Here is a 144,179-nt window from a genome sequence, read left to right on the forward strand (position 1 = left end):
CTGTCAAACCCATGGATATGCAGGTAAGTTTGAATGTAGGTTGAAATATTATTGGAATGGAGTGATTAATGTATTTAAATTGGTAACCAGTCTCTCCAGTGCATTGTTGCTCACAACCAGTTAAACATGTCAGACTTAAACCTGGAAGTCAGTGCATTGGCGTCAGCTCCCAGCTATAAAAACATTTTTGGCCATGTTAACCACCCCAGCAATAGCCAAACCTACTACCCCCCACTTCATCCCCCAAACCCTTGGTCTCCTACATTAGCAGTATCATCAGTAGGTTCATATAGCTCTCGGTATTTGACTAAATCAAGAATTTACTTGTAGTGTAATTTTTCCTCATTTTGCCCCATTTCCCCTTGTAACCTCACCAAACTAATTTCTCGTAGAAACCCCAAGGTATCAGCCTTGGCTCAGTAGTTACCTTATGGCCTCTGAGCCAGAAGCTCAAGGGATCAAACTCCAAACCAGGGACCCGAGCATATAGCCTAGGATGACTTCAGTGCAGTACTGAGGGAGTACTACAATATTGAAGATGATGTCTTCTGAATGATATGTTAAACTAAGGCTCCGTCCATCTCAGGTAGATATAAAGGATGGAATTACACTATTCAAAGAAGATCAGGGCGTTCCCCTGTTATCCTTACCAATCTAAATCTCTCATCCAAATTCACAGAAAAACAGATTATTTTGTCATTTATCTCATTTCTATTTGTGTGCAAATTGGCTGATGTGTTTTCCTAAACTATACTTCAAAAGTGATCCATTAGCTGTATAATAATTTGGGACAACCTGAGATGATGAGAGGCACTATATAAGTGCAACTTCTTTCTTTCTTTATTAGCTGGTCCCTTAACCTCTTTCTGACTCAGATCTTAATTCTCCACCTCCATCCCCTCGGTTCTATTGCCAACTCTGTCAACTTTTCCTAACTTCTGGTAGAAACCCTACCTATTTCAAAACTGCTATCATTATACTTCCCTGAAAAACCATCTTCAAATCCTCTGCTCTCTTTAACTACTATCCTGTCTCTAATCTCTCTTTTCATAAAGTTCTTTGGCGCCAAAGCCATCTCTTTCCACGTTCAAGCCTCTCCAATATGTCTTTCAACCCGATCACAACACTTGAGTTGAAAGTAATGAACATTTTCACATGAGATGACGACTGTGGCTTGTTCCTTCCTGACCTAGTTGTCTCCTTCAATACTGCTGAAAAATGCATTCTCTTCCATCAATTCTTTGCCGTGATCCATCTCATTTGCAAAACTCTTTCCTGGTTTCTTTTCTTTCCTGTCCAAATCTGCTATCAGATCTCCTCAGATTATTTTTCTTTCTGTGCTTACATGATCACTATATGTGCCCAGGCTGTAATCTTGGGCCCTTCTTAATTGTCAGTTACATACTAAACCTAGGTAACATCAAGCATGGACTCAACTTTCACATTAGTTTCAGCCCAAGACCCACTCTATTCTCCAGCACGAGTTTGATTCCAAGATTGTTCTCATAGTAACCAATTGCCAGTCCAACATCGTCATAGGTAAGTTGTTAGGAATTGAAGGAACAACTTCAATAACAACTAATAATTTTCATAGAGAAAATGAATTTGAGGAGTTCAGTGGGGAAAAGCTGAAACATTAATAGAGTCTTAGTTTAATCAAAAACTGACAGCCAAAGGAACCTACTGCTGGAAGCTTTAAGAGAGCACATATCAATATCTTGATATATCTCCAGATCTAACTAGATACTTTGCTACATTTTCTGTGAAGTGTCTTCAGTTTGAAGTAAAATATTTTCATTGAGATAAATTTCAGTTCTACACCCAGCTCTAATAAACCACCATTAATTTGATTTCAAGGTTATTGACTACTACCTAACTTCCCATCTACTATCAACTTGTGGGTAAATTAAAATTGCCTTTAGTTCGATGTTGTGTAAGCCAAACACATTTTTTTTCAAAATCAATACAATGCAGACAGCGTGAATCTGAAATAAAACACAAAAATGCTGGAAATACACAGCACAAGTGGTGGTATCTGCCAAGACAGATTCAGAGTTAAGGTTTCAGGCTGACGATCTATCAGAACTGAAAAAAGTTAGAGACAAGAACACCGATAGGGTGGGAAATTACAGAAGAGATGATGGTGCAGGGCAAAATCTGGGAATGTTAATGGATCATGTAAAGAAATGAAAGATGTGTCTGGAGGAGATGTGAATAGGAATGTGCAGAATCATTACTCTTAGCTGCCATCCAAAAGCGAACAAACAAAATGGTAGCACAGGTCAGGAATTGAAATTGATGAACACATTGTTGAGACCGGAAGGCTGTAAGAGTGCCTAATCAAAAGGTGAGGTGTTGTTCCTTACATAGGACTTCATTGAAACATTGCAGGGGTCCATGAACAAAGAAGTCAGAGAATTAAAATGACAAGCAACTGGAACCTCAGGGTCACCCTTACAAACTGAATGGAGGTGCTCCATGCAGCCATCACCCAATTTGTGTTTAGTCTCCCCAATGTAGAGAAGACCATATTGCGAGCAGTGGTTACAGTATACTACTTGAAAAAAGTACAAATAAATCACTATTTCATCTGGAAGGAATGGTTAGGGCCTTGAACATTGAGAAGGGAGGAGGTAAAAAGGCAGGTGTAACACTTCCTGCTCTTGCAGGGGAAGGTGCCGTGGGAAGGAAAGGGTGTGTTGGGGATTGTAGAGGAGTAGACCAGGGTGTCATGGAGGAAATGGTCTCTTCAGAGCACAATGTTTTTCAATTTTGTCCAACAAGTTTGTGCCTCCAATCCAACCCCTGTCTTCTTCTTGGTCTGCTCAGGTTGGTTTAGGTGGTACACAAACTTAAACTGCCCTTCTACCTTACATCTAGTCAGATGAAATCTGCTTACACTTATATCACTTTTCCTGTACTAATGAAAAACTAATCCATGCTTTGATCTCCTCCAGAATAAACATCACCAATGCTCTCCACACCAGCCTCCCCTCCTGCACCCTTCTTTATCTCTGGTTAATCAAGAATCTTCAGACTGAGACACCTCTTACAAGAAGGCCCTTATACCTATTACCCTTGCTTTCACTGTGCTCCTCAGCCTTTCTTATTCCCCTGTGCATCGACTTGAATGTCTTCATTGTCACTTCCAAAAGAATCTAATTGTTATCTTATTTGAGAAAGCTTTCCAGACACTTGTTCCAGCCTGCAGCCTCTACTCCTGTGATTCGGAATTACTTCTTGCTCTGGTCAGCCTTTGTTCCATATCTGCATCCACATCTTCAGGCATAATGAGTTGAACTTCTGTGGGGTTCTCCCAATAACTTGGGAGTTCTGCAGTAGACCCGGTTTAAATAAATGTTTATGTTATTTTCCCAAGGTTCCCTTAGATCTTCTGCCAAAGTAATGATAAAGAATTGTAAGAGCCCTCCCTCTTGGAAATTCAATTTCTAAATACCTGGCATTTGGAGGAATCGCTGAAAAGCATTTTGTCTTGTTACCTCTTTTCCTTCCTCAAGCAATGACGCATTTATTCGCCCCTTTGAGTTACAGTTTAGCTCAGTAACAGCACTCATGCTTTAGAATTAGATAATGATGGGGGTGGGGGAGGCGGGGATGCAGGGAGGGTGGGCGATGTAGATACTGCTTTTCAGATTAGACAAGAAGCCTTGTCTTCCTATTCTGGTGGATGAAAAATATCCCACAGCACAATTCAAATAGAAAGATGGGTCTCTTCTGATTTCCTAATCATTGTTCACCACTTGAGCATTCCAACTTTTTTTATTATTTGTTCAGGGGTTATGGGAGTCAATGGCTAGGCCAGCACTTATTGCCCATCCTTAATTGCCCTTGAGAAGGTGGTGGTGAGCTGCCTTCTTAAACTGCTGCAGCCCATGTGATGTAGATACGCCCGCAGTGCTGCCAGCGAGCGAGTTCAGGATTTGGACCTAGCGACAGTGAAGAAATTACAATATAGTTCTAAGTCAGATGGCATGTGACTTGGACTGGAACTTGCAGGTGACGGTGTTCCCTTGCATCTGCTGCCCTTGGCCTTCTAGGTGGTAGAAGAAGGTGGTTGAAGAAGGGTTTGGAAGGTGCTGTCTAAGGAGCCTTGGTGAGTTGCTGTAGTGCATCTTATAGACGCTACTCGCTACTGCCACTGTGCATCAGTGGTGGAGGGAGTGAATTTTTAAGATGGTGGATGGGCTACCAATTAAGCGGGCTTCTTTGATGGTGTCAAGCTTCTTGAGTGTTTTGGAGCTGCACGCATCCAGGCAAGTGGAGAGTATTCTATCACACTCTTGACTTGTGCCTTGTAGATGGTTGACAGGCTTTGGGGAATCAGGAGGTAAATTACTCGCCATGGAATTCCCAGCCTCTAAGAAAATAGCAATGGGAATAGGCCACTTAGACCCTCAACCCTGTTCTGCCACTCACTGAGATTGTCGCTGGTCTGCGACTTAACTCCATACACATGTCTTTGCCCCATATTCCTTAATACTTTTGGTTAACAAAAATCCATCAATCTCAGGCTTTAAATTAACAGTTGATGTAGCATCAGTTGCCATTTGCAGAAGAGAGTTCCAAACTTCTCCTACCTTTCAGCCATGAGTTTTAGGAAACCCTACCACCTGAAGAGCCGGTGGAGAATGCATCTCCAACAATACTGACTGCCCTGTAGCCATTTAACCATCTGAGGAGCATTGGCTGGAGATGGGACTGCCCCTCAGTGGAAAGAAAAACCTGGTTGAGAAAGCTATTGGCTGGAGCTTTCTAGTCCCAGCAGAGCCAAAAGCTTCAGTGGACAGGACTGGGAGTCCAGGGCCAGGTAGGTGTGATGGGTCTCAGAGCTGGAAGGGGCGGTGAACCCTGCGGAGGTTTGGGCGGGGGTGGTAGGGTGGCGGTGGGTTTGTTGGTGGAGAGGATGGGTTGGCGGGGGAGGGGGAGAGAGTATCTGTGGGTGTCAGACATTGTGGGGTGGGGAGGTGCACCCGATGTTGAAAGGAGGCTGTTGAAGGAGGCGCAACACCCCCCATCACCTTCCCGCCCCAGGCCTGAGCGCAGGTTACCTTCTCAGGCTTCCTCCTGCCACTGAACTCCTTCCGTCCACCTAAAAATTGAGGTTGGGGGGGGAAACAGCCCGTAAGTGGTCATAAATTGGTCATTCAAAGGCTTCAACTGGGGAAAGGACAGGCCTGTGCCTCATCAGTCCCACCATAAAATTGCAAAGAGACCGGGGTGGGCAGAGCCCAGTGGGTAGGACATCCAGAGAATTTTATAGGCCCCTGCACCTGCAAACCCATTGGTGGGGAAATGTAAAATTCTGCCCTTTGTGTGTAGAAGTGTTTCCTAATTTCACCCCTTAAAGGTCTAGCTTTTAGACTATGGCCCTAATCCTAGACTTGCCAAGCAGTGGAGATCACAGAATTGTTAGTGTGGAAAGAGGCCATTTGGCCCATTGTGTCTGTATTAGCTCTCCGAATGAGCACTATCACTTAGTGTCATTCTCCTGCCTTTTCCCCATAATCCTACATTATTTAAATAGAAACAATCATCCAATGAACTCTTGAACACCTCAATTTAACCTGCCTCCACCACATTTCCAAGCAGTGCATCCCAGACATGAACAAATCACGGTGTGAAAAGTTTTTTTCACATTGCATTTGCTTCTTTTGAAAATCATTTTAAATCTATGCCCTCTCATTCTTGATCCTTTCATGAGTGGGAACAGTTTCTCCTTATCTACTCTGTCCAGACCCCTCATGATTTTAAACACCTTTATCAAATCTCCTCATAGCCTTCTCCTCTGCAAGGAGAACAGTCTCTAATCTATCTTCATAACTGAAGTTTCTCATCCTGGAACCATTCTTGTCAACCTCGTCTGCATTCTCTCCAATGCGTTCACATCCTTCCTAAAGTGTGGCACCCGGAACTGTACACAACACTGCAGCTGCGGTCTAACTAGTGTCTTTTATAAGTTCAGTATAACCTTCTTGCTCTTGTACTCTATGCCCCTATTAATAAAGCTTAGGATACTGTATGTTTTACAACTGCTCTCTCCACCTGTCCTGTCACCTTTAATGATTATGCACATTTACACCCAGATTCTTCTGGTCCTGTGCATCCTGTAGAGTTGTACCCCTTATTTAGTATTGTCTCTTCATGTTCTTCCAACAAAACTGAATCACCTCACCCTTCTCTGCATTGAACTTAACCTACCACCTATCTGCCCAATCCACTAACTTGTCTATGTCCTTTTGAAGTTCCACACTGCCCTCCTTACAGTTTACAATGCTTCCAAGTTTTATATTATCCCCTACACACCAAGATCTAGATCATTAATATATATCAGGAAAAGCAAGGGCCCCAACACTGACCCCTGGGGAACTTCATTACAAACGTTCCTCCAGCCTGAAAAATATCCATCAACCATTATTCACTGTTCTCTATTACTTAGCCAATTTTGTATCCACGTTGTTACTGTCCCTTTTATTCCATGGGCTATAACTTTTCTCACAAGTCTGTTGTGCGGCACTGTATCAAATACCTTTTGGAAGTCCATGTACACCACATCAACAGCATGACCCTCATCAACCCTCTGTTACCTCTTCAAAAAGTTAGTTAAACACAATTTTCCCTCAAGAAATCAATGTTAGATCTTCCTTATCAACCTGCATTTTTCCATGTTACCATTAATTCTATCCCAAATAATTGTTTCAAGAAGCTTCCAAACCACCGAAGTTAAACTACATTGCTGGGCTTATCCTTACAACCTTTTTTGAACAAGATAGTTTCTATCTACCCCGTTCCCCTTATTATCTTGAAAACTTTGATCAAAAGCACTCCTCAACTGTCTAAACACCTGGAAATACAACCCTAGTTGTAGCAATCAGTAATCTTAATTCCCCACTTGGAGTTCAGATATTGTTCTGGTAGATCTATGCTGCACTCCCTCCAAAGCCAACATATCCTTCCGAAGGTATGGTGTCCATGACTGCTCACAGTACTCCAAGAGCGATTTCAACAGGGCTTTGTATAGCTGAAGCATGACTTCTATCGTTTCTGCTAATCACTCTCAGCTGAATATATGTTTGGTTGGATGAGGGAGTCCCCTCCCCACCACCCCCAGAATTGAAGAGGCATGCAACTTGCAGGATAGGCGTTTTTGACTTACTTTGCTGTGGCAAAGTTTGTGCAAGTTACTGGGGCATGTCTTTGGAGGTCTTTTGGTGAGGTGATGCATCCATTTAGGGAGGGCAGAGGTCAGATCTACACACCAAGCCAGCATGAGCCACGGTGGCTGTAAGTGCAGTGCAACTGGGTATGCAACATGACCAACAAATAGAACAGAGGCTGAAGAGAGTGGAAACACTGGGAAGAGAGAGGGAGGGAGGGAGGGAGGGAGGGAGGGGAGGGGGAAGGGAGAGGGAGAGGGGGACCCCAGAGAAGGCCTTACCATACATGTTTCCAGAGAACACTTCTCATACCTTAGCTTCACCAAGGGTGCATGGATTTGGCAGGGTAATTGGATTTCCAATGGTACAGAGAGACATAAACTGCATGCACGTGGCACTATGGGACCTCATGTCAACAGGGAGAGGTGCAGGAACCACAAGGGTCACCTTTCCATCAATATTAGGGAATGCTCGCTATCCTACACATCCTGAGGTAGGTTGCTGTTTCTGCCATCTTCAAGCCTCCAGGTCAGACCATAGGAGGGCTACACCTAGCTGATGCCACCCACCTCCACCACCCAACCATGCGTGAACCACAGGCCATGGCACTACAAAAAACATTGAGCAGCAGATCATCAAGCAATGGTTCCACTGCAGGAACTGCTCGGGCTGAACCCTATAATACTTACCAGAGCATGTCTCCAAGTTTGTGGTAGTCTGTTGCATCCTCCACAATCTTGCCATGATGAGGGCACAGCCATTGCCACTGGGCACCTGGAGGCCACCTCAGGGGGAGGAGGAGGAGAAGAAAGGAGAGGCAGGGATTAATCAGCTGGGACTCCCTTCATTCCTAATGGGCGGTCTGTGTGTCTGCTCAGACTGTACTTCTGTTTGGGGAATATCCCTTCACCACCATGGCTTCATCATTCCACACCTATGCACATAATATGCTCCAACACTTACAATGCAATAAAAGCCACCTTTCCATAACATTAACCAATACAAACAGAAATTAACTATTCACCCTTGTACAGTCCCTTAATGCCTATCTTTCGGGTGCCCTTCTCTGTCCCCGTGCTCCTACACAGTGCAATCACCAGCGGCTGCAACATGGCTGGGGGATGGCTGCTGACTTTCACGAAATCGCAAAACAAGTGCAGACATTTTATAGCCCAAATTGGCTGCCTTCTTTGCCTCAAAAATAACAGTTCCTGAAAGTAACTATATAAATTAAAGTTCACGCTTCTTTATCTCTGCCTATGTTGATTATCATCCTCTACTTGCATGGTGATATAAGACTACTTTTCATTTGCGAGGTCCTTTTAAAATGCACGATCTTGCTCCCGAGTGTGAAAGAATCGCAGGATATGCACAAAATAAGTTTTGAAAATTCAGTGGGACTGAAATGAGCTGATATCACTATCAGAGTCAGAACGTGGATCTGTAGCCACACCTACTTTTCAGCTTCTCATCAGGAAGCAGCAGTTCAAATGCAGAGCTCAAGGGATCACCTTGTAGAGTTAACTTTAGGGATGCTTGTGAACTCAATAAGTCCATTCTTGCTGATTTAATGAATAATGTGGTACCTGCCCTCAACTGTTCATAAACTATTTATGAATGGGACTGCTTAATCTAGTGTTTTTCATTGCGTTGGTTCTATTATTTATACTTTGGTTCTAAGTATCAAAAACTGAGTGGTATCTACTGTTATAATACTTATACTGTTAGTTTATTCTAGATTTAAAAGAAAATAAACGTTTTACGATAAAAATGCAGAGCTTTTAGAACAAAAGCACAGAGCCAGTTAGCTGGCGCCTGATGGAATCAATCGACGTGAGCGCGGATGGCTGGGAGAACCAGATGAAGTCCTCCACAGTACCGTCATGCTCCGTTCAAGTGAGGTCACCTGACGGTGTGCGGGTTCGTGAGGGGAGCAGCGGCGCGTGCGCACTGGCGGCTGACCCGGAGGGAGCCGGCGTTGCTGCTGCTGTCTGCCGCCCCCCGCCATTTTGGTTGAGGGTTTTTTTTTTCCGCTGAATATTCCGTGCAGCAGCAGCAGGAGGAGGAGCGGAGCAGTAAGAAGAAATACACGTGAAGCGGAGGTTCCGCTCGATCGGCCTGAGGCGCGAGAGTAATTGCGGCCACGGGGCTGCAGGAGGGAAGGAGGTGGGGGAGAGAGAGAGAGAGAGAGGCGGCCCATGAGCTGAGAGCCAGGATCGGATCGGGGGGAGTAAGAAAAAGCCACCAAGACAGCGCGTGTGTGAGTCGACCCGGTAAACCGGCCACCCCATCCCGCAGCAGCCGAGCCAGCCAACCCGTCAGCCATGCCGTCGGTAGCGCTGCCAGCCAAGGAGAACGCCCTCTTCAAACGGATCTTGGTGAGTGAGAAGGGAGGAGGAGAGAGAGGAGAGAGGAGGGGGGGCGGGGGGGGGGGAGAAATCCAGAACATGTGCATTGCCTGAGGGATTGGGATACTTTTGTTCCGCGCCCCTACCTCCCTCTTTCCTTTTCCCCACCACCTCCCGGTGGCCGCACAACTTATCTTTCTCCCCCCCCCCCCCCCCCCTTAGCGGAAACTGCGGCCCCTGCATCATTTTCATGCCTTTGCAAACTTGAAACTTTAACCCGGCCGCTCCTCTTCGGTGCCGGCATGTGTGTACCGATCATCCCCTCCCCCCGCCTCGGCCTTCATCTTTTTCTCCAACCCCGGGATCTCGCCTGACTGACCGGGCCGCAATTTCATGTCCACCACACTCCACTCTCTATTCCCCTCCCCTTTCTCACACCCCCCCCCCCCCCCCCAAGCACCGCGGGTGGAGCTGCGTCTTCCTGCCCGTCCGGCTTTGGGCCTGCACGCTGCGGTAGTCGGAGTGTGAGGAGGGCACCACCACCTCCACCTCCTCCTCCTTCCACCTCCTTGAGCTGGGAGTTTTTGCTTGATTGTCCGCCAGTTGCTATCGCAGGCCGCCAGGCACCCGCAAACCGTTTCGGGCCGTGCCTGGAGATCTCACCTTAACAGCTTCCAGCACTGCCTAACCCAAACACGTGAAAGGCGTTCGATGAGAGGCCGGAGTGAGATTTCGAGCCGCTCCCTGGTTTTTGCATAGTGAGGCCCCAGGCCTTGCACCACCTCTTTGTTACAATCGCATTGACATCTTTTTTTTTTACACCTTTTATTTTGTTGTGCGCAAATTGAGTAGATTCTGAATTAACTACTTGGAATCAGGAAACATCAGGGTTTCATACAGTTGCCGATTTCTTTCTTTGACATGAAATTAACTGCTATAGCTCCGTTACAGGTCAGATTTAGGCCTGACCATGTAGAATATATTAGTGTTTTGGCATCTTCGAGACATATATGGTTTAGATTCTCATCCTGGATACGCCATCGTTTGTATTTTTGGTCATTTTGTCTGAATACGCTAGTGAAAGGAAGAAGATAAAGTAGTATGGTTCAACTATAAGGGAAGGAGTAAAGCATGAAATAAAGAACTTAGCTTTACATAGTGCCTTTTTGGAAAGGCAGAACTTTAACACAAATTCATCACATTTACTGACTTCAAGTAGATCAACTGTAGCAATAAAGAGAGCTTACCTATAATATCTCTGGATAGGATTTTTGGTGCTGGATTTGAGATGTTATGCTTGCCCAAAAGGGGGTTTAGATTTCAATCAAATAACCAGCTGCCCTGGCTCAATAAGTCTTTAACATATTGGGAGAATTTTTCAGTTTATTTTTCAAATGGCATTTAATATTGTGAATAATGTAGCTTGAAAACTTTAATGTGTTAGATGATAGTGCTCATGTGAACAAAGTTAAAGGCTTTCAAGATATTTTCAATTTTTTACTCCTTTCATGCTCTTGAAACTTTTAAAGTGTGTTTTTTTAAGCATTGGCTCTAAGTATTTGCACCATTACCTTGATAGGTGTGAGCCATCAAAGGTATATCATCATCATTCCCTCCTCACCCCTATCTCTCCAACTATTTTTAAATGGTTTGCATGAGATCAAATATTTGCCATCTATGGGATAGTTACAAAACCTATAGCTTATTCCTGTAGTTTAGTGGGACAGTTCCTTACACACTGGCTTTGTAGCTAGTTTTAATAAAACTGAAATTACTTGAACATTATAAGATGTTCAGGGCGATCAGCCTATGCCTGGATTATATCGGTCTGCAGCAAGCAATGGCATTGCAGTATAATTAAAATAACTAGTAGTGCCAGGGAAACAGGGGTCAAGAACCACTTTGGATGGTGCATTAACAAAGTTTATCCAGAGGTAGCAGTGCGGGCAACAGTATTTTAGATGGTAACCGGCTCAGCCTACCCATGGAGGCCAGCAATATGATTTCTATATTGCTGGCATGTATGAATCTTTGCCCAAAATGGGGAAGGTAGATAGTAAGCAAATAAGACCAATTTGGATATAATAACCATGTGCAGTTAGCACTAAGTTGTTGCTTTGAATTTATCAAACAGTTTAAATGGTGTCAAATAAAGGTACTAGAAGCTAACACACATTGTAAAAGTATTTCGGTGATGAATAAGTTAAGCCCCCTTGTAACTAGCTGTCTCACATTTAAGAGGTACCACTTGAGCAGTGTTTTATGGGAACGAGCTATGGAATTCACTACAAATATATTTAGCTGGGATATGGGGAAATAGAAATCCAGAAAGCCATAGCAATATTGTAGAAATCTATTTGAAAGACGAGCCATTTATTTAGAAAGAAAAACTTGCATTTATATAGTACTTTCATGGCTGAAGGATGTCCTAAAGTGCATTACAACCAGTGAAGTATTCTTGAGGTATAATCACCGTTATAATGTAGGAAATGCTGTGGTCAGTTTGCACGTGGCAAGTTTTCATAAACATTAATTTGATAAAGACCAGATAATCTGTTTTAGTGATGTTGATTGCAGGATAAATAAAGGCCTGGTCACCAGGGGTAATTCTCCCACTCTTCAAAGCTGTCATAAGCTCTTTTGTGTCTGCCTGAAAGAGCAAACAGGACCTTAGTTTAATATCTCATCTGACAGTGCAGCACTCCTTGAGTACCATACTGGAATGTCAGCTTAGATTTTAATGTTTGAATATCTTGAACCCATAACTTCTGACTTGGAGGAACAAGTGCTATTAACTGAGTTATGGTTGACACTATTAATATAAGATACTACAAATAAAATGTTTTATTGATTGTAATTACTTAATACCCTTCCTCTTTGTAAAGCAGCTTTTCAGTGGAATTTTGCTGCCACAGTATTCTGTGAAATTGCAAGTGTTATATAAGTGTTACGGAGATGTATTAGAACCATCAAGCTTACAAGTGGAAACAGGGAGCAGAATTGATGGTATTTATCAAATGTATCATGGTATTGATTTACTATTTTATTCAGTGGGAATGCAATTCCATGAATAGTTCCAAGTATACAGAGTAGGGGGTGATCAAGTCCTATGAAGAATTGTTCCATTTGGTCAGACAAGATGCAGCAATTTATAATTAGATATAATGAAAATATATACCCTTCCCCAAATTCTTTTATTGGCTAGGACAGCCTGGCTATGAAAATAGTCTGTTAATTTGAACTAAGTGAGAACTGAGGAACTTGAATAGGCCATTCAGTCCCTCTAGTCGGTTCTGCCATTCAATTAAATCATGGTTTGTTCCATAGCACTTCAAGTCCATACCTAACAAAAATCATATCAACTTCATTTTGCCCAGCATCCTTAGCCTTTTGAAGAGGTTGGGGGTGAGTTTCAGATTTCTACCACAATTTTTATGAAAAATTGCACCCTGATTTAATTCATAAATGGCCTAGCTTTAATTTTGAGATTATACCCTTTTGTTCCGGACTCCCCTACCAGAGGTGGTAATTTCTCTGTATCTCCCTAATCAAGTCCTTTTTATCATTTTAAACACCCTGATTCATCCACAACTTGGTGTTATAAATGGAATACAAGCCACATAGATGCATTCTGTCCTCATAATGTAACCCATGGCATCATAGTGGTGAATCTGTTGTGTAACCTCTTGAAGGCTAGCATGCCTTTTCTGAGATTCAGTGCCCAAAACTGAATGTGGCAATCTAGATGGGGACTGGCCAAGGCTCCATATAACAGAAATTTCAATAGCTTAATTTTGAATTCTAGCCCCTTTTGAGATGAAGGTCAACACTTCACTAGCTATTTTGAATATTACTTGTACCTGAGCATTAGCCTCTAGTATTTGTGTACTTGGACACCCAAATCTCTTTGCCCCACCTCCGCTTCTTGCCTCTCACCAATAAGAGCATATTATGATTTATTTTTCTCAGATCCAAAGTGGATAACCTCGTACTCATCCATATTTAACTCCAACCGCCTTAGTTTTATCCATTTATTCATTGTCTATTTCACTTTGCATGTGCCAATTCATTCAACTTACTGTAGATCGCAGAGTATAAGTCAACTTGACATATAAAAGACTCAATTTTTTCCTGCCCCAAAAATCATGTTTTTGAATAAACCTGGTATATAAACCTACTCCTCCATACTCAGCCACGACATGTTATATTCACATTAGTAGTCAGCCTCAGTGTTTCACCCCACAAATGCATGTTTTATTTGTACCTTATAACTGAGTGCAAAGGATCAAGCAGGTGATATGGGCAGTGTTGCGAAGATGCAAAGGAGTTTAAGATACACCTACATGGAGCAGACCTCACGAATGACAAAGTTGGTAACGACCCACACCCATGTCAGCAATTCACTTCTTTTTGGAGGGATTTTTCAAGGCTTCATAGATTGACTTGTACGCTGACATCTATGGTGGTAGTAGCACCTGCAAATCTAGACCTATGACTCTCTTTTTCTTCATCCAAGCCATATTTGTCAGTCAGTTTAACCTCAGTGGTGGGAAAGCTTTTGGAAACTATAACCTGGGACAGGATTAACAATCACTTGGACAAGCATGGATTTACTAAGGAAAGCCAGCACAGCTTGTTAAAGGCAAATAGTGTTTAACTCAATCGAGTCTTTTGATAAGGTTGATGAGGTTAACATGGTTGATGTGGCATACATGTTCTTCCAAAAGGCACTTGATAAAGTGCAACATAATAGACTTGCCAGCAAAGTTGAAGCCCATGGAATAAAAGTCAGTGGCAGCATGGATATGAAGTTGGCTGAGTGACAGGCAGCAGAGTGTAGTGACAAACTGTTGCTTCGGACTGGCGGAAGGTGCGCAGTGGAATTCCCCAGGGGTTTGTACTGGGACTACTGCTTTTTGCAATCTATATTGGTGACCTATACTTGGGTGTACAAGGTGCAATTTCAAAACTTGCATAAGTCACAAAACTTGGGAGTATAATGAATGGTGCGGAGGATAGTGATAAATTTCAAGAGGACATTGGCTTGTGAAGTGGGCAGACTTGTGACAGGTGAACTTAATGCAGTAATGGGTGAAGTGATAGATTTTTCTAGGGAGAATGAGGATAGGATACAATTCTAAAGGGAATGGAGGAACAGAGAGACCTGGGGGTACATGTGCACAATCTTAGATGGCAGGGCAGGTTGAGAGGCATATGGCATCCTGGGCTTTATAAATAGAAACAGTACAAAAGCAAGGAAGTTATGGTGAACAATCATAAAACACTGGTTTGACCTTGGCTGGAGTATTGTGTCCAACTCTGTTCACAAAATGTGCCTAATGTGAAGGCATTAAAGGGGCGAAGAAAAGATTTATGACAATGATCCTGGGGTGAGGGACTTCAATTACATGGATAGACTGACAATTCTGTGGTTGTTCTGCTTGGAAAAGGAAGCGTTAAGAGGAGATTTGATAGAGGTGTTGAATCATGAGAGGCTGAGGCAGAGTTATTGGGGAGAAACTTCCCTTGGTAGAAGGATGGGGAACAAGAGGCCACTGGTTGAGATGAATGGCAAAAGAATCAATGGCAGCGTGAGGAGAACTGTTTTATGCAGTGAGTTGTTAGGATCTGGAATATATTGCCTGGGGAGGGTGGGCACAAAGCCAGTTGTGGCTTTCGAAAGAGAATTTGATAACCCCTATAAGAGAGAATTTGCAGGACTAGTGAGAAGGGTGGGGGAGTGGGACTAGCTGAGTTCTTGCAGAAAGCGGCAAGCACTTGGGGCCAAATGGCCTACTTCTGTGCTGAAACCATTCTATGACCCTGGCATTTGCAGTTTTCCAATGCAAAAGTACATTTTCTGGATCTAAATAGCTTTGGGAAACATGTCCAATATTTCTGGAAACTATCAGGACCTAGGGACTTTTGTATAAAATCCTGTTATTTTTTCCCATTACAATTTTTAAAGAAACATTTCATCCACTAAGTTTCTCTTATTCTTATGTTCTGTCATACCTCCGATATTTTGTCCTTACAATGAAAATGATTGTAATGTAGTGGTTTTGTAGTTTCCTGAGCCATTATAATTTTGCCTGCATCCACCTATTAATAGGCACACATTCCCCTTTATTATTCTCTTTCCCTTAATTTGCCAAACTTTTGTTGGATTTGATGTCCTGTGCAAGTTTTATTTTTGATCATCATTCTTTTTTTTTGCATTTTATTACTTCATTTGTATTTTGCTGCTTTTATAGTTCTTCCAGTCTTGCTGGATTTCCACTTTTCCATACATTTATGTAAGCCTATATTTTGTGTGCACCCATTCTGCTCCACTAAATGCTAGAGTAGTTCTGGCTTGATAGCTCGTACCTGAAAATCATGCATGGAGTGCAAAACTCTACTCAGAATTTACAACACAAAAAAAGCCCATTCACCCCAACTGATCTATGTTGGCGTTTATACTCCATGGAGACTTCCTCCCATCCTGCTTCGCCTAGCCCTATGTTTTTATGCTTTTGTTCCTTTCTCCCTCATGTACCTGCCTAGCTTCCCCTTAAATGCATCTACGCTGTTCATCTCAAGTGGGAGCAAATTCCACATTCTAACCATTATCTGTGTAAAGATGTTCCTCCTGATCGTTTTCTGGATCCATTAATGACTTATGTTTATGGTCCTTATGTTTCCTTATTTGGTGGGCGTTAATGGTTTTTGCTTAATTCACATTGTTTTTCACAGTTCTGCTTGTGGGTGTGCACTGCCTTTTGGCAACTGAATTACATTTGTTATTTATTACATGGGATTCCAGAATTTTGCGTCATGTTTTGATGATCTCCTTTTGTGGTTCTTTTTTTAAAAAAACAACCGCTAATCAGTAGCCGTGATAATAATAGATACTAGCTGTATACATAGGCTTAGTTCACTTGACTGGCTCATATGCTCTTAAGTCGAGAGAAGGGCGTATGTTTTGAATGTACTGTGAAGTTGGGTGACCCATGAAAGATTTAATTTTAGAAGACATTTGTAGTTGAAGCAAATTTATGAATTTAGGCTCCACAATTTTAGCAATACATATAGCCCTAATCATGTATTTGACCATGAGTAATACAGAGAAGTTCTTGGTTTTATCAGTAGAGTAGGCTCATCCCAGCTGATCCCAACCAATTTGACCAGTACCTTGAGGCTAAAGAGGCTTAACACCAGGGAGGAGTCCTGTTCCTGTTATCAGCTTGGTGATTGCCTTTCATAGATATGCCTGTTGAGAAAACAGTTGGGCTTGGGTGTGCTGGTCCCTGCAGTCGGGGGAGGCAGTGACGAAGTGGTATTGTTGCTGGACTGGTAATTCAGAGACCAAGGGTAATGCTACAGGGACATGGGTTTGAACCCTACCACAACAGATGGTGGAATTTGAATTCAATAAAAATCTGGAGTTAAAAATCTGATGACCATGAAACCATTGTCGATTGTTGTAAAACCCACCTGATTCATTAATGTCCTTTAGGGAAGGAAATCTGCCCTACTATCTGGTCTGGCCTACATGTGACTCCAGACCCACAGCAATGTGGTTGACCCTGAACAAGGGCAATTAGGGATGGGCAATAAATGCTGGCCTAGCCAGTGATGCCCACATCCCATGAATGAATAAAAGAAAAGTTACATATTGAGTATTGTGCACTGTTCAGATTCATTTGTGAAGAATGGCCTTTTGAGTTGCCAGTCCCTATAAAGCCACAATTGTGCATGCCTTCACCCTCAGGAGGGGGAAAATTGTGGAAGGGGATAATAAAGAATCCTTTTTATTGTGCACGATGGAAGTGGCCTGATTAAGTTTAGGGGAATAAGAACTATTTTATTGGAACTTATATTCTTGTGTCATCTGTTGAATATCTGCGCCTGCCTTTGTGGTCTACTGGTAGGTTAATTTCAGCAAAGAATAAATGAGAAATGAAGTGCTGTCATTTATATACGCAGGCCAGCACTGGTATATGGTCTAATCTTATTTTAAAGTCAATGCAAATAAATTGTGAATTCAACATTTTTAGCATTAAGTTCCCACTTCATTGTGTTATTTAGATTGCTTACTTCAAATTATCAGTGATTTCAACTCTTGAGTGTAAAATGATTGAATTATTAGTAGAATGTACATAATACTTAGATACTTTATTTCCTTGGTAATTTTCCTTTGAAGTTGACTCCCTGTTTGGTTTCAGTTCCATGTATGGTTATAATTGTTCTGGTACCTTGCCTAGGTGACAAATGTAAATGTCTTGAAAGTAGGTGTTAGGCTGTTTTTATTGTTGGGGAATTGCATCAATTTCTACCTAACAATGTGAGCACTTTGGTGAAGTAACATACCGCAGCCTGGTGTTTAGTCTTCAAGAAGGGGGAAGGAAGAAATTTAATATAGAATGGGAGAAGCAACCAGAAAGTTCACATCAGTTGTCCAAGTATTGCACCATTTTACAAACATGCAACAGTGAAACCCTTGAACTCTGTTATGGAATTTAATTTGAATCACTCTGATATTATATGTTCTAAAGTTTTTTTTATCCTCCTGGTGCAAGTTGCATGATACTAAATTTGTATTGCTGTATGTGTGCTTTCAAGGCAGGAACTAAAAAAGAGTAGGTTGTAGTTTTAAAAATAAATGACAAGCCATGAGATTGTCAGAGCAAATTAAAGTGTAATTGATTTATATATGTAAGTGTACTAATTTCATTAGAAACTATTCATTTAAAACTCTGCAGGGGTCGCATGTTCGGATACAACATTTTCTGTTGGATCAATCGCACCTATTAATCTAATAAATTTATTCTCGCCCCACTGGACAAATGAGTGTTACTATCAATTCTTGTTGAAGTATTTCTGCTTTCTTTCCCAAAACTTTTCCTGTTACAGCGTAGTAGCAGGGTCCAAACCAGGACCATGAATTTCGTGTGAACTGAAAGCACTGGCAATATGTCCATACTTCCCAGGCTGCAGTGTTGTGTTAGCATTTATACTTTTTATTTTCTGCTTTATCCTGTTTCACTATCTAGATAAAGAGAAAATATATGTAAACTGGCATGGATTTGAAAAGGGATCAATCATCATGCGTCCCAAGCCTTAGACTTTTTAGGAACAAACATATTTGATGGTTTAAAAAAGTACATGGGGTTTAGGAAAGTCTTTGCAAAGGTACCACACTGGAGATTGAGAGAGCATGTTGTTATGGAAATGGAGGGAAGATGGCAAAATGGATTCAAAAATATTTAAAAGGGAGAATACAGTATGGGTTCAGGACAGTTTTTCAGCGTGGTTGGAAGTGTGGGATGGTTTCCCACAGGGTTCAGTTCTTGGGACAAATCTGTTTATTCTATGCATGGGTGATTTGGATATAGACAGAGGAATTGGAATTGAAATTTGTGGATGTGGGGATTCCTTGCTTAATGTTGATTTGGTCAAAGTTGCTTTGTTATACAATAGGGAACATTTATCCCTTTAATGTCGCAAAGTTTGCTATTATATACATAGTTTGCCAGCAGGCCACAATGAGGAGAATTTAAATTTTGATGAAATCAGTCTCATTCTTTATTGAATTCAGCGATCACAGAGATTTTAAAACCTAATATTTAAATAATGTGTTGCCATCAGTGAATAACTGATTTTTTATAATTAAAAACATGTTGGAAATACTAAGCAGGTCAGGCAGCATCTGTAGAGAGAGAAAGAGTTAAGAGATCAGGTCAAGCACATTTCTCCGCAACTCAAAAAACATTCTATTGTGTTTATTTATTCAGTTTGTAAGGAAGGTAAAGGAACTTTCTCCAAAACAGACTGAGGACCTAATAAGGATAAACACAAAAACAGTGAGTCCAACAAGAAAGCTTGCCCAAACTGACAACAACCTAATAAATTCAACTCAGTTTCTTTCACTAATTGTTCTGGACACTTCAGTTTATCCTCATGAATTATTCATGCAGCTGCTTTGCGCTCTCTGGTGCTCGCCCTGTCATTCTCCCTGCTCCTTCCATCCCTGTCAGTTACCGTTTCTCTGTCTGGAATGCACACTCTACAATCTTTTTCTCAATGATCCTTATCCCATCTGATTTAATCCTAACATCTGTAGCTGTTCTCTGTTCACCAGCCCTATGTTTAACGATTCTGTTCTCACTGTCAGTTTGTTCAATCTTGAAACTGCTGTGAATATTTTAAGTTTAATATTTCTTATATATAGAAATTTATTTTATTTTATTTCATTTGGTAATGTAGTAAACATGTACAGTATTTCAACTTATGTTTTTTTCCTGACAAGAAATGCCCAAATGAACCAAACTAATTTATACATTAGTTTTTAGTTGAAAATTCTTATTTGCTTAATGTTCTTTTGCTTAAAGACGCACTTCTCAATATAACTACAACATTGAGATATTACTGTAAAACCAAAATAATAAGTACAGTTAATTTGCCAGATCACAGGAAGCTGTAAAGAGATATTGGGGAATCGGCAGATGGAATTGTGCTTCAGTGTGAGCTGATGCTTTTTGGTTAACACAATCAGCACTGATTATACTTCAAATAGAAGTAGACTTCATGCTACAGAGAAAGCGAGTACAGGTTCACATTAAAGCTTGTTGGTTAAACTATAATTTTTTGGAATGGAATTCTAGTTTCTTCTCACAATGTAGAACATAAGAGGCAACAATGAGCCTTAATAAAACTTCAGAGAGACATGTCTTGTTGCACCAGCAGAACGGACCCCACCACAGGTGGTGGTACCAAGGAGGGAAGGAGTATTTGAGTCCTTAGCATTGACTCTGGCCCCTACAAAGTTTCATGCTATTGGGCCTAACATTGACAGGGAAACCTGCTGATTGCCACCTACCCCCCACCTCCCTCAGCTGATAAATCAGTGGCACCTTATGTTGAACCTTTTAGAAGAAGCATTGAGGGTAGTGAGGAAACAAAACGTACTCTGGGCCAGGGACTTCAATCATCTGAAGAATCCCAAACGATATAGCTACCAGACTGGGCCTGCAGCAGGTAGTGAGCGAACCAACATGAGAAAATCTACTTCAGATCTTGTCCTCACCAGTCCACCTCTCAATGCATTTATCCATGACAGTATTGGTAGGAGTGCTCACCACATGATCCACGTGGAGGCAAAGTCCCCTCTTCACGCTGAGGACATCCTCTATCATGTTCTGTGACACTAGCACTGTTCCAAACGAATAGATTCAGAAAGATCTAAAACTCAAAAGTCGGGATCCTTGAGGTACTTAGGACCATCAGCCTTTGTCCAAACTTGGACAAAAAAACTGCATTCCAGAAGTGAGGTGAGTGCGCCTGTCCTTGACGTGGAGGCAGCATTTGACGGAGTGTGGCAACAAGACATTGTAGCGAAATCTGGTCTCCAGCCAATGGAGAGTTACCCCAAGCATCTCAGTCCCAAGACATTGCTGCAGGAATTTCTCAGGATAGTGTTCTCAGTCCAACCATCTTCAGTTGCTCAAACAATGAACTTTCCTCCATCAGGTCAGAAATGGGAATGATTGCCCATGATTGTGCAATGTTCAGTTCCATTCCCAACTCAAGATAACAAAGCAGTCCAATCCTGCATGCAGGATGACCTGGGCAGTATTCAGACTTGGGCTGGTAAATGGCAAGTAACATTCATGTGTTACGATCTCGGTGGAAACCAATAACTTTTTAAAAAATTGAACTTCCAGCTAATAGCTGAAAATATGACAACATTTCCCATTTTAAGATGTTTACTGTATCAAAAGACTAAAAGGCACTATTGACTAATCATTATCTTTGTAGGTAACTTGTACTTTAAACTGCAGATGCAATTTAGCACAATTGAAAAGAAAACAGGTATATGTTGCACTACCCTTTAAGCAGGCATTCAAAGCTTCCAGAATCAGCCCAGAATGATTCTTAGCTCCCAAAGGTTTACTTTTGTTCTTTTCCATTCTCAGCCTCTTAACTTCTAACCCTAGAACTGTCCTTCACAGTGAGAGAATCACTGGAGGTCCTCCCTCTAGCGCACACTAGACAAATCTTCCAGCTTTGTTTTAACTCCTCATGAATTTGGTCTTTTTAATCTGAACGTGAGCTTTCACCTGCATTCCAGTGTGCTGACCCAGAGAGACTTTGGCCTCTAGCTGCAAGCTTTCTCTCCTGGACTCTGGCAGACTAATCTGTCTGATATTTCAGGAAAGCCTGGAATCAACAATCACAGTAACTTATTCTGTATCCTTCTCATCTCAAAGTCCCATCACCATTGCAATGTGAATCACATGGGCCTTGTATCAGGTAGGGATGCTGATTAACTGTCCTTGAGACCCCCAACTGTCTCTTATTTTGGAAGGAAATGAACAGTTTAAAGCACAACTGTTTACGACTAGCATTCCTAAAACTTTTCTGGAACTCTGGAGACTGAGTCTATCCACTTTTGGCTCTCAGACTGCTGTAATTGTTTCCAATCGTGACCACCTTCCCAGTTAATCTGTTTGCCATTTAATCTCTAACAATCAAACTGCCCAGGCTTGCTGTCAGGCAGATTTAAGAACAGGTAACATTACCCTTCATTTTATCTTATGTTTTGGGACTGTGTCTTAAATTTAACAATCTTTTAAACTTGATAATTGTAACACTTGCCGTGCAAGTGTCAGGCAATGACCATCTCCAACAAGAAAGAGCTATACCACCTCCCCATGACATTCAATGGCATGACTGTTGCAGAATACCCACCATCGACATCCAGTGATCACCCATTGACGAAAAGCTTAACTGGACCAGCCATGCACATACTGTGGTTACAAGATCAGGTCAGAGGCTGGGTGTTATGCAGCAATTGACTCCTCACTTGATTTCCCGAAGTCTTTCCACCATCTACCAGGCACAAGTCAGGAGTTTGATGGAAGGCTGCCACTTGCCTGGATGAGTGCAACTGCAACAACAATAAAGCTCAACACCATCCAAGACACTGCAGCCTGCTTGATTGGCGCCCCATCTACCATCTTAAATATTTACTCCATCCCACCACTGCATTGTGGCTGCAATGTGTATTGTCTAAAACATGCACTGCAGTGGCTTGCCAAGATTTCTATGATGGTACCTTCCAAAACTCTGACATCCACACCCAGGAAGAGCAAGGGCACAGGCGTGTGGGTTTCGATTTGGGGCTCACTGGTACCAGTACTGGGGAAAGAGGGAGCTGTATCATTGGGGTGATGTTCACCTGAGCCACGTCGGGGCCAGTGTACTGGCAAAACATATAACTCGGGCTTTAGAGAGGGCTTTTAAATAGTGAGGAGTGGGGAAGGAGTTCCATGTGATGGGAAATTTGGAGAGTTAAGGAAAAAGGACAAGGCAATAGCGTAAGGTAGCGATGCACATAATAACCAGAGTGTGACAGGAAGGGACAGTGCATACAAACCTAAGAGTGCACAAGCAAATAAGGTCAGAGTAAGGGAAAAATAATAAAAAGACAATTAAAAACTCTTTATCTGAATGCACGCAGCATTTGTAGCAAGATGGATGAACATGAACAGAAATAAATGAGCATGATATGATAGCCATTATAGAAACATGTTTGCAAAATGACCACTTTGAAAATTGAATATTCTAGGGTATTGACATTTCAGAATGACATGAAGAAAGGAAAAGTAGGTGGGGTAACTCTTATTATATTCAAGGCTGTGTTAGACAGACTTTTGATCAATAAGGGAGTTGTTCTTATTGAATGGCAGAACAGGTTTAATGAGCCGAATGAGGCCCTGTTCTTTATCTTATGACCTTAAGATAGTTTCCCTGCAAATAAAACTCTCCTCCAAATTTTTTTTATTGCCCATCCCTTGTTTAGAGGGCATTTAAGAGTCACCCATATTGCTGTGGGTCTGGAGTCACATGTAGGACACACCAGGTAAGGACAGCAGACATTAGTGAACCAAATGGGTTTTTATGACAATCGACAATGGTTTTATGGTCATCATTGTACTTTTTTAATTCCACATTTTTGTGAATTCAAACCATCTGCTATGATTGGATTCGAACTCTGGCCCCCAGAGCATTACCTTGGGTCTCTGGATTACCAGTGCAATGACAATGCCACTATGCCACCACCTCCCCCAATGTACCACTGCCTATCTTCAAAGCAGCTAAACAAAGACAACAGAAGTTTACAACTTGCTATTTGAAGACAACTGACTGAATTAAGAGTTTGCTCCGCTTGATCAATCTGATCATGAATGTTAACATGGTGGCAGCCACCAGGCTTGAACTGATTTCAGAGCCATACAATTCTGCAAAGAAAATTCTCATAAATTCTGTTGCAAATCTCCTGCATTTAATCTCATGTCCATGGCCCTTCATTTTTGGCTCAACCTGGAAACAGCCTGCTTCTATCTACCTGATGTGACACTTCCATAAATTTAAGCAATTCTGTAACACACATTTACAGTCCTCAAATGAAATATAAAACCAATCTTTTTCCATCTTCTTTCATATCAGTATTTCTTCATACCAAGCAGTTTCAGCCTTTTTTATTCAATTATTCATGGAATGTGGGTTTCACTGGCGAGATCAGCATTTATTGCTCACCCTTAGTTGCCCACCACCTTGACCCACTGCAGTTTATCTGAAGAAAATACTTTTAGATAGGAAGTTCTAGGACTTTGACTGTGACAATTACAAATTTTGTAAGATTTCGAAGGCCGGATGGTGTGTAACTTGGAGATGAACTTGCAGTTGGCTTAGGTAGTAATCTGGAGATTGTTTGTGGTTCTGCTTTTTAAATTTTGTCCCTAGCTGTTCATACTCCCTCAGAGTCTCATTCTTAGTCCTACCTATATCTACAACTGGATCTTTCCCCTCCTACTATCCAGTCCTGAGACTATATCCTTAAACCTAGTGCCAGGTAGACAACACTTGCTTCAGGACTTATGCTTTTGGCTTCAGAGAACAGTATCTATTCCCCCTAACTATACTGTCCCTATTACAACTAGATTCCTTTTCACTTGCCCCACTTGGATGGCTCCCTCCATCATGGTGCTGTAGTCATTTTGCACATTTTCTTGCAGTCTCTGTTCTCATCATACACTTTGCTAGAATCTTGAACTTGCTGGAGAATTACAAGGGCTGAAGCTCTGTCATTACTACCTTCTCAATCCTCATAGCTGTCTCACCTGCAGTCATACTCTTCTGTCCCTGATCACAGACCAAATACTGAGCCCAAGGAGTATGACTGCCCCCCTGCAGCAAGTGTTCAGGTAACTTTTCCCCCTCCCCTGATGCACCATGGTGTCCGAAACTCAGACTCCAACTCAACTCTGAGCTGAGGTTCCTTGAGTTGCAGACACTTCAGAGGTGTTTGCCATGTAGCTTTCATGCTACAGCAGCAAAATCTTTATTGTGTTTAATTTAACTAATTAGGCTTCAGGCTTAGAAATATCACTCAACTGTTGTCTGTAGTTATACCGACTTAACTAGTTAAGCTATAAATTTAATGCAATACTTCTAGTTCCCCAGTACCGGTTTAAATTACTGCCCGTGTTAAGAGGGATAAAGTCTTAAATTACCAATCACCTACCTGCTCACTTAATTAAAGCCTTGAATCTCACTAGCTGAAAAAAATATAAACAGCACCTCTTTCTCCCTCTCAAAGCATCCCCCCCACCTGCACCAAATTGCCATTCATATCTTGTTGCACTAGGGCCTTGTTACACTCTGTGCTCCCATCTTCCTGACCAGCAACTACCTTCTGAATTCTGATTAGATAAGTTTTGAAGAGTGCAGTGATAGAGGGAACCTGGGCCTTGGAAGATGACAACACTTGTTGAGAGAATAGTTAGCAAAGAATATGGGTCTTGACTGCCATAGATAAAGGTTTTGTGTAAAAAAAAAACAGAGGTTATGCTGAACCTTTATAAAGCTTTGGTTCGGCTGCTATTAGATTGCACCCAATTTTGTCACTAAACTTAAAGTATTTGAGGGTCTATGAGAGGATGCAGAGGAGATTTGCCAGAATGGAGCCAAAATCCCTTATCCCTGGAACCAAAGTTAGGTTGGAGGTGCAGAGAATGTTCTCCCTGGGAGATTGAGAAGAAATTTCTGGAGGTGTACAAAATTATGACACGGTTTAAGATAAACCAAGGCTGTTTCCATTAGCTGATGGTACAAGGGCTAGGGGTAACAGATTTAAGAATTTGGGCAAGACACAGGGGGTTGTACATTTTTTACATGTTGAGTGGTAATCTCAAGCTGTCTGCCTATGAGGGTGGTGCATGTGGAGACAAATGATTTCAAAAGGAAATTGAATATGCACTTGAGGGAATTAAACTTATAGCGCTAAGGGGATAAAGCAGTGGAATGGGACAAGGTGAATTGCCCTGCAGAGTTGGCATGGACTCAGAAGAGCCAAAGAGCTGTCCCCTCTGCCCTAATATCTCCATGGCTCTAAATTTTTAATAACTGATTCTGGTTTGACATTTTATGGCATTTTAATATTGGATGTTGATATCTTTCAGAAAGTTCACATATCTGAAAGTGAAAAACTTGAGTATGTTGTATATGTGATTTGAAATTTGGATGATTTTGAACAGAGTAATGATGTATATGAGAGGTGAGCATGATTGACAGTTAATGCAGAAAATCCAGTTATTGTGAAAGTGATTTTTAAAAATGCAAACTACTGAGTTCTGAATGCTGTATGTAATTTAAGAGATGGTTTATATCAGGTTAGGAACATTATAGAGTTTCCGAACTGTATATTACTAAATGGTACATGCAGATTTTATATTTGGGAAGTTAGTGTCATCACTCATGATGGTCTGAAGCTTGCTTGATCACCATCAACATTTAGAGAGGAATTTCTCAGAGTCTGTCTTAAATTGGCCTACAGTTCTTTTCTATATTCAGGCAATGTGACTGAGGGAGGGAATTTTTGGTGCATTTATTGGGATTGGCACATTGGGATGGGGCAGGCTTGATTGACCAGCTGGTCTTTTCATAAAACTTTTTCATATCTTGTGCTTTGGATAATGCATTTTATACTAAGCAGGATGAGGAGTTTCTGTACCAAAAATTGTTAGGTCAGCCTAATGCAGGATATAGGTTTAACTTTAAGGCGATGAAGGCTTGAGTGAGCTTTCAGTAGTAGGAGAGTAAGTTGAGGGAGTGAGTGGATAATGTGCCAAAGAGTCGGGATTGATTATGGACTGGATGTAAGTTATTAAAATACTAAAGTTAAATCAGAAGACAAGGTTTGTGCAATCCTAGGTTCAACCTGAGTGAACAGTCAAGGAAATTGTCTGAATCCTGGCATAAGTGGAACAAGTCAAATGACAGCCTCTTTTGTGTCCTTCTTTGATTCTAATTGGAGCCAGAGACACACTGCTTTTAAGACTGAACTGCTTGTCTCCAGTTTTGTAAATCTAGCTATATAAAAAAAATCAATTTATAGCTTCAATATCAGACAGTGAAACTGACTTAGGAAGAGCCCTGCCATCAGTGGTGGCAGTGGAAGAGGTACAGCCTGGTGTCATTGGTGTACATGTGGAGCTGCTCTTGTATTTATAGGTGATGCCCCTGAGGGATAACATATGTTGATGCATAAAAGAAAATTGATAGCAGAACTGTGGACATATCAGAGATAACTGCAAATGTGGGAGACAAAACTATTTGACAAAATAGTCAAGGAAAACCGGTGCTGGGAAAGAGGGAAGGGGTGGTACTACCAAGGTGGATGGCATCGTACTGCAACAGTTGTAAAGATTGCAGGAAAGATAAGAAAAGATGGTGAGTTATGGTTGCATGTTATGTTTTAGATGAAAATGGCCTTGGACTTGATCTGAAATTGATTGGAGAAAATATTAAGATATGCACGTGCAGCTTGGTGGCTGTTATGTGTCGCTGATTTTTGTTAAGCAAGGATAGATTAGAGATAGGGTGATGCTTTAAAAATGGGATTGAGGTGGAGTTTTAAAGGTGAGGGAGGTAGTCTGATTTGGCAGTGGTAGGAACAGTCCTTGAGAATATGGCAAATGTAACAGTCACCAAACTTGAGGCCAAGAAAGAAAAGTTGCCTAGTTTAGAGTAAAGATGAGAACAAGTCTAAAGAACAGGCGGTGGGATCATTGCAGAAACTGTGTTGTGGCCAGGGCTAAATTGAAAAGGGTTTTACAGGTCGGGAGGGTGTGTACAAACTGACCAAGTGGCTTTAGATGCTAAAGCTCTAAAGTAACAATACTCTCATTAGTTTAAAGGTACATTTCTGACAGATTTTAAGGTGCGTTTTTAGAGCGGAGTAAGAGGAAACTTTGCTTGCACCTGAAATGGCATTTTCATCTTTGGTGGTGGGTGAAACATATTGAATTTTGGAATTCCTCTTGGTGCTTGAAACTTCACAAAATGTTCAGAAAGGAGCACTGCAGTTTAAGCGTAAGTGAATAGGTGTACATAGTAATATGCGTGCAAGACCTTAAGATATAGATTCATCTGGTTTCTACAGTCCTCTTCTTTTCAATGCCCTCCAGTAATTTGTTCATTGTACTTTTGGATAGGATATCTGTTTGTGTCATAGATTTATCCAGAAATTCTAGCCATTGTTAAAATTCCCATTCTTTGCAATAGAAGTGTAGATTGAGCAAGAGTTTTGTTTGCATTTAACATCGTTGCAGTATCCTATTTTCCAAGTGTTTGTAGACACTTCTTTCAGAATTTTTGTGACATGGAAATTAGTGAATTGTTTTTTGGGTGGTACACTAAAACATTGTGTTGAGTTCCAGAGGACAGCTACTCTGCAAGCTAGCTGCAGTATCAATTTCAGAATATTCCATATAATTTAAGGTAGATAAAAATGCACATAATCCATCATATTTGAAGAAGTAGCAAAAAGACTAAAGATGTATCTGATTTGATTGCAAATGGAGTTTTGGGTTGTGTAGGTGTTGAAACTGTATCTAATATTCCAAAGTACTAAAATACCCCAGATTTTCCACCTTTCATTTCAGAAACGTGACCTTGTAGTCTTGTGGCTTTCATGTGTTCTGACTGTCATCATTTTTTTCCCCCTCATCACAGAAATGCTATGAACACAAGCAATACAGACATGGGTTGAAGTTCTGCAAACAAATTCTTAGCAATCCAAAATACGCAGAACATGGAGGTAAGTTACCTTTGGATGGATGACTTTGATAGTTAATTTGTCTTTAATTTCTAGTCAACAGGCCTAAATATTATGTGCTTGTCTTGGATTCCTTTGCATCTATGTATGTTTTTGTAATGTGACCATGGTCTTCGGGTTGTAATGTAGAATTGCTTCTTTGATTATGGTTAATAATGGCAGGGTGATTGGGGTTGGAGGGGCAGTGTGGGAAAATTCGTAGATGTATTCGTTTGCAGAGCAAGGTGCTTTCATATTGCCCATTTTTAAAAATATATTTGTTTGTAGGATGTGGGTGTTGCTGGCTAGGCCAGCATTTAATGCCCATCCTTAATTGCCCTTGAGAAGATGGTCATGAGCTGCCCTCTTGAACTGCTACAGTCCATGTGGTGCAGTCCAGTGCATTTAGAGAGGGAGTTCCAGGATTTTGACCCAGTGACAGTGAAGGGATATATTTCCAAGTCAGGGTGGTGTGTGTCTTCTAGGCAAACCTTCAGGTGGTGCTGTTTCTATGTGCCTCCTGCCCTTGTCCTTCTAGATGGTAGCAGTTATGGGTTTGGAAGATGTTGTCTGAGGAGATTTGGTGAGTTCCTGCATTGCATCTTGTAGATGGTACATACTAACACTGTGCATTGGTGGCAGAGGGAGTGAATGTTTGTGGATGGGATGGCAATCAAGCTTTGGTGTTGAGTGTCTTGTGTTTTTGAAGCTGTACTCATCCAGGCAAGTGGAGAGTATTCAATCACACTCCTGACTTGTGCCTTGTAGATGGTGGACAGGCTTTGAGGAGTCAAGAGGTGAGTTACTTGCCATGGGATTCCAAGTCTCTGACCTGCTATTGTAGCCATAGTATTTATATAGCTAGTCCAGTTCAGTTTCTGGTCAACAGTAACACCCAGGGTGTTGATAGTGGGAGATTCAGCAATGGAAATGCCATTGAGCATCAAGGGGCGATGGTTATATTCTCTCTTGTAGTAGGTGGTCATTGCCTGGCACTTGTGTGGTGTGATCACTTGTCAGCCCACGTCTGGATATTGCCCAGGTCTTGCTACATTTGGACACTGACTGCTTCAGTATCTGAGGAGTCACAAATGGTGCTAAACTTTGTGCAATCATCAGCAAACATCCCCACTTCTGACTCAGATGGAAGGAAGGTCATTGATGAAACCGCTGAAGGCGGTTGGTCCTGGAAAACTACCCTGAGGAACTCCTGCAGTGATGTCCTGGAACTGAGATGATTGCCCTCCAGCAACTACAGCCATCTTCCTTTGTGCTAGGTATGACTCCAACCAGCGGAGAGTTTTCCCCTGATTCCCATTGATTCCAGTTTTGCTAAGGCTCCTTGATGCCCTACTCTGTCAAATGCTACTTTGATTTCAAGGATAGTCTCTCACACCACCTCTTTGGAGTTCAGTTCTTTTGTCCATGTTTGAACCAAAGCTGTAATGAGATCAGAAGCTGAGTGCCCCTGATGGAACCCAAACTGAGTGTCAGTGAGCAGGTTATTGCTAAGCAAGTGCTGCTTGATAGCACTGTTGATGACCCCTCCCATCACTTTTCTGATGATCAAGAATAGACTGATGCCGTGCTAATTGGCTGGATTGGATTGATCCTGCTTTTTGTGTACAGGGCATACCTGGGCAATTTTCCACATTGCCAGGTAGGTGCCAGTGTTGTAGTTGTATTGGAACAGCTTGGCTAGGGGCGCGGCAAGTTCTGGAGCACAAGTCTTCAGTACTATTCCCGGAATATTGTCAGGGCCCATAACCTTTGCAGTATCTGTTGCCTTCTTTGTTTCTTGATATCATGTGGAGTGAATCCAGTTGGCTGAAGATTGGCACCTGTGATGCTGGGGACTTCCAGAGGAGGCTGAGATGGATCATCTACATGGCACTGCTGGCTGAAGATAGTTGCATATGCTTTAGCCTTATCTTTTGCACTGAAGTGCTGGGCTCCCCATCATTGAGTGGTGGGATATTTGTGGAGCTGCCGCCTCCAGTGAGGTGTGTAATTGTGCAGCACCATTCACGACTGGATATGGCAAGACTGCAGAGCTTTGATTCCTCTATTGGTTGTGAGATCACTTAGCTCTGTCCCTTGCTTGCTGCTTACACTGTTTAGCACGCAAATAGCCTTGTGTTGTAGCGTCACCATTCTGCAGGTGAAGATTGCCTTCCAATGGTTAACCTAAATAGTCTTTATTTGCCTGTAAGGAATTGGGATTGGGGGGGGGCTTGGGGTGTGTGTGTGTGTGTGTGTAAGAGGTTGGAAAGATAGACACATAAGAAAACATTACTGCAAAACACAATTTCTATTGCTAGCAAGGGTGATTGGATGGTTATTGGTTTGGAATTTTTTTTTCTCTCCTAACAGCAGAGTTCAACTAATTCAATGCAGATTAAGCGGTCAAGATTGAGACCGACCTGAAGTCTACCACCATTATCTTTGGTCTCTGCTACAAACTCTCTGTCCCTTAGCCACTGTCTCCATATCTCTGCCTGGAAACTGTCCTGAGACTGAACCATCCTTGCAGCCTTAGTCTCATAATTGACTCTCAAACTAAATATCCAAGGGTTCCCAAAGAGCATCTATTTCTACCTCGGTAACATCACCTGGTTCAACTCTTACTTCAGATTATTTGTTGCTAAAACCCTCATCTATGTCTTTGTCACCTCTAGATTTGACTATTCCAGCAAACTGCTGACTGACCTCCATGTTGTACCCTCCATAAACTTGAGATCATCCAAAATTCTACAGCCTGAGTCTTAACTTGTACCAAGTCCCACTTAACCGATCACTCCTCTGCTCATTGATCTACATGAGCTCCCGGTTAAGCAGCTTCCTGTTTTACAATCCATGTTTCCAAATTCCATCGTGGCCTTACCCCTCCACCACCACTGTGATCTTCTGAAGCCACACAACCCTCCAATATATCTGCACTTTTCTAGTTCTGGGCTTCTGAGCATCCCTGACTTTAATTGCTCCGCCATTGGCCGACATGCCTTTAGCTGCCAATCCCTGAGCTATGAAACTTCCTCCCTAAACCTTTCTGGTCACTCGACCGCTCTTTCCTCCTTTAAGCCAATCCTTAAAATCTACCTCTAACCAAGCTTTTGGTCTTCTGCCCTAATGCCTTCGTATGTGGCTCTGTGTCAAATTTTAATTTGGAACACTCCTGTGAAGCACCTCGCAGCAGTTAACTATATTTAAAGGTGTGATATAAATACAAGTTGTAGTAGTATCTGTGTGGTTCAGCTATACAGTGGGTTAAGTTGCTAAGCCATTGATGGAGCCTTGATTTTTTAAAAAATTGAGTCATAAGCTTTAAGTACTAAAAGATTCCCATTTTAAGTTGGCCTTGTTCTTTTTCTCCTGAGTGTTCCTTGCCATTACAAATTAATTCAGCTAGGGCAAAGTAGACTTTTTGGGACCACCTGGTTGATTTGTCTGCATGGGATTTTACTGTGTTGACATAATACCTGTTTCTGCATTTTTGGCATTAAGTATCAGGATCAAAAAACAATTAATCTCGTGCATGTATGGTCCAGTGCCCTAACTTTCTTCAGCTAGTTTTATTTTTTAAATAAATCTGGATATTAATCTGCGATCTAAGAGCAGTGGTTTATGTTGAATGAATGCAGTATTGATCAGGCTGTATTTTGTTACCTTTTACACTGTTTACCGACTTCTTGTGGTCCCCACTGACGTCATTTTAGATGTTCATAATTGTTCAAGAGATAGCTGTTTTAATTTCTGTTGTAGTAGATTAATGTTTAAATGTGGGAGAGGTCATTAACTGGATGGGAGTGGTAAAATCACAAGAACATGTTGACAGCAGGCTTTAGTCTCAGCCACAGCGGGCTTGAGCCTCAGCCAACTGTACCTTTTCTTTTTTTCTGGATCAACCAACTTTGTGCCTTCGAAGTTTAACCCTTGAGCTGATCCCTTTCCAAAAATGCATCTAATTATTTCTGAACTCTATTTTAAATGACTAATACAATAGCATTTCACTTGATGGTGAAATGCTTTATACAGAAACTCTTAAGGTCCTCGTGAGAAAACACTTTATAACTTCTAAGTATCCACGAAGACTTTTTAATAAGAAAAATGCGAGGATAAATTTCAGTTAATGTGGAGCTACAAAGAGTTGTGTGCTGTTGCTTTTCCAGGGCAGTGCATAGTGAGTAGACACTAAGCTGGATTTATGCACAGAAAAAGAGAAACCGTGTAGGGGAAATCAATTGTAAAATGACCAGATTTCACAAGTAAAAGAATTTAATTATACAATGAAAGGAAACAAGCATTTACAATGATGGCACTGTATGAAAACATCAAAAATCAGTTGATCTTTCACTTGTCAAGTGCTGGGAGAGCAACTTGCAACAATGGTTAGCAGTTTGAAATAAGAAACTGCAGTATTTTTACCTGTAATGCTGGCAGTTTTCTGACTCTTTATTGCTGTTGCTGAAATGGGGACATAAGCCAAATTTTCCTGTCGTCTTCCAGTTTTAACCTATCAAATATGATAAAGGCTTTGCCTAAAGTCTTTTCTTGGTGTCAGTATTTTGCAAAACACAAAGTACATTGGTCTTGATCTATTTTCTAATTTCATTCAGCCTCACCAGTTCATTTTGTTGTTTATCCTTCACATGAGCTGTAGTCTTAATCCCATATTCTCTTTTACCTCGATCCTTTCATCTACCTAACCTATTTAAATGTTGACGTGACCGCTTCTTCAATCACTGAACTGGTAGTGAATTCCACAGCCATAAAATCTTTTTTAAAAAAAATTCTTGCTGTCATAAGGGTCTTGCATTTAATTCCTTATCTAGAGCCATCTTTAAGCCTTCCTTTATTTTTATTCCCTCACATCAAGCAGCAATTTAGTGTACCTGCATGATACACCCTCTATTGCCTTCCTATAGTATGGAGCCCAAAAGTGGTCTTGGTAAGATTTTATATAGGTTTACCATTATGTCTTGACATTTTATTCTATAATGCTTGCTATAAAACCCAATAGTCCACAAAGTTTCCAAGTCAATTGTTAAAGCAGAATTACTATCCATTGACTGAACATATGCCCAGGCATTTGATTTCAAATATTAAACTGGACTCGCAGGATTGATTTTTCTGTACGACTTGTTTTGTGTTCGTTCTTTCTTGCAGGCACTTGCCCCTTGGGAAACATGAAGTATCTGTAGTTTTCCCAAGTGACCATTATTCATTTGTGATCCTCAGCCCTGGGTTTAAGCAGGCTAATCCTGCTCTCACTAAATATCCAACACGTGCATTTACTACAGTATTTGTTATATATCCATTACAAGCAACAAACCTATTGTCGATTTCCGTCCATCCCGTCCCCACTGGGCAAAACCAACCCAGTCCAGAGATGTTGACTCCAATTGTACACCCCTACTACTGCCTGATAGGACCCCAGAAAGCCAGTTGAAGGATAGAACTGAAGCCAGTCTTTACACCAGCATATTTGTTTACAGAGTTATGCATTGCAAGCATACACCACCTAACTCAATAACCAAAGTTTCAGTCTGTATCTATTTATATGGATTGCAGTGAATCACCATTTATATCCCATTGCCTGCATACAATTAAACATAATTAATATGCAATTAACACTGCCCTCACTATGATCAGATAACTGCATAGATCATTGATGGAACTTGAGACATTCATGGTCTTTATGGCCCATCTGTTTTACAAATAGGCTAGTTAAGGAATTGGAGTCACTAAGTGACTGCTGTTTACTAATAATTCAGTAATATATAATGCCTTGTTTTTATGTAGATCATTTATTTGTCACAAATTATAATTCATTATGTCCCGACAAAGTAGTATCTGAGTTTTTGGTGCTTTCTCTTGTCCTGTATGATTATGGACCTTTTCCATAAGTTTGTTCTAAATAGTTATCTGGTAATACAGAACTTGGAGTTTTGCTAGAAAAAAGAGAGAATTTTTTTGTCCAAGCTTTTCACTTTGCATTCATCAGGACAATTTGCAAGAAAATACAAATGCCTGGGGAAACAATATATTTATGCTGTATGAGAACAGTGTGCTGACTGGTTAGCAAGTGGACTTTGGTTGGTAGAGACATTGCCATTAAGAATGCACTAGTTAATGGTGACTGACTGTTAACTGCCAAGCTCGGTTTGAAATTTAAGCCAGGCTGCTTGACTGGTCATGACATTGCCCTGGGGAATGAAGCAGCGAATGGCTTTCACTTGTTTAGCTAAAACAGGCACAAGGTGTGTACACATTCTTTGTCTGCAAAGTGCAGGGCCCTATGCATTAATATATGTAGCTCCCAGTACATGCAAATGTGCCACACTGCAACCCCGACTGACAATCTTAAACTGTTGTCAGTGTAATTCTTATCACACTGAGGATTATTTAGCAAATGTTGTCCAATCGCAGAATCCCATCTAATATTGGACACTGTGATTTGAGTTTTGCAAGCATGGGCTGGTTGGGTACCTTGCCCATTGTGATCAGCAGAAAGGACATGCTGTTTGATATGACCTGCTAGCCTTTGGGATGTATGGCCTACAGACGTGGCATCATAATAGCACTGAAATTCATGCACCACATTTGTGTGTTAGGCAGAAAGTCCTTTTGGCTTGACGGCAGCATCCAGTTAGTGGCGAATACCATTCATGTTGCTACTACATGGTAGCAGTATCAAACAGCTTCACCTGCTGCTCAAATTTAATAAATATCCTTAATATTTTACCTTAGTTTTAGTTTAATTAAACATTAATGACGTTTATGTTTAATGCCGCAGTGAGGTTGAAGTGGAAGCACATGGAAGTTGTGATGGAGAGCCACAACTGGGCAGAAAGGACTGACTGAAAACCTTTGTGTAGAGTCTCTGTTTCAATGCCAGCGAGGAATCTTAAAAGTACTTTTAGCATAGTTTTTGGTTCATTTTGGGGATTATAAATTCTTGCTGACAGTCGTCCAGAATCACTGAGATAATTGAAAAGTAATGGTTTAGTAGATTCTGATGCGATTGTTATTTTTTACAGTGAATAGTTACCACTGACAATGTTACCATCCAAAGGAAGCTCCCACATACAAACTTTAGTCCTGTTAAAATTGGGTCACTTCGTGACGATGCTTGCAAAATGAAATTTGTTTGCTTTTTGAAGAAAACTTAAATTTAGCTTAGACTTGATCAGGTATCAGCAAGTAACATAATTAACTGTTTCCCTCATCATTCCTTACTCAATGGTGTCCATCCAGAGGAGGTGGAGGCAACGTAATTTGCCAGAGTAAAGAACTGAAAATCAATTTTGCCCATCGAGCAGTGATTTGAGAGTGGCAGAAACCTGAGAGAACCTGGATGACTGATCCACTCTGGGAAATGGTTGATATTTGAGGAATCTTAAGTTGTGGAAATTGGGTTGGGGAATATTGGATGCAAACGTGAATTCTAGTTTATTTATCCAATCCAACTGACGGTGTGTGCTTTGAACCATAGCACTGCTGTGAATTTGTAACAAAATTATCAAACAAATGACTCCATATATAGTGCATTTGATTTCTAATTTTGCAGAGACTCTGGCGATGAAAGGTTTGACTCTAAACTGTTTGGGAAAGAAAGAAGAAGCATATGAGTATGTGCGGCGAGGCCTTCGAAATGATCTGAAGAGTCATGTCTGTATCCTTTATAAATAGATTTTTCTTCACACGAGTAGATCAAGTAATGATCTGCATGTGACTAAATCATTAAGTTATTCACGACAAATTTAAATCTGTTTATTGTTAGTCAAATAAATTGAGATGAGATGAGGCTAAAAATGATGCCGCCTTTTGATAGAGCAGAAGTGCTCCTCTGAGTTGGCTTCTTTTTTTCCTCCTCTCGCATCCCAACACCTACCTTGTTTTGGAGTAGCCTCCATGTTGCATGATTATGCCTCTTTTCACCCATTTTAGCCAGGAATGAACTGGCATCATGTTAATGACGCAGGAGTTAAAATAGACTGTGCCCTTTCTCTACACCAGCATGGGCTTTTGTAAAGCATGTCACTACCCAGATGTGCCCAGAGTTAAAAGCAGGGTCTTTTGTATATTTATGACCCTTTATATTGGCAGAATAGCCTCGGGGGTGTGAATGGCCTATACCTGTGCCTATGTTCTTAAGCTTCTGTAGTATCAGTATTTGCCTCTGAGTCACCATTTTTTCAGAACAGCATTATGTTTAATTCTGATAACTAAATCTGTTGTAAATTTGCACACTACATAAAATACCCACATAATACTAGTGCATAAAAATAGTCCTTTATAATACTTGCTACCATTAAATGTTCATTTTCGACATCGGAGTGTCAAACCATATGCAAATTTTCGTACATTACACTCACTGTGAGCTTCACTTTTACTGTTCCTGACTTCACAGAAGCTAATTTCCTGATGATACTGCAGTGCCCCAGTGAGAAGATCTATTTTGCAGAGGAGTTCTGGTCTGGACTGTAGCAGTAATTACATTCAAAAACAAAATCTTGTACAATTCAAAATTGTGCTTAGTTCTGCTTTGCATAATTCATATACTGAACATTGAGCTACATCTTAAATCAAAAATCCAACAAGTCCTGTTTTGGTTACACAAGTGGCTCAAGAAGGCTGAGCTGCTGGTTCTTTCTAAATTGGCAGTCATTAACTGCATCAGCATGCTGCAAGCATAGTAACTGCTGATAATGCAGATTATTGTAACCTGATTGCTTTTGATGATACAATTTGTTTAATTCATTCTAGATTACTGAATCCAGTCATTAGCCTAATAACATTGCATTTATCATGTTTAGTGTTTGATTTCAATAACAGGATGCTGTTTCATTTGTTCAAATTGAGTCCTCCTGGTACCGTTTCCTGTAGTTTAAGACCATGGTTGTCTTTCATACTGATTGTCTTAAAATAGTTAAGTTGTAATTCTTAACGAGGGATCTTGCACCAAAAGAAAATTACATCCAAATAAAATTAAATTGAACCGCATAAGAATATAGTCTTTGCAAATAGGAACTTGTGAAAATTGCAAGTGCTGTTTTTCTTGACTATGACCTAGGTTGGCATGTGTATGGTCTCCTTCAGAGATCAGACAAGAAATATGATGAAGCCATCAAATGCTACCGGAATGCTTTAAAATGGGACAAAGACAATCTTCAGATTTTGAGAGATCTCTCCCTTCTCCAGATTCAGATGCGTGACCTTGAGGGCTACAGGGTGAGTGCTTCTTCTTTGTCCATCCAGGTGGTGGATTGTTTGAGAAATGACTGTGAATGTGCTTTTCCTTGAACGGAATTCATGTTCAAGTGCACTGACTCGTAAATTCATGTCTCTGTGATAAAGGGCAAGAGCTATGTTGCTGTAATACCATATATACTTGTGTGGATGTTGAGTTTCTAAGACTAAATTCTGAGCCAAAAAGTAGGGGATCGACTTTTACATGGATAATATTTTTGAGGTGTTGAATTCCACAGTCTCCCATCTTCTTACTATTGCAGAGTTGCCCGGTCGGAGACTGTTCCCACCAACTCCACTCCAAAAGGAGTCCAAAAGTATCTCTGTCATTGAATTTTTATTTATAAATAACATTCATGGAGGCAGGCATTAATTTGTGTTCACTAAATTCATCAAATTCCTCAAAAGTAGAAGTATTATATACAAATTTATACAATTTCATCATTCCTTTTATAGACAGTTGTCTTCACTAACACTGTTTTCTCTCCAACTCTGCTCACAGTTTGGCTGGCATGTCAAAATTCATGGGAGTCTCATCCATGTTCCCAGTACAAACCAATCTGTATCCATGCTTTTGTTTGATTATAAACCACTGAAATGTGATAGGTTCTTCTACAAGCTGCTGTGTAATCTTGTTCTGCTGTTGCAGTGCAAAATTGTTTCTCTTCATAAGCCTTGTACATCATCCAGAGCTGGTTTGAAATTGCAATGCCCAATTTTCTTGTTTCAGGATGAAGATTTGAATAGATCTTTGAGAAACTGGTGATTTTCACTGACATATTTTGCACCTTCATTTTCCAGTTGTGGCCACATGCTAGGTTTTCCTCTGTTTGCACTTTTATTCTTAGGCATCTGCCTAAGCTGTGCAGAGAGCTTCCTCCAATTTCTAACGTTCTTCTCCAATATCTTGAATTCTCTAGCTGCTGCATAATTATTTGTTTGTTCTGTTATATCAACAACTGTAAATTTGAGCTGGACTGTATATCATGTTGGCATATTAGAGGGCAAGATGGGTAGGAGCACAGCACCTGTCAATGAGGAGGTAGCCTTGACTGGGCCTGTTGATATGCGCAAACACAAGGAGCTGAAAAGCTGCCTTCGATGGTGTGTTATTCTATGATTCAGAGTAGGTTTACACTGGAGACGTTTGACTTGAGCAAGGGTGTCTAGTGCAGAGTTTGGATTTTTTGACCAAAAGTCGGGGGTCGACTTTTACACATCAGTCATACTCTAGTATATATGATAGCTCTAAAGTCCAGAAATATCATTTGTGTGGTGTTTGAAGCAGGCTTGTTGTCAAATGTACTCATTATATGTTCACAATAACTATGTATCAAATTGATGTCCTTTCTTGCCTCTGCACACCTTCAAGGAAGGTACTGCTCAAGTTTCACACGTGACATGAATCCGCATTAGTGTTCTTGAGGTCCTGTACAAATGCCTTTAACTTGGCTACATCAAAATCCTGGAACACCCTCTCTTACAGCACTGTGGGTGTGCAGTGATTTAAGAAAGTGGCTCACCATCATCTTCTTGAGGACAGTTAGTGATGGACAATAAGTGACATCCACATCCCTTGAGCGAATAAATAAAAATAAAACCCGCCTTTTAACTTTGGCTAGTTTACCTTTTTTGTGAACCAATTCAAACAAATTTAAATTCTGTCTGAAAACACACCTAATGTGGAAAAGCTATACTGATTCCTTCTAAACACAACCTTCTACAGCTTCATGATTTATAGGGCCTTTTTGATGTATATTAAATAAAAGTTGTACAATAGCAATAAAATGAGATTATGCCTTTACAGACATAATTACTCATGGACAATGACTGTCAGTAACAAATAGGCTAGTTTAATCCAGTTTGGCCTTTCATGTGTAAATATACAAATTTCCACAAGAGGGTGCTTTGCATTCCTCCCTCCTTAATGAAAAAGTTAAAATTTAAGTGAATTCCTCACAGCCTTAATACAACTCTTGTTTTTCATTTATTCACAAATCAAACTTAACCACTGGTTTCCTATTCCTAAGAAGATGCCCCCTTTCCTGATTTAAACTTTCAGAACTGACCCATCTTGGACTGAGTCTGAGTAGAAGTTTTCTCCAACCAAGGTTGATTTTGACCTTGACCGACAATTGAATTTTCCACTTCATTAGACACCTGTCTGACCCGAATCTCAACTGGTTTCTAGCACAGCTTGTGTTGGAGTAATTATTGGTGCTCTACACATATCCCAACTATCAGATTCATTTGATTCCTCCCAACCTCCTTTATTTTTGTGAACCTCTGAAGGTAAACTATGATCTATATGTACAAACCTAACCTTTCCACTACTAAACATCTTGACCAAATATGTGAGGACCACAGATTTTTGTGACTCTTCCTGGTAGCTACTTCAGACTTGTGATCATGATTCTATGCTAACTTTCTGGTTCAACTTAAAATTGCTTTCTCTTACTCTACTCCTATTATGACTCTCTTTCTGTCTTGATTGTTTCTTTCCTAATGTCTGCTACATGTGGCTTCAGCAATGAAAGCCTCGTTCTGGGCTGACTTTCTGTTGGTAGTACAGCGAGGTGTGTCATGATAGGTAAACCAAGCCTGTGATCTAAAGAAAACTGACATTTCTTCAAATTTGTATCTAGCATTTGCTTAACAAGAGCACACTCGACAATATGTATTGCGCAGTCTGCTACTGCATTGGAAGCAGGATGATAATGTGGGACTCCGGTGTTTTTTTTGCCACATTGAATCTCTTGAATTGTGCAAACTCTTCTGAACAAAACTGATGCCTGTTGTCAGACCCAACTTCCTCTGGGAACCCATAAGTAGCGAACATACTATGTTGTGCTAACTAAAAGCAAAATACTGCAGATGCTGGAGATCTGAAATAAAAACAAAGTGCTGGAAAAACTCTGCAGGTCTGGCAGCATCTGGAGAGAGTGACAGAGTTGACGCTTTGAGTCTAGTATGGCTCCTCTTCGTAACTGAAGAGCGGTAGAGATGTGATGGGTTTTATGCTTTTGGAAAAGAGGGGAGGGGCAGGTGGAGCAAAGGAGAAGGACAGGGATAGATGAGAGGGCAGGCGAGATTAAATGTTAAAGATGTCATGGAACCAAAGGCAAAGGTAGTGGTAATAGTATTAAAAAAAGAAAGGATTTGTCCTTGTAGGTTTTCATAGCAAACTAAAAATCACTGCTGCCTGAAAGCAAAAACACGGGAACAAGAGATAAAAACAAAAAACTACGGATGCTGGAAATCCAAAACAAAAACAGAATACGTGGATAAACTCAGCAGGTCTGGCAGCATCGGCGGAGAAGAAAAGAGTTGACGTTTCGAGTCCTCATGACCCTTCAACAGAACTGAGTGAATCTTAGGAATGGGATGAATTATAAGCTGGTTTAAGGTGGCAGGGGTCGGGGGGGAGTGGAGAGAAGTGGGGGGGTGGGGTTGGTGTGGTTGTAGGGACAAGCAAGCAGTGATAGGAGCAGATAATCAAAAGGTGTCACAGACAAAAGAACACAGAGGCGTTGATGGTGGTGATATTCTCTAAACGAATGTGCTAATTAAGATTGGATGGTAGGGCGCTCAAGATGCAGCTCTAGTGGGGGTTGGGTGGAAAGGCTAGCAGGGCATAAAAGATTTAAAAATAATGGAAATAGGTGGGAAAAGAAAAATCTATATAAATTATTGGAAAAAACAAAAGGAAGGGGGAAGAAACAGGGGTGGGGATGGAGGAGGGAGTTCAAAATCTAAAGTTGTCGAATTCAATATTCAGTCCGGAAGGCTGTAAAATGCCTAGTCGGAAGATGAGGTGCTGTTCCTCCAGTTTGCGTTGGGCTTCACTGGAACAATGCAGCAAGCCAAGGACAGACATGTGGGCAAGAGAGCAGGGTGGAGTGTTAAAATGGCAAGCAACAGGGAGGTTTGGGTCATTCTTGCGGACAGACTGCAGGTGTTCTGCAAAGCGGTCGCCCAGTTTACGTTTGGTCTCTCCAATGTAGAGGAGACCGCATTGGAAGCAACGAATGCAGTAGACTAATTTGGGGGAAATGCAAGTGAAATGCTGCTTCACTTGAAAGGAGTGTTTGGGCCCTTGGACGGTGAGGAGAGAGGAAGTGAAGGGGCAGGTGTTGCATCTTTTGCGTGGGCATGGGGAGGTGCCATAGGTGGGGGTTGAGGAGTAGGGGGGTGATGGAGGAGTGGACCATGGTGTCCCTACGGAATGCCGCTGGGGCTGGTGAAGGGAAGATGTGTTTGGTGGTGGCATCATGCTGGAAATGGCGGAGGATGATCCTTTGAATGCGGAGGCTGGTGGGGTGATAATTGAGGACAAGGGGGACCCTATCATGTTTCTGGGACGGAGGAGAAGGCGTGAGGGCGGATGCGCGGGAGATGGGCCGGACACGGTTGAGGGCGCTGTCAACGACCGTGGGTGGAAAACCTCGGTTAAGGAAGAAGGAGGACATGTCAGAGGAACTGTTTTTGAAGGTAGCATCATCAGAACAGATGTGACGGAGGCGAAGGAACTGAGAGAATGGAATGGAGTCCTTACAGGAAGCGGGGTGTGAGGAGCTGTAGTCGAGGTAGCTGTGGGAGTCGCTAGGCTTGTAATGGATATTGGTGGACTGTCTATCACCAGAGATTGAGACAGCAAGGTCAAGGAAGGGAAGGGAAATGCCAGAGATGGACCATGTGAAAATGATGGAGGGGTGGAAATTGGAAGCAAAATTAATAAATTTTTCCAAGTCCCGACGAGAGCATGAAGCAGCACCGAAGTAATCATCGATGTACCGGAGAAAGAGTTGTGGAAGGGGGCCGGAGTAGGACTGGAACAAGGAATGTTCCACATACTCCATAAAGAGACAGGCATAGTTGGGGCCCATGTGGGTACCCATAGCCATACCTTTTATTTGGAGGAAGTGAGAGTAGTTGAAGGAGAAATTGTTCAGTGTGAGAACAAGTTCAGCCAGACGGAGGAGAGTAGTGGTGGATGGGGATTGTTCAGGCCTTTGAGGAAGAAGCTAAGGGCCCTCAGACCATCCTGGTGGGGGATGGAGGTATAGACGTATTGGACGTCCATGGTGAAGAGGAGGTGGTTGGGGCCAGGGAACTGGAAATTGATGATATGACGTAAGGTGTCAGAGGAATCACGGATGTAGGTAGGAAAGGACTGGACAAGGGGAGAAAGAAGGGATTCAAGATAATGAGAAATGAGTTCCGTGGGGCAGGAGCAAGCTGACATGATCGGTCTACCGGGACAGTTCTGTTTGTGGATTTTGGGTAGGAGGTAGAAGGGCCGTCCGAGTTTGGGTGACTATCAGGTTGGAAGCTGTGGGAGGAAGATTTCCAGAGGAGATGAGGTCAGTGACAGTCCTGGAAACAATGGCTTGATGTTCAGTGGTGGGGTCATGGTCCAGGGAGAGATAGAAGGAAATGTCTGCGAGTTGACGCTCAGCCTCTGCGAGGTAGAGGTCAGTGCGGCAGATAACAACAGCACCACCCTTGTCAGCGGGTTTGATGACAATGTTGGTGTTGGACTTGAGAGAACAGAGCGCAGTAAGTTCAGAGAGAGACAGATTAGAATGGGTGCGAGGAGCAGAGAAATTGAGACGACGAATGTCGCGCCGACAGTTCTCAATGAAAAGATCGAGAGAAGGTAAGAATCCAGAGGGAGGTGTCCAGATGGAGGGAGAATATTGGAGGTGGGTAACAGGATCTGTTGAATGGGGAGAGGACTCCTGCCCAAAGAAGTGAGCACGGAGACAAAGACAGCGGAAGAAGAGTTCAGCATCGTGCCGAGCCCGAAATTCATTGAGATGAGGATGTAAGGATATGAAACTAAGTCTTTTGCTGAGCACTGAACGTTCAGTGTCGGAGAGGGGAATGTCATGGGGTATAATGAATACACGGCTGGGATTGGAAGATGGAGTGGGGACGGAGGGACAGGCAGGGGTGGAGGGTCCTAGATGGGTGTTGGTGTCGATGAGTTGTTGGAGCTTGCGTTCCTTAGCACTTGAGAGAAAGAGGAAAAAGTTTCTTGTTGAGGGGTCGGATGAGACGAAGAATAAAATGAAACTGGGGGCACGGGCAGCTTTGAAAAAGGGTGCGGCGGTGCTGCTGGAGGGAGAGGCCGAGTGTGTTCATTTGGCGGCGCATGGCACTGAGTGTGGATCTCAGAATGTGACGGGAACAAGATACAGATTGGCACATGAGACGTGTTTAAATGGAGGATAGAGTTCATGGTCTGCCTTTGAACTCAACGTTGAGTCCAGGAGGCTGTAAAATGTTTAATTGGAAGATGAGGTGCTGTTCCTCCAGCATGTGTTGGGGCTTCACAGGAGCATCATAACTGGTTGAGGACACGCATGAGCGCAAGATGGTGAATTGAAATGGCAAGCAACCAGAAGGCCGGGGTCATGCCAGTGGGCTGAGTGAAGGTGTTCAGCAAAGTGATCATCCAGTCTGTTTTTGGCCTCCCTAATGTAACAGGGAGCATTATGAGCAGTGAATACAGTATGCTAAATTGAAAGGAGTACAAGCAAATCATTGCTTCACCTGGAAGGAGTGTTTGGGACCTTGGACATTGAGGAGGGAGGAGGTAAAGGGGCAGGTGTTACACCTCCTGCGATTGTGTGGGAAGGTGTCGAAGTGTTGGGTGTGAAAGAGAAGTGGACCAAGGTGTTGCAAAGGGAATTGGTGCCTTTGGAACGCTAGCAGGGGAGTGGAGGGAAGATGTGTTTGATGGGGCATCATGCTGGCGTTAGTGGAAATGTTGGAGGCTTAATCCTTTGAATACAGAGGCTGGTGGGATGGCAAGTGAGGACAAGAGGAGCCCTGCCGTGCTTCTGGGAGGGAGGGGAAATGGGTTGGACAAGGTTGAGGGCCCTGTCAACCACAGTGGGCTGGTGGCAATCCTCGGCTAAGGAAAAAGGCTAGTTGTCCAATTCATCTGAAACCCCTCAAGCCACTTTGGCTATCTATCACAATAGTTGTCTTTAAATTCTGAAAAATATTTGTGCAGCCTCTGCCAGGTTATAGCTGACCATTTCCATGGTTGCAAAGGTACCGATAACAGCTTTTTTTACAGCTTGACGTTTTGTTGTGTTTTCTATGTCCTTATGTAACCCTGGCCACCAAAGATAGCTCTTCACTAGACTTTTTGTCAAACACATTCCCAAGCATTGATATTGTGGATCACATCGCAACTGTGATCTGTACTTATCAGGGATTGCAACTCTATCTTCCCATGTCATACAACCCTTATTAGCTGACAACTCATTCTTGTGTGTAAAACAAAAAAAGCCCGATTTTTACATCCATTATCTGTTGGCCATCCATTTGTGATATAGTCATACACCCTTGCAAGTATAGGGGCCTATAAGTTCTACAATGTAACCTGTTGTGACTGGTACTTCATCTACACGTGGAAATAAAAATACATCTTCCCTGTTATGCTGTATCTCTGGTGATAATCTAAAGACCATACCGGCATTATAATGATTTTTCTGATCATCTGTATTTAATGGCGTATTTATAAACAGACAAAATCAAACTCATTTTAACATTCGGACTGCTGTTCAAGTGGGTGCTGGAGACTTTGGATTCAAAATAGTCGTCAGTGGCTTATGGTCAGTCGTCATCATAAAATGACTACCATGCAAGTATTTGTGAAATTTTCTTGCTCCAGAAATTAAGGACAGTGCTTCACGTTCTATTTGGGTACAATTTCGCTCACTGGCACTGAAGGTGCACGAAGTGAATGCAATCACTTCGCCGTTAATGAAAACGAGATATCACAGCATTTATTCCATATGGAGAGGCACCGTATGCTAGCTTAATCTCTTTGGACAAATTGTAATTTACAAGCATTGTATCTTTTATAAGCTGCCTTTTACACAGTATGAATGCCTGGCCACATTTCTTTGTCCAATTCCATGGAACACCCTCGAGACCATGGAATTGATGCAATAATGTTGCCAAGTTTAGTATGAATTCGTCGTAATCATTAGGCCCAAATAAGATCTGAGCTCAAATGTTCTGAGGGTGTGGTGGGTTTCTTATTACTTGAACCTTACTCTTGGTAGGATGTAACCCACCTTTGTCAACCGTGAGACCCAAATACTCTACAGATTTTTGCAACATTTCACACTTGTGTGCCTTCACCTGAACTCTACGCCTTTACAAATGTTGGAGCGCCTCTTTCAGTTCTGTTGCCATGGGTCTACTTGTTTGGAGCTGAAGTAAGCATGTCATTCAGATAGCACTGAATTCCTTGCAAAATTTGGTTAATCACCCCTTGGAAAATTCTAGGGACTGAAGAAATACTAAATGGTTGCCTATGAAACTGAAATAGACCCATGTGTATATTGATGATTAAGTATGCTTAGACTCATCATCCAAATCAAGTTGCGGATGAGGCTTTGAAAAAATCTGACCTCCTGTCAACATTGTGAACAGATTCTCCTTGTTTGGCAAAATATCAGGTGGATTACATTCCAGCACCTGATTTTTAAGGTTACCTTGTAATCATCACATATCCTTACACTAGCATCTGACTTTGGTGCTACCTCTATGGGAGTACCAAATTACTCCGCTTTACTTTAGAGATGATGTTTTCAGTCTCATCTTTTCAGTTCTTGCGCTATCTTCTCTCTTGGAACATTGGGTACTGGACGTGGCCTACAACTAACTGACCTCGCGTTGCTCTGAACCCGTACATTTGCCTTGTACCCTTAAATCGGTTTGCCAGTTTCACTAAACACCATAGGATATTTGTCAATCACGCTGTTTTGCGATGTGAATTTTGCTTCTCTGCATAAAAGCTAGCTCCAATAAAGTGCTGCTAACCACTTTCTTCCTAACAGGGCTGGCTATTCCGCCCTTCGCCACAATGATCGGCAATTTTGCACATTGATCGTTGCATGTGACTGGAACCAATACACTTCCAATTATGGGAATTTTCTCTCCTCCATAACTTCGTAACTCTATTCATGAATTTTCCAGCTGATGTTGATTTAACTTTTTTCACGATACAGCAACTTGGGAATCAAGCTAACTGATGCACCCATGTCAACTTCCATGTTTACCAGAGCTCCATCCAGTGCTACTTGGATGCCCTGCGAATTCCCACGGGACGCCCTTGTGCTTCTGATTGTATGGATCTCAACCAACGTGCTGCTGTTTGACATCTGTATTATGCAGCAACTGATATTTCTTCCAGCTAGCGTTTTCTATGTTTGCCGCCTTGTGACGTGCCTTGGCCTAAAGATTGGTAACAGGATTTTGTTATAATACTGCTACTTAGCGCTGCTGATGTTGGGGCATTCTGCTTGCTCATCTTGCAGCTTATTCAGCAGATGCTTGAATGCAGATGCTTCTCTCGAGTCACTATCTGTTATATCCATGGACATTACTGTTTTGGCAAGTTATTTCAAAAGTCAACTTTGGCAATGTCATCTATTTATTGCAAAAGGCATTTGATTTTTAAGCTGTAAACAAATATGTCCCACAATGTTGTCTCTTGAAATTTTCCAAAATTACAATGAATGAATAGCTTTTTCAAGGCCATGATAAACTCTCCAACATCCTTACTGACCACTGATTCGTTCTTTCAAAATGATAGCTTTCTACAATTGCCAATGGCTTGGGGTTGTAGTGCTGCTCAAGCTTAATCAAAATATCTAGTAGTGGCCTGTCCTTTGGCTTTGTGGGAGCAAGCAGGTTCTGGGCCTGCCTCAGTCAAAAATGCCACCCTTTTCCTTACACCCACTGCCTTGTTGACAGCTGGATTATCAGGATTTTCAAGGATATCGCCAGCAGTGAAAAACATCTCGACCCCGAAAGGCTGTCAGCCCTGGCAGTACTTCCCAGTCGCCCTCTAGTTGCCGTAGGAGCAGCCATCTTCTAAGGTCAGTCCACCCATGTGTACAGCACAAAATTTTTAGACTGGCTTTTAACACTTACTCAACAAAGAACATTCACAAATTCCTTAGCCAGTTATCTGGAGACTTCTCCAAACCAATGTTTTTCAGCTAGGCAATCAGTGATCCCACCTTCGTCGCTGAAATTGCCATAGCTTTACAAACAAAATCACTTGTGTGAACAACATGGCTGTCGGCAGCCGTCTAGTTTAAAACAGTTTTGCTGTTTTGCACATAAATATGCAATGGCCACAAGAGGGCGGTATCACAGTTAATGATTTCATTTCTCTAGGGTTTACTCTAAGCCCAGACCCTTGGACTTAGACTGCATTTCCATATTTTGCCCAGTTTTGTTGGTCAGTATATGTTAAGTTTATTGTTTGCAAAATTGTGCCTTTTTTGTTTCATGGCTATACTCAGCATTAGCTGCTGGATTTGTTGCATTCTCATACAGTATTTTTGCCATCTAGGGTCACCTAGTAATTAAGAGTTGATAAAATCAAAACCCAACTTAAACTTCATTTTTTGTGTCAGCTTCTGTTTTTGAAATTAATTGTTTCCTATTTTTATTTTTTTAAGAACAAGAACAGTTTTACAGTCATTAGCCATGATGTAATTTGTTTAGGTATACCATGTAACTTTTTTCTGCTTTCTTTCCCTTTTTCAACAAAGCGTTAAAAATTAAGCATAATTAGTGTTTTTTTTTAAAGCCTATTACATCTAGTTGTGCAAGATATTTGCCTTGTGCGTGTATGAAGTGGACTGGATTATAGTATGTTATATTCACACCTTATTGCTAGCAAATGTTACAAAACTCATTTAAATTTGTTTGTTTCATCAGTTAATGGAAAACTTGCTTAACATTTGCTTTGGGAGCTGCTTTAATGTGGCAGTAGGTAAAGGTGTGGTGTGAAGTGGCATTGATTAGCATAGAGTACAGCAATGTCAGTTTTGAATCTTAGAACGTGCTGAGTTAATTACTGTTTGCCAGGTGACACCATGATGGTACCCATGACTAAAGGGGAGGGTCAGGAGGTTAAAATAAATTAAGTTCATGCAGGTGAGCATAAACCAGTGACCCCAGTGGGGAAAAGTATGAATATGAAAACAGGCTCAGTTTCAACTGTAGTGCTGCTCACTGTTTAAACTCATAAGGATGTTAAAGGGCTGCAGGCACACATGGAACAGCACTCAAGGATGGATTAGTGTCTTCAAGAATAAAGAAAAGAAATAAGTTCCTTCCACATACATTGACTCCTTCATTGCACCTTTATCACATGCCTGGCTACAGCATACTGACAAAAAAATGAATGACTTTTTATTCATTCACGGGATGTGGGCTTTGCTGGCTGGGCCAGCATTTATTGCCCGTCCCTAGTTGTCCTTGAGAAGGTGGTGGTGAGCTGCCGCCTTGAACCGCTGCTGTCCCTGTGGTGTAGCTAAACCCACAGTGCTGTTCAAGAGGGAGTTTAAGGAGAAAGTTCAGAACTATACAGTAAGCAGTAGGTATCAAATAATCACGAAATAAATAGACTTGAATGCATTATCCCACACCCCAGTAATGCACAAATGAGATGTTAGATTTTGGGTCCCACACCCCAGTCTATGTAATTGAAAATGTGCTGCTGGTGTTTATACTCTTTTTATCCAGCTTTTTTTAAAATATGGGCAATGGGCTGGATTTTGCTGTCAGCGGCCACTGACTTCAAAAAAAAGTAGCCCACAAAAGATCTGGTGGCGCAGACATCCCCTTTCCCAGTGTCAGTTTGTTTCTACCTCAAGTCGGGTAATCTCCAGGTGTCCCGCAGTGGTGGTCATCAAACAGGATAAGCAGCCAGTCACATTGAAGTATTCACACAGACAGCAAACCAGAAAGTAAGGACCACTGAATCCGTTCCTTTAATTTAAAATTTTAATGATAGCAAAATAAATGATTGGGACCTGCACAGATCATGAACTTAAAAAAAGTACTAAAAATGTGGAATTTCTTATAATGGAAAAAAATTGCCATTCAATAAATGAAAATATACTCTATTGGGTGAAGAATGCTGTATATCAGTAATTGCGAACTTAGTACACTGGTAAAAACCCAGTTATGCCTCATTCAATAAAGAGAGCTTTTTCAAGGTTTTTGCAGCAAGGCTAAGAATAGGAGCTCTCATCAATTTGGTGGTTTCCAATTGATGGGGACTTCAACAGTGCAGTCTCTGGAAAAGCCTAAAATCACTGACTGCAACTTCTGATTTCTGCCTTTAACTGTGTGAACGTGGACTCCATAAGTTGCTACCCGTTTCAGAGGGGTCATGACGACGGTCCCTGACAGTTTCACCAACATTACTATTGCAAAGTTTGTGCCAGTGTATTTGAGATTCGATCACATGATTTAAACTGAAGTATTGTCATGTAAATTATTTTGATATCTAATTTTATTTTTGTGCGCTACAAAGGAACTGCCTTCATTACAACACCAGTTGATTGTAGGAATGGGGTATCTTCAAAGTATTTTTTGGATTTGTCTTTAGATGGGCAGTGGAATTTTTGAATCCACAGGAAACACTTCCTTATCCTCAGTTTGTAACAAATAACCTGTGCCCTCCTTTTTCTGGTGTGTTGATGCATTGGGATACATTTTTTGACTAAGCATTCAATCTAGCAACTGAATCTCTGTCACTGTCAGTACTTTTTGCACAAATCTCTTGATTCCTTCTGCTGATAGAAAATAAACTGGCCATCTGAGAACAGTAAACTTGTGGCCTGTTGATGGAATAGATCGGAGCAATGCATCACAAATATTTTAATCAGGATTTGTTCTCTTAAAAGTTTGGTTCAATGGATTCTGCTTGATCCAAATCTTAGGTCTAATGAAAAATGTGTCTTTCTACTATGCCATGTTCAAATGTTTTGGTTGTAACATTCCTTGCTGTTCCTACATCTACAACAGTTGTATTTCTACTGCTGAACAAAAGCGCTCTTATTTTGGAGTGGTCATAAAGTTTTAAGACAAAAAGTAAAATGCAGTCAATATTGGAAATCTCAATTGAGAAAACGCTGACAATACTCAGCAACTCGGGCATCATTTTTTGAGAAGCAGTTCTCATTTCAGATCGATAATCTTTATTAGCTTTAAGATATTTATGAGCAGAAGTATGATGACAGCTGCACTTATATCTACTGCTGCCTTGAAATCTAGATCAAGACTACACCATCCTTGTGTCTATCCTGCTGTAATTTTTTCAACATGAATAACTTTTTATAAGTTTCATTTTTAGTTGATTTAACGATAACAAGCCACAGGTCCTCATGTGTTCGGTATATTTCAGGAAACCAGATACCAGTTACTTCAGCTTCGCCCTGCTCAACGAGCCTCCTGGATTGGCTATGCTATTGCATACCACTTATTGGAAGATTATGACATGGCTTCAAAAATTCTAGAAGAATTCAGAAAGACTCAGCAGGTATGATATAGTGTGCTCCATGGCTGTAATGTAGTTTGATAGAATTTGATCAATGCTACCATGCACCTTTGATTCCCTTCCCTATCTTTTATATTGCAGCCAGGAATATTAAATGCCCATGTACACGTACAGTCCAAATCCATCTTAATCTGCCTCACATTTCCCGACTGTTTGGTCCCTCATGTTTCAGAACTACGTTTTTATTCCAATGCTGTTTGTCTCTTTCAGTTCTCTGTGTACCTTGTATCTCCTCTACAATATTTCATCCTGGTAACCCACCTCCTCCCAAGTTAGTTTAAAATCACTCCTGTACCATTAGCTAACTTTCCTGCATGGACATTGATTCCAGCCCTGTTACAATGCAAACAGTCCTCCTTCTAGAGATGCGTTGTGCTTGAGAACTGATTCCAATGCACCAGGATTCTGAATCCCAACCTCCTGCATCATTTTTCCAGTCACAGTTTCACCTGCCTTAGCTTATTGCTCCCATTCACACTAGCACATGATAATAGGTGTAATCCAGAGATGCTACCTTGAAGATACTACTCCTTAACGCCCTCCTTTGCTGCTGAATGTGTGTGACATGAACCATTTTCCTACCACCTTTATTGTTTTACAATATTGACCATGACCTCTGGCTATTCTGCTTCCTGCCCATGATGTTCTGGTGCCATACAATGGTGTTTTGGCATCAGAGAGGCATCTCACAAAGCTGGACTTATGTTGGTGGTTATTGGAATACCTGTTTATTCCCCTGACATTCAAATCCCCTATGACCACTACATTGCTAAACATTATTGTGCAGTCTTTTGAGCACTATCTGCAGAATAATGAAGACCAATTTGAAGTAACCATTTAACTCCACTGCCATACTTCGCATAGATTGTTAGGTTCCTGAGGTATCTTTCAATGGCCCTTTATAGCACAAAAGACAAGGCCCTGAAGCATTCACAACCATTTCAGCCTGAAGTGCTGAGCGGATGACGCATCTCAGCCTCCTCCCGAGGTTCCGAGCATCACAGATGCCAGTCTTCAACCAATTTGGTTCACGTCACATGATATATTAAGGAACATTTGAAGGCACTGGTTATAGCAAAAGCTATGGGGTCTGACTGCTTCCCAACAGCAGTACTGAAGACTTGTGCTCCAGAAGTAGCCATGTTCCCTAGCCAAACTGTTCCAGTAAAGTTTCAACATTAACAATGTGGAATATGTCCTGTCCACAAAAAGCAGAACAAATTGAATCCAGCCAATTATCACCCCAGCAGTCTCCTCTCGATCATCAGCAAAGTGACAGAACATATCGTTGACAGTGCTATCAAGCAGCACTTAGCAACAACCTGCTCACCGATGCTTGGTTTGGATTCTGCCAGGACCACTTAGCTCCAGACGTCATTACAGCCTTGGTCCAAACATGGACAAAAGAACTAAATTCCAGGGGTGAGATGAGAGTGACTGCCCATGATAACAAGGCAGCATTTTGACTATGTGTGGCATCAAGAAACCCTAGAAAAATTGGAGTCAATGGGAATCTGGAAAAACTCTCCACTGGTTGGAGTGTTATAGTGTTATCTAGCATAAGGAAGATGGTTATGATTGTTGGAAGCTAGACATCTAGGCCCGACGACATTGCTGCAGGAGTTCCCCAGAGTATTGTTATAGGTCCAACCATCATTGGCTGCTTTGTCAATGATCTTCCCTTCATCATAAGGTCAGAAGTGAGGACGTTTGTGGATAATTGCACAGTTTCTGGTGCCACATGCGACCCCTCAAATACTGAAGCAATCTTTGTCCACGTGCAGCAAGAGCTGGACAGCATTCAGACTTCAGCTGAAAAGTGACTAGTTGCATTTGCATCAAACAAGTGCGAGGCAGTGACCATCTCCATCAAAAATCTATTTCCTCTTGACTTCCAACAGCATTACCATCGCTGACTCCCTGACCAGAAACATCCTGGCAATTACCATTGACTAGAAACTTAACTGGAACGGCCATATACATGAACAGACCAGAGGCTGGGAATTCTGTCATGAGCAGCGCACCACTTTACTCCCCAAAGCCTGTCCATCATCCACAAGGCACAAATCAGGAGTGTAATGGACTACTCTCCACTTGACTGAATGAGTGCAGATCCAGCAACCTTAAGAAGCTTGATATTGTCTAAGACAGAGCACCCCACTTGACCGGCACTCTTTTCATCTCCGGCACACGTTGGCAGCAGTGTGTACCAGATACAGGATGCACTGCAGTGATTTGCCAAGCCTCCTTCAATTTAGCACCTTTCAACAACCACCACATAGAAGAGCAAGGGCAGCAGATACGTGGGAGCGCCATCACCTTCAAGTTCCCCTCCAAGCCCCACACACTCCTGACTTGGAACTATATTGCAGTTTCTGCACTGTCACTGGGTTAAAATCCTGGAACTCCTTTCCTAACAGCACCATACGTGTACCTGCAACAAATGAACTGCAGCGATTCAAAAGGGTGGCACAGTACCACCACCTCTAGTGGAAGTAGGGATGGATAACAAATGCTAGCCTTAACAGCAATACTCACATCCCATGAAAGAATTTTAAAAAACCCTTAATGATCCTCTGACTCCTAATGTAGCTTTAAAATGATTTTGCCAGTGCTCCTGCAGTGGTCTACTAGTCGATTAGTTAGTCTTTGGTCTGATAACTGCTTTTATTTCACTTTGTTGTTTTTCCTTGTCTGTGAATTATATTCCTTTAACCTGTAAAAGAGAAGCCTAATTTGTCCTTGCATATATCTAGTTTGCTGTTCTGTTTTGCCATGTACCCTGTTTTTAGCCCTTGTGACAAACATGGCTTCTGGATGCTTTAAAATGTCTTTAAAAACTACCCATTTTTACTCTGCATTAAAATTTCCTTGCCTGATAGAATCTGAATCAACTTTTGTTAAAAAAATAGCAATCAGCATTATCAACAACACTGATATCACAAGTCCCAACCAGAATGGGGATAATTGATAATTTTCCTGTTAATCACACCTGAAGACCACACTGTTGTAAACAACTGGGATTGTTTTGTGGACATAATTTGTAGTATCTAATTACTTTATTCAATGCATCTTGCTGGAGAAATAATGCAGTTGTTTCTCTGTGCAGTTTTGTTCATTAAGTTCTGTTTATTGTAGTTTGGTTATTAAATGGATTCTGCTGAGTAAATAGACAATTTGCTATAATTCTTTCCCATCTGCAACACAGTGTTATATTCCTGCATTAAATTGTCAATAGTCTTTGCTTGACTAATTAAATTAAAGTTAATTATCTCCCTATATTACAGCAGTGACTTGAACTACAAAAGTGCTTATATTGGCTGTAAAAGTGCTTTGAGTTGTTGCTCATGAAAGGCGCAATATAAATAGAGGTCTTCCATTTGTGATCAGTATTGCCCAGGCTTTCCCTATGTAGAACTCTGATACGACACAAGGGTCTCTGCTAAAAACTTGACTGCAAATTAGCAGACCAATATGCCTGGGCTGTGGAACAAGTCAAGAAGATGCAAGAGCGAGAGCCAGTGACTGCACCCATTCCAGTATTGATCTGTAAATTTAGACCAACATTGACACATCATGGCACAGTAGATAATTTTCACTTGTCCCACCTGCAGATGGCTCATTGGTTACAAAGCTTAAAACTAAACAGCTTCCATTCCTTATTGTAAATTGTCGAAACAAGATTGACTACTTAAACGTAATAAAATAGATGAACTCTCCATGTGCATAGAAATCAGTATGGAACTGTGAAATCAAGATATCCATATCAGAACCCTTAGGGCAATTCAGCCTTGTCATTTGTCCAGAAAGTTCATGTGTCTAGAATATTCTAACGCTTTTGTAAAAGCATTTAAGATGTTGCTTGCTTTATGGAAAGTGAAGGCTCATATACCTTATTGTCAAGCAAGTGAGAGCCATGAAAGATCTAACTCACACCACATAGACAATATACAGCAAGTCAATATACAGCAACGCATAGGAGAGGGAGATCTGAAAAATTTTGTATATTAATATATATCAAAAAAAGCAGTGAGCCTAGTACCGACTCCAGTGCAAAAACTGGAGCAGTGGTACTGAGAGATTATCATCATGTAGACTTGAAGAGAAATAGTGTGAAGGGCAGAGAGAGGTGTATTCAGGAAAATTTTCTTGATGAATATGTTTCTGGTCCAGTGAGGAAGGCATTGCTGAATATGGGAGCAAAATATTGCAGATGCTGGAAATCTGAAATAAAACAAAAAGCTGGAAAAACTCAGGTCTGGCAACATCTGTGGACAGAGAAACAGGGTTAACCTTTCGAGTTTGTGTGACTCTTCAGAGCTAAAGAGAAGTAGAAATGTGATGGATTTTATACAGTTTTAAAAGGGGTTGAGCAGGTGAAGCAAGATAGAAGGTCAGGGGTAGGTGGAAGCTAATTTGACAAGGGGACCATTGACACAGGACAAAGGGAGTGTTAATGGTAGTGGTAAGGACTAAAGGAGTTATTTTACAAGTACATTAAGAGTAAGAGGATAACTCGAGAAAGAGTAGGGCCCGTTAAGGACTGTAGTCATAATTTGTGTGTGGTGCCGGAAGACGTAGGCAGGGCTCTAAATGAGTTGGTGTTTACAAGTGAGAGGGACGACGCGGGCATGGAAATCAAGCAGACGGACTGGGATATAATTGAAGAAATTAGTATAGAAAGGGAGGAGGTACTAAGTGGCCTGGCAGGCTTTAAAGTAGATTAATCTACAGGCCCGGATGAAATGTATCTGAGTGAGGTAAGGGAGGAGATAGCAGGGGCGCTGGCAATAATTTTCAATACCTCTCTGGCTACAGGAGAGGTGCCAGAGGACTGGAGGACAGCCAGTGTGGAACTGCTATTCAAGAAGGGAGGAAGGGATAAACCAGGGAACTACAGGCCAGTCAGTCAAATCTCAGTGGTGGGGAAACTATTGGAAGCAATTCTGAGGGACAGAATTAATCTACACTTGGAGAGGCAGGGATTAATCAAGGACAGTCAGCATGTTTTTGTTAAGGGGAGATCATGTCTGACCAATTTGATTGAATTTTTCCAAGAGGTGACCAGGTGTGTAGATGAGGGCAATGCATTTGACGTAGTCTACCTGGACTTCAAAGCTTTGGATAAGGTCCCGCATGGTAGACTGGTAATGAAGGTAAGAGCCCATGGGATCCAAGGCAATTTGGTGAATTGGCTGAGTGGCAGGAAGCAGAGGGTGATGGTCGAGGGGTGTTTTTGTGACTGGATGCCTGTGTCCAGTGGTGTTCCAAAGGGATTGGTGATAGGTCCTTTGCTGTTTGTGGTATATATAAACAAATTAGACTTGAATGTAGGAGGGTTGATCAGTAACTTCGTGGATGAAACGAAAATTGGTGGGGTGGTAAATAGTGAGGATGATAGCCTGAGATTACAGGAGGATATAGACGGGCTGATCAATGGCAAATGGAATTTCATCCGGATAAGTGTGAGGTGATGCACTTGGGCAGGACAAATAGGCATGGGAATACATGATGAATGGTAGGACCCTGGGAAGCACCGAGGATCAGAGGGACCTTTGTGTGCATGTCCACTGGTCCCTTAAGGTAGCGGGACAGGTAGATAAGGTGGTTAAGAAGGCATATGGGATATTTGCCTTTATTTGCTGAGGCATAGAATATATGAGCAGGGAGGTTATGCTGAAACTGTATAAAACGCTGGATTAGGCCACAGTATTGTGTGCAGTTCTGGAATCTGCATTATAGAAAAGATGTGATTGCACAAGAGAGAGTGCTGAGGAGATTTACCAGGATATTGCCTGGGCTGGAGAGTTTGTTATGAGGAGAGATTGGATAGACTGGGGTTATTTTCCCTGGAGCAGAGGAGATTGAGGTGTATAAAATTGAGGGGCAAAGATAGGGTAGACAGGAAGGAACTTTTCCCCTTGGTGGAAGGATCAATAACCAGGGGGCATAGATTTAAGGTAAGGGGCAGGAGGTTTAGAGGGGATGTGAGGAAGAATTTTTTCACCCAGAAGATGGTATAAATCTGGAACTCACTGCCTGAAAGGGTAGTAGGGGTGGATACCCTCAGAACATTTAAGAAGCATTTGGATGTGCACTTGCGATGCCATGGCATATAAGGCTATGGGCCTAGTGCTGGAAAATGGGATTAGAATAGTTAGATACTTGTTTGACCGGCGCAGACTCAATGGGCTGAAGGGTCTTTTTCTGTGCTGTAGACCTCTGACTCTGAGGTGCTGATAGTGGCAGAATGTGTTAAAGCAGAACAAGGGTGAGTGCTCTGTGAAAGCACAACATAGAAACAAGTGACAGATGGCCCTGGGGGGTTGGGGGAAAAGGATAGAAAAATACAAATGAAAAATTTAAAGGGATTAAAAAGGAGTGGAGATGGAAGAGTGAACTCTGCTCCATCTCTACTCATTTTTAAATCCCTTTTTATTTTAATTTTTCTTAATTTTTTTAAATTTATCCCTTTTCCCTGATTTCCACCACCCCCACCCCTCCACCCCCACACAGCCACCTGTCCTGGAACAATAGGCTGACTTTAAAGAGGAGATGGTTCAGTAAAGTAGAGGTACATTCCACAAGGGGGAAATGTAGGGCATCCAAAGCCAGCGCTCCCTCAATGACAAAAGAGGCAGAGAGTAAGATGAAGCAAAAAAGATGTGTATGCCAGCAGTCAGGTTGATAATTCAAGTGAGAACGAGGTTGAATATAGAAAGATCAGTAGCGGAGTGACAAGGAAATCAGACGGAGAAGTATGAGAAGAGACTCGAAGCTACCCTAACGGAATTTGAAAGTCAAGTATTGGCATATAAATAGTAAAAGGGCCCCAAAAAGAGATATATGAATGGAGGCGGAGTTAATTAAGGAAGGCCAACATGGATTTGTTCAAGGCAAATTGTGTTCAACTAACTTAATTGTGTTATAGCTTTTAATGATTTACGAATCTATAGCCCAAGACCCTTGCAGTCCTCTAATTCATTCAGCCTAATTTTCCAAGGAGTATGTGGCTTCTTATTTATCCTATCAAAGTGCATTACCTCATGCGTATCTATGTTCAAACCTATTGCAATTCACGCACCCTTTCTGCAAGTTTGTTCATGTCTTGTATTTTGTCGCAGCCTTCATTTTATTTATACATTGGAATTTGATGTCATCCATGCGTTTTGAAATTGTACTCCCAGTTCTAGTCCAAATCATTTGTGATTAGTGAACAAAAGTTGTCTCAGCACCAGTTCTGTGGAATGCCACTTCCCACCCTCTGATTTGTAAAGTGATATTTTGGTATATAAAGCATTTGTGCAACGTTTCGTACAGTTCAGCTTTAGGAAGTTTATATTTTATTAAGTGGGTTAGTCTGGTATGTTGGATTGTTAATGTATAGAGTATTATACTGTAAGAACAGCTCAATGATTAGTGAAATTTTGGGGCTTGTAATTTCATAGTTTAATACATGCATAATTAGATGTGGTTTGGAAACAGTTTTGTTTAGGTGGTGGTTGTAAATTTTAAGTCGGCTCAACAAAAAAAGTGTTACTTTCATTCACCTGTTAGTACTGTAGGGTTTTGTGGATTCAGAAAAGAACTGATGTGGCTAATATCGTGTGATCAAACAACAATTACTTGTATTCATATAGAGCCTTTTAACAAAGTAAAATGTGCCAAGCTGCTTAACAGGAGTTTTACCAAAAATTTTGCCACTAAACCACTTGAGATCTTAGGAGAGATGACCAAAGTTTTAAGGAGCACCTTAAAAGGAGGATAGAAGGCTGGAGATGCCTCCATCCCTCCCAGAGGTATTTGTTGTTGGTACCTTCATTTATGCCTTTTCCACCTCTAGACTCAGACATTCAAATACTCTTCTGACTGGCTGCCCATTCTCTACCTATTAAACTTCATTCTGTGCAAAATTCTCATATCTTATCCTATACCCAAGTCCTGCTCACCTATGACCCATGTCCTCACTAGCCCTATATCTGATCTCAGTTTCCCAATACCTTTAATTTTAAATACTTATCTTCGTATTTCAATCTCTACTTCTCCAGCTGCACAACTGTCCACATCACAATCCCCCTCTCCGCGCCACCTGCTGAACTGCATTCCTCTTGACTCTGGCCTCTTAAACACCTCCCCCTCTCTCCACCACTAGTTGCCGTGCCTTTCTAAAGCCCTTTGCTTCTTCAGCAACTTGTCATTAAAAAATTCATAAAATTTTTTTGGTCACCCCTCTTGGTATCTCCTCCGGTTTTAGTATCCATTTTTGATATTCTGCGCTTTGAGGTTTATTTCTGTATAAAAGGTGCTTTATAAATGCAAGTTATTGTGATTTTTGAGAAGAAATTTAATGTAGGATCTTTGTTTTTCAGCCATTTGATTATATTTTTTATGCTAGTCAATCTCCTGTGGCATTTCAGGGAGTCGACAGCAAGAGTAGTCTTCAGCCGAAATGGGGTTAGAGATTGGGAGATAATTGAATCAAGGTACCCAATGTAATTCATACATTCTGTCCTAATTTTTACATAATGCCTTGCTTTTTAGGTTCATTTATAGTCAAATAGCAAATTTTACAAGGAGTGTAAGGTGCAAAACTGAGGCACTGCAGCTTCATCACTTGGTGGGAGCGTGTCATTGGAGCAAGAGAAGCTTACATGGGCAGCTCATTATAAATGTAGCTATAGAAAATCAAAGGTTTGAAATCAGGAAATACTTTTTGGCAGACGAGAAATAAGTGCAAATGTAAAATGTGTAATGTACTAGCAAACATTGTTCCCTGTAAGCCCTGCAGCTGCATAGCAACCCAAAAGTTCCCACACAGGCCACACACAAGTTGGCCCCTTTAAGTTATCACGTTTGCACGACCACACAAGGCCACATAGCTCAACATATCAGCCGTGCACCATAAAAAAGTAAAAGGCACGTTGCTAGTAGATGTCCCATGACATTAAATGATTTAGGTTTTCTTAAAAGCGGTGATCTTATTTTGAAGTAGTATGATCAAGGACACTTAACATGATTAGGAATGGATCTAGGATTTTACATGAATGGGATTGCAAGTTTTGGAAGCACTTTGAGGTGTTCCCAGATTCTGGGTCATGGCCTGGGGTATCGCCACATTGGAGCAGAGGTTTATAAGGAATACTGAGGCACATGCTAGGATTACTGGGATTCTGCATTGCCATCTCTAAATCTCCCACTTTCAATATTGTGGGGATTACCATTGACTAGAAATTGAACTAGACTAGCCATATAAATACTGTGTCTACAAGAGCAGATCAGAGGCTTGGAATCTTGCAGTGAGTAACTCACCACCTGACTCACCAAAGCCTGTCCACCATCTACAAGGCACAAGTCAAGAGTCTGATGGAATACTCTCCACTTGCCTGGATAAGTGCAGTTCCATCAACACTCAAGAAGCTTGACACCATCAAGGACAAAAGCAGCCTGCTTGATTGGCACTCTATCCACAAACATTCATTCCCTCCACAGTGGCAGCAGTGTGTGTACCATCTACAAAATGCACTGCAGGAATTCACCAAGCCTCCTTAGACACCACCTTCCAAACCCACGACCACTAACATCTAGAAAGATGAGGGCTGCAGACACATGGAAACAACACTACCTGGATGTTCCCCTCCAAACCACTCGCCCTCCTGACTTGGAAATATATTGCCATTCCTTCACTGTCGCTGGGCCAAATTCCTGGAACTCCCTCCCTAACAGCACAGTGGATGTACCTACATTAGAGTCTGCAGTTGTTCAAAAAGGCAGCTCGCCATCACCACCTTGAGGACAACTCGGGATGGGCAGTAAATGCTACCCTAGCCATTGACACCCACACACCATGAATGAATACAAATAATGGATATAGGGGCATTGTGGAGGTGAAGTCTAGAAGTTTGAGAGCTCCAAGAATGAATTGTTCGATCAGAGGGTGGGTGGTGTGAGTGTCTAAGGAAGATGACTCTTGGGTTACAGCTAGACTAGGTAGTGGATTTTAGAGCATTGAGCTTGCTACTGTGATAGGACACCAGAAGCATAACTCAGTTGTGTTTTTGGGACAGGGGTCAAGGGAATGGGAGCCAAAGTACTGCTGGCATTGTTAGAACCTTTGGGATGTTGGCATCAAACAGTAGTTCCCTTAATCGGTCAGCTTATATTCTTGCCTTAAGGCATAAACTTTCTGCTTGTTAAAATCAATTGATGGAAAATCATGAGTACTTTTTTCTAATATACACTTGTTTTTGGATTTGTGCACCAGTTTGTTTTGGCCTTTTGTGAAAAGCAGAGACATTGTTAAATTCTGTTTCAGCTATTGTTGTTGCCCTGATTACATTTCAGAAGATTCTGAAAGTTATGCATTTTTAGTCTTCACATGTTTGGTAAGCATTTGCAATTGTTAGGTCTTCGACTGGATTTTAAAAAAAACTTAGGTGAGGGTAAGGGGTTCAACTAAAGGTATGGCGAGAAGCGTAACAAGAGCTTATGTCTGTGGAAGAGTAATGTGTTGCGAGGACTGATTGAATTTTAAGGAGCAAAGGGAAGAAAAGGAAGCATTAACTTCAAACAATTTAAATGCCAAATGTTCACTTAGTGCTTTGCAGTAAATTCTTTCAAAGTAAAAACAATGACCTGGCAGGGGAAGACAAGTTGATTTTGTATTAGTTTTTTTAAAGCACACTAATTAAATGTTTCTCTAAACAAAGGATTTACTAAATCCCTGTTTGTTTTTAAATATAGGCTTCTCCTGATAAAATTGATTATGAATATAGTGAACTGCTGCTTTACCAGAACCAAGTGCTGCGGGAAGGAGGGATGTATAAAGAGGCTTTGGAGCATCTTGACAATCATGAGAAACAAATTTGTGACAAATTGGCTGTGGAAGAGTGCCAAGGTAAAGCAAATGTTTCTATTCATTACAACTTGTAGTAACGCTGGTACATGTGTACTGTCCCATTCTGAAATTTAAGTGTGAGAAAATAGCAGTAATAGAATTTAAATTGGTGAATTTGGTTAAAGATTAAAGCTAAATGACTTTCCTAAATTCTGTGTTTGTGCTCTGGAGGAATTAGGATATACCTCAGGGTCCACTTTAGGATGTACAAAATAACATAGTATAGTCAGTCCTTTGTGTTATTCTAGCTTTTAAAATGCACTATTTTCTTAAGCTATCAAAAATGTTATGGCATTTTCTTGCTTTCTTGGAGATAAAAGGTACAAATTAAAAAACCTAGTATTCATGAATTCTCCAAATTTTGGAAATTATAAATTCAGACTAGTTGGTTCTCATTTTTCAATTGGGCCATGTTAGCCGCACTAAGTGCAATTTCTGCCTGTTTTTAAAAAATGATTGTGGTTCACAAGTAGCCTGTTTCAGTAGCACAGTTTGTAGAACCCATATTTTTCTGAAGTTACGAATATTAAGTTCTTTGGGGCATCTTGCCCTTCATCCAAAGTTTAACATATTTAAGTGTCTGTAATTTAAAATAATTCAAAATTTCAATGTTCCACCCAATGGTAACTTTATACTATAACAGTTACAATGTAAGATGTGATCTGATCTGAAACAGGAGAACTGATGTTAAAACTGAACAGACTAAAGGAGGCCGCGGAGGTGTATAGGCGATTGCTGGAAAGAAACCCTGAAAACTGGGCCTATTATGAAGGATTAGAAAAGGCACTGAGGCCTGGTGAGTTATGCTTGAAGTGTGGACACTTCTGTTAAGGCAACTAATTTTGTTACAGCTCAGATTGTGTATTTTAACTGCCATGCATTTTGATGGGCTCCATAGAGAAGCTGCTGGGTAAGGGTGGGGGGTGGCGCAAGAAAGAGAGACTGCTAGATTGGGGGTGGGAGCAGAGACGCTGCTGGGGGGGTGGTTAGAGAGAGACGCTGCTGGGCGGGCGGGGGGGGTGGGGTTAGAGAGTGACACGCTGCTGGGCTGTGGGCGGGTTAGAGAGAGACGCTGCTGGGCGGGAGGGGGTTAGAGAGAGAGAGACACTGCTGGGCGGAGTGGTAGAGAGAGACGCTGCTGGGCGGAGGGGGTAGAGCAAGAGACGCTGCTGGGCAGAGGGGGTAGAGCGAGAGACGCTGCTGGGCGGAGGGGGTAGAGCGAGAGACGCTGCTGGGCGGAGGGGGTAGAGCGAGAGACGCTGCTGGGCAGAGGGGGTAGAGCGAGAGACGCTGCTGGGCGGAGGGGGTAGAGCGAGAGACGCTGCTGGGCGGAGGGGGTAGAGCGAGAGACGCTGCTGGGCGGAGGGGGTAGAGCGAGAGACGCTGCTGGGCGGAGGGGGTAGAGCGAGAGACGCTGCTGGGCGGAGGGGGTAGAGCGAGAGACGCTGCTGGGCGGAGGGGGTAGAGCGAGAGACGCTGCTGGGCGGAGGGGGTAGAGCGAGAGACGCTGCTGGGCGGAGGGGGTAGAGCGAGAGACGCTGCTGGGCGGAGGGGGTAGAGCGAGAGACGCTGCTGGGCGGAGGGGGTAGAGCGAGAGACGCTGCTGGGCGGAGGGGGTAGAGCGAGAGACGCTGCTGGGCGGAGGGGGTAGAGCGAGAGACGCTGCTGGGCGGAGGGGGTAGAGCGAGAGACGCTGCTGGGCGGAGGGGGTAGAGCGAGAGACGCTGCTGGGCGGAGGGGGTAGAGCGAGAGACGCTGCTGGGCGGAGGGGGTAGAGCGAGAGACGCTGCTGGGCGGAGGGGGTAGAGCGAGAGACGCTGCTGGGCGGAGGGGGTAGAGCGAGAGACGCTGCTGGGCGGAGGGGGTAGAGCGAGAGACGCTGCTGGGCGGAGGGGGTAGAGCGAGAGACGCTGCTGGGCGGAGGGGGTAGAGCGAGAGACGCTGCTGGGCGGAGGGGGTAGAGCGAGAGACGCTGCTGGGCGGAGGGGGTAGAGCGAGAGACGCTGCTGGGCGGAGGGGGTAGAGCGAGAGACGCTGCTGGGCGGAGGGGGTAGAGCGAGAGACGCTGCTGGGCGGAGGGGGTAGAGCGAGAGACGCTGCTGGGCGGAGGGGGTAGAGCGAGAGACGCTGCTGGGCGGAGGGGGGTAGAGCGAGAGACGCTGCTGGGCGGAGGGGGTAGAGCGAGAGACGCTGCTGGGCGGAGGGGGTAGAGCGAGAGACGCTGCTGGGCGGAGGGGGTAGAGCGAGAGACGCTGCTGGGCGGTGGGCGGGGGTAGAGCGAGAGACGCTGCTGGGCGGTGGGCGGGGGTAGAGCGAGAGACGCTGCTGGGCGGTGGGCGGGGGTAGAGCGAGAGACGCTGCTGGGCGGTGGGCGGGGGTAGAGCGAGAGACGCTGCTGGGCGGTGGGCGGGGGTAGAGCGAGAGACGCTGCTGGGCGGTGGGCGGGGGTAGAGCGAGAGACGCTGCTGGGCGGTGGGCGGGGGTAGAGCGAGAGACGCTGCTGGGCGGTGGGCGGGGGTAGAGCGAGAGACGCTGCTGGGCGGTGGGCGGGGGGTGGTTAGAGAGACGCTGCTGGGCGGGGGGTGGTTAGAGAGACGCTGCTGGGCGGGGTGTGGGTTTTAGAATGAGAGTCTGCTGGGCGGAGGGGGTAGAGAGAGACATGCTGCTCAGGGCAGGTGTGGTGGGGGGAGGCGCTTCTGGGGGCAGGTGTGGGGGAGGAGGCGGTGCTGCTCGGGACAGGTGTGGTGGGGGGGGCGGAGGCGCTGCTGGGGGCAGGTGTGGGGGGGAGGAGGAGGCGCTGCTGGGGGCAGGTGTGGTGGGGGGGAGGAGGCGCTGCTGGGGGCAGGTGTGGGGGGGAGGAGGAGGCGCTGCTGGGGGCAGGTGTGGGGGGGAGGAAGAGACGCTGCTGGGGGCAGGTGTGGTGGGGGGAAGAGGAGGCGCAGTTGGGTGCGGGTAAGAGGAGGCGCAGTTGGGTGCGGGGCGGGGCGTCATTGTTTGTGAGGGCGTGACTAAGTCTGTGTCTGCTTCACTCCCAGTTTCAGGGTTCTAACTCATCCCTTCACATCAGCACGTGGTCTCACCCACTCGCACAGTGAGTGAGTGAGTACCCTGAGACTGGGAGTGAGCTGGACACGCACACTGACCCCCTTCACGTTCTAATGATCATTTTTATTCTTTTTGAAAATTATCTATTTATTACTTTGGCATTGCTTTACTATTGCTCAGAGTTGTTTCTTTTCTTCGTACCTCAACTTTTAAAAAAAAATTCACATTTAATGTTGTGCCAAACCTTATCTTTCTGAATTTTACTCATTGGTCTGTTCAGTGAGACAACAATTGAAATATAGCCCCTTGTGCGAAAAGGGTTGGACAAGCCTGCTGTAGAATGATACAATGTGGATTTTCATTCAGTTTCCTACAAGCAAGTTTTGGGTCTTAGCTGGGAAAAGGTGTTCGAGTCAGCTTTCTTGGGCTTGAGAAGGGAAGAGACACGAGACCTGAGTTTGACATGAGAGATGGTTTAATATTGAATTTCTATTCCATGAATTAATCTAGATATGTTTATATGAAGTTATACTGACTGACTTCTGATGTATTAACTGATTCAAACTCTAGTTAGCCTTCATTTTCAGAGCCAGCAACCAAAGTAAAACTTTGCCAAGTAAAGAACATGGCTGTTTGTGTTCTATGAAATAGCTACTTGATGCTTTACGTGAAAGCTTTATCAACGGTTTTGTAATTCAAAATGTGCTGTGTTTTGCAGGGCTTTCACTTGCTTTATTAAGACTGGGTATGGTAGTGGAGTGACAATCATGGCATGAACTCGTTTGAAGACCCATTGACAGTTGACAGTGGAGTGGCATTGTCATATGCCTATGAACAGTTTGGTTGCCTTCCCTGGAAGGTGGGGCGAGGGAGTTAGTTTTCAGGTAACTGAGTCGACACCTTGGAATGTCACTTAGAACTTGAACGATTTCTGGTAAATTGGGTAAAAGAGGAACTGAAAGGAGATTGACTAGACTACTAAATCTCAACTGAGCTTGAGGAAAATGTGGACAGTTGGCCATGTGAAATGTTGTGGAAAGAAGAATTTGCTTTTTGCCTTTCTTTTGCCTATTTTCAAACTCTTCCCTCTCCCTAAGACTTAGGTATGGTTCCATAAGAAGTGCAGGACATTACAATCAGGCTTGACATATGGCTCTGGCCCAATGTCTATCATGTAGATTTTTAATTGAGTTAGTTAGCAGTCAAGTGGTTGCTTTGTTTTGTCTCAGATTTTACCTCCGAACAGAAGTGCCCAATTGTCGTAACTCAGCTAACCCAACCTGGAATCAGGCAGTACTTTTCTGTGTAGTTTAGCTCCTCAGCAAATGATGCTGAACCGTTGAAGAGTCAGTGCACAACTTTTCAACATAATTTATTTTTGATCTGTAGAATTCATTTAACCTTGTGAACTGTTTTCTTTTCAATTTCTATCTTTAGTCAATGTGGAGGAGAGACTTGATGTCTATGAAAATGCTTGGACTAAATATCCTAAAGGGCTGGTGCCGAGAAGGCTACCTCTTAACTTCTTATCCGGTGAGTGAAATGATCTCTCCAAAATTTTCTCATTTATCCAATGATATTTTTCAAAACAAATTTTTAAAAAACTTACGTGGACATTTTTATGCCTTATTTGAATTTTCTTTAATGGTATTATGATATACTTGCATAACTGGATATAGGCTCAAAGATAACTATACTGATACGGAATCTAAAACCTGTATTGCCTCAAAAAATACTTTTGCTGGGAGATTCGTTGTTATAAAATTGAGAATTTACCTCTCAGCGGAATAGAATACTGCATCTGATTGTGGCATAATAAGCCCCTGAATAGTTTGCTTATACTTCCTCGGAAAGCAATAGCACCTCCTAATTTCTTTTGCTCATATTTATCATCAGAATATGGCTGCTGTGATAGTGACATGGATGATGTATCCTATAGTGGCCCTTGACTTAGGCGCTGTTCTGTGTGTAGCTGGCTTTCTCTTAACGGTTTCCCTGACTATGTGGTGTTAACTATGTTGGGGCTTCAGTGATTTGTTGCTGGCCAGCAAAATAATGAACTGCTGTTGGGCTGGTTGTTCCAGCTTCTTTGAAGCAAGTGAAGTGTTGTTGCTCCATCTCGTAGAATATGGCAGCATTTCTGAATTACCCTTGAACAAAATGTTGATTAAGAGTTTGCTCTAATAGAATGGATTGGTGTCTACTTAAGTCACATTGAATGAAGGTGGGTAGGGGATAATCTGATCCAGTTCCCATCTCTAACCTTTCAACCCATTAGATCCTTAGATGCAATCTCATTCATTTGGGCTACCAATGCTGTCCTCCATTTTCAAATCTTATCTCGCCTTCATTCATTACCTTACCCATATAGTAAAGCCTGAATTTTATATCTATATGAGCTGAATTTGATTGTCAATGCGGTAAGGGTTTTGAGCACCTCCTAGAATTCTTACAGTAATAAGTGTTCCTTCCTTTCCCCAGAAATATGATGGAGGAAATTTAATCCTCCATCCCACATCTGGGAATGGGTTGGGCAGGGGGTGGGGGGCAGTAGAATTGGGAGGGGAGGTGGAGCGCTATACTAGGTGTTCCTAGTGAGCCCGATCCTACTTAGCTAGTTCTGGGGCCTGTTCCATGGCTGCTGCTCCTGGCTGGCTTCTTTCAGTGTCAGCAGTTGCCTTCGCTTCCTTTGCTCTGCTGGTTACGGAGACTGGATCCTTAAAGACATGGAAGCCTTGACACCAGGCAGTTAACTGCCTGATAGACATCTAATCCCATCAGGGCTTATGAAAATGGCTGTGGCAGTGTTGCCCCGGGCTTTCTGGCTGATGGGTGAGGTCACTGCCACAGCCATTAAATTGCGTTGTTTTCGATATTAGTCATAGGCTTCAGGAAAACTATTTAGAAATTTTGCCTAATGTTTCCTTTGTTCACAGTCCAGTGAGTCCCTACCTTGGATATACCCTGGCAAAGTTATGACACTTTTGGTCCTGTAACAATCTAGGCTTATATCTGTTATCAGTCCCCTTCCCTGTGACAGTCCATCTTGACCCTCACAGTTCAGAGAGCACCCTGTCCACGCAGCAACCCAATCTATTTCCCCAACTGACTCCCTATTATCTGTGTTGGTTGTTGTTAAAGGGTCTGCAACAAGATGTTGATTGACTTGCTTTTGTGCATGCAACATCACATTAGCTGGTTATTGCAGTTTTGCCTATTATTTTCCATTAAATTATTTACTTAATATGAGCACAAATGAAATATGAAAGATGATGTATGTCACAAGGTATTGGAGCGTTAGGGTTATGCACATGGGAGAGTACACAAGTCCTCTTGCCATGGATGCTCAAGTTTGGGTGCACTTGGGTATATAATGAGTGGAGCATATTTGGTCGTTACTTTAACTTAATCTGGTGAAAACATTTGGGAAATGTCTTTGATTATTGTCCATATGAACAACTTATTTGTTTTGGATCCTGTGCCAATATAAAGATAACATGTCAAATTAATCTGATCCTGTGTTATCTTCCCCACTTCCACAACCGTGGACAACACAATGATATTAATGTATTTCAAAGACTTTTCAGGGGTTGCTATGTTGACTGGGTTTATGGTAATGCTCTTGGAATAGACTATGCCTGAGTGGCTTTGCTGGTTATGTGCTGTGTTATCAGTCATGTTCAGTAATGGAAGTCTGTTGAATTGTTTCTCTTCCTGCCAGGGGAAAAATTCAGAGAGGTTTTGGACAAGTATTTAAGGATAAATTTCAGCAAAGGTTGCCCTCCTGTGTTTACAACTCTGAAGTCATTATACAATGATAAAGAAAAGGTAACTGCTTTGTGCCTAATAGTTTCAGAGCTCTTATACTCTTAAGCTTTCTTTTTTGAAACAAAATTAAGTGTCTTTTTATTTGTATAGGTATCGATTCTAGAAGAATTAGTAGTTGGGTATGAAACGTCATTGAAAAGTTGCAACCTCTTTAACCCAAATGGTAAGTTTTATTGTTTGTATATGCATGACTTGAATGTTGAACCTGCCTCCGTTTTTGGACCCTTTGAAAAACGTGCACTTTTGGATGGAGGTGACGGTATGGCTCTTTTCATCAATAACTGGTGATCTTAAAAAATGCCGTTACATTTTAACCATGCAGCACTTTCAAGTCAGGTGAAACCATGTGCAGATCCATTGTCTCAAATCCGGCTATCTGAAAACCAGACATTTTTACAAGCTACCATGCATCAATTTTAATTGTTATTAAATGAGTAAAATAACTTACCTGGGACAATTCAGCTAGGTGCTGTGGCACAGTGCTACACTGGACTAGTTTATTGGCTTCATGCGCAAGTAATTTTCCATGGTCAGAGTGGTCTGAGCTTGGCCCGATTCGCCAGACCCTTACTTTGAATCCAGCACAGCCTGCAAGTCAGCCTTACTTATTAGTTTTTGTTCAAATGTTATTTTTTCACTATTCTGTATTCTTTTTACAAACTTTAATAAAAAGAAACCTATTCGCTTGATTTCATGTGTCTCACATTAATTGAATTAAGGTTCCAATTTTTTTCTCTGAAAACTGGCAAGACCTGAAATCTGATGTGGACTTGGTCCCGAGGTTTCCAGTTTCGAGACACTGTACCTGTATACTGCTTCATGTCCCTTCAGTGGACTTAACAAATGTACCGCCTTTATAAAAAAAGTTTTAAAAATCCACAGAGAATTGAATTGCATCAAGTGCCTCAACGTTGTATGCTTTTTTAAAGTACTTTTTTAATACTGATTTTTTTCTGTATCTTCAATTTTTTTTCCATTGAATTTAACAGTTTCTGCTCCAAGATATTTTGCTTCCTTTCAATATTAGGCGCCAGAAATCTTACACAAATTCATTTATAAAAATAAACTTTGATGTTTGGTGTCAATAGATTAACTGTTAGATTTTAAATTGTCAATTTTTTTTTTTACATACATATTGGGTAAGGAACGGGAAATGGAATGATGCAACCAGCACAAGCATCAAATGCTGCTCGGTCAGATACAAGTTAAAACCTTTTCAGGTATTTCTGTGGTATTAATTGGTATTTCCAAACCTGAAATTTGTTTTGGGCAGCTAGTTGTGTGACATTAGCAGAAACTCATCACCATGCTCTAGATTCTAAACCAAATTTATCAAGAGATTTGTGGGTTATCTGATAATGAATTGCATATCCTTTATAAGGACACAGCCCAGTTTCCTAAGCCCTGAAAATTTTGGTGCAGATTGCTGAGACAGAGGGTTGAAGAATCTCCCAGTAGATATCTTTAGGGTGCAGCTGCACTAAACCAACTAAAATCATGCAATATACCAGTAAAGATCAGCATCAAATCTCCTGCTGTTTGTCCAGCCAGTGCCATCTTGCTTTCAGGGTTATTTAGAGCCAAGTGGAAAGAATTCCAGACTCTGGAAAATTGCAGGAAATTTTAGCCAGTCAGCTCTATCCATTCTGAACAAATTTTTGAGATGCTTTGATCTAAACAGCTACTCTTAGTTAATATAAAGGTTAGGCAACATGCTTAAATGATGTGTGCATGCATATACTGCTCTACCCATATTCCTTTCATTATAACTTATTCAGAATAAAAAGAACTTTTATAAATGGAAACTTGCTATTTTGTGAGATAAATTAATTAACCCTTAAACATTATGATGTTGGTTACTATCAATTGTATTGCTAACCCATGGTACGCAGCATAATGTGAAATTAAACTAAATTACCTGATTGTAATTTTAAACAATTGTTTCTAATTCATTTTTAGGAATCTGCTTTTTTCCCCTCTAAGATTAGGTTTCATGTGTTCAGCATTGATGTTATATATGTAATCTATTCCTGTCTTTGCTGACACATGGACTCAATGGGAATTTTCTTTGCCATAATGGCTCTGACTATATAACACATATCACATAATAAAGCATCCCAAGGTGCTTCATGGGAGTATGATAAAACAAAACTTGAAACTGAGCCACATGAGATATTAAGGCAGATGCCGAAAAACTTGGCCACAGAGTTTCTTTTAAGGAGTGTCTTAAAGGAGGAAAGAGAGGTAAAGAGAGTTAGGGATAGAATTCCAGAACTTTAGGGCCTTGACAACTGAAGCCACTACCACCAGTGGTGGAACGAATAAAATCAGGAATGCTCAAAAGGCCAAAATTGGAGGAGCACAGAGATTTTGGAGGGTTATGCATCTGGAGCAGATTGGAGGTAGGAAGGGGCAAGGTCATGCAGGAATTTAAAAGCGAAGATGCAAATTTTAAAATCAAGGCATTGCTTAACTGGGAACCCATGTAAGTCAATAAGCATTGGGCTGGTTAGCGAAAGGGGCTGATTAGAGAAAGGGATTTTGTGCAAGCTTGTAAACGGGCAGCAGAGTTTTGGATGAGCTCAAGTTCACAAGAGGGTAGAATGTTGGAGGCTGGCAAGGACTGCATTGTAATAGTGAAGTCTAGAGGTAAAAAATGGATGGATGAGGGTTTCAGCAAATGCACTGAGATATGGAGTTAGGCGATGTTACGTATTTGGAAGCAGGAGGCCTTTAGTAATGGAGATATGTGGTCAGAAGCACATCTCAGTCAAATATGACACCAAGGTTGCAACCTATCTAATTCAGCCTCAGACAGTTTCCTGGGAGAGAGATTGAGTAGATGGTGGGGTAACAGTTTGTAAAGAGTGCTGAAGACAATGGCTTTGGTCATCCCAAAATATAGTTGGAGGAAATTTCTGGGCATCTGGCACTGGATGTCAGACAAGCAAAGAGACAATGGAGGGGTCAAGAGAGGTGATGGTAAAATATAGTCAAGTGGCGTTAGCATACATGTGGAAACTGACATGTTTGTGCATTATGCCACCATTATGTAGATGAGAAATAGAAGGGAACCAAGGAACTCAATTTCTCTCCCAGGAAACTGTCTGAGGCTGAACTAGGTAGGTTGCAACCTTGGTGTCGTATCTGACTGAGATGTGTTTCTGACCACATATCTCTTAAGGGATTCTAGAGAAAATGGATGGGATTTCCTTCATCAATAAAGTGCAAATTGATGGCCCTTAACCAATTTCTCAGGAAATAGCCTTTCCTTTATTCACTATTTAAAACCCTAAGTTTCAAAAATTAAATGGCCTCTTAGCCATCACTGCTCCAATGCAAATTGTCCCAGTATTTCAAGTTTCTCAATTATAGTTTCCCATTCCTGGCAGCATCCTGGTGAATCTACACTGGATACTCTTTGGCTTCATTGTTTTTTCTATAACGGATGTTCAAAACCCCACACACTGCTCACAACAACCAATGTTTTTAAATATATCACTTCACTCTTTGTACTCTATGCTGTTCATAAAAGCAAAATGCTAATGACTGTGTTTTGTTACTTTATCTTGCACATGCACTTTCAGTTAAAGAATAACACAAACATCCCAGCCCACTTCTGGCGTATGTGGTGAATTCTGCTGTATGTGGAGAAATGCAGGAAATTGACATTTGGCCATGGTCTTCAAAAGTATGAGAAATAAACTCAAAATTACACACTAGTCAAGTTGGATACGCAAACTGACTCATTCTGAAATTACTGTTGCCCTTCAAATTGAAATCAATACGGGGATGCAGCTGTGATCCCTTCCTACTAAGTATACATGTCCTTTGACATGGTTGACCACGCAATCCTCCTCCAATTCCTCTCCACTGTTGTCCAGCTGGGTGGGACAGCACTTGTTTGATTACATTCTTATTTATCTAATTATAGGTAGACAATCGCCTGCAATCGCTTCTTTTCCCATTGCCACACCATTACCTCCGTTGTCCTCCAGGAATCTATCTTTGGTTCCCTCCTATTACTCATCTACATACTGACCTTGGTGACATCGTGCAAAAACACGGCACCAGTCTTTATGTGCCCCCTGACAACATCCAGCTGTATCGCACCATCATCCCTTTTGGTCCTTCTACTGTCTAAATTGGCAGATTTTTTGTGTTGATATCCAGTGCTGGCTGAACAGAAATTTCATCCAATTAAATATTGGGAAGACCGAAGGTGTTATGTTTGGTCTCTGCAAAAAACTTCATATCCTTCCCACCAACTCCATCACTCTCATTGGTGTCATATTTGACCCTGAGATGAACTTCCAACCACATATCCGCACTGTCACTAGGACCGTCTATTTCCACCTCCATAACATCGCCTAATTCCACCCTTGTTTTGGCTCATTTGCTGAAACCTTCAAGTTTAGTTGCCTCTAGATTTAACAATTCCAATGTATTCCTGGCCAGCTTTCCATGTTCTGCCCTCCACAAACTTGAGGTCATCTAAACCTCTGCTGCCTGTGTCTAACTCACAAAGTGCCATTCACCCATTAGCCCTATTCTCACTGACCTATGTTGGCTCTTAGTTGAGCAACAAAATTTTAAAATTCTCATCCTTGTTTTGAAGTCATTCGGTGCACTTGCCTGTCCTTATATGTGATCTGTTCCAGGCCCACAAACTCCAACCTTTCTTAACTCTAATTCTGGCATCTTGAGTATCCCCAATTTCAATTGTTTTACCATTGCTTAGGGCCTTGAGCTGCAAAGGCCCTAAGCTCTGGAATTCTCTCCCTAGGCTTCACTGCTCCTCTATCTCTCTTACCTCATTTAAGATGCTCCGTAATACGTATCTTTTTGACTGGTCTTTTGTTCACCTGCCTTATATCTTTCAGATCTTGGTGCCAAACTTTGCTTCATCATGCTCCTATGAAGTGCCTTGGGTGTTTTATTATGTTCAGACACCATATAAATGCAAGTTGTTTTGAATAACTTTCCCTTTGTTCTGTAAGCTTACTATTTAAGCTTCTATTTGAATTTGATTTTCCTCCTCCATTTATAGATGATGGAAACCTAGAACCGCCTACTACTCGATTGTGGGTCCAGTACTTTTTAGCCCAACATTATGATAGAATTGGACAACCCTCTCTGGCCCTGGAATACATCAATGCTGCAATTGAGAGTACCCCAACTCTCATAGAATTGTTCCTTGTCAAGGCCAAAATCTACAAGGTAAACATGTAAAAGAAAATTCTGTACTTTAGTAGCACTTGCTGAAATTTGGAATGTTTAAACTTTTCAGAGTTACAAAGTTCTAATGTTCCTAATTTCTTTCCGCTCAGTTCATACCAATCTTACGATGCAGTCTTTTTTTAAAACAAAATTTATTTTTGTTGTGGTGCTGGAAATTTTGAATTAACATTTTAAATATGGATGTCAAAATCGTAAATTGGGTAACCATAAAGGATTCAAATTATAAGTTCACTGGATCTGCAGTTTATTTGAAGTGTAAATGTTCTTAAGCAGATTGTTACATATACTTAATGTAAGCAAACTAAAGATTTCTGCCTGCAATCAAATTGGTGGCATTGAATTATATTAGGTCCTTTGTCTAACATGTTGTTTTCCCTGTAGCATGCCGGAAACATAAAGGAAGCTGCCAAATGGATGGATGAGGCTCAAGCCTTGGATACAGCTGACAGATTTATAAATTCCAAATGTGCTAAATACATGCTAAAGGCCAACCTTGTGAAGGAAGCTGAGGAAATGTGTTCCAAGTTTACGAGAGTTGGTATCTTAATTGTTAATTAACTGTATAGTATAAGCAGTTATGAATATAAATTATATGACAAGTTGTGTGCAATTAGCATGATTTGAATTTAATATTTTTATATAATTCATCTGTACATAACTTGCACGATACTCTGCATTGCTGTTGGTATGGATACTTCATAAAAGTACTATTTTGCTGTCTGGAAAAAACTTTTAAAAACACATTCTAATGTGAATTATTGTGTACTGCCGAAAGTATAATGTAGACCCATGAAATGGACATTTTTTTTGTTTTAATGGTTTGATTGGTTGCTTAATCGAGTAACTCAGCTAAGCTTGCTGGTGAATCATTTTCACCAAATGTCCTTATTAACCAGATGGGTAACAGACAAGCTTGGATAAGGTATAATTTCCATATCTTGTGTCACCGAATTCCAGGTCACAGGCTTATTTGTATTTTTTTTAGGAAGGAACAGCTGCAGTGGACAATCTGAATGAGATGCAATGTATGTGGTTCCAGACAGAATGTGCTCTGGCTTATCAGTCAATGAACAAATATGGAGAGTCTCTGAAGAAGTGTCATGAAATAGAGAGGGTAAGTTCAAGGAAACAGAATATATTTTTGGTGGCGTTAGATATATTACTGTTTTAGAAGTGGGGTGAAGCACGGTGGGGTGGGGGGAATCAATGTCTAATAATTCCAAGTAATGCAAAAAAACCAAGCCCTGCTCTATCCTTCCAATGTTTGCCTTTGTATTTCTTTATTTAAAATGTCACTGTTCACCTGTAGTTGGATTGTTGCAGTGTGCTCCAGGCCCCATTCCTTGTGAATATGGTCTTTTATGAGTCAAACTCATCTTCATTCACTGCGATGTAGCCAAGGATACAACTACTAAACTTGAATTATGACCAATTACTTACTGGAGAATACATGGTCTCCCATCAGTTAGAAGGAAGGAAAATAGAACCATCAGGCTGCCATGTACAGGCTGAACTACTTGTTCAGTTTCATTTAAAACTACAAATAAAGGAATATGGTGAAGGAATAAGACACAAATGGTGCCCTGTAAACAGATTCCATTGTTTAAGTCCAAAATTCTTGCAGCTCTTGCGATTTACAAAAAAAAAATTGCTCATTGTATTCCTGTTCTACACTACTCAAAAAGGCTACAGAAAGGCCCCTATACCACAAAGGATTTCTGGATTATAAAATGTAAAACCATTTTCAGTCATTCTTTAATGAACAATGTCCAACGAGGTACATTCAGAGTAAGCAATGAGTCATCTTGAGATTATGTCACTTCAGTGGTTGCTTCGTCCCAGTTGAGACAGAAGATTAGTTTTCAACTCCAAGTTGGATTGAAGCATCAGAGATCATTTAGCAAAGATGTTTACTATAAAAAATGATGACAAGAACTAAATTAATGCAGCCTCTAAGTACTGGTCACCTACAGAACAGCTTAACCACTGAACACAAGAAATCTTCACTCACTTTCTGCTTTTAAAATTTAGAATTACATGACCTATAATCAAAAAATTAAGAGACAGGTTTGTCCTTAGTCTGTGACTGATCTAGAGACTGGAATTTTATTCTGCTATAAAAAATGACCAGTTGCAAATTGAAATAATTCTTGTAACCCAAATATACTCATGCTTGTATTGTTAAATTTAAACACAATAATTTACCCCCTTTCACTAAAAGCTTACTTGGTACTTCAGACAATACTGTGCTTTCTATCTTGTGCTTTAATCTATTGACTGAAAACACCTTGATTAAAGAAAGATATCCCTAATCTTCTAAGTAGAAGTTGAGTTGGCCCTGGTGCACTCTGACATTGTGGTATGCTTTTTATTATTGATGTCTCTGTTTTCCTGTATTATAATGGAACCTAACAAGTGATCATCTTTGGTTTTAGTGAACACAGTTTGAACTGTTTTGGATTCAGTAACTGCTGGAATTAAAAAGCACGATATTTATACCATTGTGAACGTAAATTAGCATGAAATTTCTGGCATGGCAAGTGCATTCGCTACAAAAAGTTTGCTTGGGATTGTCTTGAATCCAAACGAACAGTTTATCATTTCTATTATAATGGGATGTAAATTTGCTAGAACTGAAAAGTCCACTCTTATTCATGAATTTGAAATGTTACATTTTACGCAAGTAAATTCTACATCTAATCTGGAATGTTTAATGCCATATGAATGTTTCCCAAAAGATTTTATTCTTGTTTGGCTTTGTCAATTTCATTACAAAATATATCATTATATTTTTGTGCATTAAAATTTTTGCTGTTTTTTACTGTAACCTATAAAGGCAAAACTGGCTACACATAGTTATTCATTTTATACTGATGGTGACTTTGAAGCAGTGCTGCTCCTGATATACTCAGCAATTTTAACTTGCCAGGCAGGAAGCCCATGGGATTTGATTGAATATGGATTTTACACCCCTTTTCAATGTTACTTCCATTGACTTCCCTGAGGAGTAAAATCAGACATGCTGTAAAACTAACATTTTACCAGCTCCTGCCAGTATCCTAGCAGATAGGTTAGGTTAAAATTGCCCCCAGTGAGTCTATTTGTGATTGATTTAGAAAAAAGCTTTTATGTTGTGCCAGTCTATGCTCAAATGGCAACAATAATACTGATGTTGGGGAGTTTAGCAGCTTTAAATTTTTTCTTATTTGATATACTTAAATCTATTTAGTCATATTTCAGAATACTAGTCTTCTCAAAAACTGAAAAAAAAATCATCTGTTTCAAACTAGTTGCTCCATAGATCCACTGAAGAATGACATGCCTCTACATGGTTGTAAAATGTAGCATTAAGAAACCAACGGCTTACCTTTATGCACTTCTATTTGTAAGATTCCACACTGATTTGAAGTTTTTTTTAATAGCACTTTGCAGAAATTACAGACGACCAGTTTGATTTCCACACGTATTGTATGAGGAAAATGACATTGAGGTCTTATGTGGATTTACTTAAGCTAGAAGATGTGCTCCGGTGTCATCCATTTTATTTTAAAGCTGCAAAGGTTGCTATTGAGATCTACCTGAAACTTCATGATCATCCACTAACTGATGAGAACAAAGAATTGGAGGCTGATACAGGTATTTGTTAACTAATTTTATCTTGTTCTTCCTCCCTTCCTGTTCTTGATAAACATGGCAGTCAACAGCAAATGAGCTACTTGGTTTATTTTGTTTATTCCCAAAACATGTTAAATGTCTGTTTTCTTTTCCTGCAGCAAACCTGTCAGATAAAGAGCTGAAGAAGTTACGGAATAAGCAGCGTCGGGCGCAGAAGAAGGCACAATTGGAAGAAGAGAAGAGGAATGCGGAAAAAGAGAAGCAGCTGAAAAATCAACGTAAGAAGAAGGAAGAGGATGAGGAAGAGATTGGTGCACAAAAGGAGGAGCTCGTACCTGAAAAATTAGCAAAGGTATACAATTGATCTAGCTTTGTATGTGTAATTATTCTGAATTACAGATTCTGTGTAGAGTAGATAAGAGAAAACCTCTGTGGCCCAAAGGAGTTGGGATGCCTTTGTGGATATGTTTTTTGAACTTGCTTAATCTGTTTTTCTAGGGAGGTTGAGGCAGTTCCTGGTTTTGAGTCCTCTTTCCCTGCATTTCCTGCCTCCCACCCAAAGCAGCCCCTTGTTTAAACTGAATTTTCTGAGTAATGATGTTAGAAGTGTAATGTATCGATCTGATATTTCACAATTAGCTGAAGTAGTTGGCTGCCCCTTATGAACCAAGAAAGCCTTTATTCTGTGCTACATTATTTGATCAAAATATGACTGGCAGTGTGTTTGCCATAATTTGGCATCAGCATTTGCAAGATTAGGAATTGGTAGGATCTCTGCTCCCAAATAATGTATTGTGAACTTAGTGGAAGTTCCCTTGGATGTCAAGGTGGACCAATTTTGTGTGCTCTTCCCAGGTTGTAAAGCTTATATTCCAAGATAGTCTAAATCTTACATTCCAAGATAGTCTGAGGTTTTCAACCTACCAACGTAAACATTATTGCTAATGCTTTTGCAGCATCAAAACCAATGCATTGGATTTTAGTATATAAACATTAATTGTAATGTTTCTGGATTAGAACACAAACTGACCACAAAGTTGTGTATATTGAATTTCTATTCATACTAATAAATTTTGTTTCCTGTTAAATAGGTGGACAATCCACTTGAAGAAGCCATTAAATTTTTGACACCTCTGAAAACTTTGGTAAAGAACAAAATTGAAACCCATCTTTTTGCTTTTGAGATCTACTATAGAAAAGGTAAGTAATTAATGTGTGCAATGCTAAGTCACTTGCCAAACACTGATCACAAGCAGTAAGAGTTTAGGATAGTAGAAGGGTGGCCATCCAGAAGAGTAGGAATGATCCTCCTATTTTCCGATTTCTGCTGTTGCTGGGAATCATGCAGAGGTTACTATCCTCGTGCTCTTACTTTTTAACCTTCTCCCTAGCTCCTGAAAACCTGACTGCAGGACCTCAATACCTGCCGTATGCTCTTGTTACTGATGTGTACCACAGCTGCTGGCTCACTCCCCCCTGCAGAGAATTCCACATCCTCTGTTAGGAAGTCTTTGGGGTTTTTGTCACACTCAAACCAGTGTTCAGTATTGGAGATTACTGGGAGTGACGGCACCTTGAAGAGGTGCAGTCCAGACCATGAGCAAGGGACTGCGCAGGAGGGAACAGCGAAGAGTAGAAATGCAGTTGTTATAGGAGATTCCATAGAGGGACGGACAGACATTTTTGAAAGCATCATCAGGGCTCCTGGTTGTTGTCTTGCCTCCCTGGTGCCAGGGTAAAGGACTTCCTAACAGAGGATGTGGCATATTCTGCAGGGGGAAGGGTGTGAGCTAGCTGCTGTGGTACACATCAGTGACAAGAGCATAGAGCAGGTATTGAGGTCTTACAACCAGGTTTTCAGGAGCTAGGGAGGAGGTTAAAAAGCAGGAACTCGAGGATAGTAACCTCTGCATAACTCCCAGCAACAACAGTAGAAATAGGAGGATCATTGTAAGGCTTGATGCATGGTTCAGGAGGGAGGGCTTCGGATTCTTGAGGCATTGGGACCAGCTCTGTGGCAGGAGGCACATTTCAAAAGGGATAGGTTGCATCTCAGTAGGACTAAAACCAATGTCCTGACTGGGAGGTTCACTAGTATGGCTGGGCAGGGATCAAACTAAATTGGCCCAGGGATGGGCAGTAGCCTAGAGAAGTAGAGGAACATGGTGCATAAAGAAGTGAGTGAAGTGGATAGTACTAGAGAAAGAAGTAGTACCATATTAAAAAGGAGCAGACTAAGAAGGACTACAAAGAATACAGGCAGATTTAGAATGCATGTATATAGACACAGTGTGTTGAATAAGATTATTGAGCAACAAGCACAAATCACTGTTGAAATTTGATGTAGTGGCAATAATCGAATTATGACTTAAAATGTTGAGGACTGGGTGTTTAATGTTCAAGGATACAAAGTCTTCAGGAAAGATAGGGAAGGAAAAAAGGAAGGTGAAGTGGTAGTACTGATGAGGAAAGACGTTGTAGTGTTGGAAAGGGAGGATGTCTTTGAGGAGCAAGGACTGAACCCATTTGATTAGAGTTGAGAAGCAGAAACAGTATCATCGCACTACTGGGGGTATTCAGTAGGCCTCCAAATAGAGAGGAGCAAACCTGCAGGGAAACCAGAGAGATGTGCAAGAGCTATAGAGTGGTGTTACTCTATTCCCAAATATCACTTGGGGTAGTGTTGGAGTACAGGGAACGGAGGGGAGAAATTTCAGAAATGTGTTCAGGAGAACTTCTTGACTTCTTGGTCCAACTAGGAAGGAGGCATTGTTGGATCTGGTGCTGGGGAATGGGGTGGCCAAGTGGACCAAGTATCTGTAGGGCATCACTTGGTTAAGAGTGATCATTGTATCTTAAGGTTCAATTTATAATGGAAAAGAACAAGAAACAATTTAAAGTAGAACTTCTAAATTGGAAGAGGGATAAATGCATTGGGATAAGAGGGGATTGAGCCAAGGTAAAATTGAACCCAAGATTGACAGGAGAATCTCTAATTGAACAATGGGAGTTCTTTAAGGAGGAGATGTTTCAGGTACAGGTTAAATTCTGTGCATTGAAGATGAAGGGTAAGGGAACTAAAGCGAGCTCCCTGGTTGGCAAGGGAGATAGAGCATATGATGAAACAAAAAAGGGGATATGATGCAGTTTACGTTAGATCTCTGCTATCAAGAACAGGCTAAATACAATATGCTGTGAGGGTAAAAGGAAAATAAAACTGGCAAAGTGAAAACTAGAATACAATGACAACATATAAGAGATACAAAAATCTTTGGTTGGCACATGAATATTAAGCAGGTATTAAGAGGTGGGGTGGGTCCTGTTGGGGACAAAGGCCTTAGAGGCTCAGGATAAGGCTAGAATACATAATGAGCACTTTGTATTGGTGTTTACTAAGTAAGAGGATGCTGAGAAAATCAAGGTGGAAGCAGAAATGGTAGGAGTAATGGATGGGTTGAAAATTGATAAGGGTGTCCTGGAAAGGCTGGCAGTACTAAGGAGTGGATAAATCTTGTCCCAATGGTTTGCATCCCATATTGCTAAAGGAAGTGGTAGTTGTGGGAGCAGTAGGGCTGGATATGGGGGAGGTGCCAGAAGATTGGAGAGGAGAAAATGTGACACCTTTATTCAAGAAAGGGTGTAAGGAGATTCCTAGCAACTACAGGCTAGTCAGTTTGAGTGGTAGATAAGATTTCAGAAACAGCAATTGGAAAAAATTAACAGGCGCTTGGAGAGATAGGCAGATATAATTGAATTTTTTGATGAAGTAACAGAGAATGTTGATGAAGAGATTGCAATGGATGTTGTCTGTATGGATTTTGAGAGTTTGACGAAGTACCACTTAAAAAGCTGGTTAATGAAAGAGAGGATCATGGAATAGGAGGGAGGGTCATTGTCAGCTTGGATTAAAAAAATTGGCTTAAGGACAGCAAGGCATGATAAATGGTTGCTTTTCAGATTGGATGATGTTAGTTCATACCGAATTTGGGAGATGTGACAGACAGAGCATGATACTAATCAACTACAACGTGGCATAGATGGGCCAGCAAAGCATGCAGACAAGTGACAAATGGAGTTTAATACAGAGAACCGAGAAGCGATGCAAATTGTCAGAAGGGACAGGAAGAGGCAGTATAGACAAAGTGAAACAGTTCTAATAAGTGTGCAGGGACAGAGGGGCATGTGCTTAAATCTTTGAACATTGCAGGACATTTTGCGGTAGAAGATCGGAAAGCATAGTGAATTTTGAGCTTCATAAATAGGGGTTTTGAGTACAAAATCAGGGAAGTTATGTTGAACCTTCATGAAGTGCTGGTTAGGCTGCAGCTCGTATATTGTGTCCAGTTCTGATCACCATACTTGAGGAAGGTGTGATGTTTCTTGAGAGAGTGCAGAGGAGAATTAGCAGAATGGTTCCATGGACGAGGGATGGATGAAGCAGAGAGTAGGTATAAATAGGTCTTTTTCAAGTTGGCAAGATATAACAAGCGCCACGGGGATCAGTGCTGGGACCTCAACTGTTAACAATTAATATAAATGACTTGGATGAAGGGATGGTTTCCAAATTTGCTGATGACACAAAGATAGGTAGGAAAATAAGTTGTGGAAAGGACAAAAGGAGACTACAAAAAGACCTAGGTTAAGTGAGTGGGCAAAGATCTGGCAAATCGAGTATAATATGGGGAAATGTGAAGTTGTCCATTTTGGCAGGAAGAATAAAAGAGAAGCATATTATCTAAATAGTGAGAGATTGCAGAGCTCTGAAATGCAGAGGAATCTGGGTGTCTTAATCATGAATTACAAAAGGTTAGAATGCAGGTACAGCAAGTAATTAGGAAAGCTAATAGAATGTTGTTATTTATTGCGAGGGGAATTGAATACACAAGTCGGGATGTTATGCTTCAGTTATACAGAGCACTAATGAGATCACATCTGGAGCACTGTGTACAGCATTGGTCACCTTATTTGAGGAAGAATGTAAGTGTGTTGGAAGCAGTTCAAGAGAAGGTTTACCAGATCAATACCTGGTTGCCACATTTTCTACATAACCACTGAGACTGCACTTTAAAGGTAGTTGTAGTAAGGAAGCCCTGAGAACATGAAATGCGACATGAATGTAATATTTCCTTTGTTTTTCTAGCTAATAATGTGCCATTTCGTTTTACTGTTTTTGTAGAGAAATTCCTTCTGATGTTGCAGTCAGTCAAAAGAGCTTTTGCCATTGATCCTGACAATCCTTGGCTCCATGAGTGTTTGTTTCGGTTCTTCAAAGCTGGTACGATGACCTGTATTCTCCTGTTCGTCTTGACTAAACTAGTGTTGCCCTAAGCATAAGTGTAATTACCACTTAATGTTCTCTTAACGAAGTATTCGCTTGTCTTTACGACCTGCCTTACAGACACTAGGAAGCCATCTGTTAAATTCTATGGATTATTGCTTGGGCATCAGCAAATAGGTTTAATGTTACAAAAATGTTGGCTAAAGATGAAACTGGTGCAATATATGTTCTAATTGGGCCATGATATATGGAACTACATTTTTCCACTTTGCTAAATCATCAAAATGTATATTATTCTGAAGAATGACATCATGTAAAAGACACACTGATGCAACATTATTTTCTGAAAAAAATTACATTTATAGGCACTTTATGTTCTAGTGCATAGTTAATAATATACTGGCAGCTTGCCTTCATTTCTCACATTATGACTTTCTGATTTCTTTTCCAAAAGGTGAGTAGAGTTCAGGTGCTTCCTGGGAGGTAATTTTAAGATTGTTACCTTGAATCCCATTGAAACATCTTTGAGAGTACTGCTGGCTGTCAGGGGACTGAAAGTTTTTTTTTGAAATGTAAAGATTATTCTTAATTTTATCCTGTTTTGCAGCAAATGGTTCTCAATTTACTTTGCCAAGCTAGTAAATCCCCCAAACCCACAAATCTAAAACCTCAAAGGACAAGGGCAGCAGATGCATGAGAACACCACCACCTGGAAGTTCCCCTCCAAGCCATTCACCATCCTGACTTGGGAACTATATCACCATTCTTTCACTCTTGCTGAGTCAAAATCCCTCCCTAAACTGCACTGTGGGTGTATCTACTCACATGGCCTGCAGCGGTTCAAGAGGCGGCCAACCGCCACCTCCTCGAGCAATTAGAGATGGGCAATAAATGCTGGCCTAGCCAGTGATGCCCACACCCTGTGAAAGAATGGTAAATTCATAAGCAAGGCAGGACATTATATTCTGATACTTAAAATCATGCTTGGAGAATTTTGAAACAATGTTGTAAACTAAAATTTCCCATTGAGCTCATCAATCTTATAAATCATGCCTTAGTCTAATCAATTTGGCATCTACCCACAGATTGCCTTTTGAAATGTGTATTGTATATTGTTAAGATCATTGATGAACATATTATTTAAACAAACTTAAAATAATCTAGCAAAAATGTGCTGCATAGATGGTCTCAGCATATTAAATTCAACAAAAATTAATATGTTGGCATGAATTTTAAGTGTATGGTGTTGTTTTATAAATCTTTTTCACATTCAAAGTATATATTATTGACAGATATGCATACACATGTAAACAACCAAGTTTTTCTTTTATTGTTCCAGTATCTGAGAGTAAAAATGTGCCTGATGCTGTTCAAACAGTGCTGACGCAGCAAATGAGCGGGTTGTTTGGAGACACAAATCCAAAGAGTTTTAATGAGGCTTTCTTAAGCAAGCACTTGAACTCAATTCCACACAGGTTAGCTGGTAAGTACAAGTAGCTTTGTTATTTAAACTATTTTACGCAGATAACAGGATCGATTGTAATTGCTACACTTAACATGGTTTCAGTTGGGGAAGAAAGTCCATTATAAGTTATTCAAATTATCTTGTTGCACATAATTAGTTAGCAATAACATGGAAAGTGAAAGCAGATTCACACCATTACAGGTTAATTTTTGCAAAGGCCTCTGCTGTTAACATAATGCCTTCCCCCTTTTGACCCCTCCAGCCCTGATACTATCTCTTGCTGGGAAGCAATTCCACTAGTCCCAACAATTTTGCTTTATATTTCTCAAGTGCTGGTTCTTGCACAAGTGTTGAGCTGATCCAGTCTTTGCTGATGTCCACACTAACATCTTTGTGTCTCCTACCCATCTCCTCCTGTTTATACGTGTGTGTCTCACCTCTCACTTTCTTTCTTAGAGTTCATTGACACGGAAGCCAATTTTAACATTCCCAGCAATTCTCACGTTGAGATCAGCTAACTCAGCAAGGACCATAAATCCAACCTGGGACATTCTTGGCTCAGTGTGCTGTTTCAGACTTGGAAATGTTAATAGAAACATTTATTGGCGCTCATGAAGTCTGCATTCATTTTTAGTCTGACATTACTTGTTCCTGCCTATTGCCTTTTTGAAAAGAAATACAAAAATCTCTTATGCACCTATAAACTAATTTCTCGTCTGTTTGCAGCCTCTTCTAAATGGGCAACATAATCAAAATTAGTCATTCGCTGCAAAAAGAGACATATAGTGGTTTTATTGCAAAAATGGTTCATCTGAGTGTTTCTTTGAGGAAAGCTCCATTAATGGAGTTTAAACCAGGTCATCACTTCACATTTACTGCCAGCTATAAAAGGTAACAAACTGGAAATAATAAGACTGGATATATTTTTTAAAACATAGTGCTTCCAGTTTGTCCAGAGAAAGATTCCAGAATTCCCCACAAAGCATTTTTACTCATATAAATACATTAATGGATCCTCTTCTTGTAACTCATTTAAAAAAATAAATAAATTACAATGATCAAATGGGACCTTGTCCAAATTACTTGTGGAGAAATGGTATATATGAATCAACAATTCTGTTTGTAGATGTACCTCATTATGAGCAAAGTCTGTTAAATTCCCTCACTCCCCTTTTTGGTTCTCGCATTTGAGCTTTATTTGCTACTCTTCAAAAATAGGTGATTGTGTACATACTATGTACTTGTTCCATTACTATTTCTGTATAATCTGAGTTTATTTTTTTAATCCTCGGCTGTGGAAAGCTTCTAGTTTGCACTTGGTACTTCATTATAATGTGATTAAGATTAGATGCTCATCTAATGTGGAGTTGTTCGGGGCCACAAGCTGCATGGTTTAAACATGTATGCAGAATTTGTTACCATATTTGAACTATAAACCAGGAATGTGCCAGGTTTAAACTGTGATTTTTAATGATTTAGGGCAGTTACTAGACTACTACTCTTGGCCTCACTATCATCAGTCAAAATGAGGTGGAGAGGGGGGAGTGAATCAGCTAGCATTCCAGTCCTGATTGTTATTTGGCAACTTATAATCAAATCCATTGTTTACATTTTTCACAGAAAAATGGATGTGATCATGATTGGGTAAAATAAAACCGATCATTTTGTGTAATGAAAATGCATTACTTCTGATACTATCAAATTGTGGTCCAACCTATAAGGGATGTGTGTGCAGATAGCTACAGGTACAGTAGCACTGTGGTTATGTTACTGGACTGGTAATACAGATGCCTGAACTAATGGTCTGAAGATGAGAGCTCAGATCCTAGCTGGTGAATTTAAATTCAGTTAAATAAATCTGGAATAAAAAAGCCAGTGTGGTAATCATGAAACGACTAGATTGTCGTAAACCCCCAACAGGTTCATTTATTGAAGGACTTCTGCCATTCCTACCTTGTCTCTCTCGTGTGCGACTCCTGGTTTGGCTTGGCCTATGTGTGACTCCCGGTCGATTACAATATGGTTGGCCCTTAACTGCCCTCTAAAATAGCATAGCAAGCTAATCAGTTGTATCAAAAAGCTACAAAAAACACTCTGAATAAAACTGCATGGACCAGCCAGCATCAACAAAGGCACACCAGCCCTGTCAACCCTGCAAAGTCCTCCTCAGAAACTTTGGGGACTTGTGCCAAAATTAGGTGAGCTGCCCTACAGACTGGATGAGCAACAGCCTGACATAGTCAGTAGTCATACTCACTAAATCATACTTGACAGCTAATGTCCCAGACTCTTACATAACTGTCCATGGGTATGTTCTGATCCACCAGAGTAGCAATAGTGGTAAACAGATGGTAGGGAGTGGCTCTAGCTGTCTTTAATGTTAACTCCAGACCACATGAAGTCCCACCTACCTTGCTTCCATGTTGAACATAACCTGGAAGAAGTATTGAGGGTAGAGAGGGGACAGAATGTTTTCTGGGGGAGGACTTCGTATCGCTCAGGGTGAGTTGGTAGCACCACTGCTGATTGGCTGGCTGAGTACTCGAGAACATATCTTTTCAGAATAGGCCTGCATCAGATAGGAAGAGAACAAGTGCTGGGAAAAACCTACTTGAACTCTGCGCTGATAGGAATGAGCACTGCATAGTCCTTATGGAGACAAAACCCTTTCTTCACCCTGCTATTGTGTTGTGTGGCACAAACAGTGTTAAATACGACAAATTCAGAGCTGGCCTAACAGCTCAAAACTGGGCATCCATGAGATGTTGTGGACCGCCAATGGCAGTAGAATTGTATTTCAAGCACAATCTGTAATCTCATTGGCTGCCTGGTACATTGCTCACTCTGTCGTTATCATGAAGCCAGCGGATCAACCTGGCTTTAGTGAGAAGTATAGAAGAGTTTTTCAGGAGCAGCACTAGTTGCACCAAACTTGGTGCCAACCTGGTGAAGCTACAGTACAGGATTGTGTATGTGCTAAACAGCAGAAGCAGCATGTGATACAGCAGTCCCACAACTAACGAATCGAAGCAAAGCACTGCAGTCCTTCCACATCCTGTGGTGAATGGTAGTAGACAATTCAACAACTAACAGAGGAGGCAGCTTCATGCACATCCCATTCTTCAATGATGGAAGAGCCCAGCACCTGAGTCAAGAGACAAGGTTGAAGCAGTCACAATCATTTTCAGTCAGAAGTGCAGGGTGGATGATTCATCTCTACCTCTTCCTGAAATCCATACCATCGCAGGAACCAGTCTTCAGCTAACTTGATTAATTCCCACATTCTAACAAAAAATCATTGAGCACACTGGACGCAGCAAAGGCTGATGGGCCACTACAATATTCCAGTTGTAGAGTTGAAAACTTGTGCTCCAGAACCAGCTGCGCCTCTAGTCGAACTGTTCCAGTACAGCTGCGACACTGGCATCAGGGGAGGTGGTAGCAGTGGTATTGTCACTGGATTAGCAATCCAGAGATCCAGGGTAATGCTCTGGGGACCTGGGTTTGAATCCCACCACAGCAGGTGGTGAAATTTGAATTCACTAAAAATCTGGAATTAAATGTCTGACGGTGGCCACAAAACCACTGCCAATTCTCGTTAAAAATCCATCTGGTTCACTAATATCCTTGAGGGAAGGAAATCTGCTGTCCTTACCTGGCTTGGCCTCCATGTGGCTCCAGACCCATAGCAATGTGGTTGACTCTTAAATGCCCTCTGAACAAGAGCAGTTAGGTTTTGGGCAATAAATGCTGACCTAGCCAGCGACACCCACATCCCATGAATTAATTTTTTTAAAACCTACCTGATAATGTTGTCTGTCTATACAAAATATCAGGCAAACACAAACTGACTGATTAGCGCTACACCAGACTACTCATGATTAACAGTTGAGGTATGGTGCTATCAAGTGCTCACCGATGCTCAGTTTGGGTTCTGCCAGAATCTATCTGCTCCAGACCTCATTATAGCCTTGATCCAAACATGGAAAAAAGAGCAGAATACCAGAAGTGAGATGAGTGTTGACTTCCCTTGAAGTCAAGGAAGTATTTGACCAAGCATGGCATCAAGGAATCCTAGTTAAATTGAAGTTGTTGGGAATCTGGGAACCCTCTCCATTGGCTGGAGTTATACTTAGCACAATGAAAGGTGATGGTGATGGTTTTTGTTGTTGGGAGACCAATCATTCTCAGCCCCGGGAGACCAATTATTCTTAGCCCCAGGATACCACAGTAGGAGTTCTACAGGGCAGTGTGCAAGACACAGCCATCTTCAGCTGCTTCATCAGTGACCTTCCCTCCATCATAAGGTCAGAATTGGGATATTTGCTGATAACTGCAGTGTTCAGTTCCATTCACAACTCCTCAGTCGCTGCCTGCATGCAGCAAGAACTGGACAAAATTTAGGCTTGATCTAATGGGTAGCATGTAACATTCATGCTACACAAGTGCATGACCATGCCCAACAAGAGAGAGTCTTTCCACCCCCCTTTGATATTCAATGGGATTGCTGTCACTGAATCCCTTACCATCAACATTCTGGGGATCAGAAACTTAAATTGGACAAACCAGATACACATTAAGCTACAGGTGCTGATCAGAGACCCTTAATCATTCACTTCCTGTATCACTGGTACATTATGGCTGCATCTTGTACCATGTACAAGATGCACTGTGGCAATTCACCAAGGCTTTTTCAGTTGCACCTCTGAAATCAGTGAGCTCTGTGGCATAGAAGGACGAGGGCAACAGGCACATGGGAACTCCAAGTTTCTCTCCAAGTCTCACGGCCCTGATTTGGAAATATATCACCGTTCCTGCATTGTTGCCGAGACAATACTCTGGAACTCTCAATCGTCGGCTGTCCCTTTATTCGAGGATGACGCCTCCTCAGGGACTCTCCCTAACAGCACTACCTTTAGCACACAGGCTGCAGCAGTTCAAGAAGGCAGCTCCCTACCACCTTCTCGCAGGCAGTTAGGGATGGGAAATAAAAGCCTTGCTAGCGATGCCCTCATTCAATGAATGAACAAAAGAAAGCTATCAGGGGAGCAGTGGAAAGCTGAAAAAAAATTGCAAGAGCTTGGGCTTCAATTTTCCAAACTATTCCCCTTTATCCCTTTATTCCCCTTTTACTTTAAAATATACCCAGATAAGTTGAAGATAGTTAATGTTGGCATCACCTCGAACTTTATTTGGCTCAGTATGGTTGCCAGAGTCTTGCTATTACTTCATACATCCATTGGTAGCAAGGTGATTACAAAGTTTGTAATCAATTGACTATGGGAGAGAATGATGCAAGACAGGCTAATCATTCTACATATTTACATTGGGTTATTTTTTTCATGAAATAAGCTTTATTTAAAGATGTTATCCTTCCATGTGGGAAATCTCCTTAATAGGTAATTGTGATGAAACAATCGCTTTTTTTGTTAAAAGGAACTGTATAAATGTCTGGAGATGCTATCTGGTGATTGGAGAGTTTGGCTGCATTATTGAGTTCTCCACAACAGCATTGGTCCTGATATGGTCTGCAAGGCAGCAGGCTTAAATTGAGTGAGGAGATTTAGGGGAAATTACAGCATAGTGGTAATGTCACTGGACTAGTAATAAAGGCTTAGGCTGATGCTTGGAGGACATGGGTTCACATCCCACTGGCAGCTGGTGGAATTTAAATTCAATTAATAAAATCTGTAATAGGATGCTAGTTTCTGTAATGGTGCCAATGGCAAACCCATCTGGCTCACTAATGTCCTTCAGGGAAGAAATTCTGCCATCCTTACCCAGTCTGGCCTACATGTGACTCCAGGACCACAGCAATGTGGTTGACTCTTAACTGCCCTCGGAAAAGGCCTAGCAAGCCACTCGGAAAGGGCAACAAATGCTGGCCTTTCCAGCAATTCCCAGATCCATGAAAGAATGAAGAAGGAAAAAAAGTGATCAAATATTGTGGCTTGCTTGATTATCTCTAGTAATCAGAAAATTTTCATGCAGAGATTTTCTTCACAATGTAAGCTTAGAATACATTATGGAGGGACTAAGTTTAATTGTCCAAATGCCCATTGTCAATCTGGGTTTAATACTATGGTTAAATTATTTTATATTTATAGACCAAGTAATCCACTAAAGACACGTACAACATCTTAGGAAGAGCTTTCATTTCTTAAAGGAAACAAAGTTGACTGTTCAATAAAAGCATTGGTTATAGCTTTTGAAACCTTGAACAGGCAGGCTTTTGGGTTTATGTCCTTCATTCCACCCGGTCTTCCAAATTGCATCTATCATTTTCTTTCACAGGAAGATATAAAACCTTTTTATACTTTTCTTACAGCTGCCAAAATGATGTACTACAATGATCCTTCCAGTCAAAAAAGGGCTGTGGAGTTAGCTACAGGACTTGATGAATTTCTAGACAAGAGAGGCATCCAGGTGAGATTTATTGTTTGAGAAACAAATTCCCATTTTTCTCTCCTTGCAGGCCCCTCTTCTCATGCTTCAGTCAGTGGAAAGAAATGGCCTGCTTTTAATCTGCAGTGACCGATGATTAAGGCTGTCCCACACCCTGGCTGCAGGATGCAACATAGTTGAGAGGCTAGCAAGGTGAGAAAACTGAGGGGTGGGCTAGAACATTGCTTTCATGCTACTGTACCTTGCACAAATAGTTTTGGATCACTGATTTATTAGGTATTATTGGAGGCACTTTGAGCTATTTGGTACTTTTGAATGGTCTGAGGTGCCTGTCAGTAGTTTTACTCCATTGCAGTGAGCCTGATCCCTCTGCAATGTTATGAAAATTGATTTTAAGTGAGTTTCTCTGTTTTTGGTATATCTGTTAGAAATAAGCTTCCACACTTGTTGACCAACATGGATCAAAATTGAAAATAGAACTGCAAAACAAATGACCTAAACTCATCCCCTGAAAAAAAGTTTGTTGTGCTTCAATATTAAATAATCCTTTGTTCTCCATCTTCACTGTGAATAGCATTAAACAGCATTTAGCAGTGTGTATACGGTGAAATTAAAATTTAGTGATCACCATTTGTAGTGATTATTTGTCAAGTGTCCTTGATGTAAACTGTCCAGATATATAGTCTGTATATATTTTTGTAATTGTGTTCATCGCTGATCAGAGGAATTTGGATGTATTGATAGATTGCTTCAATTTTTTCTTTGAAGACTTATTGAAGGTACAATAATGCTTATCTATGGTAAAAGGGGGAACAGGCTACACTAGAAAATGGGAATTTACTGAGAAAAGACTTGCTCCTTCTAACTGAAGCTTAAGTTTAGAAGACACAGAAGTTCACAGAAGTAAAGTAACATGTAAAAATTACATAGTCCATCTGAGGCCCATTGCTGCTACCTCTGTTTGTTCATAGCTAGTATCAGAGAACTAGCTGAATAAGGGGAAGAGAAAGAGTACAGTAACTGGAAACAGAATAAAGACCTGGTGGTTGGGCCCAACTCTTTGGCCTTAAATGGAATCAGGTGATTTTTAATGCTTAGAGAGCAGGTGGGTTATTTCAAATTCAGATACCTTGGATGTCATGAAGCTCAGTTATAATCAACTGTGGATCTGCTCAGTTTCCTTATAGTCAAAGTCCACTGTGCGTATTTTGTCATCTAGTTTCTAAAAGCATAATTTATACAACAAATTACCTGTAATGGGGTACTACTTGCTAATATGTATAGCTACAACTTAGACCAGGATTGAGTCAAGAGAAGCATGGTTCAGTACAGGTTAGTTATTTCACTAGTTCAGTGGGCAGTTATTTTGATTCTGGAGTAGGACCTCATCTGTTAATGAAGGTAAGAGCCATGCCAACCAAGAAGTTCTAGGATTTGATCGGTTGTCTGCTAAATTCATTGATTGACAATACTGTAGTCGGCCTCTGTAATCCCTGCCTAGAGAGGGGAAAAATCAAAGTGTCTGTACCAAATTATTATCCTGTGACCTCTGCAGAAAGTGTCAGGTAAACATCAGGAATGATAGTTGTATTACTCTATAGCATGCTGCTGTTAAAGTTCACGTAGAGCTTGGTAACGGCCACAGTAACAAAGATCTAGCACTCAAACTATAGATCAGCATTGAGTGCCTTAAAGAGAAACTGAATAAAAGGAGAAAGCGAAGAAAAATTAGTATTTATTAGTTAAAGTTACTTTCAGTCTCTGTTTAGCTAATTTTTGATTGCTACTTTAGGATTTTGCAAGAGGGTTTGGGATAAATGAATATTGCTCTCACCAAAGTGAGTAAGCTCTGTTTAGTCCCCCATTCTTCTGGGAAAGATCCCCTCAGTCAATTAGACCATGGCAAATCACTCATAATAGGGTTCAAAATCCACTTTACTTAGAAAGGGATTTACCCAACCCCTCATGGCCTATTTTTTTACAAGCTCATTTTCTGAGCTCCCTAACTGTTGTGAGAATTCTAACAATTCTCTTACATAATCTAATACAAACCCAAAGAGGTAGTTCTGTCCCTGGTGCAGTTTATACACTGATACAACAGATGGAGCTCATATCCAAAGAAACCCCTTTTCCAATTGATCCAGCAAAAGAATTTTTCTAATTTGGTGTTAGAGGCAATTGTTGGCACTTGAATGCTCATTTTGCCAGTGAAGCCATCACTTGTCAAAGCCATCTGTAATGCGTACATGGACACCTGTATTCTTCTAAGAGAAAGCCAAGATATCAGTTATCCCAGTTTCCAGGCACTCTTCAAACACCAACTCAAGCAGGTCTGTGAAAGAGTTGCTTTAGCGACTCCATTTTCTTAGGGAAGCAGAAGCCTGACCTGGGAAAATGGCTTTCATTTCAAAAATTCCCTCGGGCTTCAGCATGTGGTAATGGATAAGGTCATCAGTTATAAGTCCAATCATCAAGATTGACCCATCTGGCCTCCAGCTTTACCTAATGTAGTCAGTACCTTTTGTGGGTTTTGAATTTCCTCCATAGGATCTACATCAAAATTTCTGGGCTAGATGGACTGTGTCCCCACTTTTGAAAGGTTTCCCCTGACTTAGGTAGATGGTGAGTGTTTCATTTGATCTAAATTGGTTTTCTTTTTTTTATTAATTCTCCGCTATAGATTAAAATTAGGTGTAGACCAAAATAAACAACAAAGACAAATCGATGAGAAGCTCCTTAGTCAATCAGTCATTTGCTAGACATTTCCTGGGGTTCTAATTAACATGTAGAAAAGATTGCCTCCCTTTTTTGAATGAGGTCAGTTATAAAGACCTCCATCATGGCAGAGATCATAGAGTATTGCGTAGACTGCAAGTTGCCTGGAATATAATATGCCACAAAATTTATTTATTTCTAAGAGTATGCTTCCATTAAAAAACATTGAGTAGCTGTATGCTTAAAATGACTTTACTAGCTATTAACCATGGTCTTGATTAAGTGTACATTAATAATGCTAACCTTAGCTATAAATGGAGTATATATCACATGACTGATACTATAGTACTACTGGCCTGTCAAAACTTGGTTCAATACCTGCAATTCTTATGTTGACGAGACTGACCTATCTTTTTTTTTCAGATTTGTGTGAAGGTGCTGGAAGCTGTTCGGGATGGTAGTCTGGGAGTCTGTAAAGAAACAGCTGAAGCCTACAGAGCACAGTGTCACAAGATTTTTCCCTATGCTCTAGCATTCATGCCTCCTGGATATGAAGATGATGTAAAGATCACAGTGAATGGGGATAGTGCTACCGAGCCTGAAGAACTGGCCAATGAGATCTGAATGAAGGCGGTGACTGAAGTGAACACATTTTTGTTGCACACCTGTGATGTCAGCTCCCCACTCTTCTCGACAGGATCTGTAAATATGTGTCAGGGTTTCATAAATGCTTACAGAGCATAGACTTTCAGAATTGGAGGTCTTTTTTTTTATCCTGCTGACTTCAAAAAAAATTATCTGAAATTTTGGAGGCGACTTCTGTACTATGTGTTTGTGAACCCCCTGTGAGTGAGAAGGTGACATCAATTGAATGCACTCAACACCCTTCTTGCAATTGGCTTCCCGGGTTTTTAATGTAATTTCTAAAGAATATTGAGAGCTATTTAAAAAGTTGGGTGTGACACAAAAATGTAGTCTAATCGTTACTGTCTTGAGATTGTGACGGTCAGCAGTCTGCTGCCCTAGCACTGGATCCTCTAAGCACAAACGTTGTCAGGGCAGCGGTGTCTGACAGAAAATGAATGGAAACTACATGCAGACCACAGGAAAAACCTTATGTAAATTGTGATGTACAGATTAATGTACCCAGTTTAAAAAAAAACGTGTTAACAAGGAATAGGTATTTGGAACTGAAGACTGAGGTGGGGGTGGGGGGAAGAAGAGAAAAGAAAAATTAGGGCATGTACTGACCATCATTTCTAAATTCTGAGATTTTCTAACAAATACAGAAGTTTAGTACGTCTGTAGATCACCAGCTGCATTACGGAACAGTTCTGAGTCTGTATTTCCATATTGCTGCTTATTGACGACCTAAAGTAGCATATTTAGGTAGTCAGCGAACAGTTATTACTTTATTTTTAAATCCTGAAAGATGAGTGAAGTAGAAAGTGTTTGATAGATAAACTTGGTTTCATGTTCTCATTTAGAGGACTGGTCTTGGACTCAGTGCTGTTTTGTTAATGCAGGTGCAGATTGTCATCAGTAACTACCTGGCAGATTATGTAGAAAATTATACATTGATCATTTGAATATCGCTTTTTCCCTCCATGTAATGTCAATTATAGTACTTGAAGCCCAACATTTCTAAGGATACTTCTTGCTCTGCAGTTTTACGCATGCCCCAGACTTTGTATGTTTTTAAAAGGGGCCCAGAATTTTTGGAAGAAAAAAACAGATTTGCTTCTTTATTTCTGCAGTTACAATTAATTCCCATGGTTCTGAAATGCAAAAGGTACCAAATATACAATGCAATAAACAGTTTTTTTGAAAATTGTTCCAACTGGGGTATTTATTAACATGGTTTTATTTTGCAGATTTCAGTTTCCTGGAGGTTTATTTAAAAATTATGTGCCCCAGCATTTTGATTCTAAAGCACTGTCAGTTACTTATGAAGAAAGTGTGATTTGCTCCCTGTTTGATTTTAATTGTAAACAGCTTGTTTGTAATCGTTCTGTCCTAATCCCAGCCGGTTATCTAAGAAACGTACATTTCAGAGAAGTTGAATCTGAAGTTGTGAATTCTTATGTTACTGACTTGACGTTTTGGCTACACGAACCAAGTAAAAAGACTGCACAATGTTCCATTTTAACGTTGCAGGGCTTTTGTGTGTTTTTTCCTGACCACACTTGAAGCAATTCAAGCTGGAGGCTGAGGGTACTGTGTACATCTATCCAAATAATGCAGCTGTGGGCCTGTCAAGAGAAAGCTTCCTAGGTTGGTATGAATGATGGACTTCTTCATTGGTTCACAAGCTAGGATTATCAGTGGGTCTACATCAATACGATCATTTTGATCCTGAACTCTTGTTAGGATTTGGTTTTGATCACTGAGGTTTTTTGTGTTCATGTCTTAAAACCATTTCAGCACTGAGCCTTGTGTAGGATTTTATTTTTCATTGTCTGAGATCCATCCAGCACACAGGGTACTGGTACAACGTATGAAATGTAAAATTTTACATTTGTTTATGTGGTTAGTTCCATTTTAACCGCAATGGTTGTATTCAGCATCAAATAAACTGGTAGTGTTTGTGTCATGTTTGTCATAAGTCTTAATGCTAGAATCCTTTCTCCATGCATTTAACTGCATTCACTTTGCTGCAAATAAGGGGTCCTTTTAAGTTGGAAGACTACAAGCCATTTCTGCTTTCTTTGGAAATTGTGGATGTGCACATTTCCATACACAGAATAGATCAAGTAATGGGCATGTAAAAGTGTTACAAGTGATTACTGCAACTGTAATTGGCAGGCAAGAAGCAGAAAATATAAACCTTTTCATTGTCCAATCACAGTAAAAGTTCAGGTTAGCCTGCTAGTATGGCACACCACTCACCAGAAACCCAAAGGCCCTTTGGCTTGGTTTGGGGGAATCACAATCGAACCGTTGCCTTGGGAGAAAACATAACTAATTTTTGCTTGGGTCAGGTTATTTCTTTCTGCCTATGGTTATCTAAGGAACAATAATGTCGGAAGCCTGCATAATGGCAATTGTCCACTTAAGCCATCTTCCCGTTGATGAAAATCATGTTGAGCTAAATTCCTTGCATTGTAGCTCTTTTATTTGTTTCTGTTAGGCCTTTTATTTTGTTGAAAAAACAAGCCAAGTCAGCAATTTCTGCTCTAGGAACAGGGTGCCGTGCCATTTTTTGAACTTTAGAAATAGCTTGATTGGTCTCAATCCAGTTGCTAAGAGCACAGCAAAAACCTCTCCCTCATGGGGCAATTTTAAGCTGCCACAGGAATGAATATGTGGAAAATGGAGACGTGTCAGACTGCTGCAGTAGGTGCAAAGTTTCTTAAACATGTCCTCTTGTCAGGACCACAAACTGAAGTCCCAACATTTTTCAACCCCATGAAACCCACATGGTTTGGCTCTGGATTTTGCAGCAGCTCTTTGTTCAATGGATATGGTGAAACATGTCAAAGTGTGTCTAAAAAAAAAAATTGCGAATTTTTCTTATGCAGAAATGGTAAGGCTATATTTGAGAATATAATAAGCTCTGTTTTAGATTATTTTGAAGTAAACTATATTAGGGAAGATAATACACAAACTAATGAGACTGTATCTGTAAAGATACATAAGTGTATGCAAGTTTCGAACATTTGCTGCTATTGGTTTCCTGTAATTAGAGTCTACTCTTGCATTCCAGTTCAGTAAATTGTTATTTTATTTTCAATCATGAATTTTCTGCCCAGATATAAGTTTCACCACAAGATTTAATTATAAAAGAACATTCACCAAATAAACATTAAAACCACTTAAAATGAATGCAGACCAAACAATATACAAAAGCAAAATGGTGTGGATGTTGCACATTAAGAGCAGGAAATACTCATAAGGCAGCTTCTGTGCAGAGAAAGCTGCCTTTTCAGAACTGGAAAAAGTTATTGGTGCAACAGGTTTTAAAGTAAGTGCAGAAGTTGGGTGTGCGGAATAAATAGGAAACATCTGTGATAGGGTGAAAAAGAGTTAACATTTCAGGTCAATGACCTTCAGAACTGGAATGTATCAGAGATATAACAGTTTAAGCAAGTGGAGGTAGGAAAAAAAACAAGGCCCGTGACGAGGTGGAAGGCCAATTACAAAAGTTGTTGGAAGGCAAAAGGTGGTGGTAATGGGATAAGTAAAGAAACAAAAGATGGGCTTAGAGGACATTTAAATGGGAAAAACAGAATCATTATCATCTTTGTTCTTTTCCTACTTAAATTTGCTTAAAACCCATCACATTCTCTAATGGTTTCCAGTTCTGACGAATGATCCATTGACCTGAAAAGTTCACACTTTTTCTCTCCACGGATGCTGCCTAACCTGCTGAGTATCTCCAGCATTTTCTGTATACACAATATCCATGGCCTGTAATACTAATCGAAATAATTTCTATAAATGTATAATGTCTTAACTTTTATTTACAGATTATTGTAATGTAACATTGTCCCCACATGTTTTGCTGGTAGGTGGTGCCATTTCCCTTCAGATTCATGAAGGATATCAAGACCTTTACTATCCATAAAAACTTGAGCACAGTAGCAAAAGAAACTTTCTAAGTAACCTGTTTGTAAATGCAATAACTATTAGTCTCAAATAGACACAGGGATTGGAATGGAATTGAACACGTTTTTTCCATGCATTCAGTAGTACTAATTTGAGAAAACGAATCTCAGCCAAACTTGTCTTTAAAAATGAACTAATTTAAATAATTTTCCCGACTTAATTTTCAACGTAAGTGTTTGACTGTGCTACCTGCTGTTAATAAATTCATAAATCCTTTAGCATTGTGGATAGCAGTAGCCATTCACAAGCTCAGGACCAAGCCATTACCTATGGCTTTTAACCATGTGTTTACACCTGAAAGTTAACTTGTCTTCTCCCTTTAGTTGCTGTTGAATCTCTGCATATTTCTAGCATTTTCTGTGTTTGTTTATTAATTCCACAGGATTTTGCTAGCGCAGTTTCCTAACCTTACTGGTTGTGGTGTAAGCAAATTCTTAGTTAATTTGAACTTTTCTCCAGTTTTTCTGTTGGCTATCAAAATTGGTTTCCCAACAGCTTTCAACCAGTATAGCAGGATCCTGTCTCTTAACTCTAGCAATCACTTTACTAACCTATCAGTGTATTAGAAAATTTGAAACTCTGTACTGTTGATCCCTCTTTAAAACAGCTAATACCTGAAACAAAAATTATTGCAGATGCTGGAAATCTAAGGTGCTGTAAAAAGAATGATGGTGCCTTTTTATGTCCTATTCATTGCTCTAGATTTAAAAACTGGTCATTTGAAGTATTGACCCCTTGTGTTTATAGTTTTGGTTAGAATGAGCCATTCTTTGGAGTTTAGAAGAATGAGACGTGATCTCATTGAAATATGAGGAGCCTGTTAGAGCTTGGTAGGGTAAATGCTGAGAGGCAGTTTCCCCTCTATGGAGCATAAAGGGCTAAGGGTTATTTTTTCGAGATTTGGGATCAGCCATTTAGGACTGAGTTGAGGAATTTCTTCACTCGAAGGAATCTGAATCTTTGGAATCTCTATGCTAGAGGACTATAGGCGCTCAGTTGAGTATATTCAATATTGAGATTAATAGAATTTTGGGTACTAAGTAAATCAAGGAATATGGGGATAGGGTGGGAAAGAGGAGATGATGTAGAAGTTTAGCATGATCTTGAATGGCAGAGCAAGGTTGAAGGACTCTATGGCCTACTACTCCTATTTCTGGTTTTGACCCTTTGAAACTACCTTAGGATTGTCTATAATTGTCTATTTGAAGCTAATTAGCAAGCCTTAATTGAAGTAATGGTAATCCGTACAATGGTATTGCTGCTATTCTGGTGTTCAGTTAAGTCCCCCCTGAATGTAGAAATAGTTCTTAGGATAATCTAGATTAATTTGTCCAGTTCATCTTGTCATGCTCCACTCCATTTTGATGCAGTGCTTCAAGTTTGAGAAACAATGCTTTTCAGATGTTGAATTTTGACACACATGGGAGATGTACTCCACATCTAACTGTTGTACTCTGACCTGTGGGTATTTCCCCAAAGTGCTGCATTTCTTGCGACCCCATCCCTCAAATTGCAGAAAAGCTCCCGTGTTGCGCATAATTGATATGACACTTTCACTAGTGGGGGAGAAGTGTTACTTTATTCATCTGTCAAGTGAAAGTTAACTAGGTAGTACAATATCCTGTTCTTAAACCTTTAAAAATACTAGATTTGCAAAGATAGTGCATTACATTGTGTGTACCAGTAGTTGAATCCTGCAGCAGTAGCAAATAATGATCATTGGTTAAGAGGGTTCAGTATATGAACTTGCAAACTTAAGTTTACACTAGGCTTGCAGGTTTTACTCTGAACATTAAAAATTTAATATTACACCATGGCATGTAAAGCTAATCCTGAGATATTTTTAAAAATCTATTAAAATCCTTAGTAAATGTTTTTGTTATTACTTTCTTTTGAATACACAAACTTTATTGGAATAACTATCTTGCATTGTTATGAGCACATGTTCTATGCAATTAATGGTTGGCACTTAAAAATGAATGTTCCAAGTTCAGATATGTAGTTAGGAATTCTGGGAAATCTCGCTTTTGCACAATTTCGAGGAATATTTCAGAAGCAGTGGAAAGGCGCCATTTGTAGCTGGGGAAAGAAGACAAAGTGATTACTAGTTAAATAGCTATGCTTATGGTTCTAGACAATATTCATTTAATAACATAAATTGTACATTAGCAGTTCTACACTGTAATTGTTCTCTTTAGTGAAATTTATTTTATAGGTTACTTTACTTCAGTGTTGCATCCGAGTTAACCAAAAGCACAAGGGCCAAGAATCCACCTTCATGCTGAGCCTTTGCTTGCCCAAATAGAATTAACAATATTCTATTCCCTTCCCCAGCCATCAAGTTGCACCAGAGGGGTAAGGTGTGTGTATGCCCTTTAAGCATGATTGATGCCCAGTGCAATGGTAATGAAAATATTCTGATCTTAGGAATTTTGGTTGAGGTTCTGGGTGGATGCGCTAATGCTGAAGAACACCACGATAAAAATGTAGTACTCTTTGTCTTGCGCTGCAATATCAATTAAGTTGGAAGCAAGATTTGAACCCACAGCCGGAATCAGTTGGGAGCATAGCCTCCTGAGCTACACTGGTGTCTTAATACATTTACCTGTTGTGGCTGCTGGCTTGCACTAGGAAAAAAAAATTGCTGTGCTATCATATTCTAAATATTTTGATGCAGAATCAAAGATTGATAACTAACAAAAGCATTGTTTTACTGTTAAATTATTTTCCATTTTGTATGAGTATGTTTTCCAGAAATATATCACTTGGATGGAAACAAGTTGCACACTCCAAAGGTAAACCGGAAATAAGAAAGCACTCAATGTAACCAAGCAGTGTGAGATGGGAACTGACATTCCTCTCTAGTGGGGATTGAATCGCACCCAAACTACATGTTGTTGCCCATTGCAGTCATACCAAAGATGCCAGCCACAGCTCTAGTGGAATTTTCTGGTTCAAAAGAAATGTGATTATTATTTTTCACCATGAGAGGCTATTTAAGGAATTGCTTTAATTTTAAAGAACATGCCAGAGATATAAAGGCACTACTTTATAAGCATTGATTTTAAAGGTGATGCAGCACATTATGCTCCAATATGCTGTAAATAATTAACTTTATGGACTTCTCTAGGATTACTTAAATGCTAGGTTGTCTGCTGTTCAGAAAGTTAATTTGTGCAAATCTGTCCAAAAATCCTTTCAGGGTGTGATGTGTCCTAGTTAGTTTTCCTTGTTTACTTGTGCAGGCTGTAAGCAAATCAATTTGAAGAATTATAATTGTAAATTGCATCAAATTATCAGGTTCTGAAGTATTTTTTCTTGCCTCTCAACAATATAGCTCATTCCCAGACATGGTAAAGTAAGTGATCTACTCAGGCCCCTGAATAGTCATCTGTTTTAGAAAAAAACATAAGATTTAGGTATGCTCTTGTGTCTCTCCTGGGAAGCCCTTCCCCTCTGATCAGTAGCTATTCCAGGATATATATCACACAGGACCTCATGTGGGGAAGAAATGCAAACCTTCAGCCTACTATTTGTTGAAAAAGCATCAAGCTAACCTTTTCTAACTAGTGGATACTTCTGCATTTCTTACCTGTCGGTGCAGCAGTGCAAAACCTCCTGTAGTTCGGTTTCTAATTCCTTTACAAGCTTTTGGACAAGGGTTCTGGTGACAGTTCTATTATCATCCTCCAATTTTACTCCATGTCGAATCCACTGCCAAACCTGTAATACAAGTTTAAGGGAAATGTTGAGAAGATACATTTTCCAGTATAGTTATAAGCAAGGGTCATATTGTTTCAATCTTTACACTGAGGACTCGATCTACTGTACTGCCATCCTTTTACATGCGGCAGAATCTGCCTGCAACCTATTTGTTAAAAATTGGTTACAACTAAAGTAGCTATCTTTAAAGAAAATCAAATGAAGCTTTTCCCAGAAATCCAGTTTTAATTGGTTATACCCTGAACTGATGTTTCCACTTCTGTCTTTATAACATTGCATCATGGTGATTTGGAAGATGTGCTGCTGTGCAATGCAATTTTAGCATGTGTTAAACCATGCAACAGCATGCTATGATCCCCGTGACATGACTTTTAGATAAAAATAAGTAATCTCTTCCTGCAACACTGCTAATTCAATCCTTTTTTGCTCTTTTTGTTTTTCACACTGTATCCATGTATCTTTCTCATATCTACACCACATAAATTAGTCTTCTCATTGGCACAGAGTCAGCCATTTTCTACTCGTCCAATGTCTGTGTGGCTCATATCCATTTTCCTTAATTACATATTATCTGTCTCTTGCAGCCTAAGATACAAAGAAGATGGAAGGTAACATCTTTGGCGGAGAGGCTGGACAAAGGTATTGAGAACTAGTACAACATAGGCAGTTGAGATTTGAAGGTAGAACTGAGTTAATCTGAAAGGAAGGTAATGGTTGGAACAAGGGGTCATGACTTGCGATAATCCAAGCGTCACTGAACCCAAAGTATAGACCCATATCTGGAATACCATAATGGATATAGAAGTGCCCGATTCAAAAATGCTAATATTGAAAATGTTAAATAAAAATGCGCATCTAAGCACAGTGTTAGTTGGAGGGTCTCAGTGGATCTGTGGCAAAGCCCTCAAAACTTAGCATTTTTGGTATGTGGAGAATTATATAGGATTCTGGTTGATATTCGGGATGAAAAGAATCAAAGGGGCTTCTTTACTGAAACCTGTCTTGTCCAAAGAAACATGGGCATACTATAGAAACATCATTAACAAAATGATGCTCAAGAAAAGCAAAATTATGTCAACTATAAAAGAGTGACAAATCAGAGCAACCAGTTTATAAAAAAATCAGGTACAATGATGAAGCAATGGTTCTGGTAAGCATCACATGCAGCAGGACAGAAGTTAATTTCCAATGGGTGGGGGGAAGCAAACAAAGGGGTGCAGTAGCAGTTTATTTTCAGCCTTGTTAACAAGTAACAATTTTTTTTGAAATGGTGAGTTAACATCAAAGAGCTGACAACTAAAAACAGCCTTGAACATGAACCTTGGCTTGGCCACTGTTTTAACAGACAAAACAGGAATTTGAGCCCATTTAATTGCATTGAATTTCCAGATTTTTACAAACATTTTTTCATAGTACATTCTGTGTTTCAGTTTTTTTCTGTGGTTTAATCTTTGTTTTCATGTCAAAGAGTTGAAATGTGAGTGCACTGACAGAGAGCTTCGTTGCTCATTTATTCACCAGTGGTATATTTAAATAATGGTGGGAGGCAGGACACAGGAAGTCAACGTTGTTCCCTTCTTGACCTCAACCACAGCTGACCTCAACAACCATCAGAAGAGGCATGGTAGCATACTTTGAGAAAGCAAAGCCAATCCCATTATTGCTGTTGTTGGAGGGAGATAGTCTTCCAGTGGACATCTCTGGCTCTCCTCAAGCTCCTCAGCTGCAGTTGGAAAGCGTAAGAATCAACTGGAGGAATGTCTCCTTTTAAATAAAAAAAAAATCAGGAATTTCTATCCCTCTTTACGACATTTCCTACATCTTAAAAGTGTTCAATGTACATCACAAGAAGTTTCTTGGTAAAATTCAGGTGGATTTATTAAGAAGCAATGTAGCAACAGGAAGAGAAACTTGATTGACAGGAAATAGAGGTTTATGGTTAATAGGCCCTGTTCAGAATTTATAAGGCTGTATACCAGGGATCAGTATTGGGTCCACTTGTGATATTGTTCTATATACCAGGAATACAAAACTTGATGGCACAAAAATAAATGGCTTGGCAAATAGCGCAGAAGAATGTACAAGAATTCAGGAGTACATTTGCAGTTGACAGAATGGGAAAAAAAGTGGCAGATGCAATTTAGTAAGTATATGTATGACCACCTCCAAGCCACATACCACCCTGACTTGGAACCATATTGCCAGTTCCTCCATTGTCACTGGGTCAAAATTCTACAGCTCCCTTCCTAATTACACCACATGGATTAGAGCATTCAAGAAGGTCGCTCAAGGGCAATTAGGAATGGGCTATAAATGCTGGCCTAGTCAGCGATGCCCACATCCAGTGAATGGAAAAAAAAAGAAACATTCTCATTTGTGTTTTTCTTCCCAAAATGTGTTTTTTACTTGATGGGAGACTGCTTGAGTGCATGAAGAGAACCATGGGTTCAAAATATAATTTCCTCAAAGTGTAACTATAGGTGGAAAAAGCACAAAAAAAAACATTATTTGAGTGTGGAGTACAGAGGAAATATTGATCAACTTATACAATATATTGGTTAGGAGACAGTTGAAAGTACAGTTGTCCCATTGTATAGCATATGGAGCAAATTCACCAGAATTGTGTTGGATTGGGAAACTGGTAACATGGGGAAATTTGAGAAGCTTGGACTATTTCCATTAGAACAGAGAAAGCTGAGATTTAATTGGTTTTTAAAATTATGGATAGATTTGAGAGAGTCAGACTTTTCTCTGATCAGGAAGTCAGTGATGGGTCATCAATTTAAAAATATAATTGGGACTGGGGACAGCGGTTTGGAGAAAGTTCTTTATGCAGAGGGTTGATGAGTGGAATGCTTTGCCACAGGGAATGAATGAGGCACAATCCTTTGCAATTTTAAAGGGAAAATTGGATGTATATTTGAATCTGAGGAAGGTACACAAAAGAGTGAGAACACTGGGATTTCTCTAGCACAAATGCAATGGGTCACGTGCTAATAGATTACTGCAAGGATTATATCACAGCAATTTAGGAGAGTTTGAGTATGCTTGTAACATGGATATCATGTCAACAGCACCATTACAAATCATGCTGCTGTAACAATTTTCCAGGAACAGTAAATTGTTTTGGTCCTCAAGTCATAAGCTTCATAAATCACAATGCTTTGTGGTTAGCAGTAATGCCCAGATTAATCTCACAAAAATGCAGATCCACCTTTTTTGAAACTTTGCCTGATGGTACTAAGACATAATACAGTACTAAACCAGTAAGATTGTAGCTTTGATCCTTGCTCTTTGAATTCACCTAGACCAATGATGGGGCACCTACAGATGATCTTAATGCCTTTGTTAAGGAAGGGGAAAAATAATCATCTTGTACAAAAACAAAAGGGGTCGCAGTGACTGGAACAATTGCTGAGGCATCTCTGTTAAGTGTTGGTCACTTGCTCTGACCAGACTGCAGACCCTGGCATCGTGCACCGACCTTGAGTCTCAGTGCAGCCTCAGAGCTGGCAGATGGACAGTTGCCATGATTTTCTCATTTAGCAGGTATAGGGGAAGTGCCACAAACACAGCAGACCATTCTATTGCCCTCATCAAGGCCTTTGACCTTGTCAGCAGAGGCAGACTCTTTAAAGTGAAACTGATGTGGAAAATAGGCTGCCCTCCTGGGCTTCATTTCTCCCCAGGAGCACATGCACAATTTCTTTGGTTACAAAGGAGCATCATCAGAGGCTTTCAAGATCAGCAGAATAAAGTAGGGCTGCGTCTTGGTGCCAACTCTCTGCATATTTTTCTCTGCTGCTGTTGAATGCTTTCAGTGACTCAAATGAGGGTGTCTACCTGCGTGCCAAAGCTGACAGCAAGCTGTTCAACTTTACAACAATTTTTTAATTCATTCACAAGATTGGGCTTCGTTGGCTGGGTCAGCATTTATTATCCATCCGTAGTTGCCCTTGAGAAGGTGGTGGTGAGCTACTGCCTTGATCCGCTGCAGTTGATGTGGTGTAGGTACATCCACAGTGCTGATAGGGAGGGAGTTCCAGAATTTTGACCCAGCGACAGTGAAGGAACAGCGATGTATTTCCAAGTCAGGATGGTGAGTGGCTTGGAGGGGAACTCTTGGAGATGGTGTTCCCATCTATCTGCTGCTCTCGTCCTTATTGATGATAGTGATCGTGGGTTTGGAAGGAGATTTGGTGAATTGCTGCAGCGCATCTTGTAGATGGTACATACTATGTGTCGGTGGTGGAGGGAGTGAATGTTTGTGGATGTGGTGCCAATCAAGCAGGCTGCTTTGTCCTGGATGGTGTCAAGCTTCTTGAGTGTTGTGGGAGCTGCACTTATTCAGGCAAATGGGGAATATTCCATCACACTCCTGACCTGTGCCTTGTAGATGGTAGCCAGGCTTTGGGGAGTCAGGAGGTGTTACTCACTGCATGATTCCTAGCCTCCGACCTGCTCTTGTAGCCAGAGTATTTATATGGTCAATGATAACCCCCAGGATGTTGATTGTGGGTGATGGTAATGCCATTGAACATCATGGGGCAATGGTTGGATTCTCTTTTGTTGGAGATGGTCATTGCCTGACGCTTCAGTATCTGAAGAGTCACGAGTGATGCTGAACGTTGTGCAATCATCAGCGAACATCCCCACTTCTGACCTTATGATGGAAAGGTCATTGATGAAGTGGCTGAAGATGGCTGGGCCCAGGACACTACCCTGAAGAGCTCCTGCAATGATGTCCTGGAGCTGAGATGACTGACCTCCAGCAAGCTCAACTATCTTCCTTTGTGCTAAGTACGACTCTAACCAGCAGAGAGTTTTCCCCCTGATTCCCAAAAACTCCAGGTTTGCTAGGGCTCCTTGATGCCACACTTGGTCAAATGTGGCCTTGATGTCAAGGGCAGTCACTCTCACCTCACCTTGGGAGCTCAGCTCTTTCATCCATGTTTGAACTAAGGCTGTAATGAGGTCAGGGGCTGAGTGGCCCTGGTGGAACCCAAACTGCGTGTCATTGAGCAGGTTATTGCTAAGCAAGTGCCACTTGATAGCACTGTTGATGACCCCTTCCTTTACTAATGATTGAGAGTAGATTGATGGGGCGGTAATTGGCCAGGTTAGATTTGTCCTGCTTTTTGTGTGCAGGACATACCTGGGCAATTTTCCACACAGCCGGATAGATGCCAGTGTTGTTGCTATACTGGAACAGTTTGGCTAGAGGTGCAGCAAGTTCTGGAGCACAAGTCTTCAGTACTATTGCTGGAATATTGTCAGGGCCTATAGCCTTTGCAGTGTCCAGTGCCTTCAGCCATTTCCTTATCAAGTGGAGTGAACCGAATTGGCTGAAGACTGGCATCTGTGATGCTGGGGATCTCCGGAGGAGGCCGAGTGGATGGCTCATCTTCAAGTTGACCAGGATCAGAATCGATGCCTGGGAAATCCTTGTTACTGACCGGGGTGCCTGGAGACAAGCAGTCAGGGAGGGTATAGAAAAATCAGTGGGCAAAGCAAATGACCAGATGGAAGAAGAGTGTGTGTCAGAAAGAAAAACACTTAACTTCGGGCCAACGTTATTCATTGTGCCAGTTGCAGAAGGGATTACCATTCACAAATCTGCCTCTACAGCCACAACAGATGGTGTTCAATCTAGAAGTGACATACACCAAGGTCAGCCATGATCTCATTGGCGAAGTGGGCTCAAAGAGCTGAATGGCCTACTCCTCTCATTTCTTATGCTCTTATGTAAGGGCTAATGTGCCACCCAGAGGTACGTTACTGGCATTAATGGGCAGCCCACTGAGTCCAGAGTCTGCAAACTGTATGGAGGCTGCCAACCATCGGCAGGTCAGAGGGCCAGCAGTGACTCCCCTCAAGCGCCCAATGATGGATCTGTGGAAGGTTTCCCCTCTACAATGATGGCCCTTACAGTTCTTACCCTTTAAATGTGTTCATCAAACATCTGAGAGTACTTGCATTTTGTAGCACTCTTGTACTTACTACCTCCCTCAGCAGCACCCATTTCCCAGTGGGGCTGCCAGCCACCCAGTGCTGCAGGCCCTTTCATTGGGCACCTCATATTGCAATCTTGCCCATCACCCTTAATTGGCCAGTGAATATGGAGTGGGCATTAGGAGGCCGTGTCTCAAAGTTGCTCTGGCAGGCGTACTGAAGCCTTGTGCAAGCTCAGGACCTGAATCTAATCCCAATGTTAAAGTCCCGACAGCTGGGAGAACATTCAGCCTAGTGCCTCTGTGAAGGGGGAGGTCTATTGTGAGACCTTTTTGGAAAGTGACTGGTATCAATATAGATAAAACAAACCAAAATTATAAACTAGCATTTGTGACATTAAATCTTTCTAGGAAGGTGTGCCCCCAATCCTTGATGTAAAGCATGTAAGTGGGAGCAACATTTGGAACAATTGTGTACAATACTAAATTACTACTGTACCTACAACCCAGGTTTCCACTTCCAAATACTTCGAGCATCCAATGGCCTTTCGTGTTGTCAAATACCCTTATGTTCAATAATAACGGGAGTCACTCTAGGTTATAGGAGCAACCCACATGCATCCTGGAGAGATTCCATTCAATTTTACACAGAATTTATCTGAAGATTTCGTTGATGTGTCCAATCTTTTTTTAAAAAATTGATACCAGCTAGATACTGCTATGCAGTCATGGAACTGTCTATATTTTGATTTAATAGGAAAAGCCTTTCCTCTGATAGTTCTGTCATTAAAAGCATCATGTCTGACCCAGAGAAGAAATTCTCAAATTTAATTCCCAGACCATTTTGCATTTGCTGATCTTAATTAGGTGAAATTAGGGGGTGCTACAATTAGATGCAGCACCCACACCTACAACTTTCCACACCAGGTTTAGGATGAAGAAAACCATCCTGTGGTTCCTGCTCCTGACTACTTACTTGTTTTCCAGAAGGGAGTTACTAGTTTGTGGTGGGAGCACATGAGATCAAACTATGTTTAATGACCTTGATCAAATAGCTTCCTCGCTGTTTGAACTCATGTGAAAAGTGGCTCTATGGGTAAGTTACTCTCAGACAAACCACACTAAACCCATCCCCCAACAGAAGTTGATGCGTTCAGCAGAAACAATGGGTGGGTTCTAATCTTCAGCCCTGTTTACGTTAGTTTTGAGGGACCTGGATGGATCAATGTTTCTTCTCTCCACTGGCTTGTAGGTGTACTGGATAAAATAAGCTTTGGAATCATTTCAATCCAGTTCCTAATGTATGTGATACCACAGTAAAAAAAAAAACACCTTCAGACTGGTACTTAATAGGCCAACTGACTTGCAGAGTAAAATGTGTCCTTCAGACGTTGGACTTGAGGCATTTTATCGGGGCAATGCGAAGTTAACTTCATTTTACATTTTAACCCATACCACACGATGCAAAAATACTTAACATAGACACCTGGCACAAAAAGGTGGGAAAATATTCCATTCCAAAGAACTAATCTATACCGTGATTCACACATAATACGCAGAAATTTGAAAAAAAAACTTCATGGTGGATAAACCTATTTTTAAAAAGTTGTGCCCCACATTAATTTACTTGATATTGAGGAAGCAAACAACAAAATGGCACATTTTATATATTTAAATATATAAAAATATAACTGTAGTCTAAATAGGATAACTCTACCTGTGATCGGGAAATTTCTGCAGTAGCTGAATCCTCCACCTGACCCCGAAAGTAAGTGTGACCTTGACCTACATTAAAAATAAAGTTGCTACAACTTACTTAAAATAAAAAATAACTACAATGATTCAAACTTTTATTTTTCTTTTTTTAGTCTATTTACAAAGTCGGTGTGAAAAATTAACATCTGTGCTAGTCACGCTCATTGCCAATCATACACAGTACCAGATGTTTTTACAGAAAATATGACAGCAACAGCCACACTTCTTGGCTTGCAAATGAAGTTACAAGTGTATAAATATTTTTTAGGCCAGGATTTTACGGCCTCTCCTGTCTGGCAGGATATGGTCCTGCTGAACTGAATGGAGATTTAAATGGCTCGCCACATCGCTGGGGGGGAGACACGCCATGGTGGGGGTGTAAAACCCTGGGTTTTATCTACAGTCAAGTGATGGCCTCTAAAGGCAAACTGACACTCCAAGCTTTCAGGCTTGCTTGTGAGGAATGGTCAATAGAGTTCAAGCATGACCAGTGACCTTTGGGGGGTGGTGGGGGGGTGGGGGGGTAGAGGAGCAGCATGTGAGAATATTGTAAGGGGTATAAAATACAACTTAGAACTTTAAAAAATCACTATTCTAGGAGTTATTATCTGAGTTTATGTCTGAACTTGAAAGAATTAAGGGCAAGAAATTGATGTTTGTGCTCAAAATAAGGTTGGTTTAAAAGGCTGAATACACTCTTCTTTTGACTGACATATTTAGAGTTAAAACTGGGTGCAAATTGGGGTGGAATCCATTGTCTTATCACAGATACCCATTCCCCACATCTCTTTCTTCAGAATCTCATCTTGTCCTCTATGTAGTACAGTATTTTGGGGCAGGCTGTTTCAATAGTCCACTAAGTCACCACCAATCTTAGCAGAAAAACTGCCAAAAGAAAAATCAAAATTTCATTCAAATTAGGAGCAGAAAGCCATTTGGACCCTCTGCTGTTCAACAAGATCATGGTTGACCTGATTGTGGCCTCAACTCCACATTCTCATCCAGCCTGAATAATCTTTGATTCCCTTGTTAGTCAACACTGTAGTCTAAATAGGATTGAGCCTCTGCCTCAAAAATATTCGATGACCCTGTCTCCACTGCTCTGGAAAAGAGTTCCAAAGATTCACAACCCGCAAAGAAAAAACATTCTCCTCATTTCCACCTTTAAATGGGAGACCCCTTATTTTTAAACAATGTCCTCTAGTTCTAGTCTCTCTTACAAGGAGAAATATCCTTTCAGCATCCACCCTGTCAAGTCCCTTCAGGATCTTATTTGTTTCAACAAGGTCGCCTCTCAATCTTCTAAACACCAACTGACACGAGCCCAACCTGTCCAGCCTTTCCTCATAAGATGACAAACACCCACCCCGCCCGGGTATCAGTCAAGTGAACCTTCTCTGAACTGCTTCTAAAACATTTATATTCTTTCTTAAATAAGGAGACCAAAACTATGCACAGTACTCCAGATGTTTCACCTACACCTTATGGAACTGTAGTAAAACATCCCTAACTTTATATTCCCCTCCCCTTGCAACAAATGGCAATATTCCATTTGCCTTCCTGATCATTTGCATTCTAACTTTTTGTGATTCATGGACCAGGACACCCAGATCCCTCTGTACCTCCGAGTTCTATAATCTCTCCATTTAAATAATTTGCTGCTTTACCATTCTTCCTGCCAAAGTGGACATGTTCACATTTTCCCACATTATACTCCATCTGCCAATTTTTTGCCACTCACAACCTAACTATATCCTTTTGTAGATTCCTTACCTCCTCTTCACAACTTACTTTCCTACCTATCTTTGTATCATCAGTAAATTTAGCAACCATACTTTTGGCCCTTCTTTCAAGTTATTGATATGAATTGTATAGTTGAGGCCCAAACACATCCCTGTGGTACTCCATTTGTCACAGCTTGACAACCAGAAAAAGACCCATTTATACCTATTGTTTCCTATTGCTAACCAATCCTCTATCCATGCTGTTACCACCCTCCCCCTATATTATGAGCTCTTATTTTACATAGTAATCTTTGATGTGGCGCCTTGTCAAATGCCTTCTGAAAATACAAGTACAATACATCCAGAGATTCCCCTTTAACCACATTGCTTGTTAATTTCTCAAAGAACTCCAATAAATTAGTCAAATATGATTTCCCTTTCATTCCTTGTCTCCATTGGAGTTACAGAGTTCTATGGGACTCATTTTATGCAGGACATTTTGGTGTATCTAATTCTATTTGCTAGTTATGAATTGTGCGTAATGGGTACAGCCAAGTTTACCACTTCCTTCGCTTCACCTCCAAACCTGCAGTTTATTATCATGGCTAGGAGCTCCATCTAGTGGCTTGACAGATAACTGATGAACCTTCTTTCCAAACAGCAGATAGAGAGCTGACAGACAATTCAGAGACACGAGTTTATCAATCTATCTTGTTGGGAGGTAATTATTGCATTACCAGGCTGCCTTTGGCTTCAGCTATGCTCACATCTTTCTATTGGATCAAATTAAAGGGGGATGGGGTGGGCAATTGGTTCAATTTCCAGTTGTTGGACCAAACACACATCAATGATGAGTTAACCATTCACATTTCTAACCCGAAAATGATCACCAAAAAAACATTTTCTAAAACTGTCCTTACCTCTTAGCCATGCTTCTATGAAGAGAATGCCAACTCCAATGTTATATTTTAGTCCATGCAAGGTAACCCCACCCTAGATATTGAAAATATGAAATTTATTAGTGCATCTCCTGCTTGTTTCATACCTTCACACATTTTTTCCCTTTGAGGAATAATGGGGGAGCTTTAGAAGGATTAGCTGGCTGGTTATCAACTAGTTCGAACTATGTCATGAACACTTCTTCCTTGGCTAACAAGTTCTGAAGTCCAACTTAAACCTCGAGTTTCTCCCTCAGAGGTAGGGATGCTACAACTGAGCCACAAGGCCTCCATGTTTCTAGACACAAAAATAATATGCATTTACATTTAAATTAAAAAATGACTATTGTTGCATCTTTTGCACTTCAGTGAAATTATCAGATATCCTCAGTTTAGACATAGGAAAAGATAAGTTACAGAATGAAGTTCCCTCTATTGGGCACAGACAGCCAATTTTATCCCCAAACTTGGAAAAGCACTCTTCACTGCACCAGTGTGCTATTTCTTACATCAGGCAAGCTTGTGATCTAATTGGCTGGGAATTATGTCGATAAGTGCAAAAATTATGGCTATCACTTTGTGCATTTGCCCCACTGGAAATGGGGTTCAGACTGCTCAACCTCAGTGCCTCTTTGGCTCAATGGTTACACACTTGCCTCTGAGTTAAAAGATTGCAATTTCAATCTACATCCCAGGCCTTGAATATGCAATCTACAGTGACACTCCTGTACAGTATTGAGGGTGTGCTCCATTATCTATGTGGATGTCCCATCTGCCTGTTTCAAGATTTAAGGGTATGTTAAACATTCTATAGCACTCTTCAATGAAAAGCAGGGAGTTCTCCAAACATTCTGGCTAGCAATCCTCCACAAATGCACCTAGGATGATGGTAAGCATAAGAACAATTACATTTTTCATGAGTCAAATTAATTTTCCTTTATCGTAAAAGAAATCGGTTGGATAAAATATTTTGCCATTGTACTTCTTAGGAACTTCTAAAAAGCAATGTTTAACTTAATTGAATTAGTAGATGATATTTGGATTGCCTTTTACATGGTGAAAGATATTATGATTTGATTTGCCTAGTGTTAGTTACCCTTTTCTATTTACACTCATCAATTCCACACTTACTTTAACTGCATCAGGAAACCTTGTTAATTCCTTTAGTATATAAAAAAGAGTCTATAACCTGCACACTCCATTTTACTCTCTCTTACACTGGAATAGTTCTTATTGAGTAAACATATTCTTGCAATTCCTTTACCAAAATCAGCCATGAGCTTAGCATACTTACAGAAGGCATGGTAAGCAGATCACTCAGAGTCACATCTACATCTTCTCTTAGGATATGCAGTTGATTGTGTCCCTTTGTGTGTTCCAGGAACAGCTGAAATTGAATAAGCTAATAACGTGAACTGAATCATGAAATGCATCTGAAACACAGCACGTTTTCCAAAGAGAGAAAACCAGTGAATAAGGAAACAAAAGTACAAACCAAGAATGAATTACCCGGGCTTTAAGAGTCGGATTTCCAAGGCTCAAGGTTCACATGTAGCTAATTCCTGGAGATCCCTACTCTGAATACTCGTCCTTGTGGCCTCTAACTGGGGCTGATAATTCATTCCCAAACTGTAGGCAAATTTACAGTATTGGCCAATACCCACAAGGAGCTTGCTTGAAATTACTCAAAATCATTTCTCTCAACCAGCAAGAGGAGGAAACTTTCATAATTTGAACTTAGAAAGAACTTGCATGTATATAGCACCATTCATTACACCAGGATGGCCCAAAGCACTTTACAACCAATAGAGTATATTGGAATTGCAGCAGCCAATTTCCATGCAGCATTATCTCATCGATGTTAAAGAGATATTAACCAGATCAGCTTAAGTAAGGGATAAATATTGACCAGGAACCCTGGAAGAATTCTCCAATTCTTTCTCAATAGTGCCATGAGATCTTTTACATCCACCACCTGAGAAGACAGACAGTTTAATGTATTATGTGAAAGACAGCACCTCACCATTTTGACATTTCCTCCTTACTGTACTGGAGTGTTAGTCTGGATTTTGGGCTCAAATCTCCAGAGTGAGACTTAAAGTTATAATCTTTAGATTCAGGGGTAAAAGTGCTACCACAGAGCCATGACATGTGCAGAAACCTAACAAGTTTATGATTCTTGAAACAATGCTATTGAGAAATCCACAAATAAAATTTACATTTGCCTAATATGAAAGGCACACTCTCTCCTCATGGGAACACCTGATTTGTCAGATGAAAGTATAATAATTTTCATAATATTTTTCTGATTTATTGTGAAATAGGGTTATGGGAATAAGTATAGTTGGGTCTGTCTGTATGATTTAATTACATTTAGAGTTAAGTAGACTGCAAGCTTGAAATCATCATAAGCTAGGTGTTTGACATGCTAATGAGTAAACATGGATGCTGGCTAAGCAAGTAAGGTGTGAAGGGATTGTTGGATTTTGAAGGGATCTTAGTCGGTTTACAACTAGCCAGATAAGGGAAACTAAAGAGTGCGTTTATTTTTCCCAAATGTTACTGACAATATTGGCAACATGAAAGTTTTTATTATGAGGAAGATTCAGTTTCAAAGACATGGAAGTTACATTAAAAAGAGAGAAACATATATAAAGGCGAATGAAAGGCTGTGTGGAAGAAGGCCATGTAAAATCTAACAGGAGTGTGTCAAATAGCCTTAATGAAGCCTCCAGCCATTTGTGCATTAGTCTGCTATATAATGAAACTGAATTTGGGGAAAAGCCATTTGGAATTCCACTGTAAAGTAGGTATTGTGTTAACTAGCTGGTTCTGTTTTAAATCTAAAAGGGGGTGTAACTGGGGTTCAGGTTAATTAGGAACTTTAGGAGCTATTATAGTAGTAAGTAATTATAGTCTTATTTATGTGCTTGAAATCTTTTATTTTGTTAATATTTTAATTTAATTTTTAAAATCTCTAAAGGTCTTTGTGGGCTCACTACATGTGGTCGCTCGACCAAGTTTCCATTGTGGATTTGGTCATCTGCCACATTACAACGTTTGCTTAAGTCCAGAAAGCTTAAGGACAGATTGGTGGAGCCAAGGCAAAAGGAGTACCAATGTCAGGTTCCTGTTGCCTGTCAAACTAGGACCACCTCGGCTCTTAAAGCATTGGCTTTCATGGCCATCTAGAGCCCAGCGAAAATAATCCCAGCCCCTAGTGAGCGGTCTACTTCCCCAAGTTCCATTTGTGAGCCAGGCTGACCAGTCAGTGATCAATAATGTATCCCAGAGGTTAGGATAATGATTGCTCAAAATTTCAAATTACTTTAAACAAATAATTTTAATTTGTAGCACCTCATGTCCTTGGGACATGCTCAAGCATTTTATACCCAAATCATTTGCATTTGACATATAGTTGCTATTTTTGTACAGTTGACCGCAATAGTCTGTTTGTACACAGTGAGCTCCCATAGCAAATGATGATTGGGGAAAGCTGTTGATTAGGGGCGCAGAGAACTTTTCAATGCCAATGGAATCTTTTATGTCTGCCTGTCCTGGTGGACAGCATTACGGTTTAACATTTTGTTTGAAAGACAGCGCTGAAGTGTCGACGGTAATCATGTGCTCAGGACCCAGCATGGGGACTGGTCCCAGAATATGTTGACTCAAGAGACCAAAGCGCCATTACTTAGCCAAGCTGACATTTCAGTTTCTAAGTTAAATAAAATGTGACAAATTAATCTTTGCAAACAGCAATTCTAGCAACTGCAATAACTGAGACTGTGCACATACAGCTATCTTATTCAGAACCTATAATCATGCAGAATACACAAGATATGTATTAAATTACCTTTGTCATTGGCTCAATCAGATCCAGATCAAACACCATGAATCCATCAACTCCAGCATTGATTTCAAGTAGCTTCAAACTAAAGCATTGATATAACACTGTTAGGTTCTGTATTGGACAATAGTGTGCATTGCTGAAAAAAAAGACATACTGCCAAAGCTTTTAGTTTTGCACTCATCAGGACAAACACCGGGATACCAAATTTCAAAGGGAACAACAATTTATACTGCAAGAGAAAAAAGGCTGTTGATTGGCAAGTGAACTCTAATTGGTCTAAACACTAGGGAATAGTTGTCCACCAAGCTTTTTAATTGAAAAAAAAGATGCAATGCCTAGGCATGTTCTTTCTGTTTGCACAGGACACGGTCTTGTGCATGAATATATATGCGGCTTCAAGAAAGCAATTGTGAACCACATTGTGAACCATGGGGAATGGGGTGCAGTGGAACAGTGACCCTGAGCTAAGGAGGGAACAATATGACTGAGTTTCTATTTCTGATCATCATCCAGGATTGAACCTGGGACCTTTCTGGTTTATTCAATTTAGTGGTGCATTTATCCACTGAGATTTGGTTCTAGAAGCCAACTATTTCATTGAATGCAGTTTAAATAGAACTGTTTTCAAGCCAAGTTATTTTTAAAGGAAGACAGCATGTTTTGGGTACTAGCTCCCATTGCAGTCTACTCCTTGTGAATGCAGCTGCACATACCGTGTGACAATTGCTATGATTCTCTGGTACTCCAAGCTTTCCTTATCCTGGGGCAGTAACAGTGCTGCCATTCCTCCAGTGGCTAAAGCACCTCGCTTATGGCAGGTCTTTACTAGAAGATTCATGTAACTCTTCAAAAATCGTTTCTCCATGTTCACGTATTTACTGCGATCTGGTAAAAGGAACTCCCGACGACAGCCTGAAAAATGGTGTTTATAAAATGACCTGTGTGCTCCTATTTCCTAAAGATAGGATATTTTATTACGCTTCATATTGTTTAGATCTGATCATTTAGCACCTCCCTAAAATCAGGGCCTAATCATATGGGAAAACGATAATGGGAAATCCAAAGTTTCTTACTATACTGATATTCTGTGACACAGCTTAAGAAGTCCAACAGTACATTGGCAGATATCTAGTCGTTTCCAAAGGATTATCAACTAAGCCATTAGAGGTGTTACATGAGTGAAATTTTAAAGAAAGTCACCAAATAAAACTATTTCACCAGGAGACATGTGAACTGAATTGTTACATCACCATTTCTCCTAAAAGTAGCCACAATGGAAGTGGTGAGGAATTGAACAATGCAGCTAAATTCTGATCTCAAAAAATAATCATCGCAACGAGTTACTACTTCAATTCAGTCACAGTTATGCAATTTTGTCATGGAAACAAGCCATTTGGCCCAACTGTTCTAAGCCTACATTCATGTCCCACATGAGCCTCCTCCCACCTGTCTCATCTCACCCTATTAGCAAATCCTTATCTTCCTTTTTTTTTTCATGTACTTACCCAGTTTTCCCTCAAAGCATTGTGCCATTTTCTTCAAATACTCACTGTGCTAGTCAGTTTCAAATTCTAACCACTCTGGTTAAAAAATGTTCCTGGATGCCATATTGGATTTACTGGTGACTAACTTATATTTATGACGCAAGTTTTGGACTCCCCCAGAAGTGAAGTGTCGTTGTTGTACTTGCTTTGTTTTTTAAAAAATTTCTTTTAGGGCCACCTTTATGGAATGCAATCGATTGAAATTACAAGTCTCAGTAATTTGAAATACACCAAGTGACAATTCTTCCAAATGTTAATACAAATCTAGACATTCCTGCTCACCAACTTTGTTTACAAAAGAGGCAGAGTAATCCCAGATTCCACAGTTCAACCCAGCAGAGTGGTCTCTCAGCTCATAGAGAATCTCCTCCATCTCAAACGTGGCCAAGATATTTTCTATTAAGACAGTGGCTTTGATAGAACCAATTGGCAAACCCAACTGGAAACAAAGAAACACAGTGAGATTAATGGTGTTGCTGTACCAGAGGCACTTTTCTGGGGTTGTTGACTTTGTTTTATGTATTCAGGATGAAACTAGACCATATTCTTCAGCTAATATTAGTTTAAAAGACAAAAGGACAGTTTTGCTAGTACACTTAAACACAGAATCCTCTGGACACTGGATCCTTGACGAAATTGTCAGGTATCAAACCAAAGAAAATGAAGTGCCATGGCTAACTGAGACATCAGGTGAGGACAGTGAGCTCAACTGAAGTGGCAAAGTATCAGAAAAAATCAGCAACATCATACACCCTGCCACTTTATGAAGTGCCATGTCTAAACACTCATGGACTGAATTTTTATATATTTTTTATTATTCAGTCATGGGATGTGGGGGCATCACATTTATTGCCCATCCCTAATTGTCTTTGTTCAAAGGGCATTTAAGAGTCAGCCACATTGCTGTGGGTCTGGAGTCATATGCAGGCGAGACCAGGTAAGGACAGCAGATTTCTTTCCCTGGAGGATATTTGTGAACCAGATGGGTCATCATCAGACTTTCAATTCCAGATTTTTATTGGATTCAAATTTTACCATCTGCCATGGTGGGATTTGAACCCAGGTCCCCAGAGCATTACGCTGGGTCTCTGAATGATTAGTCCAGTGACAATACCAATATGCCCCTGCCTTGCCTCCCCTAGTTAGATGGGGATGACAGTAATTTAAAACAGTTTAGAATTCTATAAAGGATATGGGATACATAAAATGTTGTGTAACTTCAATTCATACCATATCTAACAATTCACAACTTGGAATCAGTGCTATTTATCAATTGTTATATTGTAACATACCTTCTTTTGAACCCAGACAAATATATTATTCCACAATTTGGCCTCCAAATGGCTTTCAACCTGCAATGTGACAAAACAAAGTCTGTTAACCTTGATAATATCTTACAGGGCATGCATTGAATCAACATATTTATCATTAGTTGGGCCATACCTAGGAAAGACAATACCTATAAAGGTCCTAGGTTCAATCCTTGATCTGTGCCAAGTATCTGATCTCAGCCACACCAGCAGCAGTGCATTATAATTGACCTCCCTCTTGCTCGTAATTCAATAATTCTCATGGCATCAGCCAATATCTACCATATTCAAAGAATGCTACCTATTTGTCATTCTTTTTGGCAAAGTATAAATGGAGTATGTTGAAGGGCTGGGTAAACAATCCACCCGATGCCAAAATTTCTTTGTCAAAAAAACAATGACATTACATCATATGTATTGCACTGCAAATAGCCTAGTGGTCAGATAATACTGTTACTATTGTGGTGTGGGGTTAACCAGAAAACAATCATTAAAAAATACTGTGATACAAGAATCAATGTTGACAGCAAAACATTGGGTACCTTTGACAGATAAAAGAAAGGACCACATTCATTTTCGAACAAAATTCGCCCATTGTGGTACATCAGCAATCCAAAGTCAAACAGAGGGCCTGGAACCTCCTTTCCATTAACCTGTTGATTATAAGCAATGCACATTTCACATGGAGTTTTAGAACAGCCACAACCAGCAATAAAAGTCTTAAGAAAATTACTTTCCAAGCAACAAACTGAAGAACAACATACCAGCATGTTATGTTCGACCATGTTCCACGCTCTGGGTCTTAGCATTAGAATGGGGGTCTTTGAAATAGGTGGTATATCTAGACATATAATTCAACAATATTGTAACCATGTTACTATTGGTAAGTCCTGTCTTTTTGGAGTATACACTCAGAAATAGTCAAGTTTTCCTCAGCAGAAGGGAATGAATTTTAAAGATTTTCCCAAAGGATTATGAATGATATGGTAAAACTCACATGATTTTTGGTCTTCCTCCCCTCCCCCTCCCTTTCACTACTCAAACTATTTTATTTCAACTTTTCTCAGCTCTGAAATTGTTAACTCTGTTTCTCTCACTGCACAGACCCCACTTAAACCAATAACACTTCATAACTGGGGTAAATAAATCCCCAGGTTCATGCACCCAAGAAAGTTAGAAAGTGAAAACATGTATTTTTCAGGTTTGAAAGGATGCTGTTTGTTTAATAAAGCTGTTGTTAGGCCATTGAGAGAGAAAACAGATCAAAGCAAACAAAATGGTAGCAGGATTCTTACCTGGAAACTGATTATGAACTGCCTTGTACACATTGGAAAGTCCTTGGATTTGATTAAAGTAGGTCGGACAGTGACCATCATCAAAATCTGTCTGTAAGCATAAATCAAAACTCATCAATCATTCCAATAGTTTTTCTTGGAGAGGAGAACCTGATTTTACACAAGTCATTATGATCACGATCCTACTTAAATAATAACACAAAAATTGTATCCAATCAGGTTTACAAACTTACGCTGAACCAGAGTTCTGATGATCATTGGGCGGGATTTTCAAGTCCCACCTGCCGAGGGACTGAAAATTCCCACCCGAAGTCAACGGACCTTTGGCTGGTCTGTCAAATTTTCAGTCCCGCCCCAAGACAATTCCATGGGCGGGACCAGAAAATCCCGGCTGTTAACTTGGTCTCTCTCTCTCCACAGACGCTGCCTGACCTGAATATTTCCAGCATCTTCTGTTTTTATTTCACCCAGGAACCTGTTGGCATTACTCCAGAATTACCATCTAGCCAGTGGCTCCACAAGCCTTAAATGTTATTATAATGAAAGATTACCAAAGTAACCTTTCAGACTTTTCCCTATACAACTGGCAATCAGTAAGCAGCTTATTGAAGGAATGACTCAACAGTTGTTGATTTTTTTGGTCAATAAAATTGAACTAATGTGAGTTACAATTAATCCTGCTAAGTTCCATTCCCTTCAATCATTTGTCCCTAATACAGAGCTTTCCACAGTTGCGCATTTTTTCATCTATTTTAAACTTGATGAAAATCGCATGACAAAATTTGTAGAACAAGACTGCCCAAGCATTCTTTTTTTCTCTTATAAAGGAAAATGTCACAGGGCAATGTTTATTCATATTGAAAAGTCTATCTTCCTGTAACAACTCACCCGAAATCAAGTATCTTAGAAGTGTGATGAGCACCAACCCCAGTGTGCTAGTTTCTCATCCTTTATGATAACACAAGTAACAGTAGGAGATCTTACCTGAATGCCCTGTGCATTTGAGCACAAGGCCCTGATGAAATGTTCAGTATTGGCTGGAGAAACATCTCCAAGATCTATGTGTCTGTTTTGTAATCTCCGAGGGACTGGCTGAACTCTCCAGGATTGATCCTGTCGAATGTGTGAGGTATGGGGTAAAAACCCAGGAAGTCCACATCGACGATCCAGATCCAGTTTTGTAATAATTCTCAACTGTAAAATCTGTACAACACAAAGTGCTCAATTAATTCAAATTAAGTAACACCATTTGATTGAATTCAAGGTGACGTCACTTGTTCACGTTTCTGCAGATTGTAAACCAACATGTTGCCCACAATGGTTCAATGTACTTACTCAGAGCTCCAGATTGTCGTGACATCAGGGTACTGGGGGAGAGGAGTCGATATATCTGTTCAGCAGGGAAGCTCGTGACAACAATTTCAGGTAGAAATTGTAGTTCTGGATTTTATCAGCCCTCAATCTGGGATGCGGAAGGGCCTAATAAGATGGTTAAATGGTTGACGATTGGAGAGCCCAACATCTTCCCACTGCCATGGGATTTTCTCAACGGCAGGAACCTCAGTGGCGCACCAATTGAACCAATTAATTGGCCAATTAATGGCTATTTTATGCAATCGGCATTTTTCCACCATCAGGTGGACCCATTGCCACTTGGGGGACCAACAGGCCTCCCCAGCCTGTTGCTCGGAAAGGAGGAGGGGGGCCTTCTTTCATGGTCATTCCATGGTCCAGACGGGCCTCTTGGCAGCAATGGTTGCCCCTGAGGCTCCAACACCACCAATGGAAGGGTTGCCCCTCTGGCTGCTGGGCCTCTCTGCCCGGTCCTGGTAAATTAAATAAAAATAATTTACCTGGCCTTCCAGAGTGCTTCAAAATGGAGGCACCATCTTTTTCCTGCAGCCTCAGCATGTCACCTCTTCTGGCAGTGCTGAGGCTGGTGAGCTGCTGGCCCTCTGATTGGGCTGGGAGCTCGGGGGATGGGCAGCTGTCCTTATTTGAACAGCAACCCAGGCAGTGGCCTCTTAATTGGCTGCCGCTGGTAAAATGCCAACCGTCCATCCACACAGGCTCGGGACCAGCTTTCAATCTCAGCAATGGGACAGCCTCCCCTGGTAAAATTCAGCCCTGTGTCTCAGTTGAACAAATCAACTGAGTTTCAATGGCATGATGAATCTTGATTTCAACATGGATTCAGGCAGGAGAAAGAGTGGAGCAAAGCATGCTTAGAGCTCAGGAGGAACAAGAAGAAAAAGTTCTGAGCAGAAATGATTACATTAGTATCAGAGCCCCGAGGGGCTCAACTGGACCCTCCAAACCCACGACCACTACCATCTAAAAGGACAAGGGCAGCAGATAGATTCCTGCTTTCCACTAACCCCTGCATGAAGAATATCAATGTTGACGTTGAGTGAAGCCACCTGGGTTCACCCTATATGGGGGAATTTAGAGGATCAGTCACCCTAAATGCTCGGTACACTCGTATACATCCTAGCAGCTAACCAGTAGCGCCAAATGGACAGGTGTGGAACCAGATCACCTGTCCATTTTGTGTTTCTGTGATGAAATATCATCTCCCTCACAGAATTTGGAAACTTTCACCATGATACCCTATCAGTGTCTTGGACAGCATGCCACCGTGTCAATATATCATGTTACTCTTTTTTCGTTTTATTTTTAGTTTTGATTTACCATATGTAACTGGAAACCTTTCTCCCACTCCTGGTGTAAGTAGCGCTCCTGCATTGAAAATAACCTTTTGGCATGGCAGTGTAGTGTTTGACCTTCAATGTGCTGCATCACCAAGCAGCAGGATGCAGACCTCTGCCAACAATTCTCCGCAAAGTGCATTCCAAATGTGAACTATGCCAACATTGAGCAGTGCTGATTAAAATAGTCTCCCAAAAGGAGGAAATCAGAAGGCTAGTCATGCTGGGCTGTTATAATGCACCACATGATAGCAGCAATAAATTCGTAAAAACAATTGTAAGTTTCTTACAAGCTAATTGATAAAGTGGGGAAGAGAAATAAAAATACTTAAAGAATTTAGAAGTAAAAATGCAAGCTTCTATGTTTGCCTATTAAATCACAATTCCCAATATCTAAACACAAGAAAATTAGCTGCGATTAGAGTATGCAGACACAGCATCAATGCAATACTCAGCAACTCCCTATTCAGAAGAGAAGCCTGGATGAACTTTTCTTACTCCATATTGGATATTTTTACATTGATCTGCTGAATAAAGTTAATAGTTTGCTTGTTGCTAAGCTTTGCACTGCAGACTTGAGTATGACTACATAACAGGACACTTTTTTGGACAGTGCTTAGGAGCAGGAATATTGTCTGACTAATCTCCTCATTGATGTTAATTTTAATACTCCTATTACCAACCCAGTGAACTCAGCGCAAAAGGGGAACTGGAGCAGTATGGTTTCTGTGCACTGCATACCACCACATAGCACAACTACCCACGGTGCCATTGTGGAAGTCTTAATTTTCAAACATACTATAATTCCTGACGCCTGATTGGAAGTCGGATACCCCATATCACACCAGCACATACATACGATTCCTGATGCCATCAAAAGGTGCTCTTCGGCCGAAGTAATTTGCATGGTGACATCACCAGATTTTCATCAGCGTGATTTAACTGTCAAGCTGCAGTCTCCAGTCATTGAAGATTTTAAATCCATCTTGACACCAGGAATTTTTTTCAGATATGATTGGTCAAGCCTACATCTACCATTAATTTATCTACTGTTCATCGTGCTTAATTAAAAATCAGAACTTGCAATCCGTGAGAGGCTCCATGACTCTGGGACTGGTGTGTGCCTTTGCTATGGACCTGAATACAGGTCCAATCATTGGTCTACTTCATCTCTTCCCTCCCCGAATGCCTCTCTGCCACTGTCTAAGTTCCTCTGTCTCTAATAATGAGTGTACTTTAACCATGTTTAGCTTTAAAATATTATTTCCAAACTAGGCTTACATTGCTGCCCATCCCCCGACTATCCGAAATAAAAACAGAAAATGCTGGAAAAACTCAGCAGGTGTGGCAGCATCAGTGGAGAGATAAACAGAGTTAATGTTTTGAGGCTATTAGGATTCTTCTTGGCTTTATCAGCTTTCCCTTCTTACACTATGCAGCATGATCAAGAATTGATTTTCTCTTCCACATCTAGAGCTTATATTACCACCAATTCTGCACTTGTTTTATTTATTTGTTTTTTCCCCTGTGATCCATTTGCAGCCTTCATGAGATGCCAATGTCTATGATGGAACCATTGACATATGCACATCTAGGAATGAAGTTCTGCGGATGGTTTGAGGAACTTATTGTAAAGTCGAATGCAGAATCTCAGAGATTTTATTTTCTGGATTGTTCATTGATTTTCCACTTTATTTGCCATGTACCTCACCATGGACTGTGAGGCCAGTGTGATATTGAAATTCAATGAGACCAAGAACAGGCCGTGTGTCACTTCATACCATCTTGTGCATACTGGCCATGTCCTGGATAAGGAATGTTTATATTTCCATGCCAGGAGATGACAACTCAACCGGACTCAAATGCAGAAGATGGAAGTGTTGTCCCCCAGCCTAATGAGTACTTGGACTGTATGTATGCTGCCTGCACACCACTCCACTTCCCTCGCCTTCCTTCTCAGTGCCCTATCACAGTGGGAGAGCAAGATACCTCACAGGAAACAACAATGGAAGAAAACATCGACATTTTCATACATACACTTATCTCCTCATGGAGTCTCACCCACAAGGCAACTATACAGAACCTCCTGTGAAGCATTTTAGGATGCTTCATTGTGTTAAAGGCAATGTAAGTTCAAGTTGGTTTGTTGTTGGAAAGAAATATTGCATTGGAATTCAGCTTTATTGAGAAAGATAATAATATTGACCCAGATCTTCCAGTCAGCAGTGGAGAGTGTGCGCCTGCTGCTGACTGCGATTTAACCTGCCCATTTACCATTTTATTCTGGAGGCTTTGCACCTTCGGATTCTGGCTCCAGCAGAGATCCAGTAACAAATAGTCTTTGATTAAAGAATCTTCCTAATTTTCTTTTCTTCCTAAATGATTCCACTAAGAATTCTTGGTCTCCACTCCTTTGTTCCTCATTTGATGACCGTTGGAAACAATTAATCTTTCCAATTTCACTCACCCCTTTATAGTGGCTGCTCCTCTCATGACACCGGCACTCCCATTCACCTGCTGCCTCTGCTTCCAGCTCTGCACAAGATGCTGGACATCCCATTCACTATTTGCCAGTCTCCATCTCCCCCCAGCTCTTGAAACTCAATGCGCAGACCCCCAGTTTCCCTCTGTCATCCTGCCCAAACACTAATCTCTCAACCCCTAGTTCATCTCTCTCCCTCTGACTCCCATTTCCCATATTCCTCAATATAGCTGACTCAACAATACTTATGCGTTCTGACAAAATGGTACATGGCACTTGCCTAGGCTGCACAATCCAAGCTCAGCTCACCGGTGTCAATTCTAGGCAAAAATACCAACTCCAAGCCTAGGCTTTTTGGAGAGGAAAGGCCTACAAGTAAAAAAATGTTGCTCCTCCACAGTTCTTAGTCTCTTGCCTTTAGGAAGATCTTCTGATTTGTCTTATTGGGTCCAAAATGGATTAGCTCAAAATTCTCCATTTGCCACAGTTTTGCCCACTCACTTAATCTATTTATGTCCCTTTGTAACTTCCTACTTCCATCCACGCAAGGAATGTAACCGGGAAAACATTAAGTAGTATGTCAAAAATGATCCACTTTCCTTTAGACTTGATAGGCACCTTGAGGTTAATAGTTGATCATGCACAACTTAAAATTATCAGCAAGTTAGTGCACTTGTACAAAAAGTAATGAAAAAGACTAAAGAGTATTAGCCTTTATCCCAAGGGTATTGGAACTGAAATGGGTGGAAGTTATGCTTTAGTTATACAGAGCCATGGGTCAGACCATGTCTGGAGTAATCTGTTCTCACTATGAAATCCTTCCCATATGCAATATGATCCAATTCCTATTTACTTACATTAATTTTAATATAATCATTATATGTTTTTATTAAATTATCTAATCTTCCTGATCAAGCAGAATATTGCTTAACCTCCTATGATCAACACCACACTTACAATAATAAAAAATCAAAATGTTACACAAAATAAGGATAGAATGTTATAACTTTACAATAGGGACTGAATTACATTTTTGCATTCTGGTCCAAATATTCTTCACTCGTTAGCCTTGTTTCAACAAATAAACTAAACTCAACCATTCCTCTCCTATAATAACACATTCAACTCTTGTTATCTGTTATCTTGAATAGTTACTGAATTCTCACAATACGCTTATGTGAAATGAAGAAATAAGTTGTATTCATAACATATTCGAGTTGTTGACCATGTCAGCAACATTCCAGCTAAGTTAATCTATTAACCAGTAGCCATCTTGTCCCATCTTGTTTACAGAATGGTTAATATATAATTATGAAATAAGAGCATTTGAACTTAGGATTTTCAGACTACACTAGTTATACGATAATGCTTCAAATACAATATGCATGAATTTAAAATTCATTTACTGATATTCACCAATCTTATCTGCAAAAATAACCTAGCAGGGGATTTTTAAAATAGTTACTGGGGGTGGGGTGGAATTTTCCAGTACCCCCGCTGTGGTTTTAATAGTGAGCCGGGGGTGTGTTGGGGGGGGGGGGGGGGGGGGGGGGGGGGTGGTGTCGGGGAAACGCTCCAGAAGCTGAAAAATGGGCTTCTGCCAGTGTGAAATGATGGCAGACACGTGTGCTCTCGACCAGCATGGCAGGTTGCCATTCCCGTCAGAGGACGGCGAGAAACTGGCAATGAAGGCCCAACTGGAACTGCACCCCCTGTCCAATTGTCCACACCGCCAGTGGGATACCAAGCCGGACTATGGTGGCATGGAAAGGGCGGTATTCACCTGGAATAATGCCTGGGGCAGCTTGCGGAGAGTGGAAGATGGAGGCCTCCATCGACCGTGGACACCGGAACGCTACGTGCAGCAGTGGGTGGGTGAAGCATTAACCGCGTGGATCTTCACGCTGCAGGTGGACAGCTGCATGAGGTACTGTTGGACAGCCTGGTCTGTGCTGGGCAGGGGAATTAGATGGAGAGGAGAGGAATGAAGAGGTGGACAGGGGAGGTTGGGGATGGTGGGGGAAAGAGGGAGATGCTGTGGGGTCGTGGAACGGCTGAGGTGGTACGGAACGAGAGGGTGGGAAGGGCCGTGGTGGAGTATGGGTATTCAGGCATGGGGGAGGGTGCGGGTATTGATGGGCTTGGGGGGGTTAGGGTTAGGGGCTTGGGGAGGGAGGGGTCAGTGGTGTCAACTGATGAGTCCTGGGAGGCATCCTGAGAGGATTTGTTGATTGGAAGGGAAGGTGAGTGTTAAAGGGGACAGTGGGAGCTGGTAGGGTGAGAGGGTGCGGGTGAGGGTCCTGTGATGATGGGTGAAGGGATGCTGAAGGTTGTTGGAGGGGCCACAGAAGTAAAACTGGATTCTGGGGAGGTAAAAAGGATTAGGGGGGCGTATCTATTGTCACAAGGGTGGTATCCTTGGGAAGGTAGGGACGTAGACATTCACCTGCAGGGGATGAAGGGTGATAGGGAAGAGTTGTAGGGTCACTGTGAGTAGGTCAAAGGTTACACCAGAATGGGCAATGGTTAAGGGGGTGGTGGAGTGTGTGGGTCATGGGGGGGAAGTTGGAATTTGTTGGATTCCATCTGGCCGCGTGCAAACATCTAGAGCTTCAAGATGGAGATCTCAAGATGCTGCCTGGGAGTTAGGTCAGCAGGGGCAGGCGGAGCGACAGGTCCGCTCAATTGGACAACTGAATGGGAAGCCCAACAAGTAGTATTGACAATGCTAAGGCGTTTCAGCAGATGAGCGCATGAAGGGCAAAGGCTCAGCGTGCATGGGAGGCTTCTTGCACATGGCTGGCAAGGGCCCTGGCAAAGATCCTTGCCTCCCTGCACATGCAAGATGCCGGGGGACATAGACCCAGCCTGGGATGTCCCGCTGAAGATGGGGTGGGGGGCACACACAGGTTTAAGGACTACGAATTGCACTTAAACCACATCAGACCTCATTAAAGGGCAAGTGTAGTTCATTTACAAAAGTGTAAGAACATTGACTATTATAGTGAACCCGTGCAACCACATGTGAAATCATAACTTCTTGATCTTGCATTCCTTACCACTTCTTCTAGGTGTTCCCCTGATATCCACAGCAGGGGTGGAGGCAGCCTGCTGACCAGTTTGCCCTGTTGTCTTGGGTGATCTTTGCGGCCATCCTCTGGAGATCTGAGGCCTGGAGGGCCATGGCTTACTTTGCCTGTCCTGCTGTGTGACAGCTGCTCGCTCTGCGGTCACAGAGGACGAAGCTGAAGTGGTTACAGGCAAGGGGGATTCCGAAGGACTGGACACACTCAGAGTCCTGAGTGTAGGTGCCAGGGCTGCCCAACAACCGCTCTTCCTCCCTTTGGGTGTCCAAGGGCCCTTACCTGATTCCTTGAGGAGAAGGAGCACCTGGAGGGAGGTCGAGGTGCCCTGTCCCCCCCTTGCATAGCCACAACACTCTCTCACCCATGGTTACAGGGGTGGAGTGCAGGTCTGCACGCATCTCTGACAGAAATTTGGCGTTCTGGTGGACGAGGCTCTCCACGGCATTCGCCACCCTCTCCATGGAGACCTCCATGGACACACAGGTCAGAAACATCTCATCATAAAGCAGGCAGACGGACTCCTCTGCCTCACATGCCACTCTGTTAAGGGCCTCCGACACCTCTGTCTGATGTTCCCTGCCTCTCACAGCTTCCCCAGCATCTTGTGCAGGGCTGATCCCAGAGGCTCGTCATCTGACTTGGGCATTGCAGATGGCTCTTCCCCAGCAGTCCTCAGAGTGCTAGTGAGCTTGGCTGACCCTGCCTCCTCCTGCTGCTGACACGTGTCCATGCAGTGACCACCAGAATATGAGACCCTCCCTGAATTAGATCTAATAATCACTGAGGTGTGTCTCTGTGCTGGTGGAGGGTGCAGATGACTGCTGTGACACCTCTACTGGTGCACTTTCTTCCTCCTCCCCAACGTCCTCGGTCCCCTCTGTGCTGGAGGACCTATTGGACAAGGCTTCCTCTTTTGGCCTTCTTCTCTTCATGCTGGCAACTGTAAGTGAGAGAGGAGAGAGCAGATGACTACATGAACTGCCCCCAACATGGAGGAACCCATGACCTCTAGGTTTCAGTGTGACTACATTATGCATGAATCCTTACTGGATGGAGGCTGCCTGCCAACTTCCCCATCTGCACAGGATCAGTCCAGTTCCTCCCCTGCCAGCTCAGCTGCTACTCCTCGAACTCAGTAAGGTTCCTCAGTGCAGTCCGTCCCCCTCCTGTCTTCTCTCTTTCTCCTGTTTTGCCTTAACTTTTCCTGCACAGAGAGAGAGATGGGGTTGAGAGCAATTTGATTTCATGTATCTTTCTCATGCTTTCAGTCTTACAAATAGCCCACTGGATTGTGTGTCATGTGATTGATGCACTGCAGGTTGTCCACAAGGGTTCTGGGGCAGCACCCTCCAGAGTGGTGAGACCATGCAGTTAGAAAGATAAGGCTCACAGAGGCATGTCAGGCTCACAGAGGCATGCTAGTGCCCTCAATGCCTAACCCCCTTTCCAAATACCTCTCCCCCTTCCCTGACAACATCTGAGCTATCTGCATGGAAGGGTCAGGGACCGATAATGTCCTCTCCACCTGCAGGCTAGATGAATTGCAGTGGGGCTATGAGGCATCACGTTATCACGTTGAGTAGCTCTTTTATTCATGGGCCGGATGGGTGGTGCCCTTTCCACTGAGGCCCATGTCCCCTGTACCATTCAGTGAGGTGAGTGTGAGCAGTTGAGGGTTCACTTATTCTAGTGGCGTGGATGAGGTCATTCGTCCTTTCCCGACACTGCAGGGCAATCCTCTGGTGAAGGTCATGGGCACTGACCACCCTGGAAATTTCTTCCAATGTAGGACTGGTCACACGGCTTGGCCTCCTCCTTCCATCCTCGGGGTACAGTCCCACCTGGCCTCCACTGCATTAAGCAGCACATCGAGGGAGCGTTGCTGAATCTGGGAGCTGGAGCTCCCTGGGATTGCCGGGCAATCTCCTCCTTCAATGGTGGGTACGCGATGAAGAAGTTGATATCCGGCACTTTTTAAGTATAATGCCCAGATGTGACAGCAGGGCGCACGTCATCCAGCCCGCCCCACTACGCAATACGTCAGGAAACCCCCCGACTGCATAATTAATTAAGCCAGCATCGTGCAATTAGGTGTGAATTCCCACTGGCCTCAGCAGCAGGAAACACTCTCAGTTCCCACCCCGCCACGGGACTTAGGCCCGGAATGGAAAATCCCAGCCAAGGAATAAAAGTTACTTGTTCATTATGTGAAAAAGGACTAAGGATAAAGAGGCTCAAGACGACTCCTTTATGCATTCTCCTATTGAAATTAAACAGTATGTTTGGTCCTAAAAACTGTTGCATGGGTGAAAGTATTATAGTTAAATCATTATGCTCGGGGAAATAAAATGTAATTTAGTAGCAAACAATCTTGTAAATGAAAGTAGTTATTAAATATGCAACAACAATGATATGAAGCATTTACAGGGTCCTCCACCCACCACCACCCCTCTCTCCACAGCCTGCCAACTCCAAGGATAAATGTACCTCATCAACATTTGCATCAAAAGTAGAGACCAATTCTGCTAGGAATTGGATTGCTTCTGGTGTCAAAAGGGTTTGGAATTCTACTTTCAGCGATGGAGGAGGTGGTTCGAGCTCCACTCCAGTTACTGTCTGCAAAAGAACAAGTGTGCACAACCCAGTGTAAGAAATTTCCAGCAAACTACGCATATGGTGTAACACCAATTTTTCTTACAGGGCAAAACTTTTCATTTCACAAGAATACTTAATTTGTTGTGTTTTTAAAAATATATAACTATAACATTAGAAACTATAACATTATAACATTATAACATATTAGTTCAAAACAACAACTCACAATCCAATAACTCTCATCTATAAATTAAGTTACTAAACGGTTTGTCCTTATGATCAACGGAGCTGATCCTGCTCCTGACTGTGAAGCAAGTTTTAATAAATAAAATTAAACCACAAGATAGGATGAAAATTCCTGTTTGGATCAGGACTATTTTTAAATCTCATCTCCCACTAAAATAATAACACTTTACTGACATTAATAGGGGTCCATAGGTGATAGTAATCACTTTAGAATATGACATGCCAAAAAATTATGTTATGAGTTATAGTGAGTTATATAAAAGTGTAAAGTCTAACATTAACTGGCATGATATTTCTATTGCACAAGGTCCAAGACCATCAGAAATAGTAGCCTAGCAATCAGATAACTTCTTAGTTAATGACTAAAACCCTGCAACTCCTCATAACTTGTGATTCCATTCATTTGAATCGGTTAAACAAACTGTTTTTCATACTTACGTTAATTTGTTGCAAAGTTGCTGCCATATTCACCAGATTTCACATCGGAAGAAGTAGACTTTTGCTGATTGAGAGTTTACATTTGCTTTCTGTGTTTGATCTGCTACGTTTCACAAACTGAGTCCAATGACCTTCAATCTCTGTTCAGTATCATCCCACCAGAATGTGTTTTCAACTGCTGACAGTTCAACTAAAATTAAAACTGAAGAAATTGTTGCAAATTTAAATGATATTCACATGTAATAATTCATATTAGTTATGTTGCATGATTTAAGGATGAATTTTGGTCAACATGGATTGGTAGCAATGCTCTTTGTTATCTGATTTTAGACACAAAACAAATTATGTTGATTTTCTGCTTGTTTCCTTATTTTTCTCTTCTACCAACAGTAACACAGCTGGGATTCACAGCTACTGGTGTTGATTTGTCCACGTAACAACAATGGACTAGATATTGCTGGAATGGGACATTTTGTGGTGCAAGCCATTGTTAGACTTTTTCCTGAAGGTTGAAAATTCTTTTGTCCCCAAACTGAATAGTTGATAAGCTAATAAGATATTCAGCTGATAAGATCTTTTTTTCCCTTTATTCTTTCATGAGATGTGAGCATCGCTGGCAAGGCCAGCATTGGTTGCCTATCCCTATTTGCCCTTAAACTGAATGGCTTGCTAGACCATTTCAGGATAGTTAAGAGTCAGCCACATTGCTGCAGGTCTGGAGTCACATATAGGCTAGTCCATGTAAGGATGGCAGATTTCCTTCCCTAAAGGACATTAGTGAAGCAATTGGGTTTTTGCAACAATCGATGATAGTTTTATAGTCACCATTACTGAGATTAGATTCAATTCCAGATTTTATTAATTTAATTTAAATTCCACCAGCTGCTGTGGTGGGATTTGAGCCCATGCCCCCAGAGCATTAGCCTGGATTTCTGAATTACTAGTCCAGTGACTTTACCACTATGCCACCATTTTCCCTTAAATGGCAAGAGCTATAGGGGATCTTTTTAAAAAATATTCCTTCATGGAATGTGAGCATCACTGGCAAGGACTGCATTTGCTGTTCATTCTTAACTGCCCTCCAGAAGGTGGTAGTGAGCCACCTTCTTGGGTCCTTGCAGTCCTTCTGGTGTAAGTACACCTATGGTGCTTTTAGGAAGGGAATTCCAGGATTTTGACCCAATGACAGTGAGGGAACAGCAATATAGTTTTGGGACTTCAGTAAATGCAGAGACCAACTGTGTATCTCCTTAACCAATGAGAGTAAATTTTGCGAAAGAAAGATGGGAATAAGGGAGAAGGAAGGTGAATTTGAGTCAAATCAGGTAAGGAAAGAGAGGGAAAGATTGGATTAAGAGATACAAACAAATAAAATAGAGCAGATGTAGGCCATTCAGCCCCTCAAGCTGCCCTGCCAATCAATAAGATCATGGCTGATCTGTTTGTGTTTCGAGTTCCACCTTCCCATCTACCCCCATAACCTTTGATTTTCTTGCCTAACAAGAATCTATCTTCCTCTGCCTTAAAAATATTCAGTGATCCCACCTCCACTGCCTTCTGAGGCAGAGTTCCAAAGTCACACAACCCTCTGAGAGAAAAAAATTCTTCTCATCTTTGTCCTAGAAGGATGATCTCTTATCCTAGGCTCAACCACAAGAGGAAACATCCTTTCTACCTCCACCTTGTTAAGACCATTCAGGATCTTATATATTTCAATCAAGTCACCCCTAACTCCTCTAAACTCCAGTGATAACACACCCAGTCTGTCCAATCTATCCTCATAAGACAACCCACTCATTCCAAGTGTCAATCTAGTAAATCTCCTTTGAACCACCTCCAAGCAATTTACATCCTTCCTTAAAAGGAGACCAAAACGGCACACTGTGTTCAAGATGTGGTCTCACCAACTGAAGCATGACATCATTACTTTTATGTTCAATTCTTATCTTAATAAAGGATAGCATTCCATTAGCCTTCTTGATTACTTGCTGTACCTGCATATTAACTTCTTGTGACTCATGCATGAGAACATCTGGATCCCTCTGCATCTCGGAATTCTGCAGTCATTCTCCATTTAAGTAATACTCTGCATTTTTATTCTTCCTGCCAAAGTGAAAAACTTCACATTTTCCCACATTATACTGCCAGATCTTTGCCCACTCATTCAACTTCTCTCCATCCTTTGCAAACTCCTTATGTCTTCTTTACAACATACCTTCCTACCCATCCTTGTGTCATGTGCTAATTAAGTTACCATGCCTTTGCTCCCCTCATCTAAGTCATTGACGTAAATTGTAAAAAGTTGAGGCCCCAGCACAGAGCCCTGCAGGACTCCATTCGTCACGTCCTGCCAATCAGACAAAGATTCGTTTATGCATACTCTCTGTTTTTTGCCAGCCAGCCAATCTTCTAACCAGGCTAATATGTTACCCCCTACACCACGAGCTTTTATTTTCCGCAATAACCTTTAATGTGGCACCTTATCAAATGCTTTCTGGAAATCCAAGTACAGTTCGCCTACAGTGGATACTTCTATCCACCACACATGCTACTCCTTCAAAGAGTTCTAATAAATTGGCTAAATATAAAAACCATGCTGACTCTTCTGGATTATCTTGAGCTTTTCCAAGTGCCCAGCTAAAACCTCTTTAATGATCAACTCTAACACAGACGTCAAGTTAACTGGCCTATAGCTTCCTGTTTTCTGCCCCCCCCACTTCTTGAATAGAGGGTTTATATTTGCTATTATTCAGTCTGATGGAACCGTTCCAGAATCTAGGGAACTTATTCCCTATTATTATTCTGTGAGGCTGGATTACATCTTAAAAGGAACAGAGCAAATATGCTGGCAAAATAGATAAATACTGAAATCAAAAATCATGTCAACTAGGAGAGAAGGCAGCAGGGAAAATAATCAGAAAGAGCAAGTAGAGAACGTAGAAATAGATGAGGTTAATAGACAAATAAAAATGAATTTAGCAAAAGGGATTGCATGCCTATAGAATAGAGGAAAAAACTAATTACTCTGTTATTAGCAGAAAAAGCACCGAGCAAAAGGAATGAGATGCTAGTTTGGGCAAAAAAATATGAGGAGTAGCATTAAATTCATGCAAAAATAATAAGGTGTATGTGTTGCAACACTCTGTGTGGGAACTAAACTAGAGGGAGTAAAATCAATTATATCACAGGAAGATATAGATTTAAAAGCACTAACACTTACAAACCGGATTGGGATGGAAAATAAAAAGAGAAGGTGCAATATTAGTGAAGGGGGAAAAAATGCATAGGGAGAGCTGATGTATGCAAAATAAGATAACCAGATAATGTCAATATAGTTAAAGATTTTTTAAAAATCAAAGGATTGTTACAATGGTGGGTTTATACTACTCATCCTTATTTATGGGAGGGAAATTGAAGAGGAAATCTAGATAGACTAGGGAGAAGAGTAGGTAAAAGAAAATTGATTTTTTTTAAAAAGCGGATTATAAAGGGGTGAAGAATAAATATTTAATTAAAAAGGAGGCCACTCTCTCAATCAGTCCTACCACCTCCAGTGACTTATGCACATATACACTCAGATCCCTCCACTCTTGCACCCCCTTTAGAGTTGTACACTTGTACATTTTATATTGACTCTCCATGTTTTTTCCTACCAAAATGAATCACTTCACATTTCTCTGCATTGAACCTCATCTGTCACTTGTCTGCCCATTCCACCCATCTATGTTCCTTGCAGGTTCCATACTACCCACCTCACAGTTTAGAATGCTTCCAAGTTTCATATCTTCCACAAATTTTGAAATTGTGCTTGTACACTAAGGTCATTAGTTTATATCAGGAAGAGCAAGAGTCCCAACAGTGATCCCTGGGAAACTCCATTACAAACCTTCCTCAAGCCCGAAAAACATCCACTAACCACTACCTTCTGTTTCCTGTCACTCAGCAAATTTCGTGTTCATGTTACTACTGTCCCTTTATTCCATGAGCAATAACTTTGCTCACGAGTCTGTTGTGTGGACTGTATCAAATGCCTTTTGGAAGTCCACGTACATGACATCAACAGCATTGCCCTCATCAGCCTTCTCAGTTATCTCTTCAAAAAACTCCAACAAGTTAGTTAAACATGATTTTCCCTTAACAAATCCATGCTGGCTTTCCGTAATTAACCCACATTTGTCAATGCGACTATTAGTTTTGTCCCGAATCATTGATTCTAGAACTTTCCCCACTACCAAAGTTAAACTGGCTGGCCTGCAGTTGCTGGATTTATCTTTACACCATTTTTTGAACGAGGGTGTAATATTTGTAAACCTCCAGTCATCTGGCACCACCCTTCAGTCTAAAGCTGACTGAAAAATTATGGCCAGTGCCTTTGTAATTTTCATCCTCGTGTTGGAGTATCGCTGGATGCATGGCACCTGGTCCTGTGCCTTATTAACTTTAAGTATTGACAGCCCATCCAATACCTGCTGCTTATTAATTTTAAACCCTTCTAGTGTAACTCACTGCAATTACCTCCTCTTTCACCATGGCGTGGTTAGCATTTTCTTCCCTGGTAAAGACAGATACAAAGTATTCATTTAATACCTCAGCTAAACTCCATGTCTCCATGTGTAAATCCCCTTTTGTGTCCCTAATCGGCTCTACTTCTCCTTTTACTATCCTTTCACTATTTATATGACTACAGAGGACTTATATGACTACACAAATTCCCATTTGTGTTGACTGCCAGTCTCTTTTCATAGTCTGGTTTTGATTCTCTTATTTGCTTTTTCACTTTCCCTCTGAACCTTCTATATTCAGCCTAGTTCTCCATTGTATTATAGACTTGACATCTGTCATAAGCAAAATGTTTCTACTTCATCTTAAACCTGAATTTTCATGAGTCAGAGATGCTCCACGCATTAGCCAAAAAGGTGCCGGAGCCCCGATTCCAGCAGCTGTGCCCCCGAACCCGTTATGGCCGGGGGGGTGGGGGGGGGGGGGGGGGAGGTTGTATTTTGCACATCCATGATTCACGGGGGCAGCTGCACTGGTATAAGTACAACTGCCTTCAAACAGAGCAATTTTCATTACTGGAGTTTCCAAAACACAACTCTCGGGCTTTAGATATTTGAAAAAAGGTATTGCATGGCTGGCATGGAGGGTATGAGCTGCATTGAGCTGGGTGCAGAGCATGAGGTGGCATAGATGAGACATGGGGAGTGTGTGATTGTTGAGGGGTGAGGGCAAGAGGGCTTTTTTTTTTGTTTTATTATTTTCATTGTAACAGGGACAAAGTCCCACAGCAGCAAGGTGGGCCTTTTAACCCAGCAGCGCTTGTGACTGCCTCCGCACACTTTCTGGGTTCAGCAGGTCCAACTCCTGTTAGCACTTGCACCTCCCCAGAATTAAAATCTGAAGATTCAGAGCACCTTCTCCTGAATCGGGTTTGCAGAGTCAGGATTTGTTTGTTCTACCTTTACCTTTCGAGAGAATAAACCTTGACTATTCCAGACATATCCCTTCTTTGAAGGTAGCCTATTGTTCCGATACTGTTTTTCCTGCCAACCTTTGATTCCAATTTATTCAGTCCAGATCCATTCTTACCTCATTGAAGTTGACTTTTCCATAGTTAAGAATCCTTATTCTTCCACAGCCAACCTAAACCTTATAATACAATAATCGCTGTCCCCTAAATGTTCTCCTACTAACACTTGATCCACTTGGCCCATCTCATTCCTAAGAACCAGGTCCAGAAGTGCCTCCTTTCTTGTTGGACTGGAAACATACAGCAGTGGAAAATTTTCCTGAAAACACTCCAGAAACTCTTGCCTCTCTCTGCCCTTTACACCACTACTACTCCAGTCTATATTCGGACAATTAAAGTCCCCCATTATATCTACTCTATAATTCTTGCACCTCTCTAAGTTATTTGCAAATTTGTTCCTCTACATGCTTCCCACTAGTTGGTGGCCTATAGACTACACCGAGCAATATAATTGCATCTTTTTCGTTACTTAGCTCTAGCCAAATATATTTTGTCCTTGACCCCTCTGGGACATCCTCACTCTCCAGCATTGCAATGCTTTCCTAAATCAATACTGTCACTCCTCCCCCTTTTCTTTCTTTCCTATCTTTCCTGAACACCTTGTATCCAGAATATTTAACACCCTGTGCTGCCCTCCTTTGAGCCAGGTCACTATTATAGCCACAACATTATATTTTCACAAGGCAATCTGCACCTGTAACTCTCAAATCTTATTTACCACACTCCTTTCATTCACATACATGTATATTCACCCTGATTTAGAATTTATCACATTTTCCCTTTCGCTGACCCCTGATAACTTATTATTTCCTACTCTAATGCTATCTACCTCTCCCAGTATTCTGTGTACCTTGGTTTTCCTCTGATATTTCCTCCTGGTTCCCACACCCATGCGAAGTTAGTATAAACCTTCCCCAATAGCACGAGCTAATCACCCCACAAGGAACACAGTCCCAGCTCTGTTCAGGTGCAACCCAGCCGACCTGTACAGCTCCCATTTCCCACAATGTCCAAAGAAACTAAAGCCCTCCATCCTGCACCATCTTTCCAGCCATGCATTCGTCTGCTTTATCTTCTTATTTTTATACTTACCTGCATGTGGTACAGGGAGTAATCTGGAGATAACTACTTCTGAGGTTCTGCTTGCTCATTTTCTACCTAGCTCCATAAATTCTGACTGTAGGACCACATCCCTCTTCCTGCCCATGTCGTTCTTACCAACATGGACCACGACTGCTGGCTGTTCACCCTCCCCCTGCTCTGGTGCTCTACAGTTGTTAAGTGACATCTATGACCCTGGCAATAGGGAGGCAACATACCATCCTGGATTCATGTCTGTCTATTCCCCTAATTATTGAATCACCTATCACTCTTGCTCTTCTAGTCTTTCTTGTACCCCCTGTACAGTTGAGCCACGCATGGTGCCATGGATTTGGCTCTGGCTGTACTCTCCACATCTATAAACATCACTCTCAGTATTCATAACCGAATGCTGGTTGGAGAGAGGGATGCACTTAGGGGACTCCTGCACTACCTACCCTTTTCATCCTGATTATCTTGTGGTCACCAATTCACTTTTTCCCTGAATACTCTTAAGCTGCGGGGTGACCACATCTATAAACATGCTATCCACAAAGCTCTCAACCTCACAGAGCTGCTGTTCAAGTTCCAAAACCCCGAGCTCAAGCTGTTGCAACTGACGACATTTCCTGCACAAACGGTTAACCAGGACACAGAAGCATCCTGGAGTTCCAACGTAGCACAGGATATGCACTCTAGAGTTTGGAGCAGCCCTGCATTCCTCTATCTATTAGTTAATAACATTGCTATTGTTAATAAACCTTACTACTAGTAAACCTTACTAATGCTAATAAGCCCTACTAATAATTAATATACCTTGCCAGTAGTAATAAACCTTAATGTAAAAAAAAGACTCAACAGTTACTCACTTGCTCATTATAATTTTAATATTTTTAACGTTTTTTAATCTGCCAGTTGTTTAGAATCAGTCCCTCAGCAGCAGTACTCACTAACCAACTGACTCATGACTTTCCTGTGATGTTAGAGGTTTGATTATTTTTTTCAAACTTGGGCGCGTTGCAGACAGCCAGCTCCTGCTCCCAACTCTGTTTCAAGGTATACCAGAGGAATATCAGGAGTTAGAGCTTAAATTGTGGGGGCTGTTTACATAAATTTGGCTTATATTCCCTTAAGTATAGAAGATTTTGGTGTTTAAAACATTAAAAGGATTTGATAGTGCATTTACAGAGGAAACTATTTTCTTTGGCTTCAGAATCAAGAACATTAACTTAAAATTGGAACTCTCAAGACTGAAGTCACGGTTTAAAAATAAGCGGTCACCCATTTAAGAGAGAGGAGAGGAGAATATTTTTCTCTCAGAGGGTCATGAGTCTTTGGAGCTCTCTTCTTCAAAAGGCAGTGAAAACAGAGTCTTTTAATATTTTTAAGGCAGAGATAGATAGATTCTTAGTAAGCAAGGCAGTGAAACATTATAGGGGGTAGGCCAGAATATGGAGTTGAGGTTACAATCAGATCAGCCATGAACTTATTGAATGGTGGAGCAGGCTTGAGAGGCCAAATGGCCTACTCCTGCTCCTAATTCATATGCTTGTATGTAAATTGACAGATTATGTTAGGTAAGGGATATAGAGAAAGAGCAGGTAAATTGAGTTGAGGTGCATGATCTAATTGGTTAGCAGAGCAGGCTCAAGAGGCAGTATGGTCTATTACTCACACTATTCCTGTAACGAAAAAATGCCATAAAATATTAAAAGAACAAAAAATATATTCTAAAAATATAAGAAGATAATTGTTAAATGCAAGGAAAGGAGATCCAGTTACTAAAGAATAAACAAAAAATGGGCAGGGATAAATAAAAAGTACTTTGCATCAATGTTTACAAAACAGTAAGATACTGAGGTGGATGTAAATGAGAAATATTATAATAAACAAAAGAAAATACGAGAGAGGTTAGTTAAGCTAAAGGAGAACAACTGTCTGGGACTGACAGAATGCATCAAATGATCTTGAGGAAAAAAGAAGTAAAAACAAAAGACAAGCTAGAAATACAGATTCTATTGAGGATGGACGTGTACTGAAGAACTGTAGAGTGTCTGCTCTATTCCCCATTTTATAAAGGAATGATAAACTAGTCCAGGATGCTACGAGACAGTTTGTTTAACATTTAACATTGCTTTACTTTGACAAGGAAAATTTTGGAATCTTTAATTAAGGGTGAAATTATTAAATATCTAGATGAAAAGAAAATGATTAGAAGCATTCAACAGGGATTTCATAAAGGAGAATCGTGCTTGAGAAACTTGAAAGAGCTCTTGAGCTTTTTGGCTGGTATGGCCCAATGCACAGGACGTGGTTGTGCATGGACTTTCAGAAAGCCTTTGACAAGGTGCCAACCAGGCAAGAGATGTAAGAAAAAATGAAGAGATGTTGAGTTAGGGGAAGAATAGCAAATAAGATTAAAAATTAACATTTTTAGCAGTTAAAATAAGAGTTAAGGGCAGTTTCATGGAGTGGTTTCAATTATGTACTGTGTTACAGAGTTCTGTTCTCCAACCAGTTCTTTTCACTGTGCATATTAATTATTTGGATTTGAAGTAGAAGCAATTGTTTCCAAATCTTAGACAATACCAAAATAAGAAGCTTAGTAAATAATTTTGAGCAATGCATACTGAAATATTGGTACAATGGCAAATTAGACAAAAAGGTGGCAGATGGAATTCAATGTCAGTAAATGTGAGGGGGTACATTTCAGTTAAAAGAGGAAATAATTAAACTTTGCATGAGGGTGGCATTGGGAAAAGACACTTTAAGTTCAGATGGCCTTAAAAGAAGTTAATTGGATACTGGGTTTCATGGTAAGAGCTACATAGAATCTACAGAACAGAAATATGTCATTTGGCTATGCCAGAGTTTATGCTCCACACAAGCCTCATCCTAGCCCTCTTCATCTCACCCTACCAACATATCCTTATATTCTTTTCTTCCTCATATGTCCTTCTAGTTTCCATTTATTGAACATAAACGTCCAGATGTAATGGTGAATCTGTGTCAATTCCTATCAAGGCAGCAATTGAAGTACTGTGTTCAGTGTTGCACATCACATCAGAGGAACAATGTTGAGGCAGTAGAGAAGGTACAGCATGGCTCAATCAGATACTGCCCATTATGAGGAAATACAAATATAATGTAGTCTTGAAAAAAATTTAGCTGTTTTTGTTAGAATAGAGGAGGAATAATATAACAGATATTTAAGATTATATATGGTACAGGAGAGATAGAAAGATTGCTTCCAATTGTTGAGTCCAGAGTGTTCATGTCTTGCCAATTACACTTTTAAAGTTTGTTAGTGTCATGTCAATTACATTGTTAAGGTTAAGAGAAACAGGTGATGGGTATTTAATGTCTTTAAGAACATATAAATAGGGGATAGCTGGGACACTGGTTTGAGTGGGAGGAGAGATGTGAGACTGAACAAATCAATAAACTCTCTCAAAGGAAAGCTCTATGTCTTGGTTTCGGCTTCACCAACCACTTGGATCCTGTTAACAGAAAGATACAGGTACAAGGATAAATATAAGAGATTTGGTACAGAGAACAGAACAAACCTTTGCTTTCAAAAAAAGAGGGTTTGTGAGACTGTGGAATGCACAACTGAAGTTAGTATTTGATGCCGGGACCATGTCAACATTTAAGAAAAGTAAATAAAAGAATATGGAAAAAGGACAACTGTTCATGTGGATGCAGAGCACCAATATAGACTGGTTGGGCCAAATGGCCTGTTTCTGTGTTGTAATTTCTGTGTAATTCTCTGCAAATTATAACAGAGCCCACACAATTTAATTTAAAAAAATATATCTCTGTCTTCCTCCCAGACAATACTCATGTTGTAAGAAAAATTTATCTCGAAACTTCGACAGACTTTTCATTAATAGGCCTGAACTCAACATTTATATATCCGCACTTTTCAGAGCAGTCACTGAATAACAATCAAGGATAGGCACCCTAAGTGTTTCTTCTACACTCTAGCCCAGAGGCTGACATAACCAAATCCACTTATTCTCTCTGTACTGCTTACAAACCCTTCATCAGCATTTGCTCCCATGCCTTCTAGTGGAACCTGAACCACCTTCTAGCAATAGTAACTTGGCAGATGACTCTTCTGTGATCTCTCCTCATGCTCTATCAGCAACCCTGAGTCTCTATTATGCACACAGTAGGATTGATGAGGTTGGCAATCCATTGAATTAAGCCTGAGTCTCTGTGGACAATACACGTTTCTTCCCATGTGGTACAGAGTCACAGAGATAAAAATGGTCTCAGTTTTAATTCCTGGAGTTGGCAGAGTGAACTAATTTCAACAAAGATTGCAGTGGGAATATAAATGGCCTGGCCAAAGAAGTACACTAGTGCAGAAACGTGTCTAAGATTCTGCCTATGAGTTCCTAAGATTCAACTCTCTTGTTAAGTGTTCTTTTAATTTTTATTGGTTTATAAAATCTATTACTGTTTCCTTTTATGTTATTTGTCAGTCTTTCTTATTTACTCCTCTTTTATTTATATTTTCTATATTTTCTTATACACCATTTGATTTTCTTTTATATGATTAGATTTCTCATCTGCCTTTTTTTAAAGTATTCTCTGCTCATCCACTGAACTCCAGCTTTCACTGTGAAAATATGTCTGATCTGCAACTTAATCATCTGCTGTTTGAATACTTCCAATTCTACACAGTCTCATTTGCCAATGTTTCTTTAGAGTTGATCAATGCTAATTCCCTTTTATCTTATTGAACAAGTGTCTTTTTCCCAGTGATGTACGTTCATTTTTAACAATTTCCTCCTCTTTTCAATGTTTATAGGCTATATTTATTTGGGCTGCAACACCAGGGGGAGCACATCCTGCACATGTGCAGAGGCCATGTCAGAGCCTGTGACATCAGGGACAGTGACATCCCAGGCAGTTTCCTGCATTAAATACTGTGACTCCAAGTTAACGGATAATTTTTTATTGGATTTTTTAAAATTATTCATTCATGGGGTGTGGGATTCGCTGGCTGGGCCAGCATTTTTTGCCCATCCCTAATTGCCTTTGAGAAGGTGATGGTGAGCTGTCTTCTTGAACTGCTGCGGTCCATGTGGTGTAGGTACACCCACAGTGCTGTTAGGAAGGGTATTCCAGGATTTTGACCCAGTGACAGTGAAGAAACAGCGATATATTTCCAAGTCAGGATGGTGAGTGACTTGATGGGGAACTTCCAGGTGGTGGTGTTCCCATCTATCTGCTGCCCTTGTCCTTCTAGATGGTAGTGGTCATGGGTTTGGAAGGTGCTGTCAAAGGAGTCTTGGTGAATTCCTGCAGTGCATCTTGTAGATGGTACACACTGCTACTACTGTGCATCGGTGGTGGAGGGAGAAAATGTTTGTGGATGTGGTGCCAATCAAGTGGGCTGCTTTGTCCTGGGCGGTGTCAAGCTTCTTGAGCGTTGTGGAAGCTGCACTCATCCAGGAAAGTGGGGAGTAATCCATCACAGTCCTGACTTGCGCCTCATAGATGG

The 144,179-nt window shown here is 41.1% G+C and overlaps 2 protein-coding genes across 5 annotated transcripts in view; one reads left to right on the forward strand and one right to left on the reverse strand.

Annotated features, from left to right (window-relative positions):
• Window positions 1–9,134: 9,134 nt before the first annotated feature.
• Window positions 9,135–96,391, forward strand: naa15a (N-alpha-acetyltransferase 15, NatA auxiliary subunit a). Of its 4 annotated transcripts, none has more exons than XM_041190576.1 (20): window positions 9,145–9,553; window positions 28,586–28,670; window positions 36,238–36,342; window positions 37,744–37,901; window positions 51,163–51,297; window positions 62,056–62,209; window positions 62,886–63,005; window positions 66,692–66,787; window positions 68,976–69,082; window positions 69,173–69,245; window positions 74,133–74,302; window positions 74,705–74,857; window positions 75,309–75,437; window positions 77,746–77,959; window positions 78,097–78,290; window positions 79,030–79,138; window positions 83,115–83,213; window positions 84,556–84,699; window positions 91,010–91,107; window positions 94,225–96,391. In XM_041190576.1, the coding sequence occupies exons 1-20, from the start codon at window positions 9,500–9,502 to the stop codon at window positions 94,423–94,425; spliced, it is 2,598 nt and encodes an 865-aa protein (XP_041046510.1). In that variant the 5' UTR covers window positions 9,145–9,499; the 3' UTR covers window positions 94,426–96,391. The 4 variants fall into 4 exon arrangements, with proteins under 4 accessions (XP_041046535.1, XP_041046510.1, XP_041046518.1 ...); XM_041190584.1 differs by lacking the exon at window positions 9,145–9,553 and adding an exon at window positions 10,040–10,281; XM_041190593.1 differs by lacking the exons at window positions 9,145–9,553; window positions 36,238–36,342; window positions 37,744–37,901 and having other exon boundaries at window positions 28,621–28,670.
• A 3,575-nt stretch (window positions 96,392–99,966) lies between these two features.
• The window catches only part of mlsl (malate synthase-like), a 47,729-nt gene continuing 3,516 nt past the window's right edge, over window positions 99,967–144,179 (reverse strand). The window contains exons 2-16 of the mRNA XM_041190439.1: window positions 132,055–132,256; window positions 131,263–131,391; window positions 121,484–121,702; window positions 120,500–120,590; window positions 119,969–120,045; window positions 119,747–119,857; window positions 119,187–119,246; window positions 118,177–118,333; window positions 117,064–117,262; window positions 116,354–116,432; window positions 113,795–113,887; window positions 112,483–112,555; window positions 109,801–109,868; window positions 102,002–102,132; window positions 99,967–100,488 (exon numbers count right to left, since the gene is read on the reverse strand). Coding sequence (XP_041046373.1) covers window positions 100,365–100,488; window positions 102,002–102,132; window positions 109,801–109,868; window positions 112,483–112,555; window positions 113,795–113,887; window positions 116,354–116,432; window positions 117,064–117,262; window positions 118,177–118,333; window positions 119,187–119,246; window positions 119,747–119,857; window positions 119,969–120,045; window positions 120,500–120,590; window positions 121,484–121,702; window positions 131,263–131,391; window positions 132,055–132,081 — 1,638 coding nt within the window. The 5' untranslated portion in view covers window positions 132,082–132,256 and the 3' untranslated portion in view covers window positions 99,967–100,364. The remainder of the gene's footprint in view (window positions 100,489–102,001; window positions 102,133–109,800; window positions 109,869–112,482; window positions 112,556–113,794; window positions 113,888–116,353; window positions 116,433–117,063; window positions 117,263–118,176; window positions 118,334–119,186; window positions 119,247–119,746; window positions 119,858–119,968; window positions 120,046–120,499; window positions 120,591–121,483; window positions 121,703–131,262; window positions 131,392–132,054; window positions 132,257–144,179) is intronic.

Source organism: Carcharodon carcharias, chromosome 1, assembly GCF_017639515.1.
Source record: "Carcharodon carcharias isolate sCarCar2 chromosome 1, sCarCar2.pri, whole genome shotgun sequence".
NCBI lineage: Eukaryota > Metazoa > Chordata > Chondrichthyes > Lamniformes > Lamnidae > Carcharodon > Carcharodon carcharias.

What these genes read in the sequence shown, in the direction of transcription:
- naa15a (XM_041190576.1), top strand. Translation starts at nt 9,500, where the DNA reads ATGCCGTCGGTAGCGCTGCCAGCCAAGGAGAACGCCCTCTTCAAACGG. An exon ending in GTGACCTTGAGGGCTACAGG is followed by an intron (nt 37,902 to 51,162) that starts GTGAGTGCTTCT and finishes GGTATATTTCAG; the next exon opens with GAAACCAGATACCAGTTACT. An exon ending in TGTGTTCCAAGTTTACGAGA is followed by an intron (nt 74,858 to 75,308) that starts GTTGGTATCTTA and finishes TATTTTTTTTAG; the next exon opens with GAAGGAACAGCTGCAGTGGA.